The sequence below is a fragment of the Coregonus clupeaformis genome, chromosome 2, assembly GCF_020615455.1.
Source record: "Coregonus clupeaformis isolate EN_2021a chromosome 2, ASM2061545v1, whole genome shotgun sequence".
NCBI lineage: Eukaryota > Metazoa > Chordata > Actinopteri > Salmoniformes > Salmonidae > Coregonus > Coregonus clupeaformis.
The window spans coordinates 15,057,074-15,164,573 of record NC_059193.1 but is presented as its reverse complement, the minus strand read 5'-3'; the positions used below and the strand labels follow the sequence as shown (position 1 = coordinate 15,164,573).

At 42.3% G+C, this 107,500-nt stretch overlaps 2 protein-coding genes and 1 non-coding gene across 3 annotated transcripts in view; 1 reads left to right on the top strand and 2 right to left on the bottom strand.

The window, feature by feature from the left end:
- The window catches only part of LOC121530728 (arf-GAP with Rho-GAP domain, ANK repeat and PH domain-containing protein 3), a 44,962-nt gene extending 39,938 nt beyond the window's left edge, over nt 1–5,024 (bottom strand). The window contains exon 1 of the mRNA XM_045226707.1: nt 4,897–5,024. The gene's annotated coding sequence lies outside the window, so the exon portion shown is untranslated. The remainder of the gene's footprint in view (nt 1–4,896) is intronic.
- Nucleotides 5,025–8,020: 2,996 nt separating this feature from the next.
- LOC121585771 (START domain-containing protein 10-like) lies at nt 8,021–66,234 on the bottom strand. Its single transcript, XM_045225521.1, has 6 exons — nt 66,175–66,234; nt 24,501–24,648; nt 22,064–22,167; nt 21,492–21,609; nt 8,746–8,798; nt 8,021–8,350 (listed from the first exon to the last, which is right to left on the bottom strand). The coding sequence occupies exons 1-6, from the start codon at nt 66,232–66,234 to the stop codon at nt 8,129–8,131; spliced, it is 705 nt and encodes a 234-aa protein (XP_045081456.1). The 3' UTR covers nt 8,021–8,128.
- trnaa-ugc lies at nt 64,981–65,054 on the top strand. Its single transcript has one exon. It is a non-coding gene; the product is annotated as a tRNA-Ala (tRNA).
- Nucleotides 66,235–107,500: the final 41,266 nt, after the last annotated feature.

The following is a 107,500-nucleotide window of genomic DNA, read 5'->3' as shown; positions in this document are numbered from 1 at the left end:
GGATCACCATGAGCAGTGACTCCAAAAGCCTGATTTAGCCTTTTGTTCAATCACTAGATGTTTTTCATAGGGAGTGTTTACAGTGACTACGCAGTTTCAAATAACATGTGGCGTATACTGTAGGTCCTGTTTCGCCTGCAACAAACAAACAAATCAGGCCTTTGCTTTATCTCTCTCTCTCTCTCGCCTCTTCTCCCCTGCCCACATTCTCTTTATCTGGGCTAGAGATCTGGGCTCTGTCAGAGCTACAGAAAACACAGGATACAGCTGTCCCTTAAACACTGGAGGGGAAAAAAAGAGACCCCACTCCCTCCTCTCCCACTTCTCTCCCACCATGACCCCCTCTTCCCCTCCTTCCTCTCCCACCCTGACCCCCTCTTCCCCTCCCTCCTCTCCCACCCTGACCCCCTCTTCCCCTCCTTCCTCTCCCACCCTGACCCCCTCTTCCCCTCCCTCCTCTCCCACCCTGACCCCCTCCGCCCCACTCCCACCACCCCCTTATCCCCTCCACACACCCTCCCACAGCAGAGGAAGATAAATAATGTCCCTGGATGTTAGGCCTGATCAGGCCATAAACAAAGCCTTGTGACACTAGAAGACAGGAGAGGCAAGAGTCGAGTGTTGAGGGCTTTTCACACTACTGAGGCGAACCGAACCAAACTGTTCTGAGTGAAAATAAAATATCTGAGCCAGCACTGTTTGGTTCGGGTCTGCATGATATTGTGAAGACGGTGGAGTGTTGTGGGCTAGGAGAGGTGGTAGGATGACAGTAAACTGAAGATGGCGGAGTGTTGTGGGATAGGAGAGGTGGTAGGATGACAGTAAACTGAAGACGGTGGAGTGTTGTGGGATAGGAGAGGTGGTAGGATGACAGTAAACTGAAGACGGTGGAGTGTTGTGGGATAGGAGAGGTGGTAGGATGACAGTAAACTGAAGATGGCGGAGTGTTGTGGGAAAGGAGAGGTGGTAGGATGACAGTAAACTGAAGATGGCGGAGTGTTGTGGGATAGGAGAGGTGGTAGGATGACAGTAAACTGAAGATGGCGGAGTGTTGTGGGATAGGAGAGGTGGTAGGATGACAGTAAACTGAAGACGGTGGAGTGTTGTGGGCTAGGAGAGGTGGTAGGATCATGTAAACTGTGACAGCTGAACTATTTTCAGTTCCCATAACATCAGTTTGTCAGGCTACTGCACTGAAAGAGGAGGGGAGGGAGGGAGAAAAATGGAACAAAATGGCCTCCCCTTATTTCACATTATCTTTATCAAGAAATTACGTCATTCAAAACTAACATGATCATTGTTTACGTTTTTTTGGGTGACCCATCTCACAGAGCTTGGCTTTAAAATATAGTGCAAACTCACCACGCATTACGCAATGAACCCCAGCTTCTCATTTTACAGCCAGTGACAGATAGTTTGCGTCATTGATCATTCACACAAATGTAAATGTCCTTCCCTCGTTCATTGTTACAGACCTCACAACGTCAAGACAACGTCAAGACAACTTGCAGCTACAAAAGAGTCTGAGTGAGACCTTCTGTCTGCATGAAATGGTCATGACAGTAAGCCCTTCCCTGTTCACAGTAGTGTCATGTGGTTACTTTTAGTTACCAAAGTAGACAACTAGTATTCTATTGCAAGTCGTCCTGTTCAGGACTCTGTTTACAGTACAGAGTCAATCGTTTCTCGCAGCTTGATGGTGTCTCTCTGTCTGACATTAGCTCATACAAAATGTAATTGCTTTACATAAAAGCATCTGAACAAATTAACATCTTGACTGTGAGACCTACTGGGGTACATTTGTTCTTAATTGCAACTAAAGCCATGTTAAAAAGCTAGACCCCATGAGTCCTGACCACAAATCCAGTCCCTGGCAACACCTACATTAGAGAGATTAGCAGAACTCTTTTTAATTTATGGACTTCAATTCATTACGCTACCACTAAGTAATGCTTTGAAAAATCAAGCATGTCTCAGTGCAGTGTGGGTGAGGCAAGATAACAGTGACGGAGGAGGATGTCACTGATTCACTGGTATGTTCTTCACACTAGTGGTCTGAATGTAAACAAACAGTGGTCTGAATGTAAACAACAACAACAGTACTTCCACCCTTAACAGTCTGACGTTAGGATACATGATGATATCACCCCAGGCAAACAGGAAGTTATATGGAAAGGGACTCAACAACATCGTGAAAGAAAGATACAATATGCCTGTAAATGAATCTGGAAACAACCCATTCAAAAATGATCTTCCAAGGTACGCAATGTCCCCAACTTCAACTCTCGACTGGTTCTTCCAGTCAAACAATTAGCGGAAGCGAACAAGTGGTAAAGTCAAAAGTGATTTGCCAAATGGAGGAGGGAGGGAGGGAGGGAGGGAGGGAGGGAGGACCCAGGCAGGCCTCTGGGATACATACAGGATGCTGGCTGGGCTGGCTGGGGGTAGGCTGTATATAAATAACAGTGAAGCACTATTGTGAGACAACATTATGTCATTGTTCAGCTAGCTATGGCCACCAGTACAGGCACAGTCACACTTTGGGCTCTCTCTCTGAATGAGAGAGTGTTTTTTAGTCAAGCACACTCCGTCCCTCTTCTTTGGGAGAAACAACATCCAGACACAGTGTGGAAGGAGCGTCTTCCATTCACATGGTTAGATCTAAATCCCACTTAGAGCAGTGAAAAACAGACAATCTCCCAGAAAGTCTTTAAAGCGCTAAATAAAATCAAGAGTTAAAAATCTGTGTCCTTCCTGAGATGGCAGTACGAGACATAGATCTGTACATATAGATGACCTTTTCCTTTGTTAGGACAGGCCTAAGTATCCCTTTCAGATGCAGCCCACATACAGCAATCGTACTCCACACTACTTACTGTATACTCCTGACTACAGTTAGTATCAGTCATTTGATCATTAGGATACATGACAATCAGTCATTTGATCATTAGGATACATGACAATCAGTCATTTGATCATTAGGATACATGACAATCAGTCATTTGATCATTAGGATACATGACAATCAGTCATTTGATCATTAGGATACATGACAATTAGTCATTTGATCATTAGGATACATTACAATCAGTCATTTGATCATTAGGATACATGACAATTAGTCATTTGATCATTAGGATACATGACAATCAGTCATTTGATCATTAGGATACATGACAATCAGTCATTTGATCATTAGGATACATGACAATCAGTCATTTGATCATTAGGATACATGACAATCAGTCATTTGATCATTAGGATGCATGACAATTAGTCATTTGATCATTAGGATACATGACAATCAGTCATTTGATCATTAGGATACATGCCAATCAGTCATTTGATCATTAGGATACACAACAATCAGTCTTTTGATCATTAGGATACATGACAATCAGTCATTTGATCATTAGGATACATGACAATCAGTCATTTGATCATTAGGATACATGACAATCAGTCATTTGATCATTAGGATACATGACAATCAGTCATTTGATCATTAGGATACATGACAATCAGTCATTTGATCATTAGGATACATGACAATCAGTCCAAAGCTCTAAAATCCCCCTGTTCTCTCCCTCCAATTATTAGAATGTGACCCCCAGGGCAGAATGACTTTGATACCCCCTACTCTAATGTACATTTGTATGGCAGCACTGGAGGGCAATTCCACGCTAACGGAATTACGCTTTGGCTCAGATATTTCACTTTAAAATGTACGGCAAACAAAAAAAACATTGATTTCAAAGTTTAACAAACCATAAAAAACTCTATGAACAAGGACAGAAAAGCAAAGTGAATTTAACGTTAACTCAGGAGGATTTCAGTCATCTTTGGGGTTGGAAACTTGTTGAATACTGAATGTAATTGGAGCTACAGTAGTTCTGTGTTGATCCATAGTGTGAATTACAATGTGAAACTCTGCTACAAATCTCTGCTACTTTATACTGCGTCACATATAAAAACCTAAAAGAGGCTCACAGATAACGATGGTTGTAGTGTCCATCTATAGACAGATAGAGAGGCCTCTGAAGGTCAATGATTCTGGTCAGTGTAACGTTGTGTGTCACACAAAACATCTAATAACCAAAGACTCTGAGACACTTCATACAGTAGGCCTATAGAGGAACTATCATCTGGGCCTTGCTAAAAGCGGCATTGACACTGAACAACATAACAGTCAGCCATTCATGGCATTTCATGTAAATGAATAATCTCACTCTCCACAATCCAAAAAAACAGATCTAAAATTGGTAAGTATTTTTAAATGAGAAATTCCAGTGATTATTTTTAAACTTGTTATGTCTCTCCCTGCTCTGCAGTGTCTAACAAATAACATACTGAATAGCTTTTCAAGGCTGTTCTTGATTCAATCAGGTTTCGGCTGTGAAACTCTACAACTGACAGATTCCAAGACCCCAAAACCCACTCAAGACGATGAGGAAGGTGGGATGTGCCCCTAGCAAATCCACAATGGGGTGGGTCTGTAAACCCATAGCCTACAGCAAAACAGAGGTGATAGTATAATGGGTGATATGTTACAATAGGCTCACATGCCAAGCCTATGTGATGCCATAAGATAGGCTACTCTTAAATTGTAAAATAAATCATTACACATAATCTAATTGATTATTCTGCGGTAGGCCTACACACAACTCTACAAGTTAAATATCATGGAATTCTGTCATTATTCGCACAGTTAGTGTGAAAACGAAAATATTGATAAATAACACTAATCATTTAAATCATTATTAGGCCTATAGTATTGAATAAGTGCGCTCCATCACAATCTTATGCTGCGGGATGTCGCCCACTGACTGCGAGCTCGAGACGATCACTGATACATTCGAATCTATTCCTCTAAATATTCTAATAATCACGCATTACCTTTTGCTGTGTTTCGATGTGCGTGGTTGTTCTCTCAATGGAACATCTGAATGCTTGAATCCTTCGGTTTTTCAGTTGTGACGGGGAGCGCTCATGACTTGTGCAGCAGAGGAAGCACTGTCCCTGTCGGCAACTTTGTTGCAGTGGTGAGTTTACTCCACAAAGTATCAAGGAGATCCTAATTAAAGGGGAGGGTAGCGGTGATGTTTAGCCGACATTTTTCCAGTAAAAAAAAAAAACACATTATCCGTCAACTTCAAAGTTGCACATAATGGTAATTCGTAAACATACATGCAATCTTTTGACTGCACTACATTGCCTTTGTGCAAGAAATGTAAGAAAGTTTTGTTTTTAACTTTCAGAATAGGCATAATGCTAAAGAATGGACACCTTGCAATCAGGTAATTTAATTATACTGTGTTGGGGGCCCTACACACTTGTTTTAAAAACATTCCCTATTGCCTACAAAATAACAAAAAAACGAGTGTGCATAGTTAGGTTAGGTGCATGGGTGGAAAAAGGTAATGTGACGTGGCCTTCAGTAGGACTACTGATACAATAGATCATGTGACGTGGCCTTCAATAGGACTACTGATACAATAGAACCAAACAACCTGATGAGAGATCAGAATTTTAAATAGCTACAAAAATGTGGATGTTGAGGTGTAACCAAGATGTGGTGTTGGATTTTTCTGACCCCCTTCACCCTGCCTGACACACACATACATATATTACACATTTTTCACATTAGTTCAAGTTCCATGGGGTATCATGAATCACACACTGTTATTCAAAAATCAAAGGCAGCTCAGATTATGGATAATAAAATGGATGATCTTTGGAGATTATGAGTGCACAGTGCAATAAAATCACACGCTTTAATATTTCAAAGATCACTCAAAATGGAAGACATTTTATACTAGACAAAGCAATGAACTGTGAGTTCTAAAGCAAAGATTTTGTGCCGTGTGAGAAATCTAGACAACAGTGGAGTTTCCTTTCCCTCAAAAACAATCTGACCGATGCGGACAGGAAATGGGACAGGAAGTAGCACTGGGGAAACAGGAAGTGCCTGAGACAATACAGATTCTGAGGATTGGCCCCAGCTGCATTTTTAAGTCTGAAAAAGGATACAGCCACACATAAACGTTCCTTATCTACGGAGAAAAACAAACATTGCGGTCAAAATTGGAACTTGTATACTTAGAAATTAAGATTAGGAATCAAGAACATCAGCCGCGAAGGTCTTAAAATCAGGAGACAACTTCTCTTTATTTAACATGCGTTTATATGAACATGATGTCTCTCCATTTTGGAAACATGTCCGTAAATCCTACCAAAAGACAGTTAGAATTCAATGAAACCACATGCCTGATAATAACTTTATTAATTAATAAAGACAAAATCTTTGATATTCAGTCAGGACAGGCAAGACCAAAGTATAACTGAGGTAATGACCTTTTAACAGCTAAACACGTTTCATGACCCCCTAAGGTTATAACAAGCTATGACAGATTATGACTGATTATAATGATTCCTTTTACGGGTCAGGACAGGAGCTTGTATTCCCTCAGGTGTTGTTATGGTGACATCTCTCCATCTCTCCTCCCCTGTGACTGTCATTAGGAGCCTCAGTAGGCCATTCACTGTACAATAGCACACTTGTCTTGGTGCATTATGCTAATTCACTTCCTACCAAAATGACAACATTCCATTGTTCTAACCCAGCTTTTCCCAAACTCGGTCCAAGGGGGTGCACGTTTTGGTTCTTGCCCTAACGCTACACAGCTGATTCAAATTATCAAAGCATGATGATTACATTTACATCATTTAGCAGACGCTCTTATCCAGAGCGACTTACAGGATCAATTAGGGTTAAGTGCCTTGCTCAAGGGCACATCGACAGATTTTTCACCTAGTCGGCTCGGGGATTAGAACCAGCGACCTTTCAGTTACTGGCACAACACTCTAAACCACTAAGCTACCTGCCGCCCATTAGTTGATTAATTGAATCAGCTGTGTAGTGCTAGGGCAAAAAACAAAACGTGTACCCTTTGGGGTCCCAAGGACCGAGTTTGGGAAACCCTGTTCTAACCGCTCAAGGCTTCCGAACACTGGGCGATGAGGAAATGTTATGACATATTACTGCCACTGGGAGGCACTAGATACCAGGAAATATATTGTAGTAGGTCGGCTGCATGATAGGACGGCTGTCTATTGGCAATGGCTGTTGTATAACACTTCAATGAAAGCTTGGTCAAATCAAACATGAATATGAAGAAAAAACATGTTCAGAGTCTTGGAAACATTTAAAAATGGTCTTGAAATTAGTTTTGAAATAGAATTGATAATAATGTAAAACATTGTCTATGTTTACATTTTAGCAGACGCTCTTATCCAGAGCGACTTACAGTTAGTGAGTGCATACATTTTCATACTGTCCCCCTGTGGGAAACGAACCCACAACCCTGGCGTTGCAAGCGCCATGCTCTACCAACTGAGCTACCATTTAATTGAAGGGTAGCACCGTGCATACGTTGTCCATTTTTGCTATATGAAATTACCCTGTTAAACATTTACATTTTTTTTTTTTTACATTTAGTCATTTTAGCAGACAATCTTATCCAGAGCGACTTACAGGAGCAATTAGGGTTAAGTGCCTTGCTCAAGGGCACATCAACAGATTTTTCACCTAGTCGGCTCGGGGATTAGAACCAGCGACCTATTCGGTTACTGGCACAACGCTCTTAACCACTAAGCTACCTGCCACCCCTAAACCCCTCTGACTCAATAAGTTATAGATCAATTACCAACTAAATGCAACAAGACAAAAGTTGCAGATCAAAATGATAGTAAATCATGCATGTACATTGTTGGTACTGTACACACACTCACACTCACACGGAAACACACACACCAAACCCAACACAGAGAGTGTGTCCGAAATTGCACCCTATTCCCTATATAGTGCACTATTTATGGGCCCTGCTCAAAAGTAATAATAATATGCCATTTAGCAGACGCTTTTATCCAAAGCGACTTACAGTCACGCGTGCATACATTTTTGTGTATGGGTGGTCCCGGGGATCGAACCCACTACCCTGGCGTTACAAGCGTCGTGCTCTACCAGCTGAGCTACAGAGGACCGCACACTCTATATAGGGAATAGGGTGCCATTTTAAACACATCCACACAATTCTATACAAACAAAGTCTCTTCACTCAGAGTTAGCCTAGGTCTCTTCATCGTCACTGTGATGTTGAGCTTGTTTCTCCTCTGTCAGGCTGCTCTCGTCGATGTTCTCCAGTGAGTCAGCTCTCTGCAGTACGAGGTCAGCCACGTTAATACACGGTAAGGTGTTCTGCTCAGGATACATCCAGGGCTTCAGGTTAGGGTTGTGCTTCCTCTTCCACTCTGGATACTTCTGACAGGCCTTGAAGATCTTCTTCATGGCCTGGGGGGTGAGAAGGAGCACAGATATTCAGATTCTAAATGGATGTGTTTAGTGAAGAGCCTCTCAGATAAGACTTGCAGCCATGTTCTGAAGGGGTTTTTATAAGTAGGCAATAAACTGTAAATTATGAGTTTATAAATAGTTTATAAATGTGTAATGAACAGTTATAACACCATGGTATTACTTTTCATGGTATTCTTGATAGTGATTTTGGAATCAAAACAGTCATAACATCTTTTGGAAGTGCATGAACTTCCTGAAACCACTAGATTGAGACAGAGGTATCCAATATTGTAGGCTACCCCTGCTTTGTCAGGCACACTCTCTAGTTCTCGGGTTTCAAGATACCACATTTCCAAGACAGATTGATCATCATAATAATATTATAATATTACCTTTGGTGCTACGAACTGAGAAACTCTATTCACCACCCACTTTGGAAGGGAGCCTGCAGTTCAAACAAAAACATGAAACAGGCTTAGTACAGACAGCGGCAATTCAAATTCAAGGACTTTCAAGTACTTTTTCAAGCACTCATTTTTATTTTCAAGGACTATCAATTTGTAATAGTTCATATAATGCAATTGTTTGTAGTCGCCACCAGATGACAGTATATCGCCAAAACCTCATAAAAACAACAACGTAGTATTCATCACCACCTTACAAGTTCTACTCAATAATACGTTGTTTCACTACTTACTTACTTACTACTACATACATAAGTGGTAAGTCAGTACTGATGATTTCGTAATTTGAGTAGTGATGAGCAGAGTTTTGGGACATGCCTACTGGTGTCACGTTCGTTCAATGACGGGTCAGACCAAGGCGCAGCGTGATATACGTACATGTTTATTCAACTAAATAAACACACGACAAAACAATAAACGAAACGTGAAATCCTACGGTAGCTACAACAAACCTTAACCGGAAACAAGATCCCACAACACATTAGTGCCAAATGGCTGCCTAAGTATGATCCCCAATCAGAGACAACGAGCGACAGCTGCCTCTGATTGGGAACCACACCCGGCCAACATAGATATACACATACTAGAATAACCCCATATAGAATATACACACCCTGACTCAACATATACGAGTCCCCTGAGTCAGGGCGTGACAACTGGTGAACAAACATTTCCTATTCGCATTACTACACAATTCCATCTTAATGGCATTTGGGAATCTAATAATTAATAGCTACGAAAAAGCGTCCTGCTTCCGACTGGTAGCTTTAGTGTTTGCGGGCGGGAGAAGGGTGACAGGACCGCGGCTTGGTAAAGCGGAATATCGCGGGCGACCTGTGAATGAGGCGATTGGCAAAAAAAGCTCTGGGGGTTGTTGCAGAGAAAATGTCACATAACGTAGAACGGACGCCAGCAGGATGCAGCGTTGTGTCTTCCCCCTTTCATGCGGCTCTTCAGGGCCGATTCACCCCATGCTCACATTTTTTTGCACGGTACACGGTGTCGGTTGGTTGGGTCCAGTGATGTAGTGGTAAAAAAAAAAAGAAGTGGGTAAACTGTACTGAACAAAAATATAAAACATGTAAAGTGTTGGTCCCATGTTTCATGAGCTGAAATTAAAGATCCCCGAAATGTTCTATACGCACAAAAGGCAGGCTTGAATCTACATTTCCCGGGATTTTAGCTATCAGTGTGACGCTTGGCGGCGCCTAATCGGTCAGTTCTGTACCTGGCTGAGCGGCGAGCTCGCTTAACAACCACAGCGCCAAACGTGAGGAAATAAAACTCGGTAGTGTTATGTATGGTACGACGTGCTGTACGTCGTACTGTACGTTGTTATGGTTTACGACAGTGTGCTGCGTTACGGATGAATGGCTTGTCAGAATGCGTGGCACATGTCATTAAACGACAGAGTGATATTCAATGTGAAACTGTGCAGATGTCCGTTCTTCTACAACTAGGCTAGATATAACATTGGCGACGAAGATGGCTGAATTCAGTTTACCACCGCCAGCACCATTCCTCGCCGTGCCTGGCGAACCTCCAGTCCCGTGGAATAACTGGCTTGATAGTTTTAACACTTATCTAGAAGCTATGGACTTTTCTACAATCTCCGACAAGCGGAGGACAGCACTGCTCCGTCACTGCCTTGGTACAGAGGGACAGAGGATTTTCAGAGCGCTTGGATCGGCTCCTACATTCACTGCTGCAGTCAGCCTCTTACGGAACCACTTCGCCGGGAAAGAGCGAGTGCTCCTCCGACGCTACCGGCTACGGAAGAGACACCAACGGCCGGGTGAGTCCATTCAAAGCTACGTGGCTAATCTGAGGGATTTGGCTAGCTCTTGTAACTACGGGACACTTCAGGACGAGATCATCAGGGATCAGTTGATAGAGGGGACGTTATGTGAAAAGACAAGGGAGAAACTGCTTTTGGAATCGGATAATTTACAACTAGATGGAGCTATTAAAATAGCACTCCAGGTTGAAGCGGCGTTGGAATGCTCCTCTATGCTAACAGACAGCTCTGCAGCATACACTCGGCCTCCAGCCATTCTCACACAGCAGCTTCAGCCCGAGCAGGCGCACTACAACGATCACGCGCTGCGCACGCCCTCCCGCGTCGATAGCTGCATGGACACAGACACCGACATGCCCGTGCAGCAGGCACACAGACAAACAAACAGAAGTAGCTGTGGCAACTGTGGGGCTAGCTCTCACAATTCAAGGGCTTCAAACTGCCCAGCCCGTGGGAAAATATGCAAGAACTGTTCAAAATACAATCACTTTGCGAAAGTGTGTCGTTCTGCCCCTGCTACTAGCTCCACCCAGAACAGGCCCTTAGTTTCATCTCACTCTCAACATGAACACACGGAAATCCGAACCGTCTCCACCAACCATGTGTCATTCAGGACATGCACTGTGCAGCTGGGTGAGGTGGGTTTGCCTTTGCTGCTGGATACTGGCGCTGCGGTGTCGTTGCTCAACCTTGCCACTTACTACAAGTTTTTCAGTCACCTACCACTCCAACAGCCCTCCACTGCCCTGTGTGGGTACGTGTAGATCCAAGATAGACATTGCAGGCACCCTCCAGGTCCCAGTACACTACGGCACCAAACATCTGCCATCATTCACATTTCATGTTGCAAAGCGGGGTGCCAACCTCCTGGGCCTCGACCTCTTCACAGGCTTGGGATTCACACTGAGAGATGACAGTGGGTCAGCTATCTACCAGGTTACCTGCACATGGCAACAGAACTGGCCGACTCTGTTTGATGGACTGGGCTGCCTCACAGCCTTTACTCACAGGCCCCTAGTGAATCCGGAAGTGACCCCAGTCATGCAGCCCCTGCGGCGCATTCCCTTTGCACTGCGTGATGACGTCACAAAAGATCTCCAGTCACAGTTGGATGCAGGCATCATTGAGCCAGTCAACGCTGCCCCCTGGATTTCAAACTTGGTCATTGCAACCAAAAAGTCCGGTGGAATCCGGACCTGTGTGGATCTCCGTGCTGTGAACAAGGCCGTTGTCCCGGATAAGTACCCCTTGCCTACAGCTGAGGAGCTGACCGCACAATTCCATGGCTCCACGATCTTCACGAAGCTTGACCTTCGTCAGGGTTATCTTCAGGTACCCCTCCATGCAGCTAGCAGAGACCTCACGGCCTTTGTCACACATGCTGGCGTGTTCAGATATACACGCATGCCTTTTGGACTTAGCTCCGCCCCCAGCTGCTTCCAGAAGGTGATGAGCACCATCCTCGCTGGAATACCTGGGGTGGCGGTCTATCTGGATGACATCGTGGTCCACGGCCCTGACCTCCACATCCATGATTATCGACTCCACAGAGTATTCAGTGCTCTACTGCGGAACAACCTGACCCTGAACGGTGGAAAGTGCACCTTTGCAGCTCCAGCCGTCGAGTTTGTGGGCTTCCGCCTGTCGGCCAAAGGCATTGCCCCACTCATGTCGAACATTGAAGCCGTCCACCGGATCCCCGGAACCGACCTCAGCCTCTCAGGTGGCCTCATTCTTGGGCATGACAGCTTACTACCTCCGGTTTCTGCCCCATTACTCTCAGACCACAGCGCCCCTTCGCCAGCTCCTCAAGAAGGATGAGCCATGGGCCTGGACGGCAGCCTGCTCAGACGCGGTCCGCTCACTGAAGAGCCAGCTCACCACAGCCCCAGTCTTGGCTCACTTTGACCCCGTCTGCCACACCATTGTCACATGTGACGCCTCAGCTGGAGCACTAGGAGCTGTCCTCTCACAGCTGCAGAATGGCATTGAGAGGCCCGTCGCCTTCGCCTCAAGGGGCCCTGAGCCCCACAGAACAACGGTACTCTGTGGGCGAACGAGAAGCACTGGCCTGTGTCTGGGCGTGCGAAAGGTGGCACCTCTACCTATATGGCCGTCTGTTCACACTCCGAACCGACCACCAGTCCCTCACAACGCTACTGTCAGCATCAGGAACTGGCCACAAGCCACTTCGGCTGCACAGATGGGCCGACCGCCTCAGACAGTATGACTATCAGCTGAAGTTCACTCCGGGGAGGGATAACGTGGTGGCAGACCTCCTCTCACGCTCCTTTGACGCTCCTACTCCGACCGTCTTGCCAGACGACAACGAAACAGAGCTTGTACAAATGCTCTACGCTCCTCTTCAGTCAGTCGTCTCACTGGAGGAGCTGAAGCAAGCATCGGAACAGGATCCCACACTGTCTACCCTGCGCACCTACATACGCACTGGATGGCCAGCACATGTGCCGGAAGAGCTGGCGACTTTCGCCAGAGTGAAGCACCGAACTTTCTTGCTGGGAAGAAGTCTGTGTCTCTCGAGGGTTTTGCACTGTGGTCCCGAGTGGCCTGCGTGCGCGTGTTCTATCCATGGCGCACGAGGGTCACTTGGGCATAGTCAAGGTCAAACAGCGATGTCGAGACCTTGTGTGGTGGCCAGGCATCGACCACGACATTGAAGCCCTGGTCAGGGATTGTGCTGCATGCCTCCTCAGTGGGAAAACAGGACAGTCCGCCCCACCCCCCTGCAGCCTCTCGCATGGCCGTCCCACCCCTGGGAGCACATCCAACTGGACATCTGTGGCGAGATCCATGGACACGCAGTCCCTCACCATCAGCGCTTCCTGGTGGTGGTGTATGACCTCCACTCTAAGTGGCCAGAAGTGGTTCCTGTCGGAACTGTCACAGCACAGGCCATCGTGGACATCCTAGACAGCCTGTTCACAAGGTGGGGCCTACCCTCACCCTTACCACGGACAATGGGCCCCAGCTAACCTCTGCCGAGTTCTCCTCATATCTCAGCAACAAGGGAATCAAACACATCCGCACGGCCTACTACAACCCACAAGCTAACGGAGGGGTGGAACGCTTCAACCAAACGCTGAAGAACGGCATCAGAGCGCACCTGGTCCAGGGGTGCACGTTCCAAACTGCTTTGAATCAAACGCTAATGCACTACAGAGCAAGCAAACACACAACAACACAGGTCTCCCGGCATCCCTCATGCTAGGTCGTGAGATGGAACTGCCACTGGACAGACTCAGAACACAGAGAGTAGCAGAACCGGCGACTAGGCGCACCCAAGAACAGCAGGCAGTGACCAGGCACCAAAGAGCAATGAAACAGCGTTTTGACAAGGCACACAGGGTGAAGAAGTCGATCATCCAAGTGTCAGACTGGGTCCGAGCCCGACGGCCTCAGCGGTGCAACAAAATGGCCTCATTCTGGTCGGACCCCCTTGCAGGTCAGTCGACAACTGGGGCCCGCCACATTCATGATGAGCAATGGATCACGCTGGCACGCCAGCCGCCTCAGAAAAGTCCCTGCCCCTCAAGGAACACGAAGGCACACAAAACAGACATGCAGGCCAGAGACGCCACCGGATGGACCTCCTCCACCACTACCACCTGAGCCCCAGCCTCTGTGGGTTCCCCAAGGGCCAGAGCCACAAGCGGTGGCGGTGGAAGAAAGGCCTATGCGGGCACGAACTCGCCCTGCTTATCTGGGGGACTACTTAACCTCTTTTCATTCTTAGGCTCCGTTAGGTGTCTTAGTCAACCTCCAGGTTAATGGACTGAACTGGCTAGTTTGGAGAGTCCATCCGTTTAAGGGTTAATGTTTATTTCTTACAGGTATCACTCTAGGTTCTTGCCCTATGGACATTTTATATATGGTACCAGTCCCTGGTTTTGGAAAGGGGGGGGAAATGTTATGTATGGTACGACGTGCTGTACGTCGTACTGTACGTTGTTATGGTTTACGACAGTGTGCTGCGTTACGGATGAATGGGTTGTCAGAATGCGTGGCACATGTCATTAAACGACAGAGTGATGTTCAATGTGAAACTGTGCAGATGTCCGTTCTTCTACAACTAGGCTAGATATAACAGGTAGTCTGCCTCAAAATTAATTCGCAAGACCAATACATTTTTATAATATTTTTCAGAAACATATTTGATCATTATCTGTTCTCCTCATTTAAATTCAAGTACTTTTCAAGCACCAACTTCAGAAAATGTCTGATTTTCAAGGTATTCCAGTACTTGAATTTCAGAGTGTCAAATTCAAGTACTTTAAGCACCTCAAGCACCTTGTGCGAACTCTGATGAAGGTTTAACACCAATACAATATTTGGCAGGCCTATGATATCAAATAGAATACTGAAAAATGTGTTTTTCTCTCTTTAATAAAACACACTGCTTGCTTTCTGTTGATATAGTTCCTGGTTTACAGTAATGACAGTATACAGGACAGAAGTGTTGATAAACAGGCCTCCCGAGTGGCGCAGCGGTCTAAGACACTGCGTTGCAGTTTTGCGGCGTCACTACGGCCTGGGGTTCGATCCCCGGCTGTGACTGAGAGTCCCAACTGTGTCCCCACCGCCATCAAAGTTGCCCAAAGTTAGTGAGTGTAGATGGTATTGGGATATTGTTATATCACGTCGGCACCAACGATGTTAGGATGAAACAGTCAGAGGTCACCAAGCGCAACATTACTTCAGCGTGTAACTTAGCTAGAAAGATGTTTTGGCATCGAGTAATTGTCTCTGGCCCCCTCCCAGTTAGGGGGATTGATGAGCGCTACAGCAGACTAGCACAACTCAATCACTTGTTGAAAACTGTTTTCTGCCCCTCCCAAATAATTTTTAGGTAACTGGCCCGCTTTCTGGGACTCCCCCACAAACAGGATCAAGCCTGGCCTGCTGAGGAGTGACGGACTCCATCCTAGCTGGAGGGGTGCTCTCATCTTACCTATCAACATAGACAGGGCTCTAACTCCTCTATCTCCACAATGAGACAGGGTGCAGGCCAGGCAGCAGGCTGTTAGCCAGCCTGCCAGTTTAGTGGAGTCTGCCACTAGCACAGTCAGTGTAGTCAGCTCAGATTTCTCCATTGAGACCGTGTCTGTGCCTCGATCTAGGTTGGGCAAAACTAAACATGGCAGTGTTCGCCTTAGCAATCTCACTGGAATAAAGACCTCCTCCATTCCTGTCATTATTGAAAGCGATTGTGATAATATCACATCTCAAAATAGGACTACTTAATGTTAGATCCCTCACTTCCAAGGCAGTTATAGTCAATGAACCAATCACTGATCATAACCTTGATGTGATTGGCCTGACTGAAACATGGCTCAAGCCTGATGAATTTACTGTGTTAAATGAGGCCTCTCCTCCTGGTTACACTAGTGACCTTATCCCCAGCGCATCCCGCAAAGGCGGAGGTTTTGCTAACATTTACGATAGCAAATGTCAATTTACGAAGAAGAAAAATACTGTGTTTTTGTCTTTTGAGCTTCTAGTCATGAAATCTACTCAATCACTTTTTATAGCTACTGTTTACAGGCCTCCTGGGCCGTATACAGTGTTCCTCACTGAGTTCCCTGAATTCCTATCGGACCTTGTAGTCATGGCAGTCAATATTCAAATCTTTGGCGACTTTAATATTCACATGGAAATGTCCACAGACCCACTCCAAAGGGCTTTCGGAGCCATCATCGACTCGGTGGGTTTTGTCCAACGTTTCCAGACCTACTCATTGCCACAGTCATACCCTGGATCTAGTTTTGTCCCGTGGAATAAATATTGTGGATCTAAATGTCTTTCCTCATAATCCTGGACTATCGGACCACCATCTTATTATGTTTGCAATCGCAACAAATAATCTGCTCAGACCCCAACCAAGGAACATCAAAAGCCACGCTATAAATTCTCGGACAACCCAAAGACTCCTAGATGCCCTTCCAGACTCCCTCCACCTACCCAAGGACGTCGGGGTACAAAAATCTGTTAACCACCTAACTGAGGATCTAAATGTAACCTTGCATAATACTCTAGATGCAGTCGCACCCCTAAAAACAAAAAACATTTGTCACAAGAAATTTGCTCCATGGTATACAGAAAATACCCGAGCCATGAAGCAAGCTTCCAGAAAATTGGAACGGAAATGGTGCTCCACCAAACTGGAAGTCTTCCGTCTAGCTTGGAAAGACGGTACCGTGCAATATCGAAGAGCCCTCACTGCTGCTCGATCATCCTATTTTTCCACCCTAATTGAGGAGAATAAGAACAATCCAACATTTATTTTTGATACTGTTGCAAAGCGAACTAAAAAGCAGCATTCAACAAGAGAGGATAGCTTTCACTTCAGCAATGATAAATTCATGAACTTCTTCGATGAAAAGATCATGATCATCAGAAAGCAAATTACGGACTCCTCTTTGAATCTGCGTATTTCTTCAAAGCTCAGTTGTCCCGAGTCTGTACAGAACTGCCAGGACCTAGGATCAATGGAGACACTCAAGTTTTTTAATCCTGTATCTATCGACACATTCACGAAAATAGTAATGGCCTCTAAACCTTCCTGCTGCCTACTGGACCCTACTCCAACTAAACTACTAAAAGAGCTACTTCCTGTACTTGGCCCTCCTATGTTGAACATAATAAATGGCTCCCTATCCACCAGATGTGTACCAAACTCACTAAAAGTGGCAGTAATAAAGCATCTCTTGAAAAAGCCAAACCTTGACCCGTAAAATGTTAAAAAAATATTGGCCTGTATCAAATCTCCCATTCCTCTCCAACATTTTAGAAAAAGCTGTTGCGCAGCAACTCACTGCCTTCCTGAAGACAAATAATATATACGAAATGCTTCAGTCTGGTTTTAGACCCCATCATAGCACTGAGACTGTACTCGTGAAGGTGGTAAATTACCTTTTAATGTCGTCAGACCAAGGCTCTGCATCTGTCCTCGTGCTCCTAGACCTTATTGTCGCTTTTGACACCATCGATCACCACATTCTTTTGGAGAGATAGGAAACTCTAATTGGTTTACACAGACAAGTTCTTGCCTGGTTTAGATCTTATCTGTCGGAAAGATATCAGTTAGTCTCTGTGGATGGTTTGACCTCTGACAAATCAATTGTACGTTTTGGCGTTCCTCAAGGTTCCGTTTTAGGACCACTATTGTTTTCACTATATATTCTACCTCTTGGTGATGTCATTCGGAAACACAATGTCAACTTCCACTGCTATGCGGACGACACACAGCTGTACATTTCGATTAAACATGGGGAAGCCCCAAAATGGCCTACCCTGGAAGCCTGTGTTTCAGACATAAGGAAGTGGATGGTGACAAATGTTTTACTTTTAAACTCGGACAAAACAGAGATGCTAGTTCTAGGTCCAAAGAAACAAAGAGATCTGTTGGATCTGACAATTAATCTTGATGGTTGTACAGTCGTCTCAAATAAAACTGTGAAGGACCTCAGTGTTACTCTAGACCCTGATCTCTCTTTTGATGAACATATCAAGAATATTTCAAGGACAGCTTTTTCCCATCTTTGTAACATTGCAGAAATCAGAAACGTTTTGTCCAAATACGATGCAGAAAAGCTAATACATGCTTTTGTCACTTCTAGATTAGACTACTGCAATGCTCTACTCTCCGGCTACCCGGATAAAGCACTAAATAAACTTCAGTTAGTGATAAACACGGCTGCTAGAATCCTGACTAGAACCAACAAATATGATCTTATTATTCCAGTGCTAGCTTCCTGTTAAGGCTAGGGCTGATTTCAAGGTTTTACTGTTAACCTACAAAGCATTACATGGGCTTGCTCCTACCTATCTCCCCGATTTGGTCCTGCCGTACATCCCTACACATACGCTAAGGTCACAAGACGCAGGCCTCCTTATTGTCCCTAGAAATCTAAGCAAACAGCTGGAGGCAGGGCTTTCTCCTATAGAACTCAATTTGTATGGAATGGTCTGCCTATCTCTGTGAGAGATGCAGACTCGGTCTCGACCTTTAAGTCATTACTGAAGACTCATCTCTTCAGTAGGTCCTATGATTGAGTGTAGTCTGGCTCAGGGGTGCGAAGGTGAACGGCAAGGCACTGGAGCGACGAACTGCCCTTGCTGTCAATGCCAGGCCGGCTCCCCTCTCTCCACTGGGATTCTCTGCCTCTGACCCTATTACGGGGGCTGAGTCACTGGCTTACTAGTGCTCTTCCATGCCGTCCCTAGGAGGGGTGCGTCACTTGACTGGGTTGAGTCACAGACATGATCTTCCTGTCTGGTATTCCGCCCCCTCGGCTCGTGTGGTGGAGGAGATCTTTGTGGGCTATACTCAGCCTTGTCTCAGGGTAGTAAGTTGGTGATCTGTTGATATCCCTCTAGTGGTGTGGGGGCTGTGCTTTGGCAAAGTGGGTGGGGTTGTATCCTGCCTGGTTGGCCTGTCCGGGGGTATCGTCGGACGGGGCCACAGTGTCCCCCGACCCACCCGTCTCAGTATTTATGCTGCAATAGTCTAAGTGCCGGGAGGCTAGGGTCAGTCTGTTATGTCTGGTGTAATTCTCCTGTCTTATCTGGTGTCCTGTGTGAATTTAAGCATGCTCCCTCTAATTATCTTTCTCTCTCCCTCTCTCCCTCCCTTCCCGGAGGACCTGAGCCCTAAGATCATGCCTCAGGACTACCTGGCCGGATGACTCCTGGCTGTTCCCAGTCCACCTGGTCGTGCTGCTGCTCCAGTTTCAACTGTTCTGCCTGCGGCTCGGGAACCCTGACCTGTTCACCGGACATGCTACCTGGTCCCGGACCTGCTGTTTTCGACTCTCTCTCTCTCTCTCTCTCTACCGCACTTGCTGTCTCGACCTCTGAATGCTTGGCTATGAAAAGCTAACTGACATTTACTCCTGATGTACTGACCTGTTGCACCCTCCACAACCGCTGTGATTATTATTTGACCCTGCTGGTCATCTATGAACGTTTGATCATCTTGAATAACAATCTGGCCTTAAATGGCCATGTACTCTTATAATCTCCACCCGGCACAGCCAGAAGAGGACTGGCCACCCCTTTCTGGTTTCTGCCTTTCTAGGGAGTTTTTCCTAGCCACTGTGCTTCTACATCTGCATTGCTTGCTGTTTGGGGTTTTAGGCTGGGTTTCTGTATAGCCCTTTTTTACATCTGCTGATGTAAAAAGGGCTTTATAAATAAATGTGATTGATATGCAGTAGATATAGTTCATGCAGGACCCCTGGTTTACAGTAAGGACAGTATACAGAACAGAAATGTGACGATGGTGTGCCAGCTGTTTTCCATGTTATGAATATGAGCTTTACAGCAACACACACACACACACACACACACACACACACACACACACACACACACACACACACGCAAACACACACACAGCAATGGAACAGAAGGCATTAATTATCAACGGGGTAGCCTGGAGCAGCACAGAAAACAGATGGCATCAGCAGATTCATAAAACATGTCTTCTGCAGTGGTGGTGTTATACTGGTGCAGGGGGCCATCAAAGGCTTCCTGAGGCTTCACACACACAGACACACTCACACACACACACACACACACACACACACACACACACACACACACACACACACACACACACACACACACACACACACACACACACACACACACACACACACACACACACACACACACACACACACACACACACACACACACACACACACACACACACACACACACACACACACACACACACACACACACTCACACACACACACACACACACACACACACTCACACACACACACACACACACACACACACACACACACACACTCACACACACAGACACACACACACACACACACACAGACACACACACACACACACACACACTCACACACACAGACACAGACACACACACACACACACACACACACACACACACACACACAGACACAGACACACACACACACACACACACACACACACACACACACACACACACACAGACACAGACACACACACACACACACACACACACACACACACACACACATCACACACACAGACACAGACACAGAACACACACACACACACACACACACAGACACAGACACACACACACACACTCACACACACACAGACACAGACACACACACACACACACACACACACAGACACAGACACAGACACACACACACACACACACACACACACACTCACACACAGTCTCTTCTCACTCAAGGACAGAAATTAGGCTGTAATATGAGATAAAACTGTTGTTAAATTACAATGGAGCACACATAGTAGTTTTAGACAATATGGTTATCTGCTGCACCCTGCCATTGGGTTTAGAAAAGGTGCAAGAGAAGATATATACTATAGTGAAATGGTCTCTCCACACTTAAATCAGATGCAATGTCAGTTTTTAATGGCTACGCTTTCGGTCAGTAATGGCCTTCTTTAGAGCACAGTCGTTAAAAGCACCTTAAATATCTTGGATAGGAAAGATATGCCACAGGTCATATCATCAGCCTAGTAGGTTTAAAAAAAAAAGTTACTTATGAAACATAATCTTGTTGCGTTTGATCTTTGCTTGATTCCTCCCTAAGACCTATGTTTGTGTACACAGAGATATTTCAACAGGACTCTCTCAGTGGAGTGAAGCAAGGGGAGTTTCAGCTAACAGGAATGGTGTTATGTACACAAACAGTTAGAGCAGTGTTCTCATAGCACCCTACGACAGCGATGCACTGTGTCCAGATTCAGTGTTGACCAGCATAGAGCTGTACTGTAAACACCAAAACACGATGTTATGTAAATCATTTAAGATGCTCAGTACCTTTATATAACCAGTGAAAAGGTTTACCTTTGGGATCGACCTGCGTTAGGTAATAGAGAGTGGAGGAGTTTTCTCCGTTGGACTGAATCAGGTAGCCTGTCAGCAGCGACACCGCTCTCACGTAGTCCTTTTTGGGTGGATATTGCTGGAATAAGACCAATCAAATTAAAGTATTATTCATTACTGAATTACCATAACAAATTAAACCAGTCAGCTGTTCGCATTATGTTCAGACAATTTCTTTAAAAAAAAAAAAAAATATTCTGTTAAAAGTCACAACAGAGGCCATGTAGGGATGTCGACCCAACCTCTACAGTAGACTGCGCCTCTGGCAGGGCTTTCTTATGGAGGCTGCCAAACAGCACTAATGGCATCTATCAATTGTACAAAATTCACTAGGAGACACGCTCAACTATAGATAAGTAAATTCATCTTTGGGTGCTGTAGCCCAAAAGTAATCCTACTTGTATGAAAAAGACGACCAGCCACTCGTCCATTGTGACGGCTGATAATAGATACTTTGTGAGCGCTGGCCTTCTTTTTTCATTGTGTAGTATTTCCCGAGCCAACCAACATCGTGTGTCGATAAAGGTACATACCGGGTGTTTGACAGAGTAGTTGATGATCAGGTAGTCGTTGCCCAGAGGAAGCCATGATCTCATGGTGACGAAGTCCCTGTTCTTCAGGGGGCTCGGGCACTTCCCTACAGACACAATGACAACATGACTTTAGTGGAAGATGTTTCAATGTGTCCACGTGTACACATACATGTAGCATTCTATTGTCTAATTCTCTAGAGTTCTCAATGATTCTCAGTGATGAACTGCCTCACAACCCAGTCTATTCAGTCTATTTCTATGACTGACTAGATTGCGTGTTTGCTGTACTTTTCATCTGTAACATGTGGTTACAGTAGGCCCAGTCATAGAAACACTTTTTACTATGAGAAACATGGTTTAGTCTACTACATGTGGGGCATCATTGAATCATACTGGCATATTGACTCACACTGACTGGCATTCAAGGTTAAGTATAATCAACTGTAATACAGTGCATTTGTAAAGTATTCAGACCCCTTGATTTTGTTACGTTACAGCCTTATTCTAAAATAGATTAAATCGTTTTTTTCCCTCTTCAATCTACACACAATACCCCATAATGACAAAGTGAAAACAGGTTTTTAGTAGTAGTGACAGTACTGTTAGTCTCTCTGTGGGATAGTAGTGACAGTACTGTTAGTCTCTCTGTGGGATAGTTGTGACAGTACTGGTTAGTCTCCTCCTCCTCCTCTTCCTCATCCTCCTCCTCCTCCTCCTCTTCCTCCTCTTCCTCCTCCTTCTCCTCCTATTCCTTCTCCTCATCCTCCTCCTTCTCCTCCTCCTTCTCCTCTTCCTCCTCCTTCTCCTCCTCCTCCTTCTCCTCCTACTCCTTCTACTCTTCCTCCTCCACCTCCTCCTCCTCCCATTCCTCCTCTTCCTCCTCCTCCTCTTCCTCCTCCTTCTCCTCCTACTCCTTCTCCTCTTCCTCCTCCTTCTCCTCCTCCTTCTCCTCTTCCTTCTCATTCTCCTTCTCTTCCTCTTCCTTCTCCTCCTACTCCTCCTCCTCTTCCTCTTCCTTCTCCTCCTACTCCTCCACCTCCTCTTCCTCCTCCTCCTCCTCCTTCTCCTCCTACTCCTCCTTCTCCTCCTTCTCCTCCTCCTCCTCCTCTTCCTCCTCCTTCTCCTCCTACTCCTCCTTCTCCTCCTCCTCCTCCTCCTCTTCCTCTTCCTTCTCCTCCTACTCCTTCTCCTCCTCTTCCTCCTCCTCCTCCTCCTCCTCCTCCTCCTCCTCCTCCTCCTCTACCTTATTTTCACCTCTAATGAAAGAAAGGAATAGAGGAATCTGAAGTTGCTGGATGTTATCTGCTTTGAACTTGACAACCCATCTGCTTTGTTCTTGACAACCCATCTGCTTTGACTCGCAAGAGCACACACACACGCATGGAAGTACACACATATACACACACACACATACATACACACGCACAAACACATCAACTGTTATGACGGTCCCTGACGAGTTCCTGATGAGTCAGAGCAACCTTCTGCTTCCACCCCGGCTATAGTTTCCACCTGCCTCCTGAATACTGATTCAATACCAGGAGGCGTATCATCAGTAAACAATGTGACACTTACTCACAGGAGTGATGTTCTACGTCTGACACTAACTCACAGGAGTAATGTTCTACGTCTGACACTAACTCACAGGAGTGATGTTCTACGTCTGACACTGACTCACAGGAGTAATGTTCTACGTCTGACACTAACTCACAGGAGTAATGTCCTACGTCTGACACTAACTCACAGGAGTAATGTTCTACGTCTGACACTAACTCACAGGAGTAATATTCTACGTCTGACACTGACTCACAGGAGTAATGTCCTACGTCTGACACTAACTCACAGGAGTAATGTTCTACGTCTGACACTGACTCACAGGAGTAATGTCCTACGTCTGACACTAACTCACAGGAGTAATGTTCTACGTCTGACACTGACTCACAGGAGTAATGTTCTACGTCTGATACTGACTCACAGGAGTAATGTCCTACGTCTGATACTGACTCACAGGAGTAATGTTCTACGTCTGACACTAACTCACAGGAGTAATGTTCTACGTCTGACACTAACTCACAGGAGTAATGTCCTACGTCTGACACTAACTCACAGGAGTAATGTTCTACGTCTGACACTGACTCAAAGGAGTAATGTTCTACGTCTGACACTGACTCACAGGAGTAATGTTCTACGTCTGACACTGACTCACAGGAGTAATGTTCTACGTCTGACACTAACTCACAGGAGTAATGTCCTACGTCTGCCACTGACTCACAGGAGTAATGTTCTACGTCTGACACTGACTCACAGGAGTAATATCCTACGTCTGATACTGACTCACAGGAGTAATGTTCTACGTCTGACACTAACTCACAGGAGTAATGTTCTACGTCTGACACTGACTTACAGGAGTAATGTTCTACGTCTGACACTGACTTACAGGAGTAATATCCTACGTCTGCGTTGACAGTAAGCCTGCCGATATCGTGGGTGTCAATCATGTTGCTGTCCCACTTCTTCCGGTAGCTGGTGTCATGAAGGACATCGTAAAGGGTCTCAGCAGTCACGTCCTTGCACACTATCCTCATCTGAAACAACAAGTAAAACACATTATATAGAAACATTAATTGATAAATATAATTGCGTAATAAACCTACACCGATAAACCCTGTAACTACATTGTTGCTACTACAGTCATAGGACTAGGGTTAGATATGAATAACAAGGTAGGACAGTGATTGATTCAACTTCCCTGAACTGCGGCCTCTGAAGCTGGCACTGTCTTCAGTATCAATTAAGTTTTTGAACGATGCATTTTATGAAAAAAGATCTGACACAAAAAACTGCTACGGTCTCTCTTCCAGAAGGATTTGCGTTAACACATTGTTATTTGGAATATTGCCCATAGATCAGTCCGTGTTTAATAGAAAAGATTGCACTGTGCAGAAAACCTTCAGCAACTGTAATTCAAAAGATCTACAGGTGTTATCATCATAACAACAACATTTGAAGTTGAGGAAGTTGAATATATTATATTACAGTAATACCGGTGTGACCATAAGGAACCAACGGAATACACAAGGACCTGAATTAAATCATTTACCATATGAGCTATATTAGTTGAATTAATAATAAGCTATATGAAGTGTTACCTTGGAGAAATTACATAAGATTACATCCATCTTAATCCACTCTGTTTATATTACAGTATACATCATATTAAACTCTATCCAGTATAGTGTCCATCATATTAAACTATATCCAGTATAGTGTCCATCATATTAAAGTCTATCCAGTATAGTGTCCATCATATTAAACTATATCCAGTATAGTGTCCATCATATTAAACTCTATCCAGTATAGTGTCCATCATATTAAACTCTATCCAGTATAGTGTCCATCATATTAAACTATATCCAGTATAGTGTCCATCATAAATACTCTATCCAGTATAGTGTCCATCATATTAAACTATATCCAGTATAGTGTCCATCATATTAAACTATATCCAGTATAGTGTCCATCATAATAAACTCTATCCAGTATAGTGTCCATCATATTAAACTATATCCAGTATAGTGTCCATCATATTAAACTATATCCAGTATAGTGTCCATCATAATAAACTCTATCCAGTATAGTGTCCATCATATTAAACTCTATCCAGTATAGTGTCCATCATATTAAACTCTATCCAGTATAGTGTCCATCATATTAAACTCTATCCAGTATAGTGTCCATCATATTAAACTATATCCAGTATAGTGTCCATCATATTAAACTCTATCCAGTATAGTGTCCATCATATTAAACTCTATCCAGTATAGTGTCCATCATATTAAACTATATCCAGTATAGTGTCCATCATAAATACTCTATCCAGTATAGTGTCCATCATATTAAACTATATCCAGTATAGTGTCCATCATATTAAACTATATCCAGTATAGTGTCCATCATAATAAACTCTATCCAGTATAGTGTCCATCATATTAAACTATATCCAGTATAGTGTCCATCATATTAAACTATATCCAGTATAGTGTCCATCATAATAAACTCTATCCAGTATAGTGTCCATCATATTAAACTCTATCCAGTATAGTGTCCATCATATTAAACTCTATCCAGTATAGTGTCCATCATATTAAACTCTATCCAGTATAGTGTCCATCATATTAAACTATATCCAGTATAGTGTCCATCATATTAAACTATATCCAGTATAGTGTACATCATATTAAACTATATCCAGTATAGTGTCCATCATATTAAACTATATCCAGTATAGTGTCCATCATATTAAACTCTATCCAGTATAGTGTCCATCATATTAAACTCTATCCAGTATAGTGTCCATCATATTAAACTATATCCAGTATAGTGTCCATCATATTAAACTATATCCAGTATAGTGTACATCATATTAAACTCTATCCAGTATAGTGTCCATCATATTAAACTCTATCCAGTATAGTGTCCATCATATTAAACTATATCCAGTATAGTGCCACAGTGTCTCCGGACCGCTCCTGTCTCAGCCTCCAGTATTTATGCTGCAGTAGTTTATGTGTCGGGGGGCTGGGGTTAGTTGGTTATACCTGGAGTACTTCTCCTGTCTTATCCAGTGTCCTGTGTGAATTTAAGTATGCTCTCTCTAATTCTCTCGTTCTCTCTTTCTCTCTGAGAACCTGAGCCCTAGGACCATACGTCAGGACTACCGGGCATGATGACACCTTGCTGTCCCCAGTCCGCCTGGCCTTGCTGCTATTCCAGTTTCAACTGTTCTGCCTGCGGCTCCGAAACCCCTACCTGTCCCAGACCTGCTGTTTTCAACTCTTTAATGATCGGCTATGAAAAGCCAACTGAGAGACCTGAGCCCTAGGACCATACGTCGGGACTACCGGCCGTGGTGACTCCTTGCTGTCCCCAGTCCGCCTGGCCTTGCTGCTATTCCAGTTTCAACTGTTCTGCCTGCGGTTATGGAACCCCTACCTGTCCCAGACCTGCTGTTTTCAACTCTTAATGATCGGCTATGAAAAGCCAACTGAGATTTATTCCTGATTATTATTTGACCATGCTTGTCACTTATGAACATTTTTGAACATCTTGGCATGGTTCTGTTATAATCTCCACCCGGCACAGCCAGAAGAGGACTGGCCACCCCTCATAGCCTGGTTCCTCTCTAGGTTTCTTCCTAGGCTTTCGCCTTTCTAGGGAGTTTTTCCTAGCCACCGTGCTTCTACACCTGCATTACTAGCTGTTTGGGGTTTTAGGCTGGGTTTCTGTACAGCACTTCGAGATATTAGCTGATGTAAGAAGGGCTATATAAAATAAAATTGATTGATTGATTGAGTGTCCATCATATTAAACTCTATCCAGTATAGTGTCCATCATATTAAACTATATCCAGTACAGTGTCCATCATATTAAACTGGATAAAGCATAGTGTCCATCATATTAAACTCTATCCAGTATAGTGTCAATCATAAATACTCTATCCAGTATAGTGTCCATCATATTAAACTATATCCAGTATAGTGTCCATCATATTAAACTATATCCAGTATAGTGTCCATCATAATAAACTCTATCCAGTATAGTGTCCATCATATTAAACTATATCCAGTATAGTGTCCATCATATTAAACTATATCCAGTATAGTGTCCATCATATTAAACTATATCCAGTATAGTGTCCATCATATTAAACTATATCCAGTATAGTGTCCATCATATTAAACTCTATCCAGTATAGTGTCCATCATATTAAACTATATCCAGTATAGTGTCCATCATATTAAACTATATCCAGTATAGTGTACATCATATTAAACTCTATCCAGTATAGTGTCCATCATATTAAACTCTATCCAGTATAGTGTCCATCATATTAAACTATATCCAGTATAGTGTCCATCATATTAAACTCTATCCAGTATAGTGTCCATCATATTAAACTATATCCAGTACAGTGTCCATCATATTAAACTGGATAAAGCATAGTGTCCATCATATTAAACTCTATCCAGTATAGTGTCCATCATATTAAACTCTATCCAGTATAGTGTCCATCATATTAAAGTCTATCCAGTATAGTGTCCATCATATTAAACTATATCCAGTATAGTGTCCATCATATTAAACTCTATCCAGTATAGTGTCCATCATATTAAACTCTATCCAGTATAGTGTCCATCATATTAAACTATATCCAGTATAGTGTCCATCATATTAAACTCTATCCAGTATAGTGTCCATCATATTAAACTCTATCCAGTATAGTGTCCATCATATTAAACTATATCCAGTATAGTGTCCATCATAAATACTCTATCCAGTATAGTGTCCATCATATTAAACTATATCCAGTATAGTGTCCATCATATTAAACTATATCCAGTATAGTGTCCATCATAATAAACTCTATCCAGTATAGTGTCCATCATATTAAACTATATCCAGTATAGTGTCCATCATATTAAACTATATCCAGTATAGTGTACATCATATTAAACTATATCCAGTATAGTGTCCATCATAATAAACTCTATCCAGTATAGTGTCCATCATATTAAACTATATCCAGTATAGTGTCCATCATATTAAACTATATCCAGTATAGTGTCCATCATATTAAACTCTATCCAGTATAGTGTCCATCATATTAAACTCTATCCAGTATAGTGTCCATCATATTGAACTATATCCAGTATAGTGTCCATCATATTAAACTCTATCCAGTATAGTGTCCATCATATTAAACTCTATCCAGTATAGTGTCCATCATATTAAACTCTATCCAGTATAGTGTCCATCATATTAAACTATATCCAGTATAGTGTCCATCATATTAAACGATATCCAGTATAGTGTCCATCATATTAAACTCTATCCAGTATAGTGTCCATCATATTAAACTCTATCCAGTATAGTGTCCATCATATTAAACTGTATAAAGCATAGTGTCCATCATATTAAACTATATCCAGTATAGTGTCCATCATATTAAACTATATCCAGTATAGTGTACATCATATTAAACTATATCCAGTATAGTGTCCATCATAATAAACTCTATCCAGTATAGTGTCCATCATATTAAACTATATCCAGTATAGTGTCCATCATATTAAACTATATCCAGTATAGTGTCCATCATATTAAACTCTATCCAGTATAGTGTCCATCATATTAAACTGGATAAAGCATAGTGTCCATCATATTAAACTATATCCAGTATAGTGTCCATCATATTAAACTATATCCAGTATAGTGTCCATCATATTAAACTATATCCAGTATAGTGTCCATCATAATAAACTCTATCCAGTATAGTGTCCATCATATTAAACTATATCCAGTATAGTGTCCATCATATTAAACTATATCCAGTATAGTGTCCATCATATTAAACTCTATCCAGTATAGTGTCCATCATATTAAACTGGATAAAGCATAGTGTCCATCATATTAAACTCTATCCAGTATAGTGTCCATCATATTAAACTCTATCCAGTATAGTGTCCATCATATTAAAATATATCCAGTATAGTGTCCATCATATTAAACTCTATCCACTATAGTGTCCATCATATTAAACTGGATAAAGCATAGTGTCCATCATATTAAACTCTATCCAGTATAGCGTCCATCATATTAAACTCTATCCAGTATAGTGTCCATCATATTAAACTCTATCCAGTATAGTGTCCATCATATTAAACTATATCCAGTATAGTGTCCATCATATTAAACAATATCCAGCATAGTGTCCATCATATTAAACTCTATCCAGTATAGTGTCCATCATATTAAACTATATCCAGTATAGTGTCCATCATATTAAACTCTATCCAGTATAGTGTCCATCATATTAAACTCTATCCAGTATAGTGTCCATCATATTAAACTATATCCAGTATAGTGTCCATCATATTAAACTCTATCCAGTATAGTGTCCATCATATTAAACTCTATCCAGTATAGTGTCCATCATATTAAACTCTATCCAGTATAGTGTACATCATATAAAACTCTATCCAGTATAGTGTCCATCATATTAAACTCTGTCCAGTATAGTGTCCATCATATTAAACTCTATCCAGTATAGTGTCCATCATATTAAACTCTATCCAGTATAGTGTCCATCATATTAAACTCTATCCAGTATAGTGTCCATCATATTAAACTATATCCAGTATAGTGTACATCATATTAAACTATATCCAGTATAGTGTCCATCATATTAAACTATATCCAGTATAGTGTCCATCATATTAAACTATATCCAGTATAGTGTCCATCATATTAAACTCTATCCAGTATAGTGTCCATCATATTAAACTCTATCCAGTATAGTGTCCATCATATTAAACTGGATACAGCATAGTGTCCATCATATTAAACTCTATCCAGTATAGTGTCCATCATATTAAACTCTATCCAGTATAGTGTCCATCATATTAAACTATATCCAGTATAGTGTCCATCATATTAAACTCTATCCAGTATAGTGTCCATCATATTAAACTGATACCAGCATAGTGTCCATCATATTAAACTCTATCCAGTATAGTGTCCATCATATTAAACTCTATCCAGTATAGTGTCCATCATATTAAACTCTATCCAGTATAGTGTCCATCATATTAAACTCTATCCAGTATAGTCTCCATCATATTAAACTATATCCAGCATAGTGTCCATCATATTAAACTCTATCCAGTATAGTGTCCATCATATTAAACTCTATCCAGTATAGTGTCCATCATATTAAACTCTATCCAGTATAGTGTCCATCATATTAAACTATATCCAGTATAGTGTCCATCATAAATACTCTATCCAGTATAGTGTCCATCATATTAAACTATATCCAGTATAGTGTCAATCATAAATACTCTATCCAGTATAGTGTCCATCATATTAAACTATATCCAGTATAGTGTCCATCATATTAAACTATATCCAGTATAGTGTCCATCATAATAAACTCTATCCAGTATAGTGTCCATCATATTAAACTCTATCCAGTATAGTCTCCATCATATTAAACTATATCCAGCATAGTGTCCATCATATTAAACTCTATCCAGTATAGTGTCCATCATATTAAACTCTATCCAGTATAGTGTCCATCATATTAAACTCTATCCAGTATAGTGTCCATCATATTAAACTATATCCAGTATAGTGTCAATCATAAATACTCTATCCAGTATAGTGTCCATCATATTAAACTATATCCAGTATAGTGTCCATCATATTAAACTATATCCAGTATAGTGTCCATCATAATAAACTCTATCCAGTATAGTGTCCATCATATTAAACTATATCCAGTATAGTGTCCATCATATTAAACTATATCCAGTATAGTGTCCATCATATTAAACTCTATCCAGTATAGTGTCCATCATATTAAACTATATCCAGTATAGTGTCCATCATATTAAACTCTATCCAGTATAGTGTCCATCATATTAAACTCTATCCAGTATAGTGTCCATCATATTAAACTATATCCAGTATAGTGTCCATCATATTAAACTATATCCAGTATAGTGTCCATCATATTAAACTATATCCAGTATAGTGTCCATCATATTAAACTATATCCAGTATAGTGTCCATCATATTAAACTCTATCCAGTATAGTGTCCATCATATTAAACTCTATCCAGTATAGTGTCCATCATATTAAACTATATCCAGTATAGTGTCCATCATATTAAACTCTATCCAGTATAGTGTCCATCATATTAAACTCTATCCAGTATAGTGTCCATCATATTAAACTATATCCAGTATAGTGTCCATCATAAAACTCTATCCAGTATAGTGTCCATCATATTAAACTATATCCAGTATAGTGTCCATCATATTAAACAATATCCAGCATAGTGTCCATCATATTAAACTCTATCCAGTATAGTGTCCATCATATTAAACTCTATCCAGTATAGTGTCCATCATATTAAACTATATCCAGTATAGTGTACATCATATTAAACTATATCCAGTATAGTGTCCATCATAATAAACTCTATCCAGTATAGTGTCCATCATATTAAACTATATCCAGTATAGTGTCCATCATATTAAACTATATCCAGTATAGTGTCCATCATATTAAACTCTATCCAGTATAGTGTCCATCATATTAAACTCTATCCAGTATAGTGTCCATCATATTAAACTATATCCAGTATAGTGTCCATCATATTAAACTCTATCCAGTATAGTGTCCATCATATTAAACTCTATCCAGTATAGTGTCCATCATATTAAACTCTATCCAGTATAGTGTCCATCATATTAAACTATATCCAGTATAGTGTCCATCATATTAAACGATATCCAGTATAGTGTCCATCATATTAAACTCTATCCAGTATAGTGTCCATCATATTAAACTCTATCCAGTATAGTGTCCATCATATTAAACTGGCTACAAGCATAGTGTCCATCATATTAAACTATATCCAGTATAGTGTCCATCATATTAAACTATATCCAGTATAGTGTACATCATATTAAACTATATCCAGTATAGTGTCCATCATATTAAACTCTATCCAGTATAGTGTCCATCATATTAAACTATATCCAGTATAGTGTCCATCATATTAAACTATATCCAGTATAGTGTCCATCATATTAAACTCTATCCAGTATAGTGTCCATCATATTAAACTGGATCAAAGCATAGTGTCCATCATATTAAACTCTATCCAGTATAGTGTCCATCATATTAAACTCTATCCAGTATAGTGTCCATCATATTAAAACTATATCCAGTATAGTGTCCATCATATTAAACTCTATCCAGTATAGTGTCCATCATATTAAACTGATACAGCATAGTGTCCATCATATTAAACTCTATCCAGTATAGCGTCCATCATATTAAACTCTATCCAGTATAGTGTCCATCATATTAAACTCTATCCAGTATAGTGTCCATCATATTAAACTATATCCAGTATAGTGTCCATCATATTAAACTATATCCAGCATAGTGTCCATCATATTAAACTCTATCCAGTATAGTGTCCATCATATTAAACTATATCCAGTATAGTGTCCATCATATTAAACTCTATCCAGTATAGTGTCCATCATATTAAACTATATCCAGTATAGTGTCCATCATATTAAACTATATCCAGTATAGTGTCCATCATATTAAACTCTATCCAGTATAGTGTCCATCATATTAAACTCTATCCAGTATAGTGTCCATCATATTAAACTCTATCCAGTATAGTGTACATCATATAAAACTCTATCCAGTATAGTGTCCATCATATTAAACTTTATCCAGTATAGTGTCCATCATATTAAACTCTATCCAGTATAGTGTCCATCATATTAAACTCTATCCAGTATAGTGTCCATCATATTAAACTCTATCCAGTATAGTGTCCATCATATTAAACTATATCCAGTATAGTGTACATCATATTAAACTATATCCAGTATAGTGTCCATCATATTAAACTATATCCAGTATAGTGTCCATCATATTAAACTATATCCAGTATAGTGTCCATCATATTAAACTCTATCCAGTATAGTGTCCATCATATTAAACTCTATCCAGTATAGTGTCCATCATATTAAACTGGATAAAGCATAGTGTCCATCATATTAAACTCTATCCAGTATAGTGTCCATCATATTAAACTCTATCCAGTATAGTGTCCATCATATTAAACTATATCCAGTATAGTGTCCATCATATTAAACTCTATCCACTATAGTGTCCATCATATTAAACTGGATAAAGCATAGTGTCCATCATATTAAACTCTATCCAGTATAGTGTCCATCATATTAAACTCTATCCAGTATAGTGTCCATCATATTAAACTCTATCCAGTATAGTGTCCATCATATTAAACTCTATCCAGTATAGTGTCCATCATATTAAACTATATCCAGCATAGTGTCCATCATATTAAACTCTATCCAGTATAGTGTCCATCATATTAAACTCTATCCAGTATAGTGTCCATCATATTAAACTCTATCCAGTATAGTGTCCATCATATTAAACTATATCCAGTATAGTGTCCATCATATTAAACTCTATCCAGTATAGTGTCCATCATATTAAACTATATCCAGTATAGTGTCCATCATATTAAACTCTATCCAGTATAGTGTCCATCATATTAAACTATATCCAGTATAGTGTCCATCATATTAAACTATATCCAGTATAGTGTCCATCATATTAAACTATATCCAGTATAGTGTCCATCATATTAAACTCTATCCAGTATAGTGTCCATCATATTAAACTATATCCAGCATAGTGTCCATCATATTAAACTATATCCAGTATAGTGTCCATCATATTAAACTCTATCCAGTATAGTGTCCATCATATTAAACTCTATCCAGTATAGTGTCCATCATATTAAACTATATCCAGTATAGTGTCAATCATATTAAACTCTATCCAGTATAGTGTCCATCATATTAAACTATATCCAGTATAGTGTCCATCATATTAAACTATATCCAGTATAGTGTCCATCATATTAAACTCTATCCAGTATAGTGTCCATCATATTAAACTCTATCCAGTATAGTGTCCATCATATTAAACTATATCCAGTATAGTGTCCATCATATTAAACTCTATCCAGTATAGTGTCCATCATATTAAACTATATCCAGTATAGTGTCCATCATATTAAACTCTATCCAGTATAGTGTCCATCATATTAAACTCTATCCAGTATAGTGTCCATCATATTAAACTATATCCAGTATAGTGTACATCATATTAAACTATATCCAGCATAGTGTCCATCATATTAAACTATATCCAGTATAGTGTCCATCATATTAAACTCTATCCAGCATAGTGTCCATCATATTAAACTCTATCCAGTATAGTGTCCATCATATTAAACTATATCCAGTATAGTGTCCATCATATTAAACTATATCCAGTATAGTGTCCATCATATTAAACTATATCCAGTATAGTGTCCATCATATTAAACTCTATCCAGTATAGTGTCCATCATATTAAACTATATCCAGTATAGTGTCCATCATATTAAACTCTATCCAGTATAGTGTCCATCATATTAAACTATATCCAGTATAGTGTCCATCATATTAAACTGGATAAAGTATAGTGTCCATCATATTAAACTCTATCCAGTATAGTGTCCATCATATTAAACTCTATCCAGTATAGTGTCCATCATATTAAACTCTATCCAGTATAGTGTCCATCATATTAAACTATATCCAGTATAGTGTCCATCATATTAAACTCTATCCAGTATAGTGTCCATCATATTAAACTCTATCCAGTATAGTGTCCATCATATTAAACTATATCCAGTATAGTGTCCATCATATTAAACTCTATCCAGTATAGTGTCCATCATATTAAACTCTATCCAGTATAGTGTCCATCATATTAAACTATATCCAGTATAGTGTCCATCATAATAAACTCTATCCAGTATAGTGTCCATCATATTAAACTATATCCAGTATAGTGTCCATCATATTAAACTATATCCAGTATAGTGTCCATCATAATAAACTCTATCCAGTATAGTGTCCATCATATTAAACTATATCCAGTATAGTGTCCATCATATTAAACTATATCCAGTATAGTGTCCATCATATTAAACTATATCCAGTATAGTGTCCATCATAATAAACTCTATCCAGTATAGTGTCCATCATATTAAACTATATCCAGTATAGTGTCCATCATATTAAACTATATCCAGTATAGTGTCCATCATATTAAACTCTATCCAGTATAGTGTCCATCATATTAAACTCTATCCAGTATAGTGTCCATCATATTAAACTATATCCAGTATAGTGTCCATCATATTAAACTCTATCCAGTATAGTGTCCATCATATTAAACTCTATCCAGTATAGTGTCCATCATATTAAACTCTATCCAGTATAGTGTCCATCATATTAAACTATATCCAGTATAGTGTCCATCATATTAAACGATATCCAGTATAGTGTCCATCATATTAAACTCTATCCAGTATAGTGTCCATCATATTAAACTCTATCCAGTATAGTGTCCATCATATTAAACTGGATAAAGCATAGTGTCCATCATATTAAACTATATCCAGTATAGTGTCCATCATATTAAACTATATCCAGTATAGTGTACATCATATTAAACTATATCCAGTATAGTGTCCATCATAATAAACTCTATCCAGTATAGTGTCCATCATATTAAACTATATCCAGTATAGTGTCCATCATATTAAACTATATCCAGTATAGTGTCCATCATATTAAACTCTATCCAGTATAGTGTCCATCATATTAAACTGGATAAAGCATAGTGTCCATCATATTAAACTCTATCCAGTATAGTGTCCATCATATTAAACTCTATCCAGTATAGTGTCCATCATATTAAAATATATCCAGTATAGTGTCCATCATATTAAACTCTATCCAGTATAGTGTCCATCATATTAAACTGGATAAAGCATAGTGTCCATCATATTAAACTCTATCCAGTATAGCGTCCATCATATTAAACTCTATCCAGTATAGTGTCCATCATATTAAACTCTATCCAGTATAGTGTCCATCATATTAAACTATATCCAGTATAGTGTCCATCATATTAAACAATATCCAGCATAGTGTCCATCATATTAAACTCTATCCAGTATAGTGTCCATCATATTAAACTATATCCAGTATAGTGTCCATCATATTAAACTCTATCCAGTATAGTGTCCATCATATTAAACTCTATCCAGTATAGTGTCCATCATATTAAACTATATCCAGTATAGTGTCCATCATATTAAACTCTATCCAGTATAGTGTCCATCATATTAAACTCTATCCAGTATAGTGTCCATCATATTAAACTCTATCCAGTATAGTGTCCATCATATTAAACTCTATCCAGTATAGTGTCCATCATATTAAACTCTATCCAGTATAGTGTCCATCATATTAAACTCTATCCAGTATAGTGTCCATCATATTAAACTCTATCCAGTATAGTGTCCATCATATTAAACTCTATCCAGTATAGTGTCCATCATATTAAACTATATCCAGTATAGTGTCCATCATATTAAACTATATCCAGTATAGTGTCCATCATATTAAACTATATCCAGTATAGTGTCCATCATATTAAACTCTATCCAGTATAGTGTCCATCATATTAAACTCTATCCAGTATAGTGTCCATCATATTAAACTCGATCAAGCATAGTGTCCATCATATTAAACTCTATCCAGTATAGTGTCCATCATATTAAACTCTATCCAGTATAGTGTCCATCATATTAAACTATATCCAGTATAGTGTCCATCATATTAAACTCTATCCAGTATAGTGTCCATCATATTAAACTCGATAAGCATAGTGTCCATCATATTAAACTATATCCAGTATAGCGTCCATCATATTAAACTCTATCCAGTATAGTGTCCATCATATTAAACTCTATCCAGTATAGTGTCCATCATATTAAACTCTATCCAGTATAGTCTCCATCATATTAAACTATATCCAGCATAGTGTCCATCATATTAAACTCTATCCAGTATAGTGTCCATCATATTAAACTCTATCCAGTATAGTGTCCATCATATTAAACTCTATCCAGTATAGTGTCCATCATATTAAACTCTATCCAGTATAGTGTCCATCATATTAAACTCTATCCAGTATAGTGTCCATCATATTAAACTCTATCCAGTATAGTGTCCATCATATTAAACTCTATCCAGTATAGTGTCCATCATATTAAACTCTATCCAGTATAGTGTCCATCATATTAAACTCTATCCAGTATAGTGTCCATCATATTAAACTATATCCAGTATAGTGTCCATCATATTAAACTCTATCCAGTATAGTGTCCATCATATTAAACTCTATCCAGTATAGTGTCCATCATATTAAACTCTATCCAGTATAGTGTCCATCATATTAAACTCTATCCAGTATAGTGTCCATCATATTAAACTATATCCAGTATAGTGTCCATCATATTAAACTCTATCCAGTATAGTGTCCATCATATTAAACTCTATCCAGTATAGTGTCCATCATATTAAACTATATCCAGTATAGTGTCCATCATATTAAACTCTATCCAGTATAGTGTCCATCATATTAAACTATATCCAGCATAGTGTCCATCATATTAAACTCTATCCAGTATAGTGTCCATCATATTAAACTATATCCAGTATAGTGTCCATCATATTAAACTATATCCAGTATAGTGTCCATCATATTAAACTCTATCCAGTATAGTGTCCATCATATTAAACTCTATCCAGTATAGTGTCCATCATATTAAACTATATCCAGTATAGTGTCCATCATATTAAACTCTATCCAGTATAGTGTCCATCATATTAAACTCTATCCAGTATAGTGTCCATCATATTAAACTCTATCCAGTATAGTGTCCATCATATTAAACTCTATCCAGTATAGTGTCCATCATATTAAACTCTATCCAGTATAGTGTCCATCATATTAAACTCTATCCAGTATAGTGTCCATCATATTAAACTCTATCCAGTATAGTGTCCATCATATTAAACTCTATCCAGTATAGTGTCCATCATATTAAACTATATCCAGTATAGTGTCCATCATATTAAACTATATCCAGTATAGTGTCCATCATATTAAACTCTATCCAGTATAGTGTCCATCATATTAAACTCTATCCAGTATAGTGTCCATCATATTAAACTCTATCCAGTATAGTGTCCATCATATTAAACTATATCCAGTATAGTGTCCATCATATTAAACTATATCCAGTATAGTGTCCATCATATTAAACTCTATCCAGTATAGTGTCCATCATATTAAACTCTATCCAGTATAGTGTCCATCATATTAAACTCTATCCAGTATAGTGTCCATCATATTAAACTATATCCAGTATAGTGTCCATCATATTAAACTATATCCAGTATAGTGTCCATCATATTAAACTATATCCAGTATAGTGTCCATCATATTAAACTCTATCCAGTATAGTGTCCATCATATTAAACTCTATCCAGTATAGTGTCCATCATATTAAACTCTATCCAGTATAGTGTCCATCATATTAAACTATATCCAGTATAGTGTCCATCATATTAAACTATATCCAGTATAGTGTCCATCATATTAAACTCTATCCAGTATAGTGTCCATCATATTAAACTCTATCCAGTATAGTGTCCATCATATTAAACTATATCCAGTATAGTGTCCATCATATTAAACTCTATCCAGTATAGTGTCCATCATATTAAACTATATCCAGTACAGTGTCCATCATATTAAACTGGATAAAGCATAGTGTCCATCATATTAAACTCTATCCAGTATAGTGTCCATCATATTAAACTCTATCCAGTATAGTGTCCATCATATTAAAACTATATCCAGTATAGTGTCCATCATATTAAACTCTATCCAGTATAGTGTCCATCATATTAAACTGGATAAAGCATAGTGTCCATCATATTAAACTCTATCCAGTATAGCGTCCATCATATTAAACTCTATCCAGTATAGTGTCCATCATATTAAACTCTATCCAGTATAGTGTCCATCATATTAAACTATATCCAGTATAGTGTCCATCATATTAAACAATATCCAGCATAGTGTCCATCATATTAAACTCTATCCAGTATAGTGTCCATCATATTAAACTATATCCAGTATAGTGTCCATCATATTAAACTCTATCCAGTATAGTGTCCATCATATTAAACTCTATCCAGTATAGTGTCCATCATATTAAACTCTATCCAGTATAGTGTCCATCATATTAAACTCTATCCAGTATAGTGTCCATCATATTAAACTCTATCCAGTATAGTGTCCATCATATTAAACTCTATCCAGTATAGTGTCCATCATATTAAACTCTATCCAGTATAGTGTCCATCATATTAAACTCTATCCAGTATAGTGTCCATCATATTAAACTCTATCCAGTATAGTGTCCATCATATTAAACTCTATCCAGTATAGTGTCCATCATATTAAACTCTATCCAGTATAGTGTCCATCATATTAAACTCTATCCAGTATAGTGTCCATCATATTAAACTATATCCAGTATAGTGTCCATCATATTAAACTCTATCCAGTATAGTGTCCATCATATTAAACTATATCCAGTATAGTGTCCATCATATTAAACTATATCCAGTATAGTGTCCATCATATTAAACTCTATCCAGTATAGTGTCCATCATATTAAACTCTATCCAGTATAGTGTCCATCATATTAAACTGGATAAAGCATAGTGTCCATCATATTAAACTCTATCCAGTATAGTGTCCATCATATTAAACTCTATCCAGTATAGTGTCCATCATATTAAACTATATCCAGTATAGTGTCCATCATATTAAACTCTATCCACTATAGTGTCCATCATATTAAACTGGATAAAGTATAGTGTCCATCATATTAAACTCTATCCAGTATAGCGTCCATCATATTAAACTCTATCCAGTATAGTGTCCATCATATTAAACTCTATCCAGTATAGTGTCCATCATATTAAACTCTATCCAGTATAGTGTCCATCATATTAAACTATATCCAGCATAGTGTCCATCATATTAAACTCTATCCAGTATAGTGTCCATCATATTAAACTATATCCAGTATAGTGTCCATCATATTAAACTATATCCAGTATAGTGTCCATCATATTAAACTCTATCCAGTATAGTGTCCATCATATTAAACTCTATCCAGTATAGTGTCCATCATATTAAACTCTATCCAGTATAGTGTCCATCATATTAAACTCTATCCAGTATAGTGTCCATCATATTAAACTCTATCCAGTATAGTGTCCATCATATTAAACTCTATCCAGTATAGTGTCCATCATATTAAACTATATCCAGTATAGTGTCCATCATATTAAACTCTATCCAGTATAGTGTCCATCATATTAAACTCTATCCAGTATAGTGTCCATCATATTAAACTCAATCCAGTATAGTGTCCATCATATTAAACTCTATCCAGTATAGTGTCCATCATATTAACATATATCCAGTATAGTGTCCATCATATTAAACTATATCCAGTATAGTGTCCATCATATTAAACTCTATCCAGTATAGTGTCCATCATATTAAACTATATCCAGTATAGTGTCCATCATATTAAACTATATCCAGTATAGTGTCCATCATATTAAACTATATCCAGTATAGTGTCCATCATATTAAACTATATCCAGTATAGTGTCCATCATATTAAACTATATCCAGTATAGTGTCCATCATATTAAACTATATCCAGTATAGTGTCCATCATATTAAACTCTATCCAGTATAGTGTCCATCATATTAAACTATATCCAGTATAGTGTCCATCATATTAAACTGGATAAAGCATAGTGTCCATCATATTAAACTCTATCCAGTATAGTGTCCATCATATTAAACTCTATCCAGTATAGTGTCCATCATATTAAACTATATCCAGTATAGTGTCCATCATATTAAACTCTATCCACTATAGTGTCCATCATATTAAACTGGATAAAGTATAGTGTCCATCATATTAAACTATATCCAGTATAGTGTCCATCATATTAAACTCTATCCAGTATAGTGTCCATCATATTAAACTATATCCAGTATAGTGTCCATCATATTAAACTCTATCCAGTATAGTGTCCATCATATTAAACTATATCCAGCATAGTGTCCATCATATTAAACTCTATCCAGTATAGTGTCCATCATATTAAACTATATCCAGTATAGTGTCCATCATATTAAACTCTATCCAGTATAGTGTCCATCATATTAAACTCTATCCAGTATAGTGTCCATCATATTAAACTCTATCCAGTATAGTGTCCATCATATTAAACTCTATCCAGTATAGTGTCCATCATATTAAACTCTATCCAGTATAGTGTCCATCATATTAAACTCTATCCAGTATAGTGTCCATCATATTAAACTCTATCCAGTATAGTGTCCATCATATTAAACTATATCCAGTATAGTGTCCATCATATTAAACTCTATCCAGTATAGTGTCCATCATATTAAACTCTATCCAGTATAGTGTCCATCATATTAAACTCTATCCAGTATAGTGTCCATCATATTAAACTCTATCCAGTATAGTGTCCATCATATTAAACTATATCCAGTATAGTGTCCATCATATTAAACTCTATCCAGTATAGTGTCCATCATATTAAACTCTATCCAGTATAGTGTCCATCATATTAAACTATATCCAGTATAGTGTCCATCAAATTAAACTCTATCCAGTATAGTGTCCATCATATTAAACTATATCCAGCATAGTGTCCATCATATTAAACTCTATCCAGTATAGTGTCCATCATATTAAACTATATCCAGTATAGTGTCCATCATATTAAACTATATCCAGTATAGTGTCCATCATATTAAACTCTATCCAGTATAGTGTCCATCATATTAAACTCTATCCAGTATAGTGTCCATCATATTAAACTCTATCCAGTATAGTGTCCATCATATTAAACTATATCCAGTATAGTGTCCATCATATTAAACTCTATCCAGTATAGTGTCCATCATATTAAACTCTATCCAGTATAGTGTCCATCATATTAAACTCTATCCAGTATAGTGTCCATCATATTAAACTCTATCCAGTATAGTGTCCATCATATTAAACTCTATCCAGTATAGTGTCCATCATATTAAACTCTATCCAGTATAGTGTCCATCATATTAAACTCTATCCAGTATAGTGTCCATCATATTAAACTATATCCAGTATAGTGTCCATCATATTAAACTCTATCCAGTATAGAGTCCATCATATTAAACTCTATCCAGTATAGTGTCCATCATATTAAACTCTATCCAGTATAGTGTCCATCATATTAAACTATATCCAGTATAGTGTCCATCATATTAAACTCTATCCAGTATAGTGTCCATCATATTAAACTCTATCCAGTATAGTGTCCATCATATTAAACTCTATCCAGTATAGTGTCCATCATATTAAACTCTATCCAGTATAGTGTCCATCATATTAAACTATATCCAGTATAGTGTCCATCATATTAAACTCTATCCAGTATAGTGTCCATCATATTAAACTCTATCCAGTATAGTGTCCATCATATTAAACTATATCCAGTATAGTGTCCATCATATTAAACTATATCCAGTATAGTGTCCATCATATTAAACTATATCCAGTATAGTGTCCATCATATTAAACTATATCCAGTATAGTGTCCATCATATTAAACTATATCCAGTATAGTGTCCATCATATTAAACTCTATCCAGTATAGTGTCCATCATATTAAACTCTATCCAGTATAGTGTCCATCATATTAAACTATATCCAGTATAGTGTCCATCATATTAAACTATATCCAGTATAGTGTACATCATATTAAACTTTATCCAGTATAGTGTCCATCATATTAAACTCTATCCAGTATAGTGTCCATCATATTAAACTATATCCAGTATAGTGTCCATCATATTAAACTCTATCCAGTATAGTGTCCATCATATTAAACTATATCCAGTACAGTGTCCATCATATTAAACTGGATAAAGCATAGTGTCCATCATATTAAACTCTATCCAGTATAGTGTCCATCATATTAAACTCTATCCAGTATAGTGTCCATCATATTAAAATATATCCAGTATAGTGTCCATCATATTAAACTCTATCCACTATAGTGTCCATCATATTAAACTGGATAAAGCATAGTGTCCATCATATTAAACTCTATCCAGTATAGTGTCCATCATATTAAACTCTATCCAGTATAGTGTCCATCATATTAAACTCTATCCAGTATAGTGTCCATCATATTAAACTATATCCAGTATAGTGTCCATCATATTAAACAATATCCAGCATAGTGTCCATCATATTAAACTCTATCCAGTATAGTGTCCATCATATTAAACTATATCCAGTATAGTGTCCATCATATTAAACTCTATCCAGTATAGTGTCCATCATATTAAACTCTATCCAGTATAGTGTCCATCATATTAAACTATATCCAGTATAGTGTCCATCATATTAAACTCTATCCAGTATAGTGTCCATCATATTAAACTCTATCCAGTATAGTGTCCATCATATTAAACTCTATCCAGTATAGTGTACATCATATAAAACTCTATCCAGTATAGTGTCCATCATATTAAACTCTATCCAGTATAGTGTCCATCATATTAAACTCTATCCAGTATAGTGTCCATCATATTAAACTCTATCCAGTATAGTGTCCATCATATTAAACTCTATCCAGTATAGTGTCCATCATATTAAACTATATCCAGTATAGTGTACATCATATTAAACTATATCCAGTATAGTGTCCATCATAATAAACTCTATCCAGTATAGTGTCCATCATATTAAACTATATCCAGTATAGTGTCCATCATATTAAACTATATCCAGTATAGTGTCCATCATATTAAACTCTATCCAGTATAGTGTCCATCATATTAAACTCTATCCAGTATAGTGTCCATCATATTAAACTGGATACAGCATAGTGTCCATCATATTAAACTCTATCCAGTATAGTGTCCATCATATTAAACTCTATCCAGTATAGTGTCCATCATATTAAACTATATCCAGTATAGTGTCCATCATATTAAACTCTATCCAGTATAGTGTCCATCATATTAAACTGGATAAAGCATAGTGTCCATCATATTAAACTCTATCCAGTATAGCGTCCATCATATTAAACTCTATCCAGTATAGTGTCCATCATATTAAACTCTATCCAGTATAGTGTCCATCATATTAAACTCTATCCAGTATAGTGTCCATCATATTAAACTATATCCAGCATAGTGTCCATCATATTAAACTCTATCCAGTATAGTGTCCATCATATTAAACTATATCCAGTATAGTGTCCATCATATTAAACTCTATCCAGTATAGTGTCCATCATATTAAACTCTATCCAGTATAGTGTCCATCATATTAAACTCTATCCAGTATAGTGTCCATCATATTAAACTCTATCCAGTATAGTGTCCATCATATTAAACTCTATCCAGTATAGTGTCCATCATATTAAACTCTATCCAGTATAGTGTCCATCATATTAAACTCTATCCAGTATAGTGTCCATCATATTAAACTATATCCAGTATAGTGTCCATCATATTAAACTCTATCCAGTATAGTGTCCATCATATTAAACTCTATCCAGTATAGTGTCCATCATATTAAACTCATATCCAGTATAGTGTCCATCATATTAAACTCTATCCAGTATAGTGTCCATCATATTAAACTATATCCAGTATAGTGTCCATCATATTAAACTATATCCAGTATAGTGTCCATCATATTAAACTCTATCCAGTATAGTGTCCATCATATTAAACTATATCCAGTATAGTGTCCATCAAATTAAACTCTATCCAGTATAGTGTACATCATATTAAACTATATCCAGTATAGTGTCCATCATAATAAACTATATCCAGTATAGTGTCCATCATATTAAACTATATCCAGTATAGTGTCCATCATATTAAACTATATCCAGTATAGTGTCCATCATATTAAACTCTATCCAGTATAGTGTCCATCATATTAAACTCTATCCAGTATAGTGTCCATCATATTAAACTGGATAAAGCATAGTGTCCATCATATTAAACTCTATCCAGTATAGTGTCCATCATATTAAACTCTATCCAGTATAGTGTCCATCATATTAAACTATATCCAGTATAGTGTCCATCATATTAAACTCTATCCACTATAGTGTCCATCATATTAAACTGGATAAAGCAAAGTGTCCATCATATTAAACTCTATCCAGTATAGCGTCCATCATATTAAACTCTATCCAGTATAGTGTCCATCATATTAAACTCTATCCAGTATAGTGTCCATCATATTAAACTCTATCCAGTATAGTCTCCATCATATTAAACTATATCCAGCATAGTGTCCATCATATTAAACTCTATCCAGTATAGTGTCCATCATATTAAACTATATCCAGTATAGTGTCCATCATATTAAACTCTATCCAGTATAGTGTCCATCATATTAAACTCTATCCAGTATAGTGTCCATCATATTAAACTCTATCCAGTATAGTGTCCATCATATTAAACTCTATCCAGTATAGTGTCCATCATATTAAACTCTATCCAGTATAGTGTCCATCATATTAAACTCTATCCAGTATAGTGTCCATCATATTAAACTATATCCAGTATAGTGTCCATCATATTAAACTATATCCAGTATAGTGTCCATCATATTAAACTCTATCCAGTATAGTGTCCATCATATTAAACTCTATCCAGTATAGTGTCCATCATATTAAACTCAATCCAGTATAGTGTCCATCATATTAAACTCTATCCAGTATAGTGTCCATCATATTAACATATATCCAGTATAGTGTCCATCATATTAAACTCTATCCAGTATAGTGTCCATCATATTAAACTCTATCCAGTATAGTGTCCATCATATTAAACTATATCCAGTATAGTGTCCATCATATTAAACTCTATCCAGTATAGTGTCCATCATATTAAACTATATCCAGCATAGTGTCCATCATATTAAACTCTATCCAGTATAGTGTCCATCATATTAAACTATATCCAGTATAGTGTCCATCATATTAAACTATATCCAGTATAGTGTCCATCATATTAAACTCTATCCAGTATAGTGTCCATCATATTAAACTCTATCCAGTATAGTGTCCATCATATTAAACTCTATCAGTATAGTGTCCATCATATTAAACTCTATCCAGTATAGTGTCCATCATATTAAACTCTATCCAGTATAGTGTCCATCATATTAAACTCTATCCAGTATAGTGTCCATCATATTAAACTCTATCCAGTATAGTGTACATCATATTAAACTCTATCCAGTATAGTGTCCATCATATTAAACTCTATCCAGTATAGTGTCCATCATATTAAACTCTATCCAGTATAGTGTCCATCATATTAAACTCTATCCAGTATAGTGTCCATCATATTAAACTCTATCCAGTATAGTGTCCATCATATTAAACTCTATCCAGTATAGTGTCCATCATATTAAACTCTATCCAGTATAGTGTCCATCATATTAAACTCTATCCAGTATAGTGTCCATCATATTAAACTATATCCAGTATAGTGTCCATCATAATAAACTCTATCCAGTATAGTGTCCATCATATTAAACTCTATCCAGTATAGTGTCCATCATATTAAACTCTATCCAGTATAGTGTCCATCATATTAAACTCTATCCAGTATAGTGTCCATCATATTAAACTATATCCAGTATAGTGTCCATCATATTAAACTATATCCAGTATAGTGTCCATCATATTAAACTCTATCCAGTATAGTGTCCATCATATTAAACTCTATCCAGTATAGTGTCCATCATATTAAACTCTATCCAGTATAGTGTCCATCATATTAAACTCTATCCAGTATAGTGTCCATCATATTAAACTATATCCAGTATAGTGTCCATCATATTAAACTATATCCAGTATAGTGTACATCATATTAAACTCTATCCAGTATAGTGTCCATCATATTAAACTCTATCCAGTATAGTGTCCATCATATTAAACTATATCCAGTATAGTGTCCATCATATTAAACTCTATCCAGTATAGTGTCCATCATATTAAACTATATCCAGTATAGTGTCCATCATATTAAACTGGATCAAAGCATAGTGTCCATCATATTAAACTCTATCCAGTATAGTGTCCATCATATTAAACTCTATCCAGTATAGTGTCCATCATATTAAACTCTATCCAGTATAGTGTCCATCATATTAAACTATATCCAGTATAGTGTCCATCATATTAAACTCTATCCAGTATAGTGTCCATCATATTAAACTCTATCCAGTATAGTGTCCATCATATTAAACTATATCCAGTATAGTGTCCATCATATTAAACTCTATCCAGTATAGTGTCCATCATATTAAACTCTATCCAGTATAGTGTCCATCATATTAAACTCTATCCAGTATAGTGTCCATCATATTAAACTCTATCCAGTATAGTGTCCATCATATTAAACTATATCCAGTATAGTGTCCATCATATTAAACTCTATCCAGTATAGTGTCCATCATATTAAACTCTATCCAGTATAGTGTCCATCATATTAAACTATATCCAGTATAGTGTCCATCATATTAAACTATATCCAGTATAGTGTCCATCATATTAAACTATATCCAGTATAGTGTCCATCATATTAAACTCTATCCAGTATAGTGTCCATCATATTAAACTATATCCAGTATAGTGTCCATCATATTAAACTATATCCAGTATAGTGTCCATCATATTAAACTCTATCCAGTATAGTGTCCATCATATTAAACTCTATCCAGTATAGTGTCCATCATATTAAACTCTATCCAGTATAGTGTCCATCATATTAAACTCTATCCAGTATAGTGTCCATCATATTAAACTCTATCCAGTATAGTGTCCATCATATTAAACTCTATCCAGTATAGTGTCCATCATATTAAACTCTATCCAGTATAGTGTCCATCATATTAAACTCATATCCAGTATAGTGTCCATCATATTAAACTCTATTCAGTATAGTGTCCATCATATTAAACTCTATCCAGTATAGTGTCCATCATATTAAACTCTATCCAGTATAGTGTCCATCATATTAAACTATATCCAGTATAGTGTCCATCATATTAAACTATATCCAGTATAGTGTCCATCATATTAAACTATATCCGGTATAGTGTCCATCATATTAAACTCTATCCAGTATAGTGTCCATCATATTAAACTCTATCCAGTATAGTGTCCATCATATTAAACTATATCCAGTATAGTGTCCATCATATTAAACTCTATCCAGTATAGTGTCCATCATATTAAACTCTATCCAGCATAGTGTCCATCATATTAAACTCTATCCAGTATAGTGTCCATCATATTAAACTCTATCCAGTATAGTGTCCATCATATTAAACTATATCCAGTATAGTGTCCATCATATTAAACTCTATCCAGTATAGTGTCCATCATATTAAACTGCTATCAGCATAGTGTCCATCATATTAAACTCTATCCAGTATAGTGTCCATCATATTAAACTCTATCCAGTATAGTGTCCATCATATTAAACTCTATCCAGTATAGTGTCCATCATATTAAACTATATCCAGTATAGTGTCCATCATATTAAACAATATCCAGCATAGTGTCCATCATATTAAACTCTATCCAGTATAGTGTCCATCATATTAAACTATATCCAGTATAGTGTCCATCATATTAAACTCTATCCAGTATAGTGTCCATCATATTAAACTCTATCCAGTATAGTGTCCATCATATTAAACTATATCCAGTATAGTGTCCATCATATTAAACTATATCCAGTATAGTGTCCATCATATTAAACTCTATCCAGTATAGTGTCCATCATATTAAACTCTATCCAGTATAGTGTCCATCATATTAAACTCTATCCAGTATAGTGTCCATCATATTAAACTCTATCCAGTATAGTGTCCATCATATTAAACTCTATCCAGTATAGTGTCCATCATATTAAACTCTATCCAGTATAGTGTCCATCATATTAAACTCTATCCAGTATAGTGTCCATCATATTAAACTATATCCAGTATAGTGTCCATCATATTAAACTATATCCAGTATAGTGTCCATCATATTAAACTATATCCAGTATAGTGTCCATCATATTAAACTATATCCAGTATAGTGTCCATCATATTAAACTATATCCAGTATAGTGTCCATCATATTAAACTATATCCAGTATAGTGTCCATCATATTAAACTCTATCCAGTATAGTGTCCATCATATTAAACTGGATAAAGCATAGTGTCCATCATATTAAACTCTATCCAGTATAGTGTCCATCATATTAAACTCTATCCAGTATAGTGTCCATCATATTAAACTATATCCAGTATAGTGTCCATCATATTAAACTCTATCCACTATAGTGTCCATCATATTAAACTGGATAAAGCATAGTGTCCATCATATTAAACTCTATCCAGTATAGCGTCCATCATATTAAACTCTATCCAGTATAGTGTCCATCATATTAAACTCTATCCAGTATAGTGTCCATCATATTAAACTCTATCCAGTATAGTCTCCATCATATTAAACTATATCCAGCATAGTGTCCATCATATTAAACTCTATCCAGTATAGTGTCCATCATATTAAACTATATCCACTATAGTGTCCATCATATTAAACTCTATCCAGTATAGTGTCCATCATATTAAACTCTATCCAGTATAATGTCCATCATATTAAACTCTATCCAGTATAGTGTCCATCATATTAAACTCTATCCAGTATAGTGTCCATCATATTAAACTATATCCAGTATAGTGTCCATCATATTAAACTCTATCCAGTATAGTGTCCATCATATTAAACTCTATCCAGTATAGTGTCCATCATATTAAACTATATCCAGTATAGTGTCCATCATATTAAACTCTATCCAGTATAGTGTCCATCATATTAAACTCTATCCAGTATAGTGTCCATCATATTAAACTCTATCCAGTATAGTGTCCATCATATTAAACTATATCCAGTATAGTGTCCATCATATTAAACTCTATCCAGTATAGTGTCCATCATATTAAACTCTATCCAGTATAGTGTCCATCATATTAAACTATATCAGTATAGTGTCCATCATATTAAACTCTATCCAGTATAGTGTCCATCATATTAAACTATATCCAGTATAGTGTCCATCATATTAAACTATATCCAGTATAGTGTCCATCATATTAAACTATATCCAGTATAGTGTCCATCATATTAAACTCTATCCAGTATAGTGTCCATCATATTAAACTCTATCCAGTATAGTGTCCATCATATTAAACTCTATCCAGTATAGTGTCCATCATATTAAACTCTATCCAGTATAGTGTCCATCATATTAAACTCTATCCAGTATAGTGTCCATCATATTAAACTCTATCCAGTATAGTGTCCATCATATTAAACTCTATCCAGTATAGTGTCCATCATATTAAACTCTATCCAGTATAGTGTCCATCATATTAAACTCTATCCAGTATAGTGTCCATCATATTAAACTCTATCCAGTATAGTGTCCATCATATTAAACTCTATCCAGTATAGTATCCATCATATTAAACTCTATCCAGTATAGTGTCCATCATATTAAACTCTATCCAGTATAGTGTCCATCATATTAAACTATATCCAGTATAGTGTCCATCATATTAAACTCTATCCAGTATAGAGTCCATCATATTAAACTCTATCCAGTATAGTGTCCATCATATTAAACTCTATCCAGTATAGTGTCCATCATATTAAACTATATCCAGTATAGTGTCCATCAGGGCGGCAGGTAGCTTAGTGGTTAAGAATGTTGTGCCAGTAACCGAAAGGTTGCTGGTTCTAATCCCCGAGCCGACTAGGTGAAAAATCTGTCGATGTGCCCTTGAGCAAGGCACTTAACCCTAATTGCTCCTGTAAGTCGCTCTGGATAAGAGCGTCTGCTAAATGACCAATTTATTTATCATATTAAACTCTATCCAGTATAGTGTCCATCATATTAAACTCTATCCAGTATAGTGTCCATCATATTAAACTATATCCAGTATAGTGTACATCATATTAAACTATATCCAGTATAGTGTCCATCATATTAAACTCTATCCAGTATAGTGTCCATCATATTAAACTATATCCAGTATAGTGTCCATCATATTAAACTATATCCAGTATAGTGTCCATCATATTAAACTCTATCCAGTATAGTGTCCATCATATTAAACTATATCCAGTATAGTGTCCATCATATTAAACTATATCCAGCATAGTGTCCATCATATTAAACTCTATCCAGTATAGTGTCCATCATATTAAACTCTATCCAGTATAGTGTCCATCGTATTAAACTCTATCCAGTATAGTGTCCATCATATTAAACTATATCCAGTATAGTGTCCATCATATTAAACTCTATCCAGTATAGTGTCCATCATATTAAACTATATCCAGTATAGTGTCCATCATATTAAACTATATCAAGTATAGTGTCCATCATATTAAACTCTATCCAGTATAGTGTCCATCATATTAAACTCTATCCAGTATAGTGTCCATCATATTAAACTATATCCAGTATAGTGTCCATCATATTAAACTGGATAAAGCATAGTGTCCATCATATTAAACTCTATCCAGTATAGTGTCCATCATATTAAACTATATCCAGTATAGTGTCCATCATATTAAACTCTATCCAGTATAGTGTCCATCATATTAAACTCTATCCAGTACAGTGTCCATCATATTAAACTGGATAAAGCATAGTGTCCATCATATTAAACTCTATCCAGTATAGTGTCCATCATATTAAACTCTATCCAGTAGGCCTAGCTACTAGCCCCCATATCTCTGACGTATCAGTGACTGATAAATATACCGTTCTGCCTGCGCCACAGCAGCAGATGAGATGGGAGCGTGGGATAGCTGGGGGCAAACAGCAGCAGAGTGGGGGGGGAGCGTGGGATAGCTGGGGGCCACAGCAGCAGATGAGATGGGAGCGTGGGATAGCTGGGGGCCACAGCAGCAGATGAGATGGGAGCGTGGGATAGCTGGGGGCCACAGCAGCAGATGAGATGGGAGCGTGGGATAGCTGGGGGCCACAGCAGCAGATGGGATGGGAGCGTGGGATAGCTGGGGGCCACATCAACAGAGTGGGGGGGGCATGGGATAGCTGGGGGCCACAGCAGCAGAGTGGGGGGGGAGCGTGGGATAGCTGGGGGCCACAGCAGCAGATGGGATGGGAGCGTGGGATAGCTGGGGGCCACAGCAGCAGGCCTTCAAGCCTTTCCTTCTGTTTGGGTTTGAGTGTTTTTATGTCAAAGACAAATGTATCTTATCCTATTTGATCAGATATTTTCTAATGATGGTGGCCCCAAGCCTTTCCTTGGGTTTGCGTTTGGGAGAGGAAGGAAGGACTGAGAGTGGTGCCGGTGGTCAGAAGTTTCCCATAACCCTTCCTATGGATACCCTCTTCAATAAGCATTATAAGCGCATTTATAACACCTTATTAGCTGTGCTTAATGCATTATAATGCACAACTTAGTTTGCTTTCCTGGTGCTCTCCATAGCTGTAGTAAATGTGTTTATTTTGGCTCTTCTGTGATCAATGAGCTTTATTCTAATGAAAGTCATCTTCAGGTGGCTCCTAATTCTGCAACATAGGTTATTTGGATTATGTAACAACAATGGCTAATCAAATATTGGACTCTTTGTGAGTAAAGAATTAAGAAAAGACATGTGGAAACTACAGGACAAAGAGATTATACATTCAATTCAATTTGACCCATTGTCATAGAGGTGTAAAGTCTGGGATAGGAACACTGTAAAGAGGGGTTAAGCCTAGCACGGAATAAGGATTCCACTTCCTTCCATTCTAAGTCTTACAGGGTGCCGTTAGTTGATCAGTGACCACAGTGCTGTATAGAATGCTAGGTGCAACACGATCATATAGTGTGCGTTGGGTCAACGTAGCAAACGGCTCCATGTAACTCAATCAGTAGATCGCTGGCGTTGCGTAAATAATTCACCACCACATCCCCCTGTACAACCCCCGTCCAGGCCTGGCTTCAACAGAAGGCCTATTAGCTCCCCGTTTCCACTGTTGTGGTTGGCTCCTTAGGTTAGGTAATGTCCCTCTGAATGGAATGTCGTCAATACCTCTACGCGAATGTTCTATTATTCAGAAGCCAAGAAGTGCATCACTGCCCCGGAAAGATTCATGCATTATAAAGAGAGGTCTGTCTAGCCATCATCTCCTTTTTGTTGACGTTCGTTCTGGGTGTCGAAAAATAATTGTGTCATTCATCCTTCTAAACAATCCATCATTCATACCCTGTTTCTTCTCTTTCCTCTTTATTGACCCCTTCTGGGTTCCCGACGGGGTCAGCTGGAGATCCTGCAGTAAGGGCTGTTACCCTCTTGGCCTGGCAGCAGGGGGGAATCAGGTTTCCTCATTACTAGCTGCTAGCCATTACTACAGTTTTCCACTGTTAATTTTTCAGGACGTCTCCTGGGTGGACCCAGACTGCCTTTCTTTTCTGACAGAGAGAAACCAGAGGCCTGCTACAGAGGCATGGTCAGACCATCTAGTGAACATCTAGAATCTTGACTAGAAACTAAGAATGTGATCATATTACTCCAGTGCTAGCCTCTCTACACTGGCTTCCTGTTAAGGCTAGGGCTGATTTCAAGGTTTTACTGCTAACCTACAAAGCATTACATGGGCTTGCTCCTACCTATCTCTCTGATTTGGTCCAGCCGTACATACCTACACGTACGCTACAGTCACAAGACGCAGGCCTCCTTATTGTCCCTAGAATTTCTAAGCAAACAGCTGGAGGCAGGGCTTTCTCCTATAGAGCTCAATATTTATGGAATGGTCTGCCTATCCATGTGAGAGACGCAGACTCGGTCTCGACCTTTAAGTCTTTACTGAAGACTCATCTCTTCAGTAGGTCCTATGATTGAGTGTATTCTGGCCCGGGAGTGTGAAGGTGAATGGCAAGGCACTAGAGCGACGAACCGCCTTTGCTGTCTCTGCCTGGCCGGCTCCCCTCTCTCCACTGGGATTCTCTGCCTCTGACCCTATTACGGGAGCTGAGTCACTGGCGTGATCTTCCTGTCTGGTATTCCGCCCCCTCGGCTCGTGCGGTGGAGGAGATCTTTGTGCGCTATACTCAGCCTTGTCTCAAGGTAGTAAGTTGGTGGTCTGTTGATATCCCTCTAGTGGTGTGGGGGCTGAGCTTTGGCAAGGTGGGTGGGGTTGTATCCTGCCTGGTTGGCCCTGTACGGGGGTATCGTCGGCCGGGGCAACAGTGTCCCCTGACCCCCCCTGACCCCCCCTGACTCAGCCTCCAGTATCTATGCTGCAATAGTCTATGTGCCGGGGGGCTAGGGTCAGTCTGTTATATCTGGTGTTATTCTCCTGTCTTATCTGGTGTCCTGTGTGAATTTAAGTATGCTCCCTCTAATTCTCTCTCCCTCCCCTCCCGGAGGAACCTGAGCCCTAGGACCATGCCTCAGGACTACCTGGCCGGATGACTCCTGGCTGTTCCCAGTCCACCTGGTCGTGTGGCTGCTCCAGTTTCAACTGTTCTGCCTGCGGCTCGGGAACCCTGACGTGCTACCTTGTCCTGGTCTCTCTCTCTCTCTCTCTCTCTCTCTCTCTCTCTCTCTCTCTCTCTCTCTCTCTCTCTCTCTCTCTCTCTCTCTCTCTCTCTCTCTCTCTCTCTCTCTCTCTCTCTCTCTCTTTCTCTCTCTCTCTCTCTCTCTCCTCTCTCTCTCTCTCTCGTCTCTCTCTCCCTCTCTCTCTCTCTCTCTGTCCTCTCTCTCTCTCTCTCTCTCTCTCTCTCTGCTCTCTCTCTTCTCTCTCTCTCTCCTCTCTCTCTCTCTCTCTCTCTCTCTTCTCTCTCTCTCTCTCTCTCTCTCTCTCTCTCTCTCTCTCTCTCTCTCTCTCTCTCTCTCTCTCTCTCTCTCTCTCTCTCTCTCTCTCTCTCTCTCTCTCTCTCTCTCTCCTCGGCTATGAAAAGCCAACTGACATTTACTCCTGAGGTACTGACCTGTTGCACCCTCAACAATCTTACCTAGGACTACAGTATAGCTGCCTTCTACAGAGGCTTGGTCAGACCATCAGTGGGTCAAATAAAAAAACAAATAAAATGTTTTTGTCACATGCGCCGAATACAACAGGTGTAGACCTTACAGTGAAATGCTTATTTACAAGCCCTTAACCAACAATGCAGTTTTAAGACAGAATACCAAAAAAAATCACACAAAAAACACTATATAAAATAATACGAAATAAAGTAACAAATAATTAAAGTGCAGCAGTAAAAATAACAATAGCGAGGCTATATACAGGGGGTACCGGGTACCGAGTCAATGTGCGGGGGCACCGGTTAGTCGAGGTAATTGGGGTAATATGTACATGTAGGTAGAGTTATTAAAGTGACTATGCATAGATAATAAACAGAGAGTAGCAGCAGCGTAAAAGTGGGGTGGGGGGGCAATGCATATAGTCTGGGTAGCCATTTGATTAGCTGTTCAGGAGTCTTATGGCTTGGGGGTAGAAGCTGTTTAGAAGCCTCTTGGACCTAGACTTGGCGCTCCGGTACCACTTGCCGTGTGGTAGCAGAGATCAGAGATAACAGTCTATGACTAGGGTGGCTGGAGTATTTGACAATTTTAAGGGTCTTCCTCTGACACCGCCTGGTATAGAGGTCCTGGATGGCAGGAAGCTTGGCCCCAGTGATGTACTGGGCCGTATGCACTACCCTCTGTAGCGCCTTGCGGTTGGAGGCAGAGCAGTTGCCATACCAGGCAGTGATGCAACCAGTCAGGATGCTCTCGATGGTGCAGCTGTAGAACCTTTTGAGGATCTGAGGACCCATGCCACATCTTTTCAGTCTCCTGAGGGGGAATAGGTTTTGTCGTGCCCTCTTCACGACTGTCTTGGTGTGCTTAGACCATGTTAGTTTGTTGGTGATGTGGACACCAAAGAACTTGAAGCTCTCAACCTGCTCCACTACAGCCTCGTCGATGAGAATGGGGGCGTGCTCAGTCCTCTTCTTTTTCCTGTAGTCCACAATCATCTCCTTTGTCTTGATCACGTTGAGGGATAGGTTGTTGTCCTGGCACCACACGGCCAGGTCTCTGACCTCCTCCCTATAGGCTGTCTCGTCATTGTCGGTGATCAGGCCTACCACTGTTGTGTCATCTGCAAACTGTGTTGTGGTGTTGGAGTCGTGCCTGGCCATGTAGTCATGAGTGAACAGGGAGTACAGGAGAGGACTGAGCATGCACCCCTGAGGGGCCCCCATGTTGAGGATCAGCGTGGCGGATGTGTTGCTACCTACCCTTACCACCTGGAGGCGGCCCGTCAGAAAGTCCAGGATCCAGTTGCAGAGGGAGGTGTTTAGTGCCAGGGTCCTTAGCTTAGTGATGAGCTTTGAGGGCACTATGGTGTTGAATGCTGAGCTGTAGTCAATTAATAGCATTCTCACATAGGTGTTCCTTTTGTCCAGGTGTGAAAGGGCAGTGTGGAGCGCAATAGAGATTGCATCATCTGTGGATCTGTTGGGGCGATATGCAAATTGGAGTGGGTCTAAGGTTTCTGGGATAATGGGGTTGATGTGAGCCATGACCAGCCTTTCAAAGCACTTGGCAACAGAGGTGAGTGCTACGGGTTGGTAGTCATTTAGGCAGGTTATCTAAGTGTTCTTGTGCACAGGGACTATGGTGGTCTGCTTGAAACATGTTGGTATTAAAGACTCAGTCAGGGACAGGTTGAAGGTGTCAGTGAAGACACTTGCCAGTTGGTCAGCGCATGCTCGGAGTACACGTCCTGGTAATCCGTCTGTAATGGTAATGTTGACCTGTTTAAAGGTCTTACTTACATCGGCTACGGAGAGTGTGATCACACAGTCATTCGGAACAGCTGATGCTCTCATGCATGTTTTAGTGTCACTTGCCTCGAAGCGAGCATAGAAGTAATTTAGCTCGTCTGGTAGGCTCGTGTCACTTGGCAGCTCGTGGCTGTGCTTCCCTTTGTAGTCTGTAATAGTTTGCAAGCCCTGCCACATCCGACGAGCGTCGGAGCCGGTGTAGTACGATTCGATCTTAGTCCTGTATTGACACTTTGCCTGTTTGATGGTTCATCGGAGGGCATAGCGGGAATTCTTATAAGCTTCCGGGTTAGAGTCCTGCTCCTTGAAAGCGGCAGCTCTACCCTTTAGCTCAGTGCGGATGTTGCCTGTATTCCATGGCTTCTGGTTGGGGTATGTACGTACAGTCACTGTGGAGACAACATCATCAATGCACTTATTGATGAAGCCAGTGACTGATGTGATGTACTCTTCAATGCCATCGGAAGAATCCCGGAACATATTCCAGTCTGTGCTAGCAAAACAGTCATGTAGCTTAGCATCTGCTTCACCTGACCACTTTTTTATTGACCGAGTCACTGGTGCTTCTTGCTTTAGTTTTTGCTTGTAAGCAGGAATCAGGAGGATATAATTATGGTCAGATTTTCCAAATGGAGGGCGAGGGAGAGCTTTGTACGCGTCTCTGTGTGTACTGCTATACTGCTATACTACTATACTACTATACTGCTATACTACTGTACTAGTATACTACTGTACAAGTGTACTGCTATACTACTGTACTACTATACTACTATACTATTGTGCTACTATACTATTGTACTACTATACTAATATACTACTATATGACTATACTACTATACTACTATACTACCATACTATACTACCATACTGCTATACTACTATACTACTGTACTGCTGTACTACTGTACTACTGTACTACTGTACTACTATACTACTATACTACTATACTGCTGTACTACTATACTACTATACTAGTGTACTACTATACTGCTATGCTACTGTACTGCTATGCTACTGTACTGCTATGCTACTATACTACCATACTAGTGTACTACTGTACTACTGTACTGCTGTACTACTATACTACTATACTACTATATGACTATACTACTATACTACTGTACTACTATACTGCTATACTACTATACTACTATACTACCATACTGCTATACTACCATACTACTGTACTACTGTACTACTATACTACTATACTACTATACTACTATACTACTATACTACTATACTATTGTACTACTATGCTAATATACTACTATATGACTATACTAATATACTACTATACTACTATACTACCATACTACTATATTACTATACTGCCATAGTGATATACTACTGTACTACTGTCCTACTGTACTACTATACTACTATACTACTATACTACTATACTACTATACTACTGTACTACTATGCTACTATACAACTATACTGCTGTACTGCTATACTACTATACTACTATACTGCTGTACTACTATACTACTATACCGGTGTACTACTATACTACTATGCTACTGTACTACTATACTACTATACTACTGTACTACTATACTACTATACTACTATACTACTATACTGCTGTACTACTATACTACTATACTAGTGTACTACTATACTGCTATGCTACTGTACTGCTATGCTACTGTATTGCTATGCTACTGTACTGCTATGCTACTATACTACTATACTACTGTACTGCTGTACTACTATACTACTATACTGCTATACAACTACACTGCTATACTGCTGTACTAATATACTGCTATACTGCTGTACTAATATACTAATATACTAATATACTACTATACTACTATACTGCTATACCACTATACTAATATACTACCATGCTACTATACTACTATACTACTATACTATTATACTACTATACTACTATACTACTATACTACTGTACTGCTATACAACTATACACTATAATACTATACTACTATACTACTATACTACTGTACTACTGTACTACTGTACTACTATACTACTATACTACCATACCACTATGCTACTATAATACTATACTACTATACTACTATACTACTATACTGCTATACTGCTATACTGCTATGCTACTGTACTGCTATGCTACTGTACTAACATACTACTATACTACTATACTACTGTACTGCTGTACTACTGTACTACTATACTACTGTATTACTATACTGCTGTATTACTATACTACTATACTACTATACGACTATACTACTGTACTACTATACTACTATAATACTATACTGCTATGCTACTGTACTGTTATGCTGCTATACTGCTATACTACTGTACTACTATACTACTATACTACTATACTACTATACTACTATACTACTGTACTACTGTACTACTATATTACTATACTAATATACTAATATACTAATATACTAATATACTACTATACTACTATGCTACTATACTGCTATGCTACTGTACTGCTATGCTACTATACTACTATACTAGTGTACTACTATACTACTGTACTGCTGACCGAGTCACTGGTGCTTCCTGCTTTAGTTTTTGCTTGTAAGCAGGAATCAGGAGGATAGAATTATGGTCAGATTTTCCAAATGGAGGGAGAGGGAGAGCTTTGTACGCGTCTCTGTGAGTGGTGTAAAGGTGGTCTAGAGTTTTTTTCCTCTGGTTGCACATTTAACATGCTGGTAGAAATTAGGTAAAACTGATTTAAATTTCCCTGCATTAAAGTCCCCAGCCACTAGGAGCGCCGCCTCTGGATGTCATACAATAAATCTGGCATAATATCGTCTAGTGTGTTGAGGGTTCTGCTTCTGAATGACTTGTTTGGACCCTACTTTGTTACAGTACTGCTGTACTGCTATACTAATATACTGCTATACTGCTATACTGCTGTGCTGCTATACTGCTATACTGCTATACTACTATACTGCTGTACTTCTATACTGATGTACTGCTATACTACTATACTGCTATACTACTATACTGCTGTACTTCTATACTGCTGTACTGCTATACTGCTATACTGCTATACTGCTATACTGCTATACTGCTATACTGCTGTACTACTATACTACTATACTACTATACTACTGTACTGCTGTACTGCTATACTACTATACTGCTATACAACTACACTGCTATACTGCTGTTCTAATATACTGCTATACTGCTGTACTACTATACTAATATACTACTATACTACTGTACTGCTATACTGCTATACCACTATACTACTATACTACTATACTACTATACTGTTGTACTACTGTACTACTGTACTACTATACTACTGTACTACTATACTGCTGTACTATTAAACTACTATACTACTATACCACTATACTACTATACTACTGTACTATTATACTACTGTACTACTGTACTTCTGTACTACTGTACTACTATACTACTATACTACTATACTACTGTACTATTATACTACTATACTACTGTGCTGCTGTACTACTATACTACTGCACTACCATACTACTATACTACTATACTACTATACTACTGTACTACTGTACTACTGTACTACTATACTACTATACTACTATACTACTATACTACTATACTACTATACTATTGTAATGCTATACTACTATACTGCTATACTACTGCACTACTATACTCCTATACTCCTATACTACTATACTCTATACTACTATACTACTATACTACTATACTACTATACTTCTGTACTGCTATACTACTATACTGCTGTACTGCTGTACTACTGTACTACTATACTACTATACTACTATACTGCTATACTACTATACTACTGTACTATTATACTACTATACTACTGTGCTACTATACTACTATACTACAGTACTACTATACCACTATACTAATGTACTGCTATACTACTATACTGCTGTACTACTGTACTACTATACTACTATACTACTATACTACTATACTGCTATACTAATATACTACTATACCACTATACTATTGTACTACTATACTGCTGTACTACTATACTACTATACTACTATACTACTATACTACTATACTACTATACTACTATACTGCTATACCGCTATACTACTGTACTGCTATACTGCTGTACTGTAGTGCAGAATTAGGAGCCACCTTAATTCCTATCCAATGATGCAATCACAAACCTTCCATGAAATATGAATTAATCCTCTGGAACTGATGAGGATTTTAGGACATGAGAAGGCTATGTTATTTTACTGCATAATGTTGCTATCCTAAATGATCCTAAATGAGAGGAAGCTCTCCTTTTAATCATTTAGGATGATCATCTTCATCATCCTTTATGAGTCCCTTATCCTCTCTCTCTCTCTCTCTCTCTCTCTCTCTCTCTCTCTCTCTCTCTCTCTCTCTCTCTCTCTCTCTCTCTCTCTCTCTCTCTCTCTCTCTCTCCTCCCTAGCTCTCTCTCTCTTCTCCCTAGCTCTCTCTCTTCTCCCTAACTCTCTCTCTCTCTCTCTCTCTCTCTCTCTCTCTCCCTCTCTCTCTCTCTCCCCCTCTCTCTCCTCCTCCCTAGCGTATCATTATATCATCATAGCCCTATTCACTAAACATCCAATGAGACATGAAACTCTGAGACTGAATAAACAGCTCTCGTATCAACAAGTATTTGCTGCAAAGATGAGAAACCTCTGCAGTTATTTATCTAGTGAGTGGTACAGTATAGGAGAGAGTGTATTAGAGCAGAAATAGCAGTATGGGTAATGGAACGCTCCAGGGGTCTCTAAGGGGGGAGGACAGAAGAGAACCACAGCAGTATGGGTAATGGAATGCTTCAGGGGTCTCTAAGGGGGGAGGACAGAAGAGAACCACAGCAGTATGGGTAATGGAATGCTTCAGGGGTCTCTAAGGGGGAGGACAGAAGAGAACCACAGCAGTATGGGTAATGGGAATGCTTCAGGGGGTCTCTAAGGGGGAGGACAGAAGAGAACCACAGCAGTATGGGTAATGGAATGCTCCAGGGGTTTCTAAGGGGGGAGGACAGAAGAGAACCACAGCAGTATGGGTAATGGAATGCTCCAGGGGTTTCTAAGGGGGGAGGACAGAAGAGAACCACAGCAGTATGAGTAATGGAATGCTTCAGGGGTCTCTAAGGGGGGAGGACAGAAGAGAACCACAGCAGTATGGGTAATGGAATGCTCCAGGGGTCTCTAAGGGGGGAGGACAGAAGAGAACCACAGCAGTATGGGTAATGGAATGCTTCAGGGGTCTCTAAGGGGGGAGGACAGAAGAGAACCACAGCAGTATGGGTAATGGAATGCTTCAGGGGTCTCTAAGGGGGGAGGACAGAAGAGAACCACAGCAGTATGGGTAATGGAATGCTCCAGGGGTCTCTAAGGGGGGAGGACAGAAGAGAACCACAGCAGTATGGGTAATGGAATGCTTCAGGGTCTCTAAGGGGGAGGACAGAAGAGAACCACAGCAGTATGGGTAATGGAATGCTTCAGGGGTCTCTAAGGGGGAGGACAGAAGAGAACCACAGCAGTATGGGTAATGGAACGCTCCAGGGGTCTCTAAGGGGGAGGACAGAAGAGAACCACAGCAGTATGGGTAATGGAATGCTTCAGGGGTCTCTAAGGGGGGAGGACAGAAGAGAACCACAGCAGTATGGGTAATGGAACGCTCCAGGGGGTCTCTAAGGGGGAGGACAGAAGAGAACCACAGCAGTATGGGTAATGGAACGCTCCAGGGGTCTCTAAGGGGGGAGGACAGAAGAGAACCACAGCAGTATGGGTAATGGAATGCTTCAGGGGTCTCTAAGGGGGAGGACAGAAGAGAACCACAGCAGTATGGGTAATGGAATGCTCCAGGGGTCTCTAAGGGGGGAGGACAGAAGAGAACCACAGCAGTATGGGTAATGGAATGCTTCAGGGGTCTCTAAGGGGGAGGACAGAAGAGAACCACAGCAGTATGGGTAATGGAATGCTCCAGGGGGTCTCTAAGGGGGGGGGACAGAAGAGAACCACAGCAGTATGGGTAATGGAATGCTCCAGGGGTCTCTAAGGGGGGAGGACAGAAGAGAACCACAGCAGTATGGGTAATGGAACGCTTCAGGGGTCTCTAAGGGGGAGGGACAGAAGAGAACCACAGCAGTATGGGTAATGGAATGCTCCAGGGGTCTCTAAGGGGGAGGACAGAAGAGAACCACAGCAGTATGGGTAATGGAACGCTCCAGGGGTCTCTAAGGGGGAGGACAGAAGAGAACCACAGCAGTATGGGTAATGGAACGCTCCAGGGGTCTCTAAGGGGGGAGGACAGAAGAGAACCACAGCAGTATGGGTAATGGAATGCTTCAGGGGTCTCTAAGGGGGGAGGACAGAAGAGAACCACAGCAGTATGGGTAATGGAACGCTCCAGGGGTCTCTAAGGGGGGAGGACAGAAGAGAACCACAGCAGTATGGGTAATGGAATGCTCCAGGGGTCTCTAAGGGGGGGAGGACAGAAGAGAACCACAGCAGTATGGGTAATGGAATGCTTCAGGGGTCTCTAAGGGGGGAGGACAGAAGAGAACCACAGCAGTATGGGTAATGGAACGCTCCAGGGGTCTCTAAGGGGGGAGGACAGAAGAGAACCACAGCAGTATGGGTAATGGAACGCTCCAGGGGTCTCTAAGGGGGGAGGACAGAAGAGAACCACAGCAGTATGGGTAATGGAATGCTCCAGGGGTCTCTAAGGGGGGAGGACAGAAGAGAACCACAGCAGTATGGGTAATGGAATGTTCCAGTATTTGTCGTCACCTGTAACTACTATGGTTATGAGACCAGCACATTTTATAATAACGCATGGTTGACTATGTTAACAGTCACCAGTGCATTACAAAGCCTAAACCCTGGTGTACTTAATTACCTACCTAATCAGAAAATATTAACTTTGTATGAACAGGGGAATTACTGAATGCCATGGTATTCAAAAAGGTAAACTTAGCTACCCTAGTCAACAAAAAAAAATTATGCACTCAATAACTGTAAGTCGCTCTGGATAAGAGTGTCTGCTAAATGACTAAAATGTCAAATGTAAAAATGTAGTCTACTCCAGACACAATATCATGAATAAGGCTGTATGCAGGATTTCTTGATGATTATATTGATTTAAACATTAGGATAATTATCATTATCATTCCACACATTAGATTAGAACCTGTTCAGTTATTATTCTTTTTGTTGTATCTTTAAGAAGCGCCACAGTAGTCGGGTTTCTCCTGGAAACCCCAAGTTCCACACTTCCAGTCTTCTCTCCTCTCCGCAGTGCAGTGCTTTCCCTTTAAGCACCAGACGCACCAGACGTACAAGAAGGAGCCCCGTGTAGCTCAGTTGGTAGAGCGTGGCGCTTGCAACGCCAAGGTTGTGGGTTCGATTCCCACGGGGGGCTGGTATGAAGAAAGAAAAAAAGACTAACATGTAAGGATGCTGTAGTAGTGACATACTTGCCTTTAGTTTCTGGATAGTTCTGCACTCTTCATCCCTGCACCACACCGTCACGCTTCCCTTGTTGTAGCGCGCTGTCCATCCTTCGTGGTTTTCACATTGTTCCTTGAAAGAGGTAAAGTCAGTATCGTCCGGTATCTGAACTGGCATCTTCTTGTACCCCTCCTTGTGATGTGGTGCAAATGTATCAGTTGGAGACTGACGACAGACAGATTGGTAATCCCCTTTTGCATTAGATGTTCCTTTATCTCTGTTAGCTCCCACTGCAATGCTGAGTTCGATGGTGATGGTAGATATCAGCACAAAGTGCTTTCCAGGGGGGAAACTCAGTAAAAGTTGAAGCCCCAATAACAAGTAGAAGTGAATTTGATGGTAGAGCTATGACTAATTGACGAGGACTTTTGTCTGGAGTCCTGTTGATACTGGCACCTACTTTCAGCAGGTGCACCCTTCGTCGTACTAATGAACCCCTGACGCTCTCACCCCCTACCATCGTCACAGTGCTGGAGCACGGTAAATAGATAGAGGTGTCACGTTACCATTATCCCGATTTCAGGCGCGGTACTCCTGGACAACACGGCCGCGTGTTTAGTTAACAACAACAAGATGAACAACTAGATCAGGTGTCATGTTTATGATGTAGACTAGAGGTGATTTCCCCCCCCATTCCTTCTGTGTTTATTCGGTCTGTGTCTGCAGGTGAGGGTAGGTGAAAAAGTGGTGCGTTTTATCCAACAACCTCTAATAATGTTGTAATAACACTGTAATAACCCCATTAAAAAGTTTAGAATCACTTTATAATCACATTTTATTCATTTTGCATATCTAAACGCGTCACTTTGTCCACTAATGAGTTACTGTATATAAGGACAATGATTTTGGCTACTACAGATTAGGCATATTATACATTTTGTCAAATATATTTTGTACAATTGTACAACAATTTAGGCTAAGATTTTAGATGTGTTTTAAGGTTTTATTTCAGCTTTGCATTGCCACAACCACTAGTGGCCACCTGAAATGTCACAGAAAGTATGAACAATAGTTTTCAGGATACATCGTACCATGAGAGGGAACTCATCCACCTGAAGAGCAGTCATGATGATGATGATGATGATGATCATGATTGTAAGGCCCACTGTCCATTCATTACATTTCTAACAATGAAGCCTGACCACATCCTCAATGATTGATGATATTGGATCCAGGGGACAGATGTTATCAATTAAACTATACAGATGGTTTCCCTTTAAAGTGAAGGCTGTTCAACTTTATTACAGTTATGCGAGGCTACAAGTAGGCTACAAGTAGGCTACAAGTAGGCTACAAGTAGGCTACAAGTTGTTACCACCAACACAATTCATTGGAGTTCATTGGGAGCTCGCAATAACATGGCTCAGAGCACTTTGTGAGCCACTGACCCTTGTCACTTCAAGACATCTGCCCTGGTAACCCTAATCCAACTACTAGCACAAAGCTACACTAGTATGATAGCTGTTTCATCTAAATTACCATATGCTACTTTAAATGGACAGATTACACAACCTGTTCTTCTTAATGCTGCTGCATCATCTGAGACCTTGATTGATGGAAGGTCTAATACATTCTTTGCCAGTGAGATACAGTAGCAAACTGATAAACACTAGACAAAACGTTTATATGACCATAAGTGAGAAAAATGCTTTAAAATAATATTTAAACTATTTAAATCCCTTCCTAGAGAGGTTGGAGTGACCAAATGACCAATATTTGGTCCCGGCTACTTTGTTTAAAAAGGTTTGTAAAGTATTAGGGTTAGATGACTCTTATGACTCAGATTTATGCTCTGAGAATGTTTACGGGAGAGATTCTGGTGAACTTACGTAACCACTACATCAGCTTTGTCTTTATACACAAAGACACCTGTTTGTCTGAGCTGAGGATCTTTCTCTGCTTTTTAAGTAACCACTGTTGTTGTTCTGAATGTTCTCTTGCTGAGTCGCTAGCTGTTGCTTCCACTTGCCAAAATCGACCTACACTATATCACAGCACATGCACACTTATAATAACTGTCCTTTTGTAACCTTTTGAGAATTTACTGGATGATTATACACATCTTTCCATTAGAAAATATCTACATTTTGGAGTTGCCTCCGTAGACCAACTTGTCTTCATATTGTGCCAATAAGACACAGGACACATGATCCTCTTTCACCTTATTCAGTTATTAGCTTTGGGGGTTACATTGCATGTCGGTGTAGTTGCAGAATGCATGGTGGACGTGATACAGTGAAGTGAGCAAAGTCAGGGGAGTGTCACGATCGTTGACGAACGGGACGGACCAAGGCGCAGCGTGACAAGCATACATGTTTATTTAAACGAATAAACACACGACAAAACAACAAACGAAACGTGAAGTCCAATGTAGCACACAAACATACCATAACTGGAACAAGATCCCACAACTCACTAGTGCCAATAGGCTGCCTAAGTATGGTCCCCAATCAGAGACAACGAGCGACAGCTGCCTCTGATTGGGAACCACCCCGGCCAACATAGAAATAGACATACTAGCTACTCCACCATAGAAACAACACAACACGGAATATACACACCCTGACTCAACAAATAAACGTCCCCTGAGTCAGGGCGTGACAGAGAGGGGGTGTGGCTGTTGTTTGGGTCCCACAACTGGTGTCCAGGTTTTATTTTGTCTACAGCTAATGCCGTACCCATGACAACCCCAGATTGCTTTGTAGTTGAAGTGAACCTTAATATGAAGCAAACCTTAACATGTATGGTAAAGAGGTAGACAGGAAGTAGTGGCAGACAGTGAGGAGACCTGTCCTACCCCTGAGGAGAGGAGTGAGGAAAAACACTCCTAATTATTACAGTTTCTCTCTACAGCTGCTGGTTTAGAGTGGAAAACCCAGCTGCAAACAGACATGGGATCAAATACTATTAAAAAATCATTCCCGATACTTAATATGTGGTTGATTGACTGTCTGGTCAATCAACCACAGATTAAGTTTACAACGTAGGTGCACAGGTCGAGAAATTTGAGTAATCAAGGTCACAGACAGTGACACATTCAATACCGCCTTGCACACTCTTGCCTGCATCTAGCTGATCTAGGGTGTAATTATTTGTCCAACAGTTGCAAACGAGAGTTTCTATTTTACAAATTCAGCTAGGTTTATCCCCGTTTCGTTCAGTTTGTACTCCCTGTTCACCCATGACGGCGTGGCCACACACGCCTCCAACTCAATCATCAAGTTTGCAGACGACACAACAGTAGTAGGCCTGATTAACAACAATGTCGAGACAGCCTACAGGGAGAAGGTGAGAGCCCTGGGAGAGTGGTACCAGGAAAATAACCTCTCCCTCAACGTCAACAAAACGAAGGAGCTGATCGTGGACTTCAGGAAACAGCAGAGGGAGCACACCCCTATCCATATCGACGGGACCTCAGTGGAAAAGGTGGAAAGCTTCAAGTTCCTCGGAGTACACATCAATGACGATCTGAAATGGTCCACCCACACAGACAGTGTAGTGAAGAAGGCGCAAACAGTCCCTCTTCAACCTCAGGAGGCTGAAGAAATTTGGCTTGGCCCCTAAGACCCTCAGAAACTTTTACAGATGCACAATTGAGAGCATCTTGTCAGGCTGTATCACCGCCTGGTACGGCAACTGCACCGCCCACAACCGCAGGGCTCTCCAGAGGGTGGTGCGGTCTGCCCAACGCATCACCGGGGGCACACTGCCTGCCCTCCAGGACACCTACAGCACCCGATGTCACAGGAAGGCCAAAAAGATCATCAAGGACATCAACCACCCGAGCCACGACCTGTTCACCCCGCTATCATCCAGAAGGCGAGGTCAGTCCAGGTGCATCAAAGTTGGGACCGAGGGACTGAAAAACTGCTTTTATCTCAAGGTCATCAGACTGTTAAATAGTCATCACTAGCCGGCTACCACCCGGCTACTCAACCCTGCACCTTAGAGGCTGCTGCCATATATATACATAGACATGGAATCACTGGCCACTTTAATAATGGAACACTAGTCACTTTAATTATGTTTACATACTGCTTTACTCATCTCATATGTATATACTGTATTCTATTCTATTCTACTGTATTTTAGTCAATGCCACTCCGACATTGCTCGTCCTAATATTTATATATTTTTTAATTCCATTCTTTTACTTTTAGATGTGTGTATTGTTGTGAATTGTTAGATACTGCCGCACTATTGGAGCTAGGAACACAATCTTTTCGCTACACCCGCAAAAACAACTGCTAAATATGTGTATGTGACCAATAAAATTTGCTTCAATTTAAGAAACATTTTTCACCAAAATTGGTGGAATGAATACACCCCTGATCACGAGCAAACAAAGTTTACTTTCATGGCAGCCACATAAAACAGCATGATCACTTTGAACATTGGATTATTCCTCTTCGCATCTACGTGCTCTCCTCTTCTCACTTTTTCTATTCGCTTGTGGACTTCATTGCACAACACATCAGCTGTCTGTGACCAGGCAAAACAAACTTTCCAAGCCAAACCTTCATATCATAACCGCTAACCGCTACACAAAGCCTACATTGTTGATGTCACCATATTAGCTAACGTCATAGCTAGTCACCATAGCTACTAGAACTAATGCATGAGTAAACCTACTAGCTACAATCATGCAGTACAGTGTACAGTCAGCAAGCAGTTTAGCAGTTACACCAGCGGGCCCGGTGGCAATAAATTAATAAAACCAAAAGCTTACCTTGACTTGGAAGAGTTCCGGTGTTGGATAACCATAGCCAGCTAGCTATCATAGCATCCCTCTCTGTTTGAGCCATGTGTTTGAGTAGGCTAAACTAGTTAGCTGCATTCGCTAACTAAGTAAGTGAAAGTGAAATAAAAATACAAAATCTCTCTCTTTCTTCCTTCATTTTTGAATAAATTAATTTGTTCAAAACTGTTCAACTATTGTCTTTCTCTCTCTTTGAGTCAACTACTCAACACATTTTATGCACTGCAGTGCTAGCTTGCTGTAGCTTATGCTTTCAGTACTAGATTCATTCTCTGATCCTTTGATTGGGTGGACAACATGTCAGTTCATGCTGCAAGTGCTCGGATAGGTTGGAGGACGTCCTCCGGAAGTTGTCATAATTACTGTGTAAGTCTATGGAAGGGGGTGAGAATCATGAGCTTCCTAGGTTTTGTATTGAAGTCAATGTACCCAGAGGAGGATGGAAACTAGTGTCACACCAGCCTTTGCTTTGGCTCCCCCTCCTGTCCAGCTCAGGCGTTCGGCGTCGCCGGCCTTCTAGCTGCTGCCGAACCTACTGCTGGCAAACGCCCTTCACTCATCAACCCCGGACTTGTCTCGTCATCATTACACACACCTGGTTCCAATCTCCACTCTATCACTGTATATATACTCCCTCTGCCATTTGTCTTTGTCGGTCATTGTAAATGTTACTTGTTTTCCTGAGTGGAATCTCTCCTACTATTTCCTGAGTACTTTATATTTTGCACTTTGGGTGTGCTCTGTGCCTTTTTTTTATGAAGATATATTTTGAGCACAACAGCGTTTGGGTTTCGTCCTGCTTTGATCTAAGGTGCTTAAATAAATTCAGTAGTTCTAAACCCGCGACTGCCTCCTGCCTACTCCTCTCTACACCAGTGACAGAATGACCGACCCAAGAAAACAGGAAGCAGCAGGACATCCCGACCTCTCTGCTGTAGGAGCGAAGCTCCGCCACCACGACTCGTGCCTGGAGCGCCTCGGGACTGCCATGGACGAGGTGCTCCGGGCCGTACGCCAACTGCAGGCTACACCACCACATTCCCAGCTCCCCACGGTCGTTCCAGCCACCCCACCACAATCTCCATCACCCGGTCCGATCAGCAACGTCCACCTGTCCCTCCCGGAGCGGTTTGACGGCACCCCAGCTCACTGTATGGGGTTTCTCCTGCAGTGTGACCTCCACCTTGCCCGTCATGCCGGGACGGCCTCCGAGAGGGACAAGGTGGCCTTGGTGATCTCAGTGCTGACAGGCCGGGCTCTGGAGTGGGTGCACGCCATCTGGGAGAGGGGCGGTCCAGAAGTGCAGTCCCATAAGCGCTTCACTCAACTCTTCCGTGCCGTCTTCGACCACCCAACAGAGGGCCAAGAGGGAGGTGAGCGTCTCCTCCATCTACGCCAGGGGTCCAGGACAGCGTCGGAGTACGCTCTGGATTTCCGGACGGTGGCTGCGTCCACTGGCTGGAACAACCAGGCCCTGTTGACGGTTTTCCGCAGTGGGCTACAGGCGGACATCCAGACCGAGCCTGTCGCAATGAGGACCTCACGCTGGACCAGCTTATCGCCATGGCCATCCGCCTGGATAATCTCCTGCGTGCCCGTCGTCGCCCATCCCGGGGGTTTGGGTCTCTCCCAGGAACCTCCAGCGAGAATGAGCCCATGGAGGTGGGCACGGTGCACCTTCCCCCTGCGGAATGTCAACGCCGCCATCAACAGGGTCTCTGTTTCTACTGCGGGGAGTCTGACCACCCCTGGAACACCTGTCCCAGAAGGAGAACCAGGCGAGGAAGCGACAGCCCGAGGAGCACTCCTGCACCTTCCCAGGTAGGCGTAGACGTGCCTTGTTCCTCTCTGTTCACCCAGCCCGTCCTCCTCCCTGTCATCTTCCCTGACTATCCTGGTCCCCCTCTGAGTCCTGCCCTAGTGGACTCAGGTGCTGCAGGCAATTTCCTAGACAGGTCAGTGGCCTTATCATTACGCATTCCTCTAGTCCCTTAACAACCCCCTTTACAACTCCCTATCCCAGACAACCGTCCCCTAGGAATAGGACTGGTGCACCAGACCACGATTCCCATTTCCCTCACAGTTAATCACAACCACCATGAACGCATCACTTTCCTCATCTTAGACTCTCCTGCACACCCCGTAGTTTTAGGTTTCCCCTGGCTACAGTTGCGTAACCCCAGTATATCATGGACAGAGAGGAGGTTGTTGGGTTGGTCGCAGGAATGTCAGGGGAGGTGTCTCTCTGTGTCAATCTGTGCCACCTCCGTGGAAAATCCGGACCAGGCCACCCACGTCCCTATCCCGGAGGAATACCGGGACCTACAGGTAACCTTTTTCGAAGACTCGTGCCACGTGCCTGCCCCCTCATCGCCCATGGGACTGTATTATCGACCTACTGCCTGGTTCTACCCTCCCACGGGGGCACATCTACCCTCTCTCGAATGCAGAGACCGAAGCCATGGAGGCCTACGTCCAGGAGGTGCTTGCCCAAGGATTAATCCGTCCGTCGACCTCTCCGGACTCCTCCACCTTAGTTTTCGTGAAGATGAAGGACGGAGGTCTCCGCCCCTGTATCGATTACCGGACACTGAATAAGGCTACTGTTAAATTCAGTTATCCCCTGCCTCTCATACCCACTGTGATCGAACAGATGCACGGTACTAAGTACTTTACTAAATTGGATGTAGTGGTGTACATAGATTACATCTTGGTGTACTCCACTGCACGCGAGCAACATGTCTCTCATGTCAGGTCCGTTTTGGAGAGGCTGATAGGGCATCACCTGTACGCCAAGGCAGAGAAGTGCCTTTTCTTTCAGCAGGCGGTCTCCTTCCTGGACTATCGGATATCCACCGCGGGAGTGGAGATGGAAGAGCAGAGGGTCAGTGCAGTGCGGTCGTGGCCTGTTCCATCCAACATCAAGGCAGTGCAACGCTTCCTTGGTTTTGCCAACTATTTCAGGCGCTTCATTAGGGGTTTCAGCACAGTGATGGCCCCTCTCACCTCCCTCGCTGGACTGGGGAAGCCAACAAAGCATTCCGTGCAATCAAGGAACGCTTTACTAACGCACATGTTCTGGCTCACCCTGACCCGTCTCTGCCCTTCATCGTGGAGGTAGACGCCTCCGAAGTTGGAGTAGGGGCTGTTCTCTCCCAACGCACTGGATCGCCGACTAAACTCCATCCATGCGCCTTCTACTCACGGAAGCTGTCTCCCGCGGAGCGGAATTTCGACATGGGCGATTGTGAGTTGTTGGCCATCAAGAAGGCGCTGGCTGGAGGGTGCTGAACACCCATTCATTGTCTGGACGGACCACCGGAACTTGGAGTACAGTCGAGCAGCGAAGAGGCTGAAACTGCGTCAGGCCAGGTGGGCCCTATTCTTCGGCAGGTTTGACTTTACCCTCTTCTACCGGCCGGGATCAAAGAACGTTAAGGCCAATGTGTTGTCCCGTGTGCATGACACAGAGGATTGGAAGGAGAAAGTGACACCCATTATTCCCCTGTCCCGCATTGTGGCTCCTGTCGTGTGGAATGTGGACGTGGACATCCGTCGAGCCCTCACCTGCCCACTGTCCCGAGGGACGTATCTACGCACCCTCTGATGTGCGGGACCGTCTCCTCGCCTGGGCACACACAGCACCTGTGTCGGGGCACCCGGGTATAGCCCATACTATCGAGCGTCTCTCTGCCAAGTACTGGTGGCCCACCTTGGCCCGGGACGTCTGGGTTTACGTCTCTTCCTGCTCCACCTGCGCACGGAGCAAGACACCTCCTTTATGGCAAACTCCATCCGCTGCCGGTTCCACAACGACCCTGGTCCCATCTCCCCGTGGACTTTGTCACAGACCTTCCCCTCTCGGAGGGGCACACCACAATCCTGGTCGATGTGGACCGGTTTTCCAAAGCCTGTCATTTGATTCCTCTGCCTGGTATCCATAAATGTTCAGCTCTACGCCCCAAGGCAGCAGTATAGTTAACTGTTCATCTCTAAGCCCCATGGTAGCGGTATAGTTAACTGTTCATCTCTAAGCCCCATGGTAGCGGTATAGTTAACAGTTCATCTCTAAGCCCCATGGTAGCGGTATAGTTAACTGTTCATCTCTAAGCCCCATGGTAGCGGTATAGTTAACTGTTCATCTCTAAGCCCCATGGTAGCGGTATAGTTAACTGTTCATCTCTAAGCCCCATGGTAGCGGTATAGTTAACTGTTCATCTCTAAGCCCCATGGTAGCGGTATAGTTAACTGTTCATCTCTAAGCCCCATGGTAGCGGTATAGTTAACTGTTCATCTCTAAGCCCCATGGTAGCGGTATAGTTAACTGTTCATCTCTAAGCCCCATGGTAGCGGTAGAGTTAACTGTTAAGCTCTAGTTAGGCCACATGGCAGTGGTATAGTTAACTGTTCATCTCTAACTAGGCCCCATGGTAACTCACTCCTATTGGACATGGACATAAAACCCTGATAGAGGAAACAGACGACTGTCCACAAGGCAACGTCATATTTCATCTCTGTCTTCTTTCAACAACAATAGAAGAAATGCAGCCCCAACGACCACTCTCTCAGATAAGATTGTGTACAGTATCTGTTAATTTGTATGTGTGACCCTGCTGGCCACTTTTGATGAGGAGAACTTGTACACTAACATCCCACACACTGGAGGCTTGCAGGCGCTGCAACACTTCCTTCAGCAGAAAGACCCTACCCTTGCTCCATCCAATGAATGCATCTTGCAACTCAATGAACTGGCATTATCCAATTACTACTTTGTCTTTGAGTCAGACTTTTTCCTTCAAATTCGGGGAGCGCATGGGCTCCCCCATTTGCCACCAACTATGCGAACCTGTATATGGGACAATTTGAGGAAGCGCTCATTTACAAAACAGAGATACACACCCTATTTTCTAAAATCCTCCTATGGAAGAGATACATAGATGATGTCTTTGTGCTCTGGGAAGGAAGTGAGCAGGAACTAAATGAATTACAAACTCTGCTAAACGAGAGCTCTGAATATCTCAAATTCACCTGATGAGAGAAAAATTAACTACCTGGATTTATGGATCATCAAAGAGAATGGTGCATAACACTCAGACTTATACACAGACCACAATACCCTGCTACGTGCGGATAGTATGTATCCCCTTTCCCTCAAGAATGGTCTACCATATAGCAAGTTATGCAGGGTTAAACGAATCTGTGGCCACCAGTCAGATTTTGACAACAACGCTAAGAAAATGACAGATACATTCAAAATGAGAGGCTATAAGTACAAAACTCTTGATGCTGCAATTATGAAAATATCAAAAAAAAAAAAAAAAAAAGAGAGGAACTGATCAAAAGTAAACCAAAGAAGAAAAACAACGCAACAGTCTTTTGCACTACATACACCAAGTGTTCGGAGAAAATGAAAGCAATCCTGAAAAAGCACTGGCATATTCTGCAATCAGATAAAGAAAATTGCACACCCCCCACTGGTGGTCTATAAGTGTGGTTGCAATATTGGGGATTGCTTAGTGAGATCTGCCCTGCCCCCTGAGCCCACTCAGACACTCTTGACACCTATTCCAATATGTTCCCCCTGTTGATGATGCTCATTATGCATTATGGTTGAAACAAAATATTACATGTAACAAAAATTAAATGAAATTGGAAACAATTAAATATATATAATAATATAATATGCCATTTAGCAGACGCTTTTATCCAAAGCGACTTACAGTCATGCGTGCATACATTTTTCTTTGTGTATGGGTGGTCCCGGGGATCGAACCCACTACCTTAGCGTTACAAGCGCCGTGCTCTACCAGCTGAGCTACAGAGGACCACAGTAAAAGTCTGAAGTTTACATACACCTTTAGCCAAATACATTTAAACTCAGTTTTTCACAATTCCTGACATTTAATCCTAGTAAAAATTCCCTGTCTTAGGTCAGTTAGGATCACCACTATATTTTAAGAATGTGAAAATGTCAGAATAATAGTAGAGAGAATGATTTATTTCAACTTTTATTTATTTCAGCACATTCCCAGTGGGTCAGAAGTTTACATACACTCAATTAGTATTTGGTAGCATTGCCTTTAAATTGTTTATTTTGGGTCAAACATTTCGGGTAGCCTTCCACAAGCTTCCCACAATAAGTTGAGTGAATTTTGGCCCATTCCTCCTGACAGAGCTGGTGTAACAGAGTCAGGTTTGTTGGCCTCCTTGCTCGAACATGCTTTTTCAGTTCTGCCCACACATTTTCTATAGGATTGAGGTCAGGGCTTTGTGATGGCCACTCCAATACCTTGACTTTGATGTCCTTAAGCCATTTTGCCACAACTTTGGAAGTATGCTTAGGGTTATTGTCCATTTGGAAGACCCATTTGCGACCAAGCTTTAACTTCCTGACTGATGTCTTGAGATGTTGCTTCAATATATCCACATAATTTTCCTTCCTCATGATGCCATCTATTTTGTGAAGTGCACCAGTCCCTCCTGCAGCAAAGCACCCCCACAGCATGATGCTGCCACCCCCGTGCTTCACGGTTAAAATGGTGTTCTTTGGCTTGCAAGCCACACCCTTTTTCGTCCAAACATAACAATGCTCATTATGGCCAAACAGTTCTATTTTTGTTTCATCAGACCAGAGGACATTTCTCCAAAAAGTACGATCTTTGTCCCCGTGTGCAGTTGCAAACCGTAGTCTGGCTTTTTTATGGCAGTTTTGGAGCAGTGGCTTCTTCCTTGTTGAGCGGCATTTCAGGTTATGTCGATATAGGACTTGTTTTACTGTGGATATAGATACTTTTGTACCTGTTTCCTCCAGCATCTTCATAAGGTCCTTTGCTGTTGTTCTGGGATTGATTTGCAATTTTTGCACCAAAGTACATTCATCTCTAGGAGACAGAACGCATCTCCTTCCTGAGCGGTATGACGGCTGCGTGGTCCCATGGTGTTTATACTTGCGTACTATTGTTTGTACAGATGAACGTGGTACCTTCAGTCGTTTGGAAATTGCTCCCAAGGATGAACCAGACTTGTGGAGGTCTACAATTTATTTTCTGAGGTCTTGGCTGATTTCTTTTGATTTTCCCATGATGTCAAGCAAAGAGGCACTGAGTTTGAAGGTAGGCCTTGAAATACATCCACAGGTACACCTCCAATTGACTCAAATGATGTCAATTAGCCTCTCAGAAGCTTCTAAAGCCATGACATAATTTTCTGGAATTTTCCAAGCTGTTTAAAGGCACAGTATACTTAGTGTATGTAAACTTCTGACCCACTGGAATTGTGATACAGTGAATTGTAAGTGAAATAATCTGTCTTAAAACAATTGTTGGAAAATGTACTTGTGTCATGCACAAAGTAGATGTCCTAACCGACTTGCCAAAACTATAGTTTGTTAACAAGACATTTGTGGAGTGGTTGAAAAACGAGTTTTAATGACTCCAACCTAAGTGTATGTAAACTTCCGACTTCAACTGTATGTGAAATTAAATTAAACAATAATGTATGTTGATTCTAATATTATGTAGAATATCTCATTATGTTGCCATATGATAACAATAGGCTAATAATGCTGTAAACTACTGTCTTTTAACAGTTTCACAGACTCGAAATTGAGCTCAGGTGCATCCTGTTTCCATTGATCATCCTTGAAATGTTTCTACAACTTGATTGGAGTCCACCTGTTGTAAATTCAATTGATTGGACATGATTTGGAAAGGTACACACCTGTCTATATAAGGTCCCACAGTTGACAGTGCATGTCAGAGCAAAAACCAAGCCATGAGGTCGAAGGAATTGTCCGTAGAGCTCCGAGACAGGATTGTGTCGAGGCACAGATCTGGTGTAGGGTGCAAAAAAAATTCTGCTGCTTTGAAGGTCCCCAAGAACACAGTGGCCTCCATAATTCTTAAACGGAAGAAGGTTGGAACCACCAAGACTCTTCCTAGAGCTGGCCGCCCGGCCAAACTGAGAAATCGGTGGAGAAGGGCCTTGGTCAGGGAGGTGACCAAGAACCCGATGTTCACTCTGACAGAGCTCTAGAGTTCCTCTGTGAAGATGGGAGAACCTTCCAGAAGGACAACAATCTCTGCAGCACTCCACCAATCAGGCCTTTATGGTAGAGTGGCCAGACAGAAGCCATTCCTCAGTAAAAGGCACATGACAGCCTACTTGGAGTTTGCCAAAAGGCACCTAAAGGCTCTCAGACCATGAGAAACAAGATTCTCTGATCTGATTAAACCAAGATTGAACTCTTTGGCCTGAATGCCAAGCGTCACGTCTGGAGGAAACCTGGCACCATCCCTACAGTGAAGCATGGTGGTGGCAGCATCATGCTGTGGGGGGTGTTTTTCAGCGGCAGGTACTGGGAGACTTGTCAGGATCGAGGCAAAGATGAAAGTACAGAGAGATCCTCAATGAAAACCTGTTCCAGAGCACTCAGGACCTCAGACTGGGGTGACGGTTCACCTTTCAACAGGACAATGACCCTAAGCACACAGCCAAGACAACGCAGGAGTGGCTTTGGGACAAGTCTCTGAATGTCCTTGAGTGGCCCATCCAGAGCCCGGACTTGAACCCGATCGAACATTGTTGTGGAAAATAACCACTATACTTTATTACAAATAAGATCTTCCAGAGTGTTTGTGGGATAAAGAATGACTTTATTACAATGTCAACAAAGTCAGGCCAACCTGCAGATTCGCCCCGTCTCTCTCTCTCCCTCCTACCTATATAGTTTCCTTTCTTCCACCCTACGTTCAAATCCCTCCCTCCTTAGTTTCCCGCTCTTTATCACTTCACACCCACTTCCTTTCCTAACAAATTTAGAATGACAATTCTGAGTCAGTCACCTTGGTTCCATCATTCAAAGTTAAAACTCTTACCTTGGCCCATATTGACACTAACAGAATGTACCTTTATATTATCCATAATTTTAGCATTACCTTCCTCATAACGAGAATTACAACAGATCAGTATCTTAATGCATTCCTAGTCTAAATTACTATCAATTTAGCAGTGTATAATAACTCCTCAATTCAACATACTACCTCAACCAACACCCCCTCCCTCTACCGGCACTCAATCTTCTGGCGTCCTCCTTATGTCCTTCAGATAGCTTCATAGTTCATCTTGGATTGCCCATGGCAATGCCCCAATTCCAATGTCACAACTGAGCCGCCCCACCTCCACCATCATTCTGTTTTGTCCATTTTGCCAACCAGTAAACGTTGTATTGGCATAGATCTCTCTCTTCCTGCTCACTCCACATGGACTCCTGTCACATTCTTGAGAGAAAAGGCACAAAAGAGAAGGCAATTGATTGCTTTGATTTAATGCTGGATTCAGGTCTCCTGGCAGAGGTGGTGTCGGACAGGAACGTCTTCAACGCCTTTGTTGTTCCTCTTCAGCCGGGTAGAGGGTTTTTGGTTTTTATTGAGGTTTACACCGTTCTGGACCGAATTATCTCTGCTATGCATTACGACACCATCCGTAGTAACCTCAGGAAAGAACAGATCACAACAGTTCAGTTGAGTTAATTTCCAATCCAAAACATCCCTATTAACATTGACTATATGACAAAGTATTATGTTTCACCACTCATTCTTAATACCCATTTGTAATACTTGATCCTGCTGCCTGATAGATTTTTCTTTGAGGGGTCCCTGTATTCCAAAGGCTATCTGTTTAAACGCCCCCTAGTTTCACATTCTCCCTTGAATTCTCCCAAATTATATAACCCAATTGTTTTATTGTAACATTCCTATATTTCCTCATAATCTATCTGATATTACTCTGGTGTTTCCCCTTTTCCTTGTTCCTATTCTAACAATTGCTTACACTTCTCTCCTCATCCTGGTTGATCATAAAATTGTTTATAGTTAGAAATCCCTAAATATTACAAAAGTTGTGATTGAATCCTAGCACACAGTCCTGATAACGGTGAAGATTTTGAACTACTGTTAATTCTTTAAACGGAGATGTGGTGCATATTAGACTATTTTCTTTATTTACTTGTAATGTAATATTGTACTCATCTATACCAATCATTGTTTAACGCTTCCTTCCATTCCCTTTCTTCTGCATTTGGTATGGCTCTAACATGTAAAGGGTTTAATGCACTTTCCCAAGGAATAATTACTTCAACAACCCTACCCCCTGGAAATGTAGCACTTATAAAGTGGGGAAAAAAAGTATTTAGTCAGCCACCAATTGTGCAAGTTCTCCCACTTAAAAAGATGAGAGAGGCCTGTAATTTTCATCATATGTACACGTCAACTATGACAGACAAATTGAGAAAAAAAATTCCAGAAAATCACATTATAGGATTTTTTATGAATTTATTTGCAAATTATGGTGGAAAATAAGTATTTGGTCACCTACAAACAAGCAAGATTTCTGGCTCTCACAGACCTGTAACTTCTTCTTTAAGAGGCTCCTCTGTCCTCCACTCATTACCTGTATTAATGGCACCTGTTTGAACTTGTTATCAGTATAAAAGACACCTGTCCACAACCTCAAACAGTCACACTCCAAACTCCTCTATGGCCAAGACCAAAAAGCTGTCAAAGGACACCAGAAACAAAATTGTAGACCTGCACCAGGCTGGGAAGACTGAATCTGCAATAGGTAAGCAGCTTGGTTTGAAGAAATCAACTGTGGGAGCAATTATTAGGAAATGGAAGACATACAAGATCACTGATAATCTCCCTTGATCTGGGGCTCCACGCAAGATCTCACCCTGTGGGGTCAAAATGATCACAAGAACGGTGAGCAAAAATCCCAGAACCACACGGGGGGACCTAGTGAATGACCTGCAGAGAGCTGGGACCAAAGTAACAAAGCCTACCATCGGTAACACACTACGCCGCCATGGACTCAAATCCTGCAGTGCGAGACGTGTCCCCCTGCTTAAGCCAGTACATGTCCAGGCCCGTCTGAAGTTTGCTAGAGTGCATTTGGATGATCCAGAAGAGGATTGGGAGAATGTCATATGGTCAGATGAAACCAAAATATAACTTTTTGGTAAAAACTCAACTCGTCGTGTTTGGAGGACAAAGAATGCTGAGTTGCATCCAAAGAACACCATACCTACTGTAAAGCATGGGGGTGGAAACATCATGCTTTGGGGCTGTTTTTCTGCAAAGGGACCAGGACGACTGATCCGTGTAAAGGAAAGAATGAATGGGGCCATGTATCGTGAGATTTTGAGTGAAAACCTCCTTCCATCAGCAAGGGCATTGAAGATGAAACGTGGCTGGGTCTTTCAGCATGACAATGATCCCAAACACACCGCCCGGGCAACGAAGGAGTGGCTTCGTAAGAAGCATTTCAAGGTCCTGGAGGTGGCCTAGCCAGTCTCCAGATCTCAACCTTATAGAAAATCTTTGGAGGGAGTTGAAAGTCCGTGTTGCCCAGCGACAGCCCCAAAACATCACTGCTCTAGAGGAGATCTGCATGGAGGAATGGGCAAAAATACCAGCAACAGTGTGTGAAAACCTTGTGAAGACTTACAGAAAACGTTTGACCTGTGTCATTGCCAACAAAGGGTATATAACAAAGTATTGAGAAACTTTTGTTATTGACCAAATACTTATTTTCCACCATAATTTGCAAATAAATTCATTAAAAATCCTACAATGTGATTTTCTGGAGAAAGAAAATCTCATTTTGTCTGTCATAGTTGACGTGTACCTATGATGAAAGTTACAGGCCTCTCTCATCTTTTTAAGTGGGAGAACTTGCACAATTGGTGGCTGACTAAATACTTTTTTCCCCCACTGTAAGTACTACATCCAATTGTTTATCTAAGTCCTGGGCTGTTATTCTTATGTCTATGATCCATCTGTCTTTTTCTTTTATTATCTTAAGGTCACAGTTACCCCATGTGATTTCCCCATAATCCTTGTGCTGGTTCCACCCACACCAATAACCAGTTGACCCTCATACTTTAATAGCGATCCCTTTCTGTATTTTAGTTATGCTTCCTGCCTGTGCAGGAATATACATTTTAATCCTATCTGCTTCCCTTCTCTTTCTTATTATTTTGCTCTTTACTATTGTCAGTATGCCATTCCCCTTATCCTCAGGGAAATTAGTCAAGTGCAGAGAAATCAATGATGAGGATATCTGGTGCGTCTTGGAGGTCTGGAATCTCTCGGTGGTCTAGAATGTCTTGGAGGTCTGGAATCTCTCGGCGGTCTAGAATGTCTTGGAGGTCTGGAATCTCTCGGCGGTCTGGAATCTCTCGGAGGTCTGGAATCTCTCGGCGCGGTCTGGAATCTCTCGGCGGTCTGGAATCTCTTGGAGGTCTGGAATCTCTCGGAGGTCTGGAATCTCTCGGCGGTCTCTTAGTCATCAGTTCCCTCACTCTGGTACAATGGTTTAGATGATACCCGATCGCGCTCCCCTCTATCCGTACCGCCGTTGGTGTAACCGGGACGATGATGTATGGTCACTTTAGCTGTTAACCTTCTCCCGTCACTAGGGTCTCCGGATCAGCCAGAGTCCCTCTCAATCCATCGACATCGGTCTGCGAAGAGTGTCCTTCTATCAGCCTACCCATAAGGAAGCTCTGAGTTACTGCTGCAAGGACACACAAGCACAGACACACACAAAAGACAACAATGCTACCCAATGGCTGGGGTTGGAACACTCCTATAGTGGGAAACATGGATCTAAGTATCTGTCTCCGCCACTTTTACCATCATTGAGGTAGCCAACAACACCTGGTACAGGCCCCTCCACATAGGGTCTTTCCAACTCTTTCTTCCGTAGTCTTTTACCATCACATAGTCTCCAGGGCGCAGAAAAACACTCAGATTCTCCTACTCCGTTGGGCAGAGTTCCCTTCACCCCATGGGGAAAAAATCTTAAGAACATTGTTAGGTTAGGTGAGACACAGTATGATACTTATGTCCTCTCATTCGTCAGGAGAAGCCTTGAGATTATGAAGCGCACCTCCTTCCAGCTCGTTGTAGTCCCCTCAATTCATAGACAGACCTCTACACCCTGCCTCCTATCACAAAAACAAAAAAGATTTAACCTAACCCATACCACATTATTACTACTGCTCATATCCTTAATACAATTAGCATATCTTACCACAAAAACATTAAAAATATTAAAACCATTAAAAACCATTAAAACCCCTGTAAGCCCAAAAAACAAAATCCTTAACATCTTCCCCCCTTTGGACTCATGTATCACATCGGGATTAATGTGTTCAAAAAACTAAATAACAATATTGCTTGATAAACCAAAAATAATAACTGAACTTAAAATGACAACCCTTGATGATATCTTAACCCAATTGCATTCGTTATTCATGGTTATCTCTCCTTCAAGACTAACTCTCCCACTTCGTCTTTGTCCTGTTTGGGATGATATATAGGATTAATGCCAAATTATATACTTCTTTACAATTGCTTATTATAATGAACCCCTAATTAAGCATGCCTCCAAGATTTATAGTGTGGATGATCAGATCACACTATAAAGCCAGGATAGATTGCAGAGGTCATTGAAATCATTCAATTAATTGTTCCATCAAATAGTATACTACTCATTAACAACCGTCAAAACATTTCATAAATGTTGTATCCCAAATGTACAGTATGTCTTTAGTACAGCTCTTTTCAAAATAAATCACCCCTATTTACTTATCCCTCAGTAAATAAAAGCCCAAATTACATGTGTTTGCCCCTTTAAGATATTTCACTTCCATCCCGTGAAAAAACCCAAAATCCAAATAAAAATCCTATACAGCTAACATTTCATACTAAGTGGTTTGTTTGTGGTTATTTGACAATAAACAATAAACAATAAACAAAAACAAAAAAATGGCCAGGCCTTATTTATAATCTCAGCAAATATAAAAAAAAAAAAAGAGAGCCCGGACTTGAACCCGATCGAACATCTCTGGAGAGACCTGAAAATAGCTGTGCTCCCCATCCAACTTGACGGAGCTTGAGAGGATCTGCAAACTCCCCAAATACAGGTGTACCAAGCTTGTAGCATCATACCCAAGTTAAGCTCACATAAATAATGATATATACTGTAGCACACCTACAACAATGAAACGTGTGTCTCATACAGTGCACTGTAGTCCTTATACTGAAGGTGTGGCTTCTGAATCATGAGTTTAATTAGCAGTATTCCACAGCTCTATGTAGTCTAGGGGATGACGGTAGACGTGGCACCGGGCGCAGTGTAGTAGACTGACTCCCTCCACGCAGCATCCTGTATACCTGCTGGGTTTGACTGTTAATGGATAATTACTACATTGTTACAAAGTCTGGGTCTTTTTTTACCCCCCTTTGGCATTAAAGAAACCTGCACCGTTTATGTTAAACACCAGCTTAAATATCTCAGAATGAAGTCACAGCCTAGAACATTCATTACATTACATACATGCCACAGTACTAGCGGTGCATCTGAAATAGCATCCTATTCCCTGTATAGTCTACTAATATTGATCCTAACCCCTGACCCTCCAACCTCCCTCTCTCAGTGAGGAACTAATCCCCACCCTCCAACCTCTCTGCTCTCTCTCTCTCTCTCCCTCCCTCCCTCCCTCAATTCAATTCAAGGGGCTTTATTGGCATGGGAAATGTATGTTTAAAATGGATAAACAAAAGTGAAATAAACAATAAAAAGTGAACAATAAACATTACACTCACACAAGTTCCAAAAAAATAAAGACATTTCAAATGTCATATTATGTCCATATACAGTGTAACAATGTGCAAATAGTTAAAGTAAAAAAGGGAAAATAAATTGTATTTACAATGGTGTTTGTTCTTCACTGGTTGCCCTTTTCTTATGGCAACAGGTCACAAATCTTGCTGCTGTGATTGCACACTGTGGTAGTTCACCCAATAGATATGGGAGTTTATCAAAATTGGATTTGTTTTCAAATTCTTTGTGGATCTGTGTAATCTGAGGGAAATATGTGTCTCTAATATGGTCATACATTTGGCAGGAGGTTAGGAAGTGCAGCTCAGTTTCCACCTCATTTTGTGGGCGGTGTGCATATAGCCTGTCTTCTCTTGAGAGCCAGGTCTGCCTACGGGGACCTTTCTCAATAGCAAGGCTAACAGAGTCTGTACATAGTCAAAGCTTTCCTTAATTTTGGGTCAGTCACAGTGGTCAGGTATTCTGCCACTGTGTACTCTCTGTTTAGGGCCAAATAGTATTCTAGTTTGCTCTGTTTTTTTGTTAATTCTTTCCAATGTGTCAAGTAATTATATTTTTGTTTTATCATGATTTGGTTGGGTCTAATTGTATTGCTGTCCTGTACAGTATCTATCTCTCTCTCTGTCACGCCCTGACATTGAGATCTCTAGTTGGGTTGGTCAGGGTGTGAAATCTACTTTATATATTTCTATGTTGGCCGGGTGTGGTTCCCAATCAGAGGCAGCTGTCGCTCGTTGTCTCTGATTGGAGATTATACTTAGTTGTGGGATCTTGTTTCTGTTTGGCTTGTTTGAAGTTTAGCCTCTTGAACTTCACGTTCTGTTGGATTTTGTTATTTTGTTGGTGTTTATTAAAATAAACGACTATGTACGCATACCACACTGCACCTTGATCCGATCCTTTATACAACAAACGTGACTCTCTCTCTCTCTCTCTCTCTCTCTCTCTCTCTCTCTCTCTCTCTCTCTCTCTCTCTCTCTCTCTCTCTCTCTCTCTCTCTCTCTCTCTCCAAATGAGGAAGTAACCCCTGACCCTCCAACCTCAATCTCTCTCTCTCTCTCTCTCTCTCTCTCTCAATGAGGAAGTGACCCCTGACCCTCCAACCTCTCTCTCTCTCTCTCTCAATGAGGAAGTAACCCCTGACCCTCCAACCTCTCTCTCCCTCTCTCTCAATGAGGAAGTAACCCCTGACCCTCCAACCTCAATCTCTCTCTCTCTCTCTCAATGAGGAAGTGACCCCTGACACTCCAACCTCTCTCTCTCTTTCTCTCAATGAGGAAGTAACCCCTGACCCTCCAACCTCTCTCTCTCTCAATGAGGAAGTAACCCCTGACCCTCCAACCTCTCTTTCTCTCAATGAGGAAGTAACCCCTGACCCTCCAACCTCTCTCTCTCTCAATGAGGAAGTAACCCCTGACCCTCCAACCTCTCTCTCTCTCAATGAGGAAGTAACCCCTGACCATCCAACCTCTCTCTCTCTCAATGAGGAAGTAACCCCTGACCATCCAACCTCTCTCGCTCTCTCTCAATGAGGAAGTAACCCCTGACCATCCAACCTCTCTCTCTCTCTCCCCTGACCCTCCTACTTCCCTGCTCTCTGTGTGTGTGTGGAAGTGAGCTAGAACATTCATTACATTACATAAATGCTACAGTACTAGCGGTGCATCTGAAATAGCATCCTATTCCCTGTATAGTCTACTAATATTGATCCTAACCCCTGACCCTCCAACCTCTCTCTCTCTCAATGAGGAAGTAACCCCTGACCCTCCAACCTCTGTCTCTCTCTCAATGAGGAAGTAACCCCTGACCCTCCAACCCCTCTCTCTCTCTCTCTCTCTCTCTCTCTCTCTCTCTCTCTCTCTCTCTCTCTCTCTCTCACCCCTGACCCTCAAACTTCCCTGCTCTGTGTGTGTGTGTGTGTGTGTGTGTGTGTGTGTGTGTGTGTGTGTGTGTGTGTGTGTGTGTGTGTGTGTGTGTGTGTGTGTGTGTGTGGAAGTGAGCTAGTAGAAAATACCAAATGGTGAATGGAGCATTATGACGGTATGGAGGAGAACAAGAGAGGTCTTTTAGAGACTGGTATTGTAGATGTATTGGTCCCACTTCAGACCCGACGCACCCTGGAGCCCACAGGCTTGTCTGACTGACTGGACTGAGCTATAGCTTTAAGCTCAGTCTGTCTTGTTTCCTGGACCCTCCAGAACCTAACGCTTCATGGTCGCCTTGGTTGATTTGGCAAGACCTCCTGTGTTCAGTCAAATATTTGTGTGGTAGACCTGAATCAACATTTATTTAATTATTAGCTCCAGTACCAGCTAAATATCTCAGAATGAAGTCACAGCCTAGAACATTCATTACATTACATACATGCTACAGTACTAGTGGTGCATCTGAAATACATTTTACATTTTACATTGTAGTCATTTAGCAGACACTCTTATCCAGAGCGACTTACAGTTAGTGAATGCATATATGTTTTGCCGACCAAACCCTCCCCCTACCTTGGACGGCACTGGACCAGTGTGCGCGCCCATGGGTCTCCCGGTCGCGGCCGGCTGCGACAGAGCCTGGACTCTAAGCAGGATCTATAGTGGCACAGCTAGCCACTAGACCACTGCGCCACTCGGGAGTCAAATAGCATCTTATTCCCTGTATAGTCTACAAATATTGATCAGAACCCCTGACCCTCCAACCTCCCTCTCTCTCTCTCTCTCTCTCTCTCTCTCTCTGTGAGGAACTAACCCGATCCTCCAACCTCCCTGCTCCCTCTCAATTCAATTTCAATTCAATTTAAGGGCTTTATTGGCATGGGAAACGTGTGTTAACATTGCCAAAGCAAGCGAAGTAGATAGTAAACAAAAGTGAAATAAACAATAAATATTAACAGTAAACATTACACTCAGAAGTTTCAAAAGAATAAAGACATTTCAAATGTCATATTATGTATATATACAGTGTTGTAACAATGTGCTAATAGTTAAAGTACAAATGGGAAAATAAATAAACATAAATATGGGTTGTATTTACAATGGTGTTTGTTCTTCACTGGTTGCCCCTTTTCTTGTGGCAACAGGTCACAAATCTTGCAGCTTTGATGGCACACTGTGGTTTTTCACCCAGTAGATAAGGAGTTTATCAAAATTGGGTTTGTTTTCGAATTCTTTGTGGATCGCTGTAATCTGAGGGAAATATGTGTCTCTAATATGGTCATACATTTGGCAGGAGGTTAGGAAGTGCAGCTCAGTTTCCACCTCATTTTGTGGGCAGTGTGCACATAGCCTGTCTTCTCTTGAGAGCCAGGTCTGCCTACGGCGGCCTTTCTCAAAGCAAGGCTATGCTCACTGAGTCTGTACATAGTCAAAGCTTTCCTTAAATGTGGGTCAGTCACAGTGGTCAGGTATTCTGCCACTGTGTACTCTCTGTTTAGGGCCAAATAGCATTCTAGTTTGCTCTGTTTTTTTGTTAATTCTTTCCAATGTGTCAAGTAATTCTCTTTTTGTTTTCTCATGATTTGGTTGGGTCTAATTGTTGTTGTTGTTGTTGTTGTCCTGGGGCTGTGTGGGGTCTGTTTGTGTTTATGAACAGAGCCCCAGGACAAGCTTACTTAGGGGACTCTTCTCCAAGTTCATCTCTCTGTAGGTGATGGCTTTGTTATGGAAGGTTTGGGAATCGCTTCCTTTTAAGTGGTTATAGAATTTACTTGGCTCTTTTCTGGATTTTGATAATTAGCGGGTATTGGCCTAATTCTGCTCTGCATGCATTATTTGGTGTTTTACGTTGTACACGGAGGATGTTTTTTGCAGAATTCTGCATGCAGAGTCTCAATTTGGTGTTTGTCCCATTTTGTGAATTCTTGGTTGGTGAGCGGACCCAGACCTCAGAACCATAAAGGGCAATGGGTTCTATAACTGATTCAAGTATTTTTTTCCAGATCCTAATTGGTATGCCAAATTTTATGTTCCTTTTGATGGCATAGGCCCTTCTTGCCTTGTCTCTCAGATCGTTGTCACGCCCTGGCTCTGGGGACTCTTGTATGTTGAGCCAGGGTGTTAGTTTCTTTGTGTAGTGTCTATGTTTCTGTTTCCTATGTTCTGTTCTAGGTTATGTGTTTCTATGTTGGCGGGGTGGTTCTCAATCAGAGGCAACGAGAATCAGCTGTTGCTTGTTGTCTCTGATTGGGAACCATACTTAGGCAGCCTGTTGTGCACTTGTGTTTTGTGGGATCTTGTTCCGTGTTGGTTTGTGTTCATGACCGAGGACTTCACGTTTCGTTTTGTATTTTGTATCGTGTTGCTAGTACACTATTAAAGAAATGTACACATATCACGCTGCGCCTTGGTCCGTTGTGTATGACGATCGTGACAGAAGATCCCACCAAAACAGGACCAAGCAGCGTTTCCAGGAGCAAACGCCGGGTAAGGAGCTGGAGATCTTGGACGGGCAGGGGTCCTGGACTTGGGAGAAATCCAGGCCGGTATGGATCGCCGTCCGTGGGAGGAGACGGTGGAGGCGCGCCATAGAGAGGAGCAGCGGCGCCAACCGGGCCGACGTCGGACACGCAAGAGGCAACCCCAATAAATTTTTTTGGGGGGGCACACGGCATGGACGACGGGGCTGCTGGAGGCAGCTACTGGGCGAGTTTGTGGATTAGGAGAGGAGGCCACCGGGTTTAGGGGTCTGGAAGGGAGGTTGGCGGAGCCTAGAGGTAGAGCAGAGCCAACTCCCCGTACTCAGGCTAGGCAGCGTGAGACTGGGCAGGTTCCGAGGTATGCGGAGCTGCGTACTGTGCCACGAGTGGTCCGGCACAGTCCTGTACGTCCTGTGCTAGCACCACGCACGTGTCGTGCTAAGGTGGGCATGCAGCCAGGCGGAGTGTGCCGGCTCAACGCTCGTGGCCTCCAGTGCCCCTCCTCGGTCCTGGATATCCTGCGCCAGTGCCACGTGCTGTAGTGCCAGTACAGAGTACACAGCCCTGTATGTCCTGTGCTGATGCCTCACACAGAGTGTGTAAGAATAGGCATTCAGCCAGGACGGGTTGTGTCAGCTCTTCGCTCCAGACCTCCAGTCCGTCTCCACAGCCCGGTCCGGCCTGTTCCTGTTCCCCACACCAAGCCTATGGTGCGCGTCGCCAGCCCGGCCCGGCCTGTTCCTGCTCCCGCACCAAGCCTATGGTGCGCTTCACCAGCCCGGCCCAGCTTGTTCCTAATCCCCGCACCAAGCCTATGGTGCGCGTCGCCAACCTCGGCCCGGCCTGTTCCTGCTCCCCGCACCAAGCCTTTGGTGCGCGTCGCCAGCCCGGCCCGGCCTGTTCCTGCCCCTCGCACCAAGCCAATGGTGCGCGTCGCCAGCCCGGCCCGGCCTGTTCCTGCCCCTCGCACCAAGCCTATGGTGCGCGTCGCCAGCCCGGCCCGGCCTGTTCCTGCCCCTCGCACCAAGCCAATGGTGCGCGTCGCCAGCCCGGCCCGGCCTGTTCCTGCCCCTCGCACCAAGCCTATGGTGCGCGTCGCCAGCCCGGCCCGGCCTGTTCCTGCCCCTCGCACCAAGCCAATGGTGCGCGTCGCCAGCCCGGCCCGGGGGGGTTGTTAGAGGGTGGTGGTCACGCCCGGAGCCGGATCTGCCTCCGAGGCGGAATGCCCACCCGGCCCCTCCCTTGTTGGGTTTATGTTGGCACGGTCGCAGTCCCGCGCCTTTGGGGAGTACTGTCACGCCCTGGCTCTGGGGACTCTTGTATGTTGAGCCAGGGTGTTAGTTTCTTTGTGTAGTGTCTATGTTTCGTTTCCTATGTTCTTTTCTAGGTTATGTGTTTCTATGTTGGCCGGGGTGGTTCTCAATCAGAGGCAACGAGAATCAGCTGTTGCTTGTTGTCTCTGATTGGGAACCATACTTAGGCAGCCTGTTGTGCACTTGTGTTTTGTGGGATCTTGTTCCGTGTTGGTTTGTGTTCATGACCGAGGACTTCACGTTTCGTTTTGTTGTTTTGTATTTTGTATCGTGTTGCTAGTACACTATTAAAGAGATGTACGCATATCACGCTGCGCACTTGGTCCGTTGTGTATGACGATCGTGACAATCGTTCACAGCTTTGTGGAAGTTACCTGTGGCGCTGATGTTTAGGCCGAGGTATGTATAGTTTTTTGTGTGCTCTAGGGCAACGGTGTCTAGATGGAATTTGTATTTGTGGTCCTGGCAACTGGACCTTTTTTGGAACACCATTATTTTTGTCTTACTGAGATTTACTGTCAGGGCCCAGGTCTGACAGAATCTGTGCAGAAGATCTAGGTGCTGCTGTAGGCCCTCCTTGGTTGGTGACAGAAGGAACAGATCATCAGCAAACAGAAGACATTTGACTTCAGATTCTAGTAGGGTGAGGCCGGGTGCTGCAGACTGTTCTAGTGCCCTCGCCAATTCGTTGATATATATGTTGAAGAGGGTGGGGCTTAAACTGAATCCCTGTCTCACCCCACGGCCCTGTGGAAAGAAATGTGTGTGTTTTTTTGCCAATTTTAACCGCACACTTGTTGTTTGTGTACATGGATTTTATAATGTTGTATGTTTTTCCCCAACCCCACTTTCCATCAATTTGTATAGCAGACCCTCATGCCAAATTGAGTCAAAAGCTTTTGAAATCAACAAAGCATGAGAAGACTTTGCCTTTGTTTTGGTTTGTTTGTTTGTCAATTAGGGTGTGCAGGGTGAATACGTGGTCTGTCGTACGGTAATTTGGTAAAAAGCCAATTTGACATTTGCTCAGTACATTGTTTTCACTGAGGAAATGAATTAGTCTGCTGTTAATGATAATTCAGAGGATTTTCCCAAGGTTGCTGTTGACGCATATCCCACGGTAGTTATTGGGGTCAAATTTGTCTCCACTTTTGTGGATTGGGTGTCATGAGCACTCTCTCTCCCTGGTAGCAACATTAATTGCATTCAATTATCTTCCACTCTGCTCACCTCCCTCTCTCTACTCAGCCTAACTAGCTCCACCTGCCCTGCTCTGCTCTTGTTACCTGGCCAGCTGCACTGCATTTCCCACTCACCATCCTCACCTTGCCTCACTCTGTTCTAATTACTCTGCCAGCTGAACTGCATTTCCCCACTACCTCTCCCAGTATATCAAGCCCCTGGTTTTCAGCCAAGCCCTGTCAGATCGTCTTCAAACCCGGACCAGTAACCTGCCTGTCTGCGCTCTGACTCCTGTTTGTGATACCGATCCTTTCTTGACTGCCTCCTTGTTCTACTGCCCCGTCTATCCCAACCTGCCTTCTGGACCTCGACTACTCTCCGATCTTCAGCCCCTCCGGTAACTCGTTTCTGCCTTCTGTCTCTCACCACGATATTTGCCCAGCCCTGATCTGTACTTCTGCCTGCCATTCATATTGCTGTTGTGTGTGTGTGTTCCCCCAGGTCTCCGACCACCAGATGAGCGTGCCCAGACGTTTCACCACCCTCAGCCCGATACGCCGCTCCATCACTGGGGAAACACACACTAAGCACTGGACTGGACACCCCCGGACATTTGGTGACCCCGGAGCACAGGTACCCACAGGAGGACCCTGAAAGACCCCTGACACCCCTGGGACTCCTCTTCCCGCCTGTAACCTTGAATAAAGAACTCTGAATTTGAACTTGCGCTCTTGGGTCCTCTTCTGTTCGTGACAGAACGATCTGACCATCATGGACCCAGCGCACTCCCCTGACCACGATGGAGGAAGAGCCAGAGAGGACTGCCCTACAGCGACTGGAACGCTCTGAGGGAGACATAAATCGGATGGCTGGCGACATCGCTTCCCTTCTCCAGCTATTCAACCAGCAGCAACAACAGTTCCAACTGCAGCAACAACAGCTAGCCCAAGCCCTGCAACTACTCTCAAGCCCGGCTACTCCACCTGCACCCCCCTGGTCCTTTTGTTCCTGTACCACCGATACTCCTTCATCCCTCCGCTGGAGGTCCCAATGCTGCAGGCCCGGCAGTGCTGCCACCAGATCCCCACGCTCCTGAACCAAGGATTGGGAACCCGGAACGTTTTGATGGCAACCAGAAGCAAGTAAGACCATTCTTGAGCAGCTGCCGAATCCAGTTTGCACTACAGCCCAGGACTTTCTCAACAGAGGGAGCCAAGGTGGGGTATGTCATCACACATCTCACCGGTCGAGCTCGGTTGTGGGGAACAAGCGGAATTCGACCGGCAAACCCCAGCCTGTGCCTCCTTCAGTGCCTTTGAGGAGGAGATGTTAAAGGTCTTTGACCCAGGCTCGCCAACAGCCGAAGCGTCACAAGCTCTGCTCACCATCCGTCAGGGCAATCGGACAGTGGCAGACTTCTCCATTGACTTTCGTACCCTGGCCAGTCAAAGCTCGTTTAACCCAGAGGCACTGGTGCAAGCCTTCCTCCATAGCCTGGCCGGACTATATCAAGGACGAGCTTGTTTCCCATGACCCGCCCTCAACGCTTGATGCCGCCATTGACCTTGCCGTTCGCATTGACCGCCGTATACAGACCCGGAGGAGGGAGAAGGGCCGTCTCAGTCAACCTGCCATCCGTACTCGGGTCGATACCGCTTCTGTCCAGCCCCTGCCTGTCAAGTCCCATAGCCAACTCAATCAGCCTGAGCCCATGGAGATTGGCCGTGCCTCTCTGACTCCCCGAGGAGCGTCGGGCGCCGTCTAAGCTCCAACCTTTGCCTCTACTGTGGTGGCGAGAATCACCGTGTCGCTACTTGTCCGGCAAAAGCCGCAGCTCACCAGGTGTAGGGGAGATCCGGGTGAGCTCAACAAGCCTTCAGTCTCCCTCCATCCGAAAGACCCTGCTTCATCTCCGCCTTCAGCTTTCTGACAAGACTCATACATTGGCCGCCCTTGTGGATTCCGGAGCGAAGCAAACATCATGGACCCTGAGCTTGCACAGCAACTGGGCGTGAACCATCATCAACTGACACAACCCATTCCTGCACGAGCCCTGGATGGGCATCATCTTGGCACTGTCACTCATATCTCCGCCCCTGTGACAATCCTGCTGTCAGGAAACCACCAGGAGTCCATCCAGTTTCACCTCCTACACTCACCTGGCCAACCACTCATTCTTGGATACCCGTGGCTCCGTAGCACAACCCCCACATCGACTGGGAGACAGGAACAGTCCGTGAGTGGGGAAGGAGTTGTCACCAGACCTGTTTAAGGGGGCCACCCTGCCCGTTCACGGGAAGGATCTAGCGCTACCTCCGACATATCCAATGTTCCGGCCTGTTACCACAGCCTGAAAGAGGTGTTCAACAAATCCAAGGCGACATCTCTACCCCCACACAGACCCTATGACTGCGCGATTGATCTCCTGCCTGGCACAGCACCTCCCAAGGGTCGTCTGTATTCACTGTCAGCCCCGGAAAGAAAGGCCATGGAGGACTACATTATGACTCTCTTGCCTCCGGGATAATTAGGACCGTCGTCTTCCCCGCGGGAGCGGGATTCTTCTTTGTCGGCAAGAAGGACGGTTCTCTTCGTCCATGCATAGATTACCGGGGTCTGAACGACATCACGGTTAAGAATCGCTACCCACTGCCCTTACTTTCGTCTGCCTTCGAACTGCTGCAGGGAGCCACTGTATTCACTAAGCTGGACCTTCGCAATGCCTACCATCTGGTGCGGATGAGGGAGGAGACGAATGGAAGACAGCGTTCAACACACCAACCGGCCACTATGAATATCTCGTCATGCCCTTCGGCCTCACCAATGCCCCAGCAGTTTTTCAAGCCCTAGTGAATGATATCCTCAGGGACATGCTAAATACGTTCGTATTTGTGTACCTTGACGATATTTTAATATTCTCAAAGACTCTGTCAGAACACACGCTACCACGTCCGGTTGGTCCTGCGCCGCCTGCTGGAGAACTCTCTTTTCGTGAAGGCAGAGAAGTGCGAGTTCCATGCCAAGACCGTTTCATTCCTGGGGTATGTGGTGACCGAGGGCAGCATTCAGATGGATCTCACGAAGGTGTCGGCTGTCACTTCCTGGCCAGTTCCTGAGTCTCGGAAGAAGTTGCAACAGTTCCTGGGCTTTGCCAACTTTTATAGGAGATTCATCAGAAACTATAGCACAGTGGCTGCACCCCTCACGGGCGCTAACCAGCACTAAACAACCGTACCAATGGACATCAGCTGCTGATAAGGCCTTCAATATCCTCAAGACATGTTTCACTTCTGCTCCCATCCTCCAGATGCCAGATGCAGCAAGGCAGTTTGTGGTGGAGGTAGATGCTTCGGACGTGGGGAGTGGGTGCAGTGCTTTCTCAAAGAGCAGCTGAGGATGGCAAGATGCACCCCTGTGCCTTCTACTCCCGTCGGCTAACCCCTGCCGAATGCAACTACGACATTGGGAACCGCGAGCTGTTGGCTGTCAAGCTCGCTTCCCTTGAAGAATGGCGGCACTGGTTAGAGGGGTCAAAGGAACCATTCGTAGTGTGGACAGACCACAAGAACCTGGAGTATATCCAAACAGCCAGGAGGCTGAACTCCCGTCAACAGCGGTGGTCTCTGTTCTTTCACGCGCTTCAATTTCACGCTCTCCTACCGCCCGGGATCTCGCAACATCAAACCTGATGCTCTTTCCCGGATGTTTCAGAAGGACGAGACCACCGCCATGACAGCTCCCATTCTTCCCAGCCACTTGGTCGTAGCGGCCCTCACCTGGAGATCGGAAGCAGGTCATGGAGGCTCTTCGGGACCAGCCAGGTCCAAGCACCAGCGCCCCCAACCGTCTGTTTGTTCCAGCAAATCTCAGGTCACCTGTGATTCAGTGGGGGCACGAATCCCGTCTGGCCTGTCATCCCGGCATCACTCGCACCCTTCATCTGGTCCGCCAGCGGTTCTGGTGGCGGGGAATGAGACGGGATGTCCGAGAATTCATCCGAGCTTGTCCCACTTGTAACCGAAACAAGACTCCCAACCAGCCTCCTGCTGGGTTGCTGCAACCCCCTACTCATACCCAAGAGGCCCTGGTCCCACGTTTCACTGGACTTTGTTACGGGCCTTCCGCCCTCTGACGGACACACAGTCATCCTTACCATTGTTGATCGCTTTAGTAAGATGACCCACTTGTGCCCCTTCCCAAACTACCCTCTGCTAAAGAGACCTCCCAGGTGGTCTGGAACATGTGTTTCGTATCCATGGCCTACCCCAGGATATAGTGTCAGACCGGGGCCCGCAATTCTCAGCAACCTTTTGGAAGGAGTTCTGTCATCTCCTTGGGGCCACCGCCAGCCTATCGTCTGGATTCCACCCGCAGTCAAACGGCCAGACTGAAGCATGAACCAGGAGCTGGAGAAGGCACTGAGGTGTGTGGCTTCCCAAAATCCCCGGGCCTGGGCTCAACACCTGCTCTGGGTGGAATATGCCCATAATTCACTCACCAGTTCCTCCACCGGGCTCTCCCCCTTTCAGTGTGTCTACGGGTATCAACCTCCACTGTTTGCCAGCCAGGAGGCGGATGCCACCTGTCCGTCTGCTCTTGCGATGCCCGCCGCTGCCGCCACCTGGGCCCAGGCTCGCACTGTGCTCCTGAAGTCTGGAACCAGCTACGTCGTCGGTGCCAACCGACGGAGGACCCCAGCACCTACTTACCGGGTTGGTCAGAAGGTCTGGCTGTCTGCCGGGATCTGCCGCTGCGGGTTGTATCACGAAAGCTGGCCCCTCGCTTCATTGGTCCTTTTTCCTGTGCAGAAAGTCATCAGTCCAACGGCGGTCCGACTTCAGTTGCCCGCTTCCATGCGGGTCCACCCCACCTTCCCACGTCTCCAAGGTCAAGCCGGTCCATGAAAGTCCCCTGGTCCCTGCAGCTCCGGCGCCACCTCCTCCGCGCCTCGTAGATGGCGGTCCTGTCTTCACCGTCCGGCGGCTGCTCCGCTCTGGCGAAGGGGTAGGGGTCTCCCAGTACCTCGTTGATTGGGAGGGATATGGTCCAGAGGAGAGGACCTGGATCCCGGCCAGGGAGGATAGTGGACCGGACCCTTATCACTGACTTCCACCGACTACATCCTGATCAGCCTGCAATCCGTAGGGGGGCCGTCCCAAGAGGGTTCCTAGCCGTCCGGCCCGCCTGCTCCTGTCTCAGTGCCTGTCCTGTCTCCCCGACCGTGACCCTCCAGCTCCTTCTGAGGATGAGGAGATTCACTCGGACCGCTCGGAGGAGTTCTGACCCGCCGCCTGCTCCCCTCCACCCTCCCGGCATGATGTTGTTCTTGGGACTTCTGGGGCCGTCCCTTGAGGGGGTCCTGTCATGAGCACTCTCTCTCCCTGGTAGCAACATTAATTGCATTCAATTATCTTCCACTCTGCTCACCTCCCTCTCTCTACTCAGCCTAACTAGCTCCACCTGCCCTGCTCTGCTCTTGTTACCTGGCCAGCTGCACTGCATTTCCCACTCACCATCCTCACCTTGCCTCACTCTGTTCTAATTACTCTGCCAGCTGAACTGCATTTCCCCACTACCTCTCCCAGTATATCAAGCCCTGGTTTTCAGCCAAGCCCTGTCAGATCGTCTTCAAACCCGGACCAGTAACCTGCCTGTCTGCGCTCTGACTCCTGTTTGTGATACCGATCCTTTCTTGACTGCCTCCTTGTTCTACTGCCCCCGTCTATCCCAACCTGCCTTCTGGACCTCGACTACTCTCCGATCTTCAGCCCCTCCGGTAACTCGTTTCTGCCTTCTGTCTCTCACCACGATATTTGCCCAGCCCTGATCTGTACTTCTGCCTGCCATTCATATTGCTGTTGTGTGTGTGTGTTCCCCCAGGTCTCCGACCACCAGATGAGCGTGCCCAGACGTTTCACCACCCTCAGCCCGATACGCGCTCCATCACTGGGGAACACACACACTAAGCACTTGGACTGGACACCCCGGACATTTGGTGACCCCCGGAGCACAGGTACCCACAGGAGGACCTGAAAGACCCCTGACACCCCTGGGACTCCCTCTTCCGCCTGTAACCTTGAATAAAGAACTCTGAATTTGAACTTGCGCTCTTGGGTCCTCTTCTGTTCGTGACATTGGGGTGATCAGTCCTTGGTTCCAAATATTGGGGAAGATGCCAGAGCTAAGGATGATGTTAAAGAGTTTAAGTATAGCTAATTGAAATTTGTGGTCTGTATATTTTATCATTTCATTGAGGATACCTTTTTGGGTTGGAGTGTTTGTATTTTGTCCTGTAGTTCATTCAATGTCATTGGAGAATCCAGTGGGTTCTGGTAGTCTTTAATAGTTGATTCTAAGATTTGCATTTGATCATGTATATTGTTTTGCTGTTTGTTCCTCTCTCTCTCTCTCTCTCTCTCTGTAAGGAACTAACCCGATCCTCCAACCTCCCTGCTCTCTCTCTCTCTCTATGTGAGGAACTAACCCGATCCTCCAACCTCTCCTTCTCTCTCTCTCTCTCTCTCTCTCTCTGAGGAACTAACCCGATTTTCTCTCTCTCTCTCTCTCTCTCTCTCTGTAAGGAACTAACCCATCCTCACATCCCTTCTCTCTCTCTCTCTCTCTCTGTGAGAACTAACCCGATCCTCCAACCTCTCTCTCTCTCTCGCTCTCGCTCTCTCTCAGGAACTAACCCGATTCTCTCTCTCTCTGTGTGAGGAACCAACCCGATCCTCCAACCTCCCTGCTCCTCTCTCTCTCTCTCTCTCTCTCTCTCTCTCAATGAGGAAGTAACCCCTGACCCTCCAACCTCTCTCGCTCTCGCTCAATGAGGAAGTAAACCCTGACCCTCCAACCTTTCTCTCTCTCACCCCTGACCCTCCAACTTCCCTGCTCTGTGTGTGTGTGTGTGTGTGTGTGTGTGTGTGTGTGTGTGTGTGGAAGTGAGCTAGTAGAAAATACCAAATGGTGAATGGAGCATTATGACGGTATGGAGGAGAACAAGAGAGGTCTTTTAGAGACTGGTATTGTAGATGTATTGGTCCCACTTCAGACCCGACGCACCCTGGAGCCCACAGGCTTGTCTGACTGACTGGACTGAGCTATAGCTTTAAGCTCAGTCTGTCTTGTTTCCTGGACCCTCCAGAACCTAACGCTTCATGGTCGCCTTGGTTGATTTGGCAAGACCTCCTGTGTTCAGTCAAATATTTGTGTGGTAGACCTGAATCAACATTTATTTAATTATTAGCTCCAGTACCAGCTAAATATCTCAGAATGAAGTCACAGCCTAGAACATTCATTACATTACATACATGCTACAGTACTAGTGGTGCATCTGAAATAAACTCAGCAAAAAAGAAACGTCCTCTCATTGTCAACTTTCAGCAAACTTAACTGTGTAAATATTTGTATTAACATAACAAGATTCAACAACTGAGACATAAACTGAACAAGTTCCACAGACATGTGACTAACAGAAATTGAATAATGTGTCCCTGAACAAAGGAGGGGTCAAAATCAAAAGTAACAGTCAGTATCTGGTGTGGCCACCAGCTGCATTAAGTACTGCAGTGCATCTCCTCCTCATGGACTGCACCAGATTTGCCAGTTCTTGCTGTGAGATGTTACCCCACTCTTCCCACCAACGCACCTGCAAGTTCCCTGATATTTATGGGGGTTATGGCCCTAGCCCTCACCCTCCGATCCATCAGGTCCCAGACGTGCTCAATGAGATTGAGATCCGGGCTCTTCGCTGGCCATGGCAGAACACTGACATTCCTGTCTTGCAGGACATCACGCGACAGAACGAGCAGTATGGCTGGTGGCATTGTCATGCTGGAGGGTCATGTCAGGATGAGCCTGCAGGAAGGGTACCACATGAGGGGAGGAGGATGTCTTCCCTGTAACCTCACAGCGTTGAGATTGCCTGCAATGACAACAAGTTCAATCCGATGATGCTGTGACACACTGCCACAGACCATGACGGACCCTCCACCTCCAAATCGATCCCGCTACAGAGTACAGGCCTCGGTGTAACGCTCATTCCTTCGACGATAAACGCGAATCCGACCATCACCCCTGGTGAGACAAAACCGCGACTCGTTAGTGAAGAGCACTTTTGCCAGTCCTGTCTGGTCCAGCGACGGTAGGTTTTGTGCCCATAGGCCACCTTGTTGCCGGTGATGTCTGGTGAGGACCTGCCTTACAACAGGCCTACAAGCCCTCAGTCCAGCCTCTCTCAGCCTATTGCGGACAGTCTGAGCACTGATGGAGGGATTGTGCATTCCTGGTGTAACTCGGGCAGTTGTTGTTGCCATCCTGTACCTGTCCCGCAGGTGTGATGTTCGGATGTACCGATCCTGTGCAGGTGTTGTTACACGTGGTCTGCCACTGCGAGGACGATCAGCTGTCCGTCCTGTCTCCCTGTAGCGCTGTCTTAGGCGTCTCACAGTACGGACATTGCAATTTATTGCCCTGGCCACATCTGCAGTCCTCATGCCTCCTTGCAGCATGCCTAAGGCACGTTCACGCAGATGAGCAGGGACTCTGGGCATCTTTCTTTTGGTGTTTTTCAGAGTCAGTAGAAAGGCCTATTTAGTGTCCTAAGTTTTCATAACTGTGACCTTAATTGTCCTCCAACCTCCCTGCTCTCTCTCTCTCGAAGGAACTAACCCGATCCTCCAACCTCCCTGTCTCTCTCTCTCTCTCTGTAAGGAACTAACCCGATCCTCCAACCTCCCTGCTCTCTCTCCCTCTCTCTCGCTCTCTCTCTCTCTGTGAGGAACTAACCCGATCCTCCAACCTCCCTGCTCTCTCTCCCTCTCTCTCGCTCTCTCTCTCTGTGAGGACTAACCCGATCCTCCAACCTCCCTGCTCTCTCTCTCTCTCTGTAAGGAACTAACACGATCCTCCAACCTCCCTGCTCTCTCTCTCTCTCTCTCTCTCTCTCTCTCTCTCTCTCTGTAGGGAACTAACCCGATCCTCCAACCTCCTGCTCTCTCTCTCTCTCTCTCTCTCTCTCTCTCTCTCTCTCTCTCTCTCTCTCTCTCTCTCTCTCTCTGTAGGAACTAACACGATCCTCCAACCTCCCTGTCTCTCTCTCTCTCTCTCTCTCTCTCTCTCTCTCTCTCTCTCTCTCTCTCTCTCTCTCTCTCTCTCTCTGTAAGGAACTAACACGATCCTCCAACCTCCCTGCTCTTTCTCTCTCTCTATATAAGGAACTAACCCGATCCACCAACCTCCCTGCTCCCTCTCTCTCTCTCTGTAAGGAACTAACCCGATCCTTCAACCTCCCTGCTCTCTCTCTCTCTCTCTCTCTCTCTCTCTCTCTCTCTCTCTCTCTCTCTCTCTCTCTCTCTCTCTCTCTCTCTCTCTCTCTCTCTCTCTCTCTCTCTCTCTCTCTCTCTCTCTCTCTCTCTCTCTCTCTCCCTCTAACTAAATGTAAATGTGTAAGTCAACCTGGCAGTGTAACTTGATGATGTAATGTAAATGTGCCAGTCTACCTGGCAGTGTAACTTAACCCTTACCCTAACCTTAACCCTTACCCTAACCTTAACCCTTACCCTAACCTTAACCCTTACCCTAACCTTAACCCTTACCCTAACCTTAACCCTTACCCTAACCTTAACCCTTACCCTAACCTTAACCCTTACCCTAACCTTAACCCTTACCCTAACCTTAACCCTTACCCTTATTCTAAACCTAACTGTAACCTTAGCAAGCAGTTAGCATGACCATCTGTAGAGCATCTACAGGTAGACTATCCGGACTATCCAAATAAAGTGTGAATGTCCGTTTTTTAAAATGTATTTTTTTTTTATATAACAGAAGGAATTCTGTTGTGTGGTTTGTTTCTATGGTAGCGATCAGGGGAAGAAGCCAACTGTAACTACTGCTTCAGGTCTGCTAAAGTAATTCAGGTCTCAGTTGGTGACATAAAAACAATCAGAAAGACATGATGTCCTCCTGGATGGAACTTAACTTTTCATCTTTCCCAGGAGATGCAGGAGATGCAGGAGATGCAGGAGATGCAGGAGATGCAGGAGATGCAGGAGATGCAGGAGATGCAGGAGATGCAGGAGAAGCGACTCAACTGTGCTTTGTTTGGTTTACCAGTTTTAAATTCAAAACATCATTTATAGAATAATATATACCAGCAGGAATTGAACCTACAATCATAATATTGCTCTAGCGCTGTGCTCTACCAACTGTGCCACAGAGTAAACCCAATGAAACCGTTAACAATGCATTCTTCCCTGCTGAAACACTCTGGGTGGGTGAGACACATGATTTAACAAAAATGAGTTTTGTCAGAGTTCCCAGTCCAGGGTTCCCAGTCCAGGCTTCCCAGTCCAGGCCAATGACTGAATCAACTTTGTTGAGGTCAAACTGAGACTTTCTGTGGTAAAATAGATGTCCTGGCTATGATACTCTACAGTGGATGTCCTCAGAATGTGAAATACCCTTCATTTATGGCTGACCAGGTCTAAACCCGGGTCATGTGTTGAGCATCTGAGCTAAAGCCCAGGCATTAGCTTGAGGAGCTGATGCAAGTCTTCATGTCTCCAGGCCAGGGATGGCATTGCATTTGGGAGTCATTTGATGACCAAAAATGATATCTCAAAAATATATTTGTTCACATGAATTAATCTATTTTCGTTTTAATCTTTCCATATCATTAATGTATTTGTGGTAAAATTAAGATTGACTCCGTTAGTTTTACAGTTTTATTTTTGTGTGTGCAAAAGTGTCTTGGCTACTCCCACGCCCCTCCCTATAACCGCTGAGTCCTTCACTTATATATTCCTGGTCGCACCGTTCTCCGACTTGTCTGGAGTGCGGAGGCCGACTGAATAAGGGAAAAGGCCAAAATGCAGCGCTTCAACTTTATTGACTTTGGCGCTCACCTTGATTGCAACGATTTGTTTGCAAAGTCACCCTATCAATCAGTTCTTCAGCACAGTAGGATAAAGAGGAGACAGCATGGGTAAGGCTCCGAAATTATTATTCCAATGATAATGTGAGCATAGAAAGTTCTGCGTTGTGCATTTTCAAAGGGCAAAAGCAAACATTACTTTTGTTCGTATAATTACAAAGCATGATTTATGTTTTATGTTAGAAAATATATAGCCTTCTATGGCCACTGATTTGTAATGGCATACTGTGTTGTACTTCACAACTGCTTGAAGTTAAAGTGAACAGGTAATTCGATATAAGTGATAGCTCAACTCAAATTGTCTACTGTAATGTGCCGGCAAAATAAAACGTCATGAAATATTCTCTCAACTCTTTTAGACCCAACGTGTGCGCTATGCAAAAGATACAGGGAACTGACAAGAAATACTTCACCAACTGCAAGCAATGGTACCATCGCAAGATCTGCGGCAAGCCAACGTGAGTGTGATATAAACGTGTTATTCACGTGCGTATTAATTTTAAATGGTTGACAGTGAGTTGATTTATTACAACATGTTGTGTCAATATGTTGGGTATTATAGCCTACTGGGGTAGACTATACATATAGTGTGGATGGATAGGCTGTCAATCATAAGGAATGAAGATCTCAAACTTTTTTTGTCATTTGTGCTGAGCAGGCCATTTCCTTTATTGTTCATTTAGATACGCAAACAATAGATTTTAAGCGAGATTTATTAGTTTTCCACTTGGGCTAAATGAGGGATTTTCTTTTCATGTGGGTTTATTGAAGGAGAACTCCCAACTAAGATTGTCAAGCTGAAAGAAAAGTAGCTAAAACATTTAGCCTTCACCTCTACTCTGCTGAAGGCAGCAGGGGTAAAGTCAGAAACCAACAGACTGACTTCTACCATGACCCATGTGTCCCAAAAATGGCACCCTATTCCTTATACAGTGCACTACTTTTGACCAGGGCTCATAGGGTGCCATTTTGGACGTACCCATAGAATAGAGATAGACGGCATACAGTGAGAAGGAATTGATTTGACTGAATTATGCTGAGAAGGTGCATTTTCCAGTCCAAAACACCAGCGTGCATAAAATCTAAATCTTCAGAGAGTACGCATGATGAAGGTGACAGTTTAAGGAGCACATAAGTGAAATTCTTTCCTGAAACAGTAGCCCAACTATTTAAGTCGCTAACCATAATGACTGCGTGTTGTAAAGGTGACATGCAGTGAGGTCAGATTGAGGTTGTTATTAAAAACCTTGTTAAAAGATTGGTTCAGTTGGTATCCAGCTAGCTGCATGTTGAAGTGGGAAATGCTTTTTCTTCATCCTGTTACGGGAACTTCTCCTGCAGTAGTTGGGTCCTGCCAGGCCAGTCTGATGCCAGTGGAAACGAGAGAGTGAGTATGTCCCAAATGACATCCTATTCCTATATAGTGCACTACTTTTGACCGGGGCCCAGAAGGGTTATGGTCAAAAGTACTTCCGTAAGGCCGGGAATAGGGTGCATTTGGTATGTATAGTCTGCAATAATGCAAGACGTCCCAACAGTCCTGTGAGAGAAAATATCTTGTAGGGGGCCCCATGTAGCTCAATTGGTATTGCATGGCGCTTGCAACGCCAGGGTTGTGGGTTCGATTCCCACGGGGGGCAGTATGAAGCATGGATGCACTCACTGACTTTAAGTCGCTCTCTGGATAAGAACGTCTGCTAAATGACTCAAATGTAAAATGTAAAGGTGTTAATGACTTAATGGTCCAGTGTTTAAAACGTTCAGCTGTAGTAGTATCTGGTCTAACTGTAGTAGTATCTGTTCTAGCTGTAGTAGTATTTGGTCTAGCTGTAGTAGTATTTGATCTAGCTGTAGTAGTATCTGGTCTAACTGTAGTAGTATCTGGTCTAGCTGTAGTAGTATCTGGTCTAACTGTAGTAGTATATGGTCTAGCTGTAGTAGTCTCCGGTCTAGCTGTAGTAGTATTTGATCTAGCTGTAGTAGTATCTGGTCTAGCTGTGTAGTATTTGATCTAGCTGTAGTAGTATCTGGTCCAGCTGTAGTAGTATTTGATCTAGCTGTAGTAGTCTCTGGTCTAGCTGTAGTAGTATTTGATCTAGCTGTAGTAGTATTTGGTCTAGCTGTAGTAGTATCTGGTCTAGCTGTAGTAGTATCTGATCTAGCTGTAGTAGTATCTGATCTAGCTGTAGTAGTATCTGATCTAGCTGTAGTAGTATTTGATCTAGCTGTAGTAGTATCTGATCTAGCTGTAGTAGTATTTGATCTAGCTGTAGTAGACGACATGAAACATGGACAACTATTTCTGGACCATTTTATTTTGCTTGTAAAATACTGATAAGCATACTGATAATATATATATATATATCTTATTTAGTTTCAATAGAATGGCTGACAAATGAACATATTAGTAGTAATAGTAGTGGAAATTGGTTTGCGTTTAGTTTTGGATCATAATGGTAAGCTCATGAGTTAGACACAATTCTGTTAGTTTGGTTCTCAACAATTAGGAAATGACTAATCCAGGAATCATTGAGTCATCAGCTTTGTTGCTGTATCCTCTTCTCTTTTTTGTGACATGCGCAAGGACTGGAAGTTTGACTCAGTTTTAGTGTTAGTTTAGGGGAGATAAATAGCTGGGTTAGCTAGGTAGTTAGTTTGGACGAGATAAATAGCTGGGTTAGCTAGGTAGTTAGTTTGGACGAGATAAATAGCTGGGTTAGCTAGATAGCTAGTTTGGGGGAGATACATGCTGGGTTAGCTAGGTAGTTAGTTAGGGGGAGATACATGCTGGGTTAGCTAGGTAGTTAGTTTGGGGGAGATAAATGCTGGGTTAGCTAGGTAGTTAGTTAGGGGGAGATACATGCTGGGTTAGCTAGGTAGTTAGTTAGGGGAGATAAATGCTGGGTTAGCTAGGTAGTTCGTTTTGGGGAGATAAATGCTGGGTTAGCTAGGTAGTTAGTTAGGGGAGATAAATGCTGGGTTAGCTAGGTAGTTAGTTAGGGGGAGATAAATGCTAGGTTAGCTAGGTAGTTAGTTAGGGGAGATACATGCTGGGTTAGCTAGGTAGTTAGTTTGGGGGAGATAAATGCTGGGTTAGCTAGGTAGTTAGTTAGGGGAGATACATGCTGGGTTAGCTAGGTAGTTAGTTAGGGGAGATAAATGCTGGGTTAGCTAGGTAGTTCGTTTGGGGGAGATAAATGCTGGGTTACTAGGTAGTTAGTTAGGGGGAGATAAATGCTGGGTTAGCTAGGTAGTTAGTTAGGGGGAGATAAATGCTGGGTTAGCTAGAGTCGTTAGTTTGGGGAGATAAATGCTGGGTTAGCTGGGTAGTTAGTTAGGGGAGATACATGCTGGGTTGGCTAGGTAGTTAGTTGGGGAGATAAATGCTGGGTTAGCTAGGTAGTTAGTTTGAGGGAGATAAATAGCTGGGTTAGCTAGGTAGTTAGTTTGAGACGAGATAAATACTGGGTTAGCTAGGTAGTTAGTTTGGACGAGATAAATGCTGGGTTAGCTAGGTAGTTAGTTTGGACAAGATAAATGCTGGGTTAGCTAGTAGTTAGTTTGGGGGAGATTCATGCTGGGTTAGCTAGGTAGTTAGTTAGGGGGAGATAAATGCTGGGTTAGCTAGGTAGTTAGTTTGGACGTGATAAATGCTGGGTTAGCTAGGTAGGTAGTTTGGGGAGATAAATGCTGGGTTAGCTAGGTAGTTAGTTTGAGGGAGATAAATGCTGGGTTAGCTAGGTAGGTAGTTTGGGGGAGATAAATGCTGGGTTAGCTAGGTAGTTAGTTTGAGGGAGATAAATAGCTGGGTTAGCTAGGTAGTTAGTTTGGGGGAGATAAATGCTGGGTTAGCTAGGTAGTTAGTTTGGACGAGATAAATGCTGGGTTAGCTAGGTAGTTAGTTTGGGGAGATACATGCTGGGTTAGCTAGGTAGTTAGTTAGGGGGAGATAAATGCTGAGTTAGCTAGGTAGTTAGTTTGGACGTGATAAATGCTGGGTTAGCTAGGTAGGTAGTTTGGGGAGATAAATGCTGGGTTAGCTAGGTAGTTAGTTTGAGGGAGATAAATGCTGGGTTAGCTAGGTAGGTAGTTTGGGGGAGATAAATGCTGGGTTAGCTAGGTAGTTAGTTTGAGGGAGATAAATAGCTGGGTTAGCTAGGTAGTTAGTTTGGGGGAGATAAATGCTGGGTTAGCTAGGTAGTTAGTTAGGGGGAGATAAATGCTGGGTTAGCTAGATAGTTAGTTAAGGGGACATAAATGCTGGGTTAGCTAGGTAGTTAGTTTGGACAAGATAAATGCTGGGTTAGCTAGGTAGTTAGTTTGCGGGAGATAAATGCTGAGTTAACTACGTAGTTAGTTTGAGGGAGATAAATAGCTGAAGGAGATAATGGGAGATAATGGATACCTTGTGTCTCTCTAATCAATCAGTCAGGGTAGTGTTAAATAGCTTGACCACCTCTGAGGGTCAAAAGACAACTCAAGTTACCAACATCAGTCTTCCAGATCGGCCCCGTCCTGGACCACGGGCAGTAAAGGCACTGACAACCCTCCACAGTAGCTGCAGTTTGATTGACGTCAATGTTAACATCCCTGCAGGGGGCAAGATGGTATTGGTTATTGCTCTGTCTAACATTCCTCTGAGATTGTGTTGTAGGTTTTGCATGGCATGGGATGGGAAAGTCATGTGTAGACCATTGCACCATTATACTGCCTTGTCCTGCAGTGCATGGGAATTGGTGTGCTAAGTAGACATGCATTTGCTATTTAGGATAAAGTGGGTCTTGGAGCGTGTGTGTGTGTGTGTGTGTGTGTGTGTGTGTGTGTGTGTGAGAGAGAGTCTTCTGTTCCTGGCTTTCTTGTTATTTGATCTCCCTTGATAAGTATTGTGAAATTATCTGGATGTTTCCTGTAGAATGTAACCACAGACACGAACTTGATGACTTTGTAACGGGAGACGTTTGCTGGCGATTCACAACAGTGTTTCTTTCATTGGAAATCTCATGAAAGTTGAAGAGGAAGTGAAACTTTGCTGTGGGCGCTGGATGTTTGGAGGAAATGATGGCTTTAGAGGGCACTG

Bases quoted from the DNA above. Each gene is read 5' to 3' on its own strand.
- LOC121585771 (XM_045225521.1), bottom strand. From the start codon at position 66,234: ATGATCATCATCATCATCATCATCATGACTGCTCTTCAGGTGGATGAG. The intron at 24,649-66,174 runs GTACGATGTATC...TTGTTGTTTCAG, and splicing joins TGGATGAGTTCCCTCTCATG to ATGAGGATAGTGTGCAAGGA. The intron at 8,351-8,745 runs GTAATATTATAA...CTCACCCCCCAG, and splicing joins CTCAGTTCGTAGCACCAAAG to GCCATGAAGAAGATCTTCAA.